At 33.4% G+C, this 141,884-nt stretch overlaps 1 protein-coding gene, 2 long non-coding RNA genes and 52 other non-coding genes across 55 annotated transcripts; 25 read left to right on the forward strand and 30 right to left on the reverse strand.

Annotated features, from left to right (window-relative positions):
* The first annotated feature begins 4,662 nt into the window (after positions 1–4,662).
* Positions 4,663–4,752, forward strand: Trnay-gua (transfer RNA tyrosine (anticodon GUA)). Its single transcript is given in 2 exon segments — positions 4,663–4,699; positions 4,717–4,752. It is a non-coding gene; the product is annotated as a tRNA-Tyr (tRNA).
* A 654-nt stretch (positions 4,753–5,406) lies between these two features.
* On the reverse strand, positions 5,407–5,515 carry Trnai-uau (transfer RNA isoleucine (anticodon UAU)). Its single transcript has 2 exons — positions 5,478–5,515; positions 5,407–5,442 (listed from the first exon to the last, which is right to left on the reverse strand). It is a non-coding gene; the product is annotated as a tRNA-Ile (tRNA).
* Positions 5,516–12,157: 6,642 nt separating this feature from the next.
* On the forward strand, positions 12,158–12,247 carry Trnay-gua (transfer RNA tyrosine (anticodon GUA)). The gene is given in 2 exon segments: positions 12,158–12,194; positions 12,212–12,247. It is a non-coding gene; the product is annotated as a tRNA-Tyr (tRNA).
* Positions 12,248–23,917: 11,670 nt separating this feature from the next.
* On the forward strand, positions 23,918–24,007 carry Trnay-gua (transfer RNA tyrosine (anticodon GUA)). The gene is given in 2 exon segments: positions 23,918–23,954; positions 23,972–24,007. It is a non-coding gene; the product is annotated as a tRNA-Tyr (tRNA).
* Positions 24,008–24,650: 643 nt separating this feature from the next.
* Positions 24,651–24,759, reverse strand: Trnai-uau (transfer RNA isoleucine (anticodon UAU)). Its single transcript has 2 exons — positions 24,722–24,759; positions 24,651–24,686 (listed from the first exon to the last, which is right to left on the reverse strand). It is a non-coding gene; the product is annotated as a tRNA-Ile (tRNA).
* A 2,674-nt stretch (positions 24,760–27,433) lies between these two features.
* Positions 27,434–27,542, reverse strand: Trnai-uau (transfer RNA isoleucine (anticodon UAU)). Its single transcript has 2 exons — positions 27,505–27,542; positions 27,434–27,469 (listed from the first exon to the last, which is right to left on the reverse strand). It is a non-coding gene; the product is annotated as a tRNA-Ile (tRNA).
* A 388-nt stretch (positions 27,543–27,930) lies between these two features.
* Positions 27,931–28,020, forward strand: Trnay-gua (transfer RNA tyrosine (anticodon GUA)). Its single transcript is given in 2 exon segments — positions 27,931–27,967; positions 27,985–28,020. It is a non-coding gene; the product is annotated as a tRNA-Tyr (tRNA).
* A 644-nt stretch (positions 28,021–28,664) lies between these two features.
* Trnai-uau (transfer RNA isoleucine (anticodon UAU)) lies at positions 28,665–28,773 on the reverse strand. The gene is made up of 2 exons: positions 28,736–28,773; positions 28,665–28,700 (listed from the first exon to the last, which is right to left on the reverse strand). It is a non-coding gene; the product is annotated as a tRNA-Ile (tRNA).
* Positions 28,774–29,160: 387 nt separating this feature from the next.
* Positions 29,161–29,250, forward strand: Trnay-gua (transfer RNA tyrosine (anticodon GUA)). The gene is given in 2 exon segments: positions 29,161–29,197; positions 29,215–29,250. It is a non-coding gene; the product is annotated as a tRNA-Tyr (tRNA).
* Positions 29,251–29,894: 644 nt separating this feature from the next.
* Trnai-uau (transfer RNA isoleucine (anticodon UAU)) lies at positions 29,895–30,003 on the reverse strand. The gene is made up of 2 exons: positions 29,966–30,003; positions 29,895–29,930 (listed from the first exon to the last, which is right to left on the reverse strand). It is a non-coding gene; the product is annotated as a tRNA-Ile (tRNA).
* A 386-nt stretch (positions 30,004–30,389) lies between these two features.
* Positions 30,390–30,479, forward strand: Trnay-gua (transfer RNA tyrosine (anticodon GUA)). Its single transcript is given in 2 exon segments — positions 30,390–30,426; positions 30,444–30,479. It is a non-coding gene; the product is annotated as a tRNA-Tyr (tRNA).
* A 644-nt stretch (positions 30,480–31,123) lies between these two features.
* Positions 31,124–31,232, reverse strand: Trnai-uau (transfer RNA isoleucine (anticodon UAU)). The gene is made up of 2 exons: positions 31,195–31,232; positions 31,124–31,159 (listed from the first exon to the last, which is right to left on the reverse strand). It is a non-coding gene; the product is annotated as a tRNA-Ile (tRNA).
* Positions 31,233–31,619: 387 nt separating this feature from the next.
* Positions 31,620–31,709, forward strand: Trnay-gua (transfer RNA tyrosine (anticodon GUA)). Its single transcript is given in 2 exon segments — positions 31,620–31,656; positions 31,674–31,709. It is a non-coding gene; the product is annotated as a tRNA-Tyr (tRNA).
* Positions 31,710–32,351: 642 nt separating this feature from the next.
* Positions 32,352–32,460, reverse strand: Trnai-uau (transfer RNA isoleucine (anticodon UAU)). The gene is made up of 2 exons: positions 32,423–32,460; positions 32,352–32,387 (listed from the first exon to the last, which is right to left on the reverse strand). It is a non-coding gene; the product is annotated as a tRNA-Ile (tRNA).
* Positions 32,461–32,846: 386 nt separating this feature from the next.
* Positions 32,847–32,936, forward strand: Trnay-gua (transfer RNA tyrosine (anticodon GUA)). The gene is given in 2 exon segments: positions 32,847–32,883; positions 32,901–32,936. It is a non-coding gene; the product is annotated as a tRNA-Tyr (tRNA).
* Positions 32,937–33,579: 643 nt separating this feature from the next.
* Positions 33,580–33,688, reverse strand: Trnai-uau (transfer RNA isoleucine (anticodon UAU)). The gene is made up of 2 exons: positions 33,651–33,688; positions 33,580–33,615 (listed from the first exon to the last, which is right to left on the reverse strand). It is a non-coding gene; the product is annotated as a tRNA-Ile (tRNA).
* Positions 33,689–34,075: 387 nt separating this feature from the next.
* Positions 34,076–34,165, forward strand: Trnay-gua (transfer RNA tyrosine (anticodon GUA)). Its single transcript is given in 2 exon segments — positions 34,076–34,112; positions 34,130–34,165. It is a non-coding gene; the product is annotated as a tRNA-Tyr (tRNA).
* Positions 34,166–34,809: 644 nt separating this feature from the next.
* Trnai-uau (transfer RNA isoleucine (anticodon UAU)) lies at positions 34,810–34,918 on the reverse strand. The gene is made up of 2 exons: positions 34,881–34,918; positions 34,810–34,845 (listed from the first exon to the last, which is right to left on the reverse strand). It is a non-coding gene; the product is annotated as a tRNA-Ile (tRNA).
* A 387-nt stretch (positions 34,919–35,305) lies between these two features.
* On the forward strand, positions 35,306–35,395 carry Trnay-gua (transfer RNA tyrosine (anticodon GUA)). Its single transcript is given in 2 exon segments — positions 35,306–35,342; positions 35,360–35,395. It is a non-coding gene; the product is annotated as a tRNA-Tyr (tRNA).
* Positions 35,396–36,039: 644 nt separating this feature from the next.
* Positions 36,040–36,148, reverse strand: Trnai-uau (transfer RNA isoleucine (anticodon UAU)). Its single transcript has 2 exons — positions 36,111–36,148; positions 36,040–36,075 (listed from the first exon to the last, which is right to left on the reverse strand). It is a non-coding gene; the product is annotated as a tRNA-Ile (tRNA).
* Positions 36,149–42,945: 6,797 nt separating this feature from the next.
* Positions 42,946–43,054, reverse strand: Trnai-uau (transfer RNA isoleucine (anticodon UAU)). Its single transcript has 2 exons — positions 43,017–43,054; positions 42,946–42,981 (listed from the first exon to the last, which is right to left on the reverse strand). It is a non-coding gene; the product is annotated as a tRNA-Ile (tRNA).
* A 6,917-nt stretch (positions 43,055–49,971) lies between these two features.
* Trnai-uau (transfer RNA isoleucine (anticodon UAU)) lies at positions 49,972–50,080 on the reverse strand. Its single transcript has 2 exons — positions 50,043–50,080; positions 49,972–50,007 (listed from the first exon to the last, which is right to left on the reverse strand). It is a non-coding gene; the product is annotated as a tRNA-Ile (tRNA).
* Positions 50,081–50,467: 387 nt separating this feature from the next.
* Positions 50,468–50,557, forward strand: Trnay-gua (transfer RNA tyrosine (anticodon GUA)). Its single transcript is given in 2 exon segments — positions 50,468–50,504; positions 50,522–50,557. It is a non-coding gene; the product is annotated as a tRNA-Tyr (tRNA).
* A 643-nt stretch (positions 50,558–51,200) lies between these two features.
* On the reverse strand, positions 51,201–51,309 carry Trnai-uau (transfer RNA isoleucine (anticodon UAU)). Its single transcript has 2 exons — positions 51,272–51,309; positions 51,201–51,236 (listed from the first exon to the last, which is right to left on the reverse strand). It is a non-coding gene; the product is annotated as a tRNA-Ile (tRNA).
* Positions 51,310–51,697: 388 nt separating this feature from the next.
* On the forward strand, positions 51,698–51,787 carry Trnay-gua (transfer RNA tyrosine (anticodon GUA)). Its single transcript is given in 2 exon segments — positions 51,698–51,734; positions 51,752–51,787. It is a non-coding gene; the product is annotated as a tRNA-Tyr (tRNA).
* A 643-nt stretch (positions 51,788–52,430) lies between these two features.
* Trnai-uau (transfer RNA isoleucine (anticodon UAU)) lies at positions 52,431–52,539 on the reverse strand. Its single transcript has 2 exons — positions 52,502–52,539; positions 52,431–52,466 (listed from the first exon to the last, which is right to left on the reverse strand). It is a non-coding gene; the product is annotated as a tRNA-Ile (tRNA).
* A 388-nt stretch (positions 52,540–52,927) lies between these two features.
* On the forward strand, positions 52,928–53,017 carry Trnay-gua (transfer RNA tyrosine (anticodon GUA)). The gene is given in 2 exon segments: positions 52,928–52,964; positions 52,982–53,017. It is a non-coding gene; the product is annotated as a tRNA-Tyr (tRNA).
* A 644-nt stretch (positions 53,018–53,661) lies between these two features.
* On the reverse strand, positions 53,662–53,770 carry Trnai-uau (transfer RNA isoleucine (anticodon UAU)). Its single transcript has 2 exons — positions 53,733–53,770; positions 53,662–53,697 (listed from the first exon to the last, which is right to left on the reverse strand). It is a non-coding gene; the product is annotated as a tRNA-Ile (tRNA).
* Positions 53,771–54,157: 387 nt separating this feature from the next.
* On the forward strand, positions 54,158–54,247 carry Trnay-gua (transfer RNA tyrosine (anticodon GUA)). Its single transcript is given in 2 exon segments — positions 54,158–54,194; positions 54,212–54,247. It is a non-coding gene; the product is annotated as a tRNA-Tyr (tRNA).
* A 643-nt stretch (positions 54,248–54,890) lies between these two features.
* Trnai-uau (transfer RNA isoleucine (anticodon UAU)) lies at positions 54,891–54,999 on the reverse strand. Its single transcript has 2 exons — positions 54,962–54,999; positions 54,891–54,926 (listed from the first exon to the last, which is right to left on the reverse strand). It is a non-coding gene; the product is annotated as a tRNA-Ile (tRNA).
* Positions 55,000–55,387: 388 nt separating this feature from the next.
* Positions 55,388–55,477, forward strand: Trnay-gua (transfer RNA tyrosine (anticodon GUA)). Its single transcript is given in 2 exon segments — positions 55,388–55,424; positions 55,442–55,477. It is a non-coding gene; the product is annotated as a tRNA-Tyr (tRNA).
* A 643-nt stretch (positions 55,478–56,120) lies between these two features.
* Trnai-uau (transfer RNA isoleucine (anticodon UAU)) lies at positions 56,121–56,229 on the reverse strand. The gene is made up of 2 exons: positions 56,192–56,229; positions 56,121–56,156 (listed from the first exon to the last, which is right to left on the reverse strand). It is a non-coding gene; the product is annotated as a tRNA-Ile (tRNA).
* A 388-nt stretch (positions 56,230–56,617) lies between these two features.
* Trnay-gua (transfer RNA tyrosine (anticodon GUA)) lies at positions 56,618–56,707 on the forward strand. The gene is given in 2 exon segments: positions 56,618–56,654; positions 56,672–56,707. It is a non-coding gene; the product is annotated as a tRNA-Tyr (tRNA).
* Positions 56,708–57,351: 644 nt separating this feature from the next.
* On the reverse strand, positions 57,352–57,460 carry Trnai-uau (transfer RNA isoleucine (anticodon UAU)). The gene is made up of 2 exons: positions 57,423–57,460; positions 57,352–57,387 (listed from the first exon to the last, which is right to left on the reverse strand). It is a non-coding gene; the product is annotated as a tRNA-Ile (tRNA).
* Positions 57,461–57,847: 387 nt separating this feature from the next.
* On the forward strand, positions 57,848–57,937 carry Trnay-gua (transfer RNA tyrosine (anticodon GUA)). Its single transcript is given in 2 exon segments — positions 57,848–57,884; positions 57,902–57,937. It is a non-coding gene; the product is annotated as a tRNA-Tyr (tRNA).
* Positions 57,938–58,580: 643 nt separating this feature from the next.
* On the reverse strand, positions 58,581–58,689 carry Trnai-uau (transfer RNA isoleucine (anticodon UAU)). Its single transcript has 2 exons — positions 58,652–58,689; positions 58,581–58,616 (listed from the first exon to the last, which is right to left on the reverse strand). It is a non-coding gene; the product is annotated as a tRNA-Ile (tRNA).
* A 387-nt stretch (positions 58,690–59,076) lies between these two features.
* Trnay-gua (transfer RNA tyrosine (anticodon GUA)) lies at positions 59,077–59,166 on the forward strand. The gene is given in 2 exon segments: positions 59,077–59,113; positions 59,131–59,166. It is a non-coding gene; the product is annotated as a tRNA-Tyr (tRNA).
* A 644-nt stretch (positions 59,167–59,810) lies between these two features.
* On the reverse strand, positions 59,811–59,919 carry Trnai-uau (transfer RNA isoleucine (anticodon UAU)). The gene is made up of 2 exons: positions 59,882–59,919; positions 59,811–59,846 (listed from the first exon to the last, which is right to left on the reverse strand). It is a non-coding gene; the product is annotated as a tRNA-Ile (tRNA).
* A 388-nt stretch (positions 59,920–60,307) lies between these two features.
* Trnay-gua (transfer RNA tyrosine (anticodon GUA)) lies at positions 60,308–60,397 on the forward strand. The gene is given in 2 exon segments: positions 60,308–60,344; positions 60,362–60,397. It is a non-coding gene; the product is annotated as a tRNA-Tyr (tRNA).
* Positions 60,398–61,040: 643 nt separating this feature from the next.
* On the reverse strand, positions 61,041–61,149 carry Trnai-uau (transfer RNA isoleucine (anticodon UAU)). The gene is made up of 2 exons: positions 61,112–61,149; positions 61,041–61,076 (listed from the first exon to the last, which is right to left on the reverse strand). It is a non-coding gene; the product is annotated as a tRNA-Ile (tRNA).
* A 7,029-nt stretch (positions 61,150–68,178) lies between these two features.
* Trnai-uau (transfer RNA isoleucine (anticodon UAU)) lies at positions 68,179–68,287 on the reverse strand. Its single transcript has 2 exons — positions 68,250–68,287; positions 68,179–68,214 (listed from the first exon to the last, which is right to left on the reverse strand). It is a non-coding gene; the product is annotated as a tRNA-Ile (tRNA).
* Positions 68,288–68,674: 387 nt separating this feature from the next.
* Trnay-gua (transfer RNA tyrosine (anticodon GUA)) lies at positions 68,675–68,764 on the forward strand. Its single transcript is given in 2 exon segments — positions 68,675–68,711; positions 68,729–68,764. It is a non-coding gene; the product is annotated as a tRNA-Tyr (tRNA).
* Positions 68,765–69,407: 643 nt separating this feature from the next.
* Positions 69,408–69,516, reverse strand: Trnai-uau (transfer RNA isoleucine (anticodon UAU)). The gene is made up of 2 exons: positions 69,479–69,516; positions 69,408–69,443 (listed from the first exon to the last, which is right to left on the reverse strand). It is a non-coding gene; the product is annotated as a tRNA-Ile (tRNA).
* Positions 69,517–69,904: 388 nt separating this feature from the next.
* Positions 69,905–69,994, forward strand: Trnay-gua (transfer RNA tyrosine (anticodon GUA)). The gene is given in 2 exon segments: positions 69,905–69,941; positions 69,959–69,994. It is a non-coding gene; the product is annotated as a tRNA-Tyr (tRNA).
* A 643-nt stretch (positions 69,995–70,637) lies between these two features.
* On the reverse strand, positions 70,638–70,746 carry Trnai-uau (transfer RNA isoleucine (anticodon UAU)). The gene is made up of 2 exons: positions 70,709–70,746; positions 70,638–70,673 (listed from the first exon to the last, which is right to left on the reverse strand). It is a non-coding gene; the product is annotated as a tRNA-Ile (tRNA).
* A 388-nt stretch (positions 70,747–71,134) lies between these two features.
* Positions 71,135–71,224, forward strand: Trnay-gua (transfer RNA tyrosine (anticodon GUA)). Its single transcript is given in 2 exon segments — positions 71,135–71,171; positions 71,189–71,224. It is a non-coding gene; the product is annotated as a tRNA-Tyr (tRNA).
* A 6,995-nt stretch (positions 71,225–78,219) lies between these two features.
* Trnay-gua (transfer RNA tyrosine (anticodon GUA)) lies at positions 78,220–78,309 on the forward strand. The gene is given in 2 exon segments: positions 78,220–78,256; positions 78,274–78,309. It is a non-coding gene; the product is annotated as a tRNA-Tyr (tRNA).
* Positions 78,310–85,180: 6,871 nt separating this feature from the next.
* Positions 85,181–85,270, forward strand: Trnay-gua (transfer RNA tyrosine (anticodon GUA)). The gene is given in 2 exon segments: positions 85,181–85,217; positions 85,235–85,270. It is a non-coding gene; the product is annotated as a tRNA-Tyr (tRNA).
* A 643-nt stretch (positions 85,271–85,913) lies between these two features.
* Positions 85,914–86,022, reverse strand: Trnai-uau (transfer RNA isoleucine (anticodon UAU)). Its single transcript has 2 exons — positions 85,985–86,022; positions 85,914–85,949 (listed from the first exon to the last, which is right to left on the reverse strand). It is a non-coding gene; the product is annotated as a tRNA-Ile (tRNA).
* A 7,323-nt stretch (positions 86,023–93,345) lies between these two features.
* Trnai-uau (transfer RNA isoleucine (anticodon UAU)) lies at positions 93,346–93,454 on the reverse strand. The gene is made up of 2 exons: positions 93,417–93,454; positions 93,346–93,381 (listed from the first exon to the last, which is right to left on the reverse strand). It is a non-coding gene; the product is annotated as a tRNA-Ile (tRNA).
* Positions 93,455–93,842: 388 nt separating this feature from the next.
* Trnay-gua (transfer RNA tyrosine (anticodon GUA)) lies at positions 93,843–93,932 on the forward strand. The gene is given in 2 exon segments: positions 93,843–93,879; positions 93,897–93,932. It is a non-coding gene; the product is annotated as a tRNA-Tyr (tRNA).
* A 644-nt stretch (positions 93,933–94,576) lies between these two features.
* Positions 94,577–94,685, reverse strand: Trnai-uau (transfer RNA isoleucine (anticodon UAU)). The gene is made up of 2 exons: positions 94,648–94,685; positions 94,577–94,612 (listed from the first exon to the last, which is right to left on the reverse strand). It is a non-coding gene; the product is annotated as a tRNA-Ile (tRNA).
* Positions 94,686–102,314: 7,629 nt separating this feature from the next.
* LOC148623434 (uncharacterized) lies at positions 102,315–103,435 on the reverse strand. The gene is made up of 3 exons (XR_015920158.1): positions 103,287–103,435; positions 102,937–102,998; positions 102,315–102,617 (listed from the first exon to the last, which is right to left on the reverse strand). It is a non-coding gene; the product is annotated as an uncharacterized LOC148623434 (long non-coding RNA).
* A 1,513-nt stretch (positions 103,436–104,948) lies between these two features.
* Positions 104,949–116,194, reverse strand: LOC148623435 (neuroglobin-like). Its single transcript, XM_088571134.1, has 3 exons — positions 116,037–116,194; positions 106,443–106,671; positions 104,949–105,687 (listed from the first exon to the last, which is right to left on the reverse strand). Exons 1-3 carry the CDS (start codon positions 116,192–116,194, stop codon positions 105,532–105,534), a joined length of 543 nt encoding a protein of 180 aa, XP_088427260.1. The 3' UTR covers positions 104,949–105,531.
* A 7,541-nt stretch (positions 116,195–123,735) lies between these two features.
* On the reverse strand, positions 123,736–134,674 carry LOC148623436 (uncharacterized). Its single transcript, XR_015919425.1, has 3 exons — positions 134,134–134,674; positions 125,781–125,858; positions 123,736–125,180 (listed from the first exon to the last, which is right to left on the reverse strand). It is a non-coding gene; the product is annotated as an uncharacterized LOC148623436 (long non-coding RNA).
* Positions 134,675–141,884: the final 7,210 nt, after the last annotated feature.

A 141,884-nucleotide genomic window follows, 5' to 3' on the forward strand; every position in this document is an offset into this window, starting at 1 on the left:
AAAGCTGTAAAACCCCATCACACTCTTTAATTTTCCAAGCATCTAAATCATTTTTTGATATTTTTCCAGTACCCAATGCCAAAATTTCAGATTTATCTTTATTTAATTTTGCCCCAGATGCTTGTTCATACAATTGTAAAACATTAAATGATTCAGTTACTGAATTTTTGTCAGACAATATCAATGTAGTGTCATCAGCATGTGAAAATATTTTTTCTTCAATATTCACAACAGGAATGTTAATACCTTGAATCCTATCATTCCTTTTGATCATTATACTTAAAGGTTCAGCAACTAAAACATACAATAAAGCAGATATTGGGCAACCTTGTTTAACAGAGTTTGCCAATGGAAAATATTTGGATAGGAAACCATTGCACTTGACAGTACTAAAAATATCTGTATAAAAATTTTTTATCCAAGATATAAATCTCTCCCCAAAACCAAATTTTTGTAAAACCGAAAAAAGATATTCATGCCCAACCCTGTCAAAAGCCTTTTCCTGATCTAACTTTAACAAATAACATTCTAGATTATCCATTTCAACCAAGTCAATTATGTCTCTTACAGTAACAGTAGTATCAGAGATGTCTTTACCTATTATACAACAACTCTGAGTTGGTGAAATAATCTTTGGAAGTACAAATTTAAACCTATTTGCCATGACTCTTGCTAATATTTTATAATCTACATTCAATAAACTGATAGGTCTAAAATTTTTCAAGTCAGTTTTGTCACCTCTATTTTTATAAATTAGGTTAATCATTCCATACCTCATAGACCTAGATAAAACTTTATTCTCTTCAACTGTATCATAAATATATTTCAAAACATCTTTCAACTCATTAAAAAAATATAAATAAAACTCCACCGTGAGTCCATCAGGACCAGGTGTTTTTCCTTGTTTCATACCTTTTATAGAGGTTTTTATTTCTTCAATATTAATTTCCTCATCACATTTTTCAACATCACAAACGTCAACATTGACATTAATACAATCTAACATTTTATCAATTGCTTCATAATCAGTTTGTACACAAGAAAATAGCCTTTTATAAAAACTATAAATAACATCTAAAATTTCAGCAGTTTCACTGACAACATTACCATCACATTTTTTTAAACCATTTATCATATTTCTATTCTGTCTATGTTTCTCTAAATTCAAAAAATAGGTTGTATTTTTATCACTTTCTAATGAATATTGACATTTGGATCTTATAACAGCACCATTACATCTATGTTTTTCTAAACCTTCAAGTTCCTCTTTCAACTCTAAATATTTGACATGATCTATATCATTACCACAAGCAGCCTTTATTGACAATTCTTGTAACTTATTCTGTATTCTATAATAATCTCTATATAACTCTCTCTGTTTTTCTTTACCATAGAGTTGACTTGTTTTCTTGATTTTATATTTCAAATTATCCCACCAAATTAATGGATGTGAAAAATAAAAATCTGAACCAATTTCATCAAGTAAGATATTTCTAATTTTTTCAACAAAAAAATCATCACTCAATAAGGACTTGTTAAAAATCCAAACACCAGGTCCTTTTTCAACTTCAGAAAAATCTAATTTCATACTAACAATAGAATGATCACTGAAAGATGTATCATTGTAAAAAACATTCTTTATAAATGGTTTTAAATTACAAGAAACTAAAAAATAATCAATTCTACTTTGAGTTAAAAAACTTTGTACAACTTGTTTTCTTGAAAACATTTTAACACCTACATTTCTATCTCTCCATACATCAGATAAACCATTTTCATTTATCAATTCAGTCAGACATTTTAAAGATCTGTCAGCATAAAAAACAGTTTTCCCACTTTTGTCTAAAGGGGAAAGAGTGGTATTATAATCACCTGCTATTATAATAAATTCATCTCCATATATTTTACTTTTACAATCATTGAAAAAATTACACTTTTCACTAACATTATTTGGAGCATACAAATTAATTATGTCCAAACTTTTGTCAAGAATTTTACCTTGTATATGAACTAATCTTCCACATACACTCTCACAAACTTTAAAAACATTTTTCAACCTTTTACTTACAAGAATGGCAACCCCTTTCCTATTACAAATGCTATTACTGGCAAAAATCTCACCATCCCATACAGTTTTATCAATTTGAATATCCTCATACAATTTATCAGTCCAAAATGTTTCCTGTAAACAAACAATGTCATATTTTCTTTCAATACATAATGCAAAAATACAATCCCTTTTATTTTTGTCACACAAACCATTACAATTAAGGCTAATGAAGTTAAAAGTAGCCATCACAAAACAAAAGTTCATAACTAATGACACATTCCACTCCATTGTTACTTCATTAACTTATTTTTAACATTTGACAATCTAGCTGCCTTTAAATTAGGCTTAATCTGAAATTTATTTCGCCTTTTGATACCCAAGTAGGATTTTTTCTTACCCACAACAGTAAACTCATCACCACTCGCCAACTGACAATCACTTGTCAATGAATGAGTGTCCATTTCAAAATCATCCAAAGTATCACAAGTACTATGGCTGACTTCTCCCTGGCTTTTGATTTTATCCTGAGAGGAGACAGTATTTTCTATATTAGATATATGATCAATATCTTTAACATTATTCTCAGATACACCAGAGACATCATTAAATTCAACCAAATTAACATGGCTAACATCTACATTATTAGTAAGATTGTCATGATCGATTTCTTATTCTACTTTTTCTTTATCTTCACCACTTACAATATCTTCAACACCATGAATCATGTCACAAACATCATCTAACACCTCAGAAACGTCATCACCATCCACTTCATGATTCGCTCCATCGTGACTAGCACCGTCACATTCATCAATACACTGGCTAGCAACACCATTCGGAACATCATCTGTGATATGGCTAGCAACACCATTATCACCATTCGCTATCGGCTCAACAACCGCCTCCACAGTTGTATGGGTAGCATCGCCATTAGTGTCAACATGACTGACATCATCACGACAACGGGAATGAACACTACTGACAACATTTTCACGTCTTCTGGTGTTCTGTGCCCATTCGTCATCTTCAGAAACATCACTTGAATCATCATTTTCTGTATGAAACATTCTGTCACTTGAATGTTGAATGTCATGATCCTTAAAAATGCCCGAGTAGGAATCAGTTTGGAATTCTGTACATGAATTACCCACGCCTGTCTTCCTCAAGGTTTCACACTTACAGTTCTCCTTCTTGTAAAAGCAGAAAGAACACTTATTTTTCAAGCCTTTCCTACTAATATGACCTAGCTCGCCACACTCAAAACACTTGAAATCAGGACAATCTTTATATATGTGGTCCGGGCTAAAACACCCATGACACACTCTAACTTGATGATTGTGGATCACACGATAGTATGCAGTTTCTTTTTCATTCACTGAGAACTTCATCGAGTAGGGGACGGATTTCATATTAGGTGGAAGTTTTGCCTTAAATACTCTTGTTCCATCATAAATATAGTTTTTCGACTTCATCTTATGTTTTTTAATTGGTGACACCACTTCAACTCCAATTTTTGAAAATCTTTCAATGATTTCAGCATCAGTTACATACATACTCAAGTTGAGTATTGAAACATATCTGAAGCTGGATTCTAATTCAGTCACTTGAAATGTTTTACCACTGACTGATAAATCACCAAGAATTGGTTCCATCATCTGCCTCTCTCTAAATACAACTTCATATCCACTGCCGGTCTTTGGCACACATGCTATAACACTTCCTCTACCACATTTCAATTCAATTTCATCAATTACTGAATCAGGTTCAACTTTCCCAGAACCTTCAAGTACACATGAAATTAAAACAGTTTTCTCCTTTGAAAATTCATTTTCAACATTAAAAGACTTTCTATTGGACCTTTCTGGTCCACTTCTTTCAAAGTTCGCCATTAGTTCTTAGATGGATCTCAAGAAACGAATCGAGCGCACCTTTCCTCCCCCTTTTTCCTGCTACGAAAAAGCAGGAAAAGGGGATATAAAACGAATATTTATATGGAAACTATTATCACTTTAAAGCAAATATCATCTAACAATGTTCAGGAAATATTTACACACAAAAATACGGCGAAGAACTCACCAAACAAAGAAAAATTCTCGGACGACACAATGTTTACATCCTACAGATGATGCATCCAAAAACCGATCCCTATAACCCATACATTGACATTTGAGAGACATCCAAATTTATATTACTACGGCGCGCTAACCGATTGTGCCACCGGAGCAATGTTACAAACTGCCATATTTTTTCAACATTTATGATACAGCAAAGATTCAAGTTGCTTGTAAAATATTCGTGTAGTCCAAACCCTTTTAGACGGCTTAAAAAGCTATGCAATTGATATAGATTATTTTTTGCAAATTTTTCAAACTACAATGCGAACATGATAAGGAAAAACAATCTGGCTGCAGTTTTTCGTTGATTTCTCTCTAGCTCTTTTCTTTCATTCATTTCGGAGTTTGACGAAAGGGCGTGAATATTCATTTGCAACTGAAACATAAAATAAATGAAAAAAAAACCCAAAATCATGATCTTAAATGTATTTTGAACTCCGACCTTTAAAATGTACGCCGCAGAAATAAAAGCTAAAAATAATGACAGCCTAGTATGATCCCGTGATATCTCAGTTGGTAGAGCGGAGGACTGTAGTGGATTGTAAACTAGTCATCCTTAGGTCGGTGGTTCGAATCCGCCTCGCGGGATATAATTTTTTTTTGTTTTTGTTTTTCGGTCTGTCTAAACACTGCAAAATCTCTCCTGATCATTATCTTGGGAAAGGTGTAGACAATAGTTTTACAGCCAACGATTGCAACTAACGAAAACTCGAATGCTAATGCGTGTTTTGTTTTGCACCAACTCAGGTCTGAAGATCCTTCAAATATCTTGTCACTTACTCGTAACATTGATTAACAACTGCTAAGAATTAACTTTGCCACAGGCAAAACCAACTTGGAAAAGAAATAAAGTCTAGGGTGGTAAATGACTGCAAACAACAAGTGCCTTTATATCAAGGATGTGCATGATAATGTAACTTTCTTGACAACCAATTAGATTCCTTTCATACAAAATTCCAAACAAATTTCTCAGTACACTCATAGAAAAGACTATAACTCAAATTTCGAAGAAACGCTAGTGATCGTGATTTAGATACTTACTTGCAATTAACAGTACTATAGTGGACCATGCGATATAAAGCAATAGTGTTACTTGCGGGAAGTATCGCCTTCAACTTTTGATAGCTCGGGCACATGTTTTGGTCACAAATTCTTTGCAGAACTATTGCACAGCTTAACCCAAGTGACCATTATAATTTTGTATTGACGTTACCAGAGTATTTGAATTCCCAAAAAACTAATTGCTCCGGGTGAGGATCGAACTCACAACCTCCGCATTCCTCATACTGTGCAAGCACAGTGAAGGTACTGTCTATAAGTACGGCGCGCTAACCGATTGTGCCACCGGAGCAATGTTACAAACTGCCATATTTTTTCAACATTTATGATACAGCAAAGATTCAAGTTGCTTGTAAAATATTCGTATAGTCCAAACCCTTTTAGACGGCTTAAAAAGCTATGCAATTGATATAGATTATTTTTTGCAAATTTTTCAAACTACAATGCGAACATGATAAGGAAAAACAATCTGGCTGCAGTTTTTCGTTGATTTCTCTCTAGCTCTTTTCTTTCATTCATTTCGGAGTTTGACGAAAGGGCGTGAATATTCATTTGCAACTGAAACATAAAATAAATGAAAAAAAACCCAAAATCATGATCTTAAATGTATTTTGAACTCCGACCTTTAAAATGTATGCCGCAGAAATAAAAGCTAAAAATAATGACAGCCTAGTATGATCCCGTGATAGCTCAGTTGGTAGAGCGGAGGACTGTTCTTTATGTCCAGTATGTTATGATGTACATGAAGATTTGGAACATCTTATAATTCATGTAGATGTTTAACTAAATTCAACAACTTTTTGAAGGATTTCCTACATAATATTTTGTGCAATAGCTCTACAAGATATGTCAATATGCTTGATTTTAATTTTCTATGTTATTTTGGATTAACTGAGAAAGATAAAAACAGTAACTATTATTTTGTTAATACTGTCTTAGCATTTAGAAAATTTTGTGTTGCGAAAAGGAGAAATGTAGCTGTGAAAGATGAGAACGTACTAGATATTCAAAATTATTTTAAGTCCGTACTTCAGCGACATGTAAATTATGCTTATATGTATTATAAAAAGAAGAACTTTTCATTGTTTGAAAAATACTACTTGAAAAGAAATCCTGTTTTACGTATCTGTGACGAAAATGTTGTGATTGACTTTTAGTATGCAAGCCATTATATAATATGGAAGATTGACTTAACATACATGATATTATTAATTGTTATCTGTGATATGTGAATTAGTGGGAGATTAGCCCAATAATTCTTTTACATGTAAATATATTTTTGTGAATAAACTTTTATCAAGAAAAAAAAAGAGCGGAGGACTGTAGTGGATTGTAAACTAGTCATCGTTAGGTCGGTGGTTCGAATCCGCCTCGCGGGATATAATTTTTTTTTTTCGGTCTCTCTAAACACTGCAAAATCTCTCCTGATCATTATCTTGGGAAAGGTGTAGACAGTAGTTTTACAGCCAACGATTGCAACTAACGAAAACTCGAATGCTAATGCGTGTTTTGTTTTGCACCAACTCAGGTCTGAAGATCCTTCAAATATCTTGTCACTTACTCGTAACATTGATTAACAACTGCTAAGAATTAACTTTGCCAGAGGCAAAACCAACTTGGAAAAGAAATAAAGTCTAGGGTGGTAAATGACTGCAAACAACAAGTGCCTTTATATCAAGGATGTGCATGATAATGTAACTTTCTTGACAACCAATTAGATTCCTTTCATACAAAATTCCAAACAAATTTCTCAGTACACTCATAGAAAAAACTATAACTCAAATTTCGAAGAAACGCTAGTGATCATGATTTAGATACTTACTTGCAATTAACAGTACTATAGTGGACCATGCGATATAAAGCAATAGTGTTACTTGCGGGAAGTATCGCCTTCAACTTTTGATAGCTCGGGCACATGTTTTGGTCACAAATTCTTTGCAGAACTATTGCACAGCTTAACCCAAGTGACCATTATAATTTTGTATTGACGTTACCAGAGTATTTGAATTCCCAAAAAACTAATTGCTCCGGGTGAGGATCGAACTCACAACCTCCGCATTACTCATACTGTGCAAGCACAGTGAAGGTACTGTCTATAAGTACGGCGCGTTTTTTTTTTTTTTTATCTTGATAAAATTTTATTGACAGTAAAACATCATATAAAAGAATTATTGGGCTAGTCTCCCAATAATTCACATATCACAGATCACAAATTGTCCTTAAATTACATTGACAGTATATATATGAATAAGTATATTTAAAAGTCTATCACAACATTATCATCAGAGATGCGCAGAACAGGATTGTCATTCAAGTAATATTTTTGAAACAAAGAAAAGTTCTTTTTCTGTATATAATACATGTAAGCATAATTAACATGCTTTTGAAGAACAGATTTAAAATAAGAAATAATGTGCAAAACTTTCTCATCTTTCATGACTAAATTTCTTCTCTTTACAACACAAAACCTTCTAACAGATAAAGCAGTATTAACAAAATAAAAGTTTACTTTTTTATCTTTCTTGAGTAGACCGAAATAACATAGAAAATTAAAGTCTAACATATTGATAAAGCTAGCTGAACTATTACACAATATATTATGTAAAAAGTCTTTAAAAAAGTCATTGAATCGAGTCAAACATCTACACGAAATTATAAGATGTTCTAAGTCCTCATGCATATCATCACAAACTGGACACAATGAATCATCAGTAATGCGACATCTCAATAACCTCTCCTTAGTAAATAAAACTCTATGAAATATTTTAAATGATAACTCAATCCAATCACTTGGTAAAAATGGAAAGTTCAAAATTGTTTGGACTTTTTGAGTATCAAAATCAGAACACATCTCACACCAATATTTGACAGCATTTGGTTCTTTTGATAATGATTTCAACAACATAGAATAAAAAAACTTTGTTGTATTAGGAAAAGAGTACTTTCTATTATTAACATTACATTTTATATTCAAACTGAGATTTCTACGAACATTTTCACTATTTTCTACTAAAATTTTACATTCATCAGGAATACATTGTTTTATACATTGTACTACCTTAATAATCTTAGCAGCAGATACCTGTGGAAACTTTTCAGAAACAATATCTTGAACAAAATCATCTCTCATGAATCCCTTTTTACATTCAAATGCTAAATCTTTCACTTTAATAATGCCTGCATCTATAAAAGTCTTGATATACAGCATATTACCATTATTAGTAATCAAAGGATTATTGAACAGAGGCAGGTCAAATACATTATTCAAATTGATATCAATTTCAATATAATCACGTATCTTTCCCCAAGCAAACAGCATACATTTATAAAAATCAGGTAAACTCCCCAACTGTCTCTGCTTAAATTGACAGAACAAAATCTCAATACCAAGTTTCATATCTTGTACTTTGGAAAAGAAATAAGTACAAAGATGCTTCCAAACAGCACAATACTCTACATCTAACAAACGACTTAAAAATTTAAGTCTAAAAGCATACATCTTATGTAAAATTTCTGGAAAGTTCAAACCTCCATCTAGTATTCTATTAATAACAACATCATAAGCAACCAAAGATGGTTTATCATTCCACAAAAACCCGATGCACAATTTCTTGATATCTAAATAGTATTTTTCTGGTATATTAACTACCATCAGAGTATACCAAAGTTTGCTCATTAAAAGAGTATTTATCACAGTTACTCTACCATGTATTGACAATTGTCTCATTTTCCAAAGATTCAGTATTTTTGAAATAGACTGCACTTTGCATTCCCAATTCAGACTATCACATAACTTTTTATCCTTGCCAATCCATATGCCTAAAAGCTGTAAAACCCCATCACACTCTTTAATTTTCCAAGCATCTAAATCATTTTTTGATATTTTTCCAGTACCCAATGCCAAAATTTCAGATTTATCTTTATTTAATTTTGCCCCAGATGCTTGTTCATACAATTGTAAAACATTAAATGATTCAGTTACTGAATTTTTGTCAGACAATATCAATGTAGTGTCATCAGCATGTGAAAATATTTTTTCTTCAATATTCACAACAGGAATGTTAATACCTTGAATCCTATCATTCCTTTTGATCATTATACTTAAAGGTTCAGCAACTAAAACATACAATAAAGCAGATATTGGGCAACCTTGTTTAACAGAGTTTGCCAATGGAAAATATTTGGATAGGAAACCATTGCACTTGACAGTACTAAAAATATCTGTATAAAAGATTTTTATCCAAGATATAAATCTCTCCCCAAAACCAAATTTTTGTAAAACCGAGAAAAGATATTCATGCCCAACCCTGTCAAAAGCCTTTTCCTGATCTAACTTTAACAAATAACATTCTAGATTATCCATTTCAACCAAGTCAATTATGTCTCTTACAGTAACAGTAGTATCAGAGATGTCTTTACCTATTATACAACAACTCTGATTTGGTGAAATAATCTTTGGAAGTACAAATTTAAACCTATTTGCCATGACTCTTGCTAATATTTTATAATCTACATTCAATAAACTGATAGGTCTAAAATTTTTCAAGTCAGTTTTGTCACCTCTATTTTTATAAATTAGGTTAATCATTCCATACCTCATAGACCTAGATAAAACTTTATTCTCTTCAACTGTATCATAAATATATTTCAAAACATCTTTCAACTCATTAAAAAAATATAAATAAAACTCCACCGTGAGTCCATCAGGACCAGGTGTTTTTCCTTGTTTCATACCTTTTATAGAGGTTTTTATTTCTTCAATATTAATTTCCTCATCACATTTTTCAACATCACAAACGTCAACATTGACGTTAATACAATCTAACATTTTATCAATTGCTTCATAATCAGTTTGTACACAAGAAAATAGCCTTTTATAAAAACTATAAATAACATCTAAAATTTCAGCAGTTTCACTGACAACATTACCATCACAATTTTTCAAACAATTTATCATATTTCTATTCTGTCTATGTTTCTCTAAATTCAAAAAATAGGTTGTACTTTTATCACTTTCTAATGAATATTGACATTTGGATCTTATAACAGCACCATTACATCTATGTTTTTCTAAACTTTCAAGTTCCTCTTTCAACTCTAAATATTTGACATGATCTATATCATTACCACAAGCAGCCTTTATTGACAATTCTTGTAACTTATTCTGTATTCTATAATAATCTCTATATAACTCTCTCTGTTTTTCTTTACCATAGAGTTGACTTGTTTTCTTGATTTTATATTTCAAATTATCCCACCAAATTAATGGATGTGAAAAATAAAAATCTGAACCAATTTCATCAAGTAAGATATTTCTAATTTTTTCAACAAAAAAATCATCACTCAATAAGGACTTGTTAAAAATCCAAACACCAGGTCCTTTTTCAACTTCAGAAAAATCTAATTTCATACTAACAATAGAATGATCACTGAAAGATGTATCATTGTAAAAAACATTCTTTATAAATGGTTTTAAATTACAAGAAACTAAAAAATAATCAATTCTACTTTGAGTTAAAAAACTTTGTACAACTTGTTTTCTTGAAAACATTTTAACACCTACATTTCTATCTCTCCATACATCAGATAAACCTTTTTCATTTATCAATTCAGTCAGACATTTTAAAGATCTGTCAGCATAAAAAACAGTTTTCCCACTTTTGTCTAAAGGGGAAAGAGTGGTATTATAATCACCTGCTATTATAATAAATTCATCTCCATATATTTTACTTTTACAATCATTGAAAAAATTACACTTTTCACTAACATTATTTGGAGCATACAAATTAATTATGTCCAAACTTTTGTCAAGAATTTTACCTTGTATATGAAGTAATCTTCCACATACACTCTCACAAACTTTAAAAACATTTTTCAACCTTTTACTTACAAGAATGGCAACCCCTTTCCTATTACAAATGCTATTACTGGCAAAAATCTCACCATCCCATACAGTTTTATCAATTTGAATATCCTCATACAATTTATCAGTCCAAAATGTTTCCTGTAAACAAACAATGTCATATTTTCTTTCAATACATAATGCAAAAATACAATCCCTTTTATTTTTGTCACACAAACCATTACAATTAAGGCTAATGAAGTTAAAAGTAGCCATCACAAAACAAAAGTTCATAACTAATGACACATTCCACTCCATTGTTACTTCATTAACTTATTTTTAACATTTGACAATCTAGCTGCCTTTAAATTAGGCTTAATCTGAAATTTATTTCGCCTTTTGATACCCAAGTAGGATTTTTTCTTACCCACAACAGTAAACTCATCACCACTCGCCAACTGACAATCACTTGTCAATGAATGAGTGTCCATTTCAAAATCATCCAAAGTATCACAAGTACTATGGCTGACTCCTCCCTGGCTTTTGATTTTATCCTGAGAGGAGGCAGTATTTTCTATATTAGATATATGATCAATATCTTTAACATTATTCTCAGATACACCAGAGACATCATTAAATTCAACCAAATTAACATGGCTAACATCTACATTATTAGTAAGATTGTCATGATCGATTTCACCGGAGCAATGTTACAAACTGCCATATTTTTTCAACATTTATGATACAGCAAAGATTCAAGTTGCTTGTAAAATATTCGTATAGTCCAAACCCTTTTAGACGGCTTAAAAAGCTATGCAATTGATATAGATTATTTTTTGCAAATTTTTCAAACTACAATGCGAACATGATAAAGAAAAACAATCTGGCTGCAGTTTTTCGTTGATTTCTCTCTAGCTCTTTTCTTTCATTCATTTCGGAGTTTGACGAAAGGGCGTGAATATTCATTTGCAACTGAAACAAAATAAATGAAAAAAAAACCCAAAATCATGATCTTAAATGTATTTTGAACTCCGACCTTTAAAATGTATGCCGCAGAAATAAAAGGTAAAAATAATGACAGCCTAGTATGATCCCGTGATATCTCAGTTGGTAGAGCGGAGGACTGTAGTGGATTGTAAACTAGTCATCGTTAGGTCGGTGGTTCGAATCCGCCTCGCGGGATATAATTTTTTTTTGTTTTTGTTTTTCGGTCTCTCTAAACACTGTAAAATCTCTCCTGATCATTATCTTGGGAAAGGTGTAGACAATAGTTTTACAGCCAACGATTGCAACTAACGAAAACTCGAATGCTAATGCGTGTTTTGTTTTGCACCAACTCAGGTCTGAAGATCCTTCAAATATCTTGTCACTTACTCGTAACATTGATTAACAACTGCTAAGAATTAACTTTGCCACAGGCAAAACCAACTTGGAAAAGAAATAAAGTCTAGGGTGGTAAATGACTGCAAACAACAAGTGCCTTTATATCAAGGATGTGCATGATAATGTAACTTTCTTGACAACCAATTAGATTCCTTTCATACAAAATTCCAAACAAATTTCTCAGTACACTCATAGAAAAGACTATAACTCAAATTTCGAAGAAACGCTAGTGATCATGATTTAGATACTTACTTGCAATTAACAGTACTATAGTGGACCATGCGATATAAAGCAATAGTGTTACTTGCGGGAAGTATCGCCTTCAACTTTTGATAGCTCGGGCACATGTTTTGGTCACAAATTCTTTGCAGAACTATTGCACAGCTTAACCCAAGTGACCATTATAATTTTGTATTGACGTTACCAGAGTATTTGAATTCCCAAAAAACTAATTGCTCCGGGTGAGGATCGAACTCACAACCTTCGCATTCCTCATACTGTGCAAGCACAGTGAAGGTACTGTCTATAAGTACGGCGCGCTTTTTTTTTTTTTATCTTTATTGAATAAAACTATACGAAATAACAATACAAATCAGAATATCTATAAAATCATCATGTAACAGAACTTAAGAATATACAATTTATCACAGTTTGAATAACAGCACATCTTCCTCTAACATCACAGTTGGATTATCTTTCAAAAACTTCTTTTCAAAGACTGTTAGTCTGTTTGTAAATTTACAATAGAAATAAAAATAACTAATATAATGTTTCAGTGTGTATTTGAAATATGTTATTAGGTTAATACCTCTTGTGCCATTTTTGAACATTTGTCTTTGCTTCATTATACAGAGTCTTCCAATAGACAACAAAAAATTAACATAATGAATATTAACACCTTTCACATTAGATGATAAACCCAGCATAAATATCCTCATGTAAGTATAGTTATGTATCAAATTTTCCTCTGATTTTACAAATAGTGTCTCTAAAATATCAAACATAAAATCATGAAATTTAACAAGTAACTCACATGTCAAAAAAATATGAAATAAAGTGTCCTTCTCACAGTCACAATTTTGACAGGTGCTACTGTCTATTATTCCAATCTTACAAAGTTTAACATTAGTAAAAATCCTGTTGTGACACAATTTGTAGTCTAGATCAATACATTCAGATGGTTTCCAAAAATTATGTACTTGTTTCCACACAAAACGGAAATCACTTTCATGAATACCATATTGTTCATACCAAAATTCATAACATTTAGGTTTAATAAAACACTTTTGTAATAGTAATGAATAAAACCTTTTTGTTGTACATAGCGTCATGTCACACACTTTACTGTCGAATTGAACATAAAATTGGGAGAGTTCTTCATTTTTCAAATGACAATTTGTCAAAACGACTTCTTTCCACTCAGCAGAAATATGATTCAATAATAACATATACAATTTCCTGACAATGTTAAAATTAACATCTATTTCTTTTTCTCTCATCATATCAAAAATTGCCTGAACTGGCAAAAATCCAGGTATAGCTTCATATGATATATCTTTAACTAGTACAATACCAGCTTTTATAAAACATTCCCATTCTTTACCAGATACGAACATCAAGCTATTATAAAACAGTGGTTGATTATAAACATCACAGTCTCCTATATTAAAAGTTACATCTTTTCTAATGCACTGCCATGCTTCCAACATTTCTCTGTACACATGCGGTAAACATAATAAATCATTTTTGTTTAAACGCAAAAATAAAACAGGCCTAGAAAGATTCATACAATGTACTCTTCTCAAAAAATAGCTGAAGATACTTTTCCAAATACAATTGCACTCAGGGTTTAAAAATCTTCCTAAAAATTTCAATCTAAATGAACACATTTTTAAATAAATATCTTGAAAATTCAAGCCACCATCCTGTTTCATACCAGTAATAGTTGCATATTGTATTAAATGAGATTTAGAATCCCACAAAAACTCAATACATATTTGCTTTAAATCTGTCAGTACATTTTCAGGTATTGGCGAAACAGCTAATAAATACCAAATTCTTGATACCAATAAAGAAGAAATTACAACATTTCTACCAGATAGAGTCAATTGTCTTTGTTTCCACATATTAACAATACTTCTTATTTTTCTGATCTTATCCTTCCAATTCATGTCATTACATACATCAATGTCTACACCAACATAAACGCCAAGAACTTGAATATATTTTTCACAAATTCTTAATCCAAGTACAGTTTTATCAACATCAGTCAACCTTCCTTTTCCAATACATAAAATTTCAGACTTACTTCTATTAATCTTAGAACCTGATGCTCTACTATATAAATTAAATACATCAAAAGTACATTCAATAGATTTTTTATCGCTCAAACATAAGGTAGTATCATCTGCATGTTGAAACAAAACTGCAGTTTCTTTACTGTAAGGTATACGTATTCCATTAATATTGCAATGTTTCTTAATTGCCATTGACAGTGGTTCTGCTGATAAAACATACAACAAAGCACTGATAGGGCAACCTTGCCTAATACCATTTCGTATCTTAAAATATTTTGTTAAAAAACCGTTACACTTGACAGTACTCTGAATATCGGTATAAAAAATCCTAATCCAATTAATAAATTTACATCCAAAACCAAAACATTCTAATACTCTAATGAGATAATCATGAGACACTCTGTCAAAAGCTTTCTCTTGATCAAATTTTAAAATATACCCTTCTACACCATCATCTTCTACCATATTTATTACATCACGTACACTAGCTATTGTATCTGCAATATCTCTACCAGGTATACAACATGACTGACTATTTGATATTATCTTGCAAAGTACTGATTTGAATCTATTTGACATGACACGTGCTAAAATCTTGTAATCAACTTGCAACAATGAAATAGGTCTATAATTCTTTAAATCCCTTTTATCACCTTTTTTCTTATAAATAAGAGACAGTACACCATTTTTCATAGACCTTGATAAAGTGTTACATTTTTCAACGGCCTTAAATACCTTCAGTAAAATATCTTTTAAAACATGATAAAATTTACAATAAAACTCAACAGTTAGTCCATCAGATCCTGGAAGTTAGTCCATCAGATCCTGGACTCTTATTTTTAGACATTTTATGTAATGCAACAAAAATCTCTTCTTCAGTAATATCATTATCACATACTCCTCGATCAAAACTATCAACTTTTACATCTATATTTTGCAACAAAACCTCCATAGCATTTTTGTCTGTTTCTACACATGAATACAACTCATCATAAAACTTATACTGTATGTCTAATAAGCCATCAGTATCAGAAACAATATTTTTACCATCATGATCAAAAAGTTCTTTAATACTATTACTCTCTTGCTTATATTTCTCTAAGTTCAAAAAATATTTTGTACATTTATCATTTTCTGTAGCCCAAAAAGCCTTCGACCTCAATATAGCACCTTTACATTTCTCTTCCTCTAAATTGTTTGGTGAACACTGCTCAAAGGACATGGTAGGTTGAAAAATATCCGTCGGAATTTTCGGGATTTAAGCTGGAAAACATGAATGCTACATAAAGAAACTTTCTGTAACATTAATACTAATGTAGATGTACATTACAATTGATATTCAGCTGATTTAGTGATTGTTTGATACATTAACTTTTTGAAGTGAACTCGATAGTGAGCTCGGACTCACAAACAACAACAACAATAACAAAAACATAAACAAACATGGACGCCCCCATACATGATCCGCCTTTCATTACACAGTCACAGCCCAACCCAACTTCGACTACTGGTTTCGATTCTCTTGATTCTACTGACCCTACAAATAACAAACGGCCTAGTCCAGAAAGTCCCGAAGGTTTGCCTGCAACAGAAAAGCAGACACAGCGACAAATCCGGAGACGCAACTCCTTTGGTGATATGACAGAGCTGAAACCACTTACAAAGAAGCAATTAGCCGCTCAGAAAAACCTCGCTGACAAAGTCCTAGAGATATTATCTAGTCCCGAGGTGCTTGACTCTATCATCCCTGTGTTAGCCAGTAAAATCGGCCAGTCATTATCAACCATGATTGAGCAACAAGTAAATGAACGGGTACAAGCAGAAACAAAATCACTGCGAGAAGAACTAGCGAAACAAAGCGCTGATATTAAACACAATGAGACTAAAATTTGCAAGCAGTTTATAGAAATCTCCCATCTTGAAAGGGTGACAAGGGAGAGTATTGCTGCTGTCAAGGAGCGCGAAAGGGACATTGATGCTTTGTATCAGAAAATAGCTGACTTGGAATATAGATTGGAAAACCAAGAACAGTATTCCCGTAGAACAAGCCTCCGATTTCACAATGTACCCGTGCCCATTGGTGATGAAGGAAAAATCGCACATCCAGTAAATACCGACCAACTCATATTAGATATATGCAACCAGAAAATGAAGCTGAACATCCAACTTCAGGACATAGGTCGGACACACGTCATCGGTAAAGTGCGCAATGGTAAATCGCAGGTGATTGTCAGATTCATATCCTATAGGACTAGGCATCTGGTGTACTCCAATAAAAAAGCACTGAAAAATGACTCTAACGGTACATTCATTTCTGAAAATTTGACGCAGTTCAGAACAAGTCTAGTCAAGAGGATTGCCAAGCTTAAAAATGACAATCAGATAGAGGCCTACTGGACCTTTGATGGCAGAATATTTGTCAAGCGTACAGAAGATAGTACAAAGCTTATTATAAACTGTCATGACGATATCTCCAACCTAGAGCGAAGGATCCGGGAGCAACCACCGTCATAAAGTGTCTGGAATGAAGACCAGAATAGCAATGATGGTGTAGAATAACTTAGTTATTATAAACAATAAATTTGTAGAAACTTAATAAACTTTTGCCAAATTAACAATTCATAACTGTCAACCAAATACTTTCTTTGTTTGTGTACTCTTTATGTTATAATATTAGAACTGTGTATTGGGTTCTAAAATATCCACGTCAAAGTGAAACACGTGATCTCTCATTGTTATTGTTACCTGGTTATTGATACTCACCTGTTCCACCATAGGGTGTTTCCTGTTGCTAAATGTAGAATAGACCACTTACCTTGACTAGAAAATTTCACATGTGTGATTAAAAGATGTTCATTTTCTCATTGTTTTTCCTCGACAACTTCATAAATTCTCTGGACTTTATGATTAATTATAAAAACGATTTCAAGAGTTAAATCTTTTCCGGCGAATCAAAAAGTAGTTGATTTCGTTTTGGAATAATTTCATTAACCAGGTTTTATAATCTTAATACCAATATCTTGCTTGTAGACACTGTTAAAAAAACAGTAGTTATTTAATATATTGTATATAATAAGTACCAAGTGTATATCATTCATTTCTGCTATTTAAAATCAAAACAAATGCTGCTTGATGTGTATGAATGAAATATAATGTCATTTGAATTCAAAATATCATGGTATTGCATTCAAAATTACTCATGATACCCGAATAATTCATTTTGTTTGTGTTTTGTAGTTACTGTAGTCCGTGTTCAGAATTATTCTAAAATATATTTTTATATTGTAGTTTATGTATTTTCCATCGTAATGTATTTTGTACTTTGTTTTGATTTTGGATTGCTGCTAGGCCTGAAGAACTGTAACACATGTCCTAGACCTCTGCTGTTGCAGTTCTGCGGATCTGTCAATCCTGACAAAACCATCCAATGGGTACGATGTGCATTGTGATGGATATATCTCTGCAATTATTTAGTAAAATGCTTTATATCTAAATTTACTAAATACAAGTACATGTAGTTATACAAATTTTCAGCTTTTATGATTTACCATATTTTAATGCATTTCTGTGTTTGAAAATCTCTCAAAATGATCCCTAAATTCCCCAATGAAATGATATTTGTCTTTTACCTGTATATGTCTCCATATCTTGTGTTTTATATTGTTTCTCTTTGTACATTTTTATATCTGTTTATCTTTTCTCTTGGTGATGATGATTTGATACGGGTTACACTTTATAACCATGGCTGTACTGAGGTAACTTACCTTATATCTGTCCCTGTATTAGATGATGGGTAGTGACCTTAGTACTTACAGGGCAGCCATTGGTATATTCAACAACAGAAGATTTGTCAAATCTGGGCCACTAAAACCGTCAAAATCCACCTTCTTTGAATTGTTGTGTATTAATCTAAAATGTACATTTCTCGTCGTCAATCTGTCCATCCTGCAGTCAGTTAATCCTAATATTGACATTGTTTTTCTGCTTTTTGTACTCCATTTTATTTTGATCATCGGAACATAGAGATGAATCCTGGTCCAGGATCATCTACTAGGTCATCGGTCACCGACAACTCACTATCGATATGTAACATCAATATCCGAAGTATCAGAAACAAACTTAATTTCTTAAACTTGTTTTGTGAAGATTTTGATATTATTGCCATCATAGAAACACACTTAGATCCAAACATTAAGGACGAAGAAATCCATTTAGAATCATTTTCTAAATCCATTCATCGAAAAGATAGAAATGCGTTCGGTGGCGGTATCTTGATATTAACCAAGGAAAATATCCATGTCAAACGAATGAATATGTTGGAAAATGATGTTGATGAAACTATCTGGGTCGAAATTATTGCAAAGGGTCAAAAATTTCTATTATGTAATGTTTATCGTCCACCAGGTACAGATTCGGAATTTTACACGCGCTTGAACCACTCGATAGGTACAAGTTACCTATACAGTCACGGTTTAGTGATCTGTGGAGATTTGAATACGGATTTACTTGTCAGAGAAAATAATAGACTTCTCGACACAATGAATCTGTTTAATCTCGCTAATGTGATCAAGAAAGCAACAAGAGTAACTGACCAACGTAGATCTTTATTAGACCCTATACTTATTAGTGATACATTGTCGTACAGCTTTTCTGATGTTGTTGATGTTCCGAGATCAATATCGGACCACGATGCAGCTGTAGTATACCTACTGTGCCCACATAAAGAATCCGTAGCCTTTAAAAGACATATTTGGTTGTATGATAAAACGAATAAAGAAAAGTTTTCAGCTGATTTACAGGCTCTGGATTGGAATGCCCTCCTTCCCGACGGTACAGATGTAGATCAAATGACTGATATATTTACAGAAACATTTCTGGCCGTCGCGGGGAGGTCCATTCCAACTAGGGAAGTTACCATCAGACGAAATGACAAATCGTGGTTTAATAACGAATTAAGAAGGGAAATAAGAAAACGTGACCGTTTACGGAAAAGGGCATTAAAATCAAAAACCGACGATGACATTCTTAAGTACAAGAGGCAGAGAAATAGAGTTAATAATCTTAAAAAATCAGCAAAAGAAAAATTCGAAAGTAATTTGGACAATTTCATTTTAGAAAATGTTAACAACCCCAAAGCGTACTGGAAAATAATGAAAATGTTGATTAAGTCAAACAAAGGTTCCAACTCTATACCCCCACTTCAGAATATTATAAACGATCAGGATTTAAATGATATAGCATATGCAGATGACGAGAAGTGTGCATTACTAAATAAATATTTCTGTTCAATCACTAAATTGGATGAAGAAAATCATCAAGTCCCGGAATTTCAAAACCGAACAAATCATAAATTATCGGACGTACATATAGAAGAGTCTGAAATTATTGATATTATTAAGGTTCTAAAACCAAATAAAGCATCTGGACCCGATGTTATCAGTCATAAAATGCTTCAGCTGTGTCCTGATAAAATCGCTCTCCCATTGCAGAAAATTTTTAATAAATCTATTCAGCAATGCAAATTTCCTACTAGTTGGAAATTGGCAAATGTGACTGCTCTCTTCAAGAAGGGTGATACATCTTTACCATCCAATTATAGACCCATATCATTAATAAGTTGTGTTGGAAAAGTAATGGAAAGAATAATTTTCAAATATGTGTACAACCATCTTCACAGCAACAATCTCATCTACAAATATCAATCTGGTTTTCTTCCAAAACATTCGACTGTCCACCAACTACTTGAAATTTATAGTAACATCCTAAATTCACTTGAGAAAAAAGAAATTAACTGTTTTGTTTTTTGCGATTTTTCCAAAGCTTTTGATAAAGTCTGGCATAAAGGTCTTATGTGTAAGCTAGATTCGTATGGTATATCAGGAAATCTTGTTAACTGGTTTAAAAGTTATTTATTAGATAGACGTCAAAAGGTGATTCTAAACACATCATCCTCTAACAGCTGCTCTCTGTCGGCTGGAGTTCCTCAGGGCTCGGTCCTCGGTCCTCTCCTTTTTATAATATACATAAATGATATTGCAGGGAATTTGACATCTCTGTGCAGACTGTTTGCAGATGACACTTCTTTCAGTTACTCTGACTCTGATAGAGAGCAGATATTTTCTGTTATCAGTCATGATTTGGTGGAACTGGACAAATGGTCAAACAAATGGCTTATGTCATTTAATCCGGACAAAACTGAGATTATGGTATTTTCAAACATCGAAAAGCCTGATTTTAATTTCTCCTTAAACGGTACAAGCGTTCCAATCACAGATTGTCACAAACATCTTGGTGTCACATTTAGTAGCAATGCTAAATGGAACGATCACATTGAAAACGTTGTAACTAGTGTTAAAAAACACTTGAATATCTTGCGAAAGCTAAAATACCAACTTAACCGTAATACATTAGAGAAATTATACTTAGTTTACATTAGACCCATACTAGAATATGCTCCTGAAGTCTGGGATAATTGTGGGGTTTGTCTTTCGTCTAAATTAGAAAGACTTCAATTGGAAGCTGCTAGAATAGTGACAGGTTTACCTATCTTCACCAACTCAGAAAAACTCTACGGAGAAACTGGTTGGGAAAAATTAGAAGTGAGACGTAATAGGAGAAAGTTAAACATAATGTATAATATCGAACATAAAAATGCACCTGCATACCTATGCGATCTAATTCCACCTAAAATCCAGTCACTTACAAATTACCCACTTAGAAATGGAAATGACATTATGCAGCCTTTTTGTAGACTATCTGTGACAAGCGAGTCGTTTTTTCCTTCTACAATTAAAGAATGGAATAAACTCGATATCTGCACGAGAGAACTAGATTGAATTTCTAAGTTCAAGCCCGCTTTTAAAAGTAATACAAATATCTTGCAAGTTCCAAAGCATTTTTCTTTTGGTCCACGGAAACTAAATATTATTCTGACCCAGCTAAGACATTCTGTATCTTCCTTAAAGCATGACTTGCACAGAATGAATATAGTGGATGCACCTTTTTGTAGATGCGGAAGAATGGAAGATGTTAATCACTTCTTTTTTCATTGTCCGTTATATGATGAAATAAGAGCACGCCTTTTAAACCACATTAACTGGATTCCTGATACTTTAACAATAGATGTTGAACTTCTTACACGTGGTAGTTTGGAATTAACATATGATCAAAACATAAGTTTATTGAAGCACGTTCTAGCCTTTATCAAAGATTCTGAGAGATTTTCTGTTGTCTAATAACTTGTAAGATATTACTTTGTGTACCCACTCTCCTACCACCATCATCACCATCATCATCACCACTACTTTTCTGTCAATTTTTTTTTTTTTCTATTTCTTTCTCTTTATTTTCTATCTTTAAATTTAACTGATTATTATAAGTATACACAGTTGATGCATGCTCAATGTCATTTTGTTATTGTATATTATATTGTATTTAGGAGAGAACCTCGTAAGTGTGATTCACTTTTGTTCAATCCCTTTTGTTTATATGCAAATAAAATATGTTTAAATTAAACTAAATTGTTTAATTCAAGCTTTAAATTCTCATACCTTTCTACATTAATTTGTTCACCTTCAGCAATTCTCATACATATTCGCTGTATCTTATTTTGTATGCAATAATACTCTGCATTTTTCTCTTTTTGCAATTTTCTTACTGAAAACTTGAGAGAATTTCTTAATTCTAAACTTTAAATTATCCCACCAAATTAAAACATCATCATCAAAAAGAGTACATTCCTTACTATCATTGATAATATTCAAAACAGTTGATACAAACTCATTATTATCTAACAATGTATTATTAAATATCCACACACCCGGGCCTCTTTCTACATCATCAAAAACTATTCTCATTTCAACAAAAGAATGATCACTTAAAGTAGTGTCTTTGTAATTTATATGTTGTACAAAACTTGACAAATTTCTAGAAATGAGAAAATAATCCAATCTTGATTGTTGTAAATAAAAATCACTTACTCGTTTCCATGAAAACGTTCTAACACAAGGATTTCTACATCTCCATACATCATATACATTGTTATCTGTCATCAAATTACATAATAAGTTATAACTCATATCATTCCTGTGTACAGATTTACCACATCTATCTAGGCTGGACAATGTTGTATTCCAATCACCTGATACAATTATATTCTCATAAGAACTAATATATTGATTGAGGAATGTAAAAAACTCACACCTTTCCTTAATAGAATTATATGCATAAATATTAAATATGTTATAAATACAACCTTCATGTTCAAATTGGACATGTAAAAATTTGCCCACATCATCTTTAAAAATAACTTTAACATTATTTTTAAACCTTTTGTTCACAAGAATAGCAACTCCTTGCCTTTAAGTACTACTATTAGAATATAAAACACAACCATCATAAATTCTATCAAAATTCAAAATGAAATCATCATCCCAGAACGTTTCTTGCAGTAACAAGAAATCAATCTTACTGTTATCAATGATTGATACATATTTCTTAAATTTATTGATATCTCTCAATCCGTTACAATTGTTGCTTACTAATAGCACCATTGCAAAAATACAAACCAGAAATACAGAATTATAGATCTCCATTTTCGATATCTTTTTTGTTTGAATTATCTCTCATAGCATTACTGACATTTGGATAAAACTTCATCCTGTTCCTTCTCTTCTTTTCTTGAGATGGACCAGTTCCAGAGGAACCAGATAAACCATACATTGACATTTGAGAGACATCCAAATTTATATTACTACGGCGCGCTAACCGATTGTGCCACCGGAGCAATGTTACAAACTGCCATATTTTTTCAACATTTATGATACAGCAAAGATTCAAGTTGCTTGTAAAATATTCGTATAGTCCAAACCCTTTTAGACGGCTTAAAAAGCTATGCAATTGATATAGATTATTTTTTGCAAATTTTTCAAACTACAATGCGAACATGATAAGGAAAAAACAATCTGGCTGCAGTTTTTCGTTGATTTCTCTCTAGCTCTTTTCTTTCATTCATTTCGGAGTTTGACGAAAGGGCGTGAATATTCATTTGCAATTGAAACATAAAATAAATGGAAAAAAACCAAAATCATGATCTTAAATGTATTTTGAACTCCGACCTTTAAAATGTATGCCGCAGAAATTAAAGGTAAAAATAATGACAGCCTAGTATGATCCCGTGATAGCTCAGTTGGTAGAGCGGAGGACTGTAGTGGATTGTAAACTAGTCATCCTTAGGTCGGTGGTTCGAATCCGCCTCGCGGGATATAATTTTTTTTTTCGGTCTCTCTAAACACTGCAAAATCTCTCCTGATCATTATCTTGGGAAAGGTGTAGACAATAGTTTTACAGCCAACGATTGCAACTAACGAAAACTCGAATGCTAATGCGTGTTTTGTTTTGCACCAACTCAGGTCTGAAGATCCTTCAAATATCTTGTCACTTACTCGTAACATTGATTAACAACTGCTAAGAATTAACTTTGCCAGAGGCAAAACCAACTTGGAAAAGAAATAAAGTCTAGGGTGGTAAATGACTGCAAACAACAAGTGCCTTTATATCAAGGATGTGCATGATAATGTAACTTTCTTGACAACCAATTAGATTCCTTTCATACAAAATTCCAAACAAATTTCTCAGTACACTCATAGAAAAGACTATAACTCAAATTTCGAAGAAACGCTAGTGATCGTGATTTAGATACTTACTTGCAATTAACAGTACTATAGTGGACCATGCGATATAAAGCAATAGTGTTACTTGCGGGAAGTATCGCCTTCAACTTTTGATAGCTCGGGCACATGTTTTGGTCACAAATTCTTTGCAGAACTATTGCACAGCTTAACCCAAGTGACCATTATAATTTTGTATTGACGTTACCAGAGTATTTGAATTCCCAAAAAACTAATTGCTCCGGGTGAGGATCGAACTCACAACCTCCGCATTCCTCATACTGTGCAAGCACAGTGAAGGTACTGTCTATAAGTACGGCGCGCTAACCGATTGTGCCACCGGAGCAATGTTACAAACTGCCATATTTTTTCAACATTTATGATACAGCAAAGATTCAAGTTGCTTGTAAAATATTCGTATAGTCCAAACCCTTTTAGACGGCTTAAAAAGCTATGCAATTGATATAGATTATTTTTTGCAAATTTTTCAAACTACAATGCGAACATGATAAGGAAAAAACAATCTGGCTGCAGTTTTTCGTTGATTTCTCTCTAGCTCTTTTCTTTCATTCATTTCGGAGTTTGACGAAAGTGCGTGAATATTCATTTGCAACTGAAACATAAAATAAATGAAAAAAACCCAAAATCATGATCTTAAATGTATTTTGAACTCCGACCTTTAAAATGTATGCCGCAGAAATAAAAGGTAAAAATAATGACAGCCTAGTATGATCCCGTGATAGCTCAGTTGGTAGAGCGGAGGACAGAGACCAGTCGAGTATGCCCAAGATGTCGGACGCCTTTTTGTCTGTGCTGATAGAAAATGTGATTATTTGTCGGATTACCGTGTTTTTGGATTGGATTTACCAGCCATTACTTGTGTATTTAGGACATTGTTTCACTAAACGTAAGTCAGATTGACAATTTGATGTATTATAAGCGTTTTTATACTGATTGTGCTTATTCTTCATTTCCCGTTGAGGGTCTGCATGGGAGGTAGAGCTTCATTGGAAATTATGGAAAATCTCCCAAAAACGTTGTTAGCTTTGGTGAATATTGTTAGTGAACAATACAGTGAATTTTCATGGTCTTCTGTTGAACAGAATGGAAAAATGCGAATTAGCTTAACTTGGTCAAACAATCAACCGAAGCGACACAAATCCAAGTCTACACGTAGTCGTGATCAAAGACGGTATGATGAATTTATTGCGGCCAAAAATAGCGTCGGTGAAAACATAAAAGATCAGACATTGTCAAGTGATACTGGTTCTTCCGATGATGATTCCGAATCATCTGACAAACAATCGGACTGGGATACGGAGATATCTGTCGCAGATAAATTAGAGAAAACCCCGTGTGGATCCTCGCGTAAGGTAATTAAATCACCGGTTGAACCAAATAAAGAAAAGCAGTCAAGCAAGAAAGGTAGCGGTGGACAATCGATTACTGATAATGCGTGTATAAAGAAGACTATTCATAAACCTGTTGAACCACCTCGGCAAGATTTAGGTAGATCAAAAGTGAATACCGGTACACAAAAAAGGAAAACAGACAATACACAACCAATTGTTCAAATACCGCTTTCATTGGACAAAATTGTTATCAAATTTTGTACTGGTAGTATTGGCGTTTTATTAGCATTTTTGCCAGGAACGATGAACATTCTTCATCACTGTTTAACAGACGATATAACTATTATTATTGACCGCTCCGTCCATCACTGGAAATATTTTAAGAAAAATATTGAAGAAGATTTTAATGATGTACGGCAAACTAAATTTTACAGTGATATAGTGAAAGAAGGAATTCAAAAGATGGAATATTTTTTGAAGAGTCAATAGACCCTTATTTGTATGAGAGTGCCTTTGAATTGTGGATTGTTTGAGTTTAATCATATTTTGTTAAAACTTTATACCAAAGTTGATATAAAGGCGTGGAGGTCCAGCCTTTTTACATAACTTTTGGACAAGAGATTTAATCGATATATTGTTAGATTAAAATAATCCTCTTTTCTTGAAGTCATGCTTGTTTTTACCTTTTACGAAAAATGTTGAAAAATAACTAAAAAATATGCGAACATATTTAAACTGTTGTAAGAAAGTGTAGATGATATGAGCAGACATTTGTATGTTTAATGTATTCTTTCAGGATTGCATGAAAAATGGACAATTGTGAATGTGATTGTATTCAGCCTGGATTGTAATACGGACAATTGAGAATTAATGTTTTTTGTGAACAAAATATTGATGTAAAAATCTGTGATATATATTTGATGATTGATAATATAAAGATAAAAAAAAAAAAAAAAGAGCGGAGGACTGTAGTGGATTGTAAACTAGTCATCCTTAGGTCGGTGGTTCGAATCCGCCTCGCGGGATATAATTTTTTTTTTCGGTCTCTCTAAACACTGCAAAATCTCTCCTGATCATTATCTTGGGAAAGGTGTAGACAATAGTTTTACAGTCAACGATTGCAACTAACGAAAACTCGAATGCTAATGCGTGTTTTGTTTTGCACCAACTCAGGTCTGAAGATCCTTCAAATATCTTGTCACTTACTCGTAACATTGATTAACAACTGCTAAGAATTAACTTTGCCACAGGCAAAACCAACTTGGAAAAGAAATAAAGTCTAGGGTGGTAAATGACTGCAAACAACAAGTGCCTTTATATCAAGGATGTGCATGATAATGTAACTTTCTTGACAACCAATTAGATTCCTTTCATACAAAATTCCAAACAAATTTCTCAGTACACTCATAGAAAAGACTATAACTCAAATTTCGAAGAAACGCTAGTGATCGTGATTTAGATACTTACTTGCAATTAACAGTACTATAGTGGACCATGCGATATAAAGCAATAGTGTTACTTGCGGGAAGTATCGCCTTCAACTTTTGATAGCTCGGGCACATGTTTTGGTCACAAATTCTTTGCAGAACTATTGCACAGCTTAACCCAAGTGACCATTATAATTTTGTATTGACGTTACCAGAGTATTTGAATTCCCAAAAAACTAATTGCTCCGGGTGAGGATCGAACTCACAACCTCCGCATTCCTCATACTGTGCAAGCACAGTGAAGGTACTGTCTATAAGTACGGCGCGCTAACCGATTGTGCCACCGGAGCAATGTTACAAACTGCCATATTTTTTCAACATTTATGATACAGCAAAGATTCAAGTTGCTTGTAAAATATTCGTATAGTCCAAACCCTTTTAGACGGCTTAAAAAGCTATGCAATTGATATAGATTATTTTTTGCAAATTTTTCAAACTACAATGCGAACATGATAAGGAAAAAACAATCTGGCTGCAGTTTTTCGTTGATTTCTCTCTAGCTCTTTTCTTTCATTCATTTCGGAGTTTGACGAAAGGGCGTGAATATTCATTTGCAACTGAAACATAAAATAAATGGAAAAAAAAACAAAATCATGATCTTAAATGTATTTTGAACTCCGACCTTTAAAATGTATGCCGCAGAAATAAAAGGTAAAAATAATGACAGCCTAGTATGATCCCGTGATAGCTCAGTTGGTAGAGCGGAGGACTGTAGTGGATTGTAAACTAGTCATCCTTAGGTCGGTGGTTCGAATCCGCCTCGCGGGATATAATTTTTTTTTTTCGGTCTCTCTAAACACTGCAAAATCTCTCCTGATCATTATCTTGGGAAAGGTGTAGACAATAGTTTTACAGCCAACGATTGCAACTAACGAAAACTCGAATGCTAATGCGTGTTTTGTTTTGCACCAACTCAGGTCTGAAGATCCTTCAAATATCTTGTCACTTACTCGTAACATTGATTAACAACTGCTAAGAATTAACTTTGCCAGAGGCAAAACCAACTTGGAAAAGAAATAAAGTCTAGGGTGGTAAATGACTGCAAACAACAAGTGCCTTTATATCAAGGATGTGCATGATAATGTAACTTTCTTGACAACCAATTAGATTCCTTTCATACAAAATTCCAAACAAATTTCTCAGTACACTCATAGAAAAGACTATAACTCAAATTTCGAAGAAACGCTAGTGATCGTGATTTAGATACTTACATGCAATTAACAGTACTATAGTGGACCATGCGATATAAAGCAATAGTGTTACTTGCGGGAAGTATCGCCTTCAACTTTTGATAGCTCGGGCACATGTTTTGGTCACAAATTCTTTGCAGAACTATTGCACAGCTTAACCCAAGTGACCATTATAATTTTGTATTGACGTTACCAGAGTATTTGAATTCCCAAAAAACTAATTGCTCCGGGTGAGGATCGAACTCACAACCTCCGCATTCCTCATACTGTGCAAGCACAGTGAAGGTACTGTCTATAAGTACGGCGCGCTAACCGATTGTGCCACCGGAGCAATGTTACAAACTGCCATATTTTTTCAACATTTATGATACAGCAAAGATTCAAGTTGCTTGTAAAATATTCGTATAGTCCAAACCCTTTTAGACGGCTTAAAAAGCTATGCAATTGATATAGATTATTTTTTGCAAATTTTTCAAACTACAATGCGAACATGATAAGGAAAAACAATCTGGCTGCAGTTTTTCGTTGATTTCTCTCTAGCTCTTTTCTTTCATTCATTTCGGAGTTTGACGAAAGGGCGTGAATATTCATTTGCAACTGAAACATAAAATACATGGAAAAAAACCCAAAATCATGATCTTAAATGTATTTTGAACTCCGACCTTTAAAATGTATGCCGCAGAAATAAAAGGTAAAAATAATGACAGCCTAGTATGATCCCGTGATAGCTCAGTTGGTAGAGCGGAGGACTGTAGTGGATTGTAAACTAGTCATCCTTAGGTCGGTGGTTCGAATCCGCCTCGCGGGATATAATTTTTTTTTTTCGGTCTCTCTAAACACTGCAAAATCTCTCCTGATCATTATCTTGGGAAAGGTGTAGACAATAGTTTTACAGCCAACGATTGCAACTAACGAAAACTCGAATGCTAATGCGTGTTTTGTTTTGCACCAACTCAGGTCTGAAGATCCTTCAAATATCTTGTCACTTACTCGTAACATTGATTAACAACTGCTAAGAATTAACTTTGCCACAGGCAAAACCAACTTGGAAAAGAAATAAAGTCTAGGGTGGTAAATGACTGCAAACAACAAGTGCCTTTATATCAAGGATGTGCATGATAATGTAACTTTCTTGACAACCAATTAGATTCCTTTCATACAAAATTCCAAACAAATTTCTCAGTACACTCATAGAAAAGACTATAACTCAAATTTCGAAGAAACGCTAGTGATCGTGATTTAGATACTTACTTGCAATTAACAGTACTATAGTGGACCATGCGATATAAAGCAATAGTGTTACTTGCGGGAAGTATCGCCTTCAACTTTTGATAGCTCGGGCACATGTTTTGGTCACAAATTCTTTGCAGAACTATTGCACAGCTTAACCCAAGTGACCATTATAATTTTGTATTGACGTTACCAGAGTATTTGAATTCCCAAAAAACTAATTGCTCCGGGTGAGGATCGAACTCACAACCTCCGCATTCCTCATACTGTGCAAGCACAGTGAAGGTACTGTCTATAAGTACGGCGCGCTAACCGATTGTGCCACCGGAGCAATGTTACAAACTGCCATATTTTTTCAACATTTATGATACAGCAAAGATTCAAGTTGCTTGTAAAATATTCGTATAGTCCAAACCCTTTTAAACGGCTTAAAAAGCTATGCAATTGATATAGATTATTTTTTGCAAATTTTTCAAACTACAATGCGAACATGATAAGGAAAAACAATTTGGCTGCAGTTTTTCGTTGATTTCTCTCCAGCTCTTTTCTTTCATTCATTTCGGAGTTTGACGAAAGGGCGTGAATATTCATTTGCAACTGAAACATAAAATAAATGAAAAAAACCCAAAATCATGATCTTAAATGTATTTTGAACTCCGACCTTTAAAATGTATGCCGCAGAAATAAAAGGTAAAAATAATGACAGCCTAGTATGATCCCGTGATAGCTCAGTTGGTAGAGCGGAGGACTGTAGTGGATTGTAAACTAGTCATCCTTAGGTCGGTGGTTCGAATCCGCCTCGCGGGATATAATTTTTTTTTTTCGGTCTCTCTAAACACTGCAAAATCTCTCCTGATCATTATCTTGGGAAAGGTGTAGACAATAGTTTTACAGCCAACGATTGCAACTAACGAAAACTCGAATGCTAATGCGTGTTTTGTTTTGCACCAACTCAGGTCTGAAGATCCTTCAAATATCTTGTCACTTACTCGTAACATTGATTAACAACTGCTAAGAATTAACTTTGCCAGAGGCAAAACCAACTTGGAAAAGAAATAAAGTCTAGGGTGGTAAATGACTGCAAACAACAAGTGCCTTTATATCAAGGATGTGCATGATAATGTAACTTTCTTGACAACCAATTAGATTCCTTTCATACAAAATTCCAAACAAATTTCTCAGTACACTCATAGAAAAGACTATAACTCAAATTTCGAAGAAACGCTAGTGATCGTGATTTAGATACTTACTTGCAATTAACAGTACTATAGTGGACCATGCGATATAAAGCAATAGTGTTACTTGCGGGAAGTATCGCCTTCAACTTTTGATAGCTCGGGCACATGTTTTGGTCACAAATTCTTTGCAGAACTATTGCACAGCTTAACCCAAGTGACCATTATAATTTTGTATTGACGTTACCAGAGTATTTGAATTCCCAAAAAACTAATTGCTCCGGGTGAGGATCGAACTCACAACCTCCGCATTCCTCATACTGTGCAAGCACAGTGAAGGTACTGTCTATAAGTACGGCGCGCTAACCGATTGTGCCACCGGAGCAATGTTACAAACTGCCATATTTTTTCAACATTTATGATACAGCAAAGATTCAGTTGCTTGTAAAATATTCGTATAGTCCAAACCCTTTTAAACGGCTTAAAAAGCTATGCAATTGATATAGATTATTTTTTGCAAATTTTTCAAACTACAATGCGAACATGATAAGGAAAAAACAATCTGGCTGCAGTTTTTCGTTGATTTCTCTCTAGCTCTTTTCTTTCATTCATTTCGGAGTTTGACGAAAGGGCGTGAATATTCATTTGCAACTGAAACATAAAATAAATGAAAAAAAACCCAAAATCATGATCTTAAATGTATTTTGAACTCCGACCTTTAAAATGTATGCCGCAGAAATAAAAGGTAAAAATAATGACAGCCTAGTATGATCCCGTGATAGCTCAGTTGGTAGAGCGGAGGACTGTAGTGGATTGTAAACTAGTCATCCTTAGGTCGGTGGTTCGAATCCGCCTCGCGGGATATAATTTTTTTTTCGGTCTCTCTAAACACTGCAAAATCTCTCCTGATCATTATCTTGGGAAAGGTGTAGACAATAGTTTTACAGCCAACGATTGCAACTAACGAAAACTCGAATGCTAATGCGTGTTTTGTTTTGCACCAACTCAGGTCTGAAGATCCTTCAAATATCTTGTCACTTACTCGTAACATTGATTAACAACTGCTAAGAATTAACTTTGCCACAGGCAAAACCAACTTGGAAAAGAAATAAAGTCTAGGGTGGTAAATGACTGCAAACAACAAGTGCCTTTATATCAAGGATGTGCATGATAATGTAACTTTCTTGACAACCAATTAGATTCCTTTCATACAAAATTCCAAACAAATTTCTCAGTACACTCATAGAAAAGACTATAACTCAAATTTCGAAGAAACGCTAGTGATCGTGATTTAGATACTTACTTGCAATTAACAGTACTATAGTGGACCATGCGATATAAAGCAATAGTGTTACTTGCGGGAAGTATCGCCTTCAACTTTTGATAGCTCGGGCACATGTTTTGGTCACAAATTCTTTGCAGAATTATTGCACAGCTTAACCCAAGTGACCATTATAATTTTGTATTGACGTTACCAGAGTATTTGAATTCCCAAAAAACTATTTGCTCCGGGTGAGGATCGAACTCACAACCTCCGCATTCCTCATACTGTGCAAGCACAGTGAAGGTACTGTCTATAAGTACGGCGCGCTAACCGATTGTGCCACCGGAGCAATGTTACGAACTGCCATATTTTTTCAACATTTATGATACAGCAAAGATTCAAGTTGCTTGTAAAATATTCGTATAGTCCAAACCCTTTTAAACGGCTTAAAAAGCTATGCAATTGATATAGATTATTTTTTGCAAATTTTTCAAACTACAATGCGAACATGATAAGGAAAAACAATTTGGCTGCAGTTTTTCGTTGATTTCTCTCCAGCTCTTTTCTTTCATTCATTTCGGAGTTTGACGAAAGGGCGTGAATATTCATTTGCAACTGAAACATAAAATAAATGAAAAAAACCCAAAATCATGATCTTAAATGTATTTTGAACTCCGACCTTTAAAATGTATGCCGCAGAAATAAAAGGTAAAAATAATGACAGCCTAGTATGATCCCGTGATAGCTCAGTTGGTAGAGCGGAGGACTGTAGTGGATTGTAAACTAGTCATCCTTAGGTCGGTGGTTCGAATCCGCCTCGCGGGATATAATTTTTTTTTTCGGTCTCTCTAAACACTGCAAAATCTCTCCTGATCATTATCTTGGGAAAGGTGTAGACAATAGTTTTACAGCCAACGATTGCAACTAACGAAAACTCGAATGCTAATGCGTGTTTTGTTTTGCACCAACTCAGGTCTGAAGATCCTTCAAATATCTTGTCACTTACTCGTAACATTGATTAACAACTGCTAAGAATTAACTTTGCCACAGGCAAAACCAACTTGGAAAAGAAATAAAGTCTAGGGTGGTAAATGACTGCAAACAACAAGTGCCTTTATATCAAGGATGTGCATGATAATGTAACTTTCTTGACAACCAATTAGATTCCTTTCATACAAAATTCCAAACAAATTTCTCAGTACACTCATAGAAAAGACTATAACTCAAATTTCGAAGAAACGCTAGTGATCGTGATTTAGATACTTACTTGCAATTAACAGTACTATAGTGGACCATGCGATATAAAGCAATAGTGTTACTTGCGGGAAGTATCGCCTTCAACTTTTGATAGCTCGGGCACATGTTTTGGTCACAAATTCTTTGCAGAACTATTGCACAGCTTAACCCAAGTGACCATTATAATTTTGTATTGACGTTACCAGAGTATTTGAATTCCCAAAAAACTAATTGCTCCGGGTGAGGATCGAACTCACAACCTCCGCATTCCTCATACTGTGCAAGCACAGTGAAGGTACTGTCTATAAGTACGGCGCGCTAACCGATTGTGCCACCGGAGCAATGTTACAAACTGCCATATTTTTTCAACATTTATGATACAGCAAAGATTCAAGTTGCTTGTAAAATATTCGTATAGTCCAAACCCTTTTAAACGGCTTAAAAAGCTATGCAATTGATATAGATTATTTTTTGCAAATTTTTCAAACTACAATGCGAACATGATAAGGAAAAAACAATCTGGCTGCAGTTTTTCGTTGATTTCTCTCTAGCTCTTTTCTTTCATTCATTTCGGAGTTTGACGAAAGGGCGTGAATATTCATTTGCAACTGAAACATAAAATAAATGAAAAAAACCCAAAATCATGATCTTAAATGTATTTTGAACTCCGACCTTTAAAATGTATGCCGCAGAAATAAAAGGTAAAAATAATGACAGCCTAGTATGATCCCGTGATAGCTCAGTTGGTAGAGCGGAGGACTGTAGTGGATTGTAAACTAGTCATCCTTAGGTCGGTGGTTCGAATCCGCCTCGCGGGATATAATTTTTTTTTTTCGGTCTCTCTAAACACTGCAAAATCTCTCCTGATCATTATCTTGGGAAAGGTGTAGACAATAGTTTTACAGCCAACGATTGCAACTAACGAAAACTCGAATGCTAATGCGTGTTTTGTTTTGCACCAACTCAGGTCTGAAGATCCTTCAAATATCTTTTCACTTACTCGTAACATTGATTAACAACTGCTAAGAATTAACTTTGCCAGAGGCAAAACCAACTTGGAAAAGAAATAAAGTCTAGGGTGGTAAATGACTGCAAACAACAAGTGCCTTTATATCAAGGATGTGCATGATAATGTAACTTTCTTGACAACCAATTAGATTCCTTTCATACAAAATTCCAAACAAATTTCTCAGTACACTCATAGAAAAGACTATAACTCAAATTTCGAAGAAACGCTAGTGATCGTGATTTAGATACTTACTTGCAATTAACAGTACTATAGTGGACCATGCGATATAAAGCAATAGTGTTACTTGCGGGAAGTATCGCCTTCAACTTTTGATAGCTCGGGCACATGTTTTGGTCACAAATTCTTTGCAGAACTATTGCACAGCTTAACCCAAGTGACCATTATAATTTTGTATTGACGTTACCAGAGTATTTGAATTCCCAAAAAACTAATTGCTCCGGGTGAGGATCGAACTCACAACCTCCGCATTCCTCATACTGTGCAAGCACAGTGAAGGTACTGTCTATAAGTACGGCGCGCTAACCGATTGTGCCACCGGAGCAATGTTACAAACTGCCATATTTTTTCAACATTTATGATACAGCAAAGATTCAAGTTGCTTGTAAAATATTCGTATAGTCCAAACCCTTTTAAACGGCTTAAAAAGCTATGCAATTGATATAGATTATTTTTTGCAAATTTTTCAAACTACAATGCGAACATGATAAGGAAAAAACAATCTGGCTGCAGTTTTTCGTTGATTTCTCTCTAGCTCTTTTCTTTCATTCATTTCGGAGTTTGACGAAAGGGCGTGAATATTCATTTGCAACTGAAACATAAAATAAATGAAAAAAACCCAAAATCATGATCTTAAATGTATTTTGAACTCCGACCTTTAAAATGTATGCCGCAGAAATAAAAGGTAAAAATAATGACAGCCTAGTATGATCCCGTGATAGCTCAGTTGGTAGAGCGGAGGACTGTAGTGGATTGTAAACTAGTCATCCTTAGGTCGGTGGTTCGAATCCGCCTCGCGGGATATAATTTTTTTTTTTCGGTCTCTCTAAACACTGCAAAATCTCTCCTGATCATTATCTTGGGAAAGGTGTAGACAATAGTTTTACAGCCAACGATTGCAACTAACGAAAACTCGAATGCTAATGCGTGTTTTGTTTTGCACCAACTCAGGTCTGAAGATCCTTCAAATATCTTTTCACTTACTCGTAACATTGATTAACAACTGCTAAGAATTAACTTTGCCAGAGGCAAAACCAACTTGGAAAAGAAATAAAGTCTAGGGTGGTAAATGACTGCAAACAACAAGTGCCTTTATATCAAGGATGTGCATGATAATGTAACTTTCTTGACAACCAATTAGATTCCTTTCATACAAAATTCCAAACAAATTTCTCAGTACACTCATAGAAAAGACTATAACTCAAATTTCGAAGAAACGCTAGTGATCGTGATTTAGATACTTACTTGCAATTAACAGTACTATAGTGGACCATGCGATATAAAGCAATAGTGTTACTTGCGGGAAGTATCGCCTTCAACTTTTGATAGCTCGGGCACATGTTTTGGTCACAAATTCTTTGCAGAACTATTGCACAGCTTAACCCAAGTGACCATTATAATTTTGTATTGACGTTACCAGAGTATTTGAATTCCCAAAAAACTAATTGCTCCGGGTGAGGATCGAACTCACAACCTCCGCATTCCTCATACTGTGCAAGCACAGTGAAGGTACTGTCTATAAGTACGGCGCGCTAACCGATTGTGCCACCGGAGCAATGTTACAAACTGCCATATTTTTTCAACATTTATGATACAGCAAAGATTCAAGTTGCTTGTAAAATATTCGTATAGTCCAAACCCTTTTAAACGGCTTAAAAAGCTATGCAATTGATATAGATTATTTTTTGCAAATTTTTCAAACTACAATGCGAACATGATAAGGAAAAAACAATCTGGCTGCAGTTTTTCGTTGATTTCTCTCTAGCTCTTTTCTTTCATTCATTTCGGAGTTTGAGGGCTGGTTTTTGGATGTACCATGTTTAACATGTAAACAAAGTGTTGTCCGGAAATTATTCTGATTTTGGTGAGTTCTTCGCCATATTTGTAACTGTAAACATTTCCTGAAGTTTAATGTGTATTATTTGATTGAATGTGACATATATTATCGCATAATATTTGTTGAATAGCCCCTTTTCCTGTGTTTTCGTTACAGGGAAAAGGGGGAGGGAAGGTGTGTTCGATTTGTATTAAGTGGTTTGACGAAAGACTGATGGCAAACTTTAATAATAGTGGGGGAGAAAGTTCCCGAAAAAACATGAATTTTTCAAATGAACAGTTCTCAAAGGAGAAAACCGTTTTAGTTGGGTGCCCCGTAGATGGTTTTGGTGCCGTGGAGGCTGAAATGATTATTGATGAAATTGAGACGAAATGTGGTGTTGGAAGTGTCGTTGCATGCGTACCGAAAAATGGAGTTGGTTATGAGGTGGTACTAAGAGAGAGAAAAATGATGGAATCCGTTATTGGTGAACTATCTTTAAATGGTAAAAAGTGCGCTGTTAATGAATTAGAGGCAAGTTTTAAGTACGTTTCAATTCTAAATTTAAGTATGTATGTCTCAGATCGAGAAATTATTGATAGATTTTCCAAGATTGGAGTGGAGATTGTTTCTCCGATAAAGAAGCATAGGATGAAGTCAAAGAATAATGTCTTTGACGGAACTCGTATTTTCAAAGTTAAACTTCCGCCGAACATGGCTTCAATACCGTATTCAATGAAGTTTTCAGTTAATGAAAAGGAGACGGCTTACTACCGGGTTATTCATAACCAACAAGTCAAGGTGTGCTCTGGGTGCTTTAGCTCAGAACATATATACAAAGACTGTCCAGAATTTAAATGTTTTGAATGTGGTCAGCAGGGGCACATTAGTAGAAAATGTTTAAAAACAAGTGTGCGTTTTGTTTTCGAAAGAAAGACTATTGTAATTGCAAAGCCAGAGAAGAATTGCAAATTGTGAATCATTTTCCACAATTTTCTTCTGAGAATTTGCAGGAAATGTCATGTCGGGAGTTGATAAAAGAAGCAGATGAGGAGGCTATGAAAACCACAGATGTGAAAGTTGGATATATGGATAAAAATTGTAAGGAGAAGGAGGTTTGTACAAGTGTGCAGGAGAATGTTGATTCTCGTGAAGGTACAGATGTAGGAGATAGTATGGAAGATGGAATCGTGAGTGTAAATGGCGATGCTAGTCATTACACTGAGGATGTAGATGAAGTGGGTTTTGGTGAAAGTGCTAAAGGTGGTGCTAGCCTTTGCACTGATGATGAGGGTGACGGTGATTGGAATGGAGATGGTATTTACATTGATGAGGAGGAGTGTTTTGAGATGGATGATGGTGTTGGTGATGACAGTGCGGAATGTGTCAGAGATGATAAAGTCAAGAAAGGTACAGATAAAGAATTAAACAATATTTGTTTGAATAATTGTAATATTGAACCAGTTTTGCTTACTAAATCAAATGTTGAATTGTCTGGTGAAAATAGAATTGATAAAATGTCTGATGGTTTTGGTGTTGAAAGTGCTGTCTGCCCCCTTGAACAAAATGACAGTAGCCAGGGGGAAGTCAGAAGTTCATGTGATTCTCTGGATGAGATTACTATGGACACTTTTCCCGTGGTCAGTGAAGACCAAGAGGAAAGTGGAGATACTTTCACTGTTGTAGGGAAGAAGAGAAATTACTTGGGTATTAAAAGGAGAAGTATGCTTAATATCAAGCCTAATATTAAAGCAGCAAGGTTGTCAAATTTACAAAAACATTTGAATAGTTAATAATGGAGTGTTTAATGTTGTATATTATTAGAATTATTTTTGTGATGGCTACTTATAACTTCATAAGTTTTAATTGTAATGGTCTATGTAACCAAAGTAAAAAGGATTGTATTTTTTCATTATGTAATGAAAGAAAGTATGATATTGTATGCTTACAGGAAACATTTTGGAATAATATTATTTTTGAAGATATAAAGAATGATAAGACATTATGGAATGGTGATATTTTTGCAAGTAATAGTAACTGTAATAGACAGGGTGTTGCAATTCTTGTCAGTAAAAACCTTAAAAATGTATTTAAAGTTTGTGAATGTGTACCTGGTAGATTTATTCATATTCAAGGTAAAATCAATGATAAAATTGTAGATATTTTTAATTTGTATGTTCCTAATAGTGTAAGTGAAAAATGTGAATTTTTTGAAGATTGTAAAAGTAAAATTAAAGGAGACGGATATGTTATAGTAGCAGGCGATTTTAATACTGCACTGTCTCCTTTAGATAAAAGTGGGAAAACTGCTTTTTATGCAGATAGGTCTGTGAAATATCTTAATACTATGATGCACGATAATTGTTTGTTTGATGTCTGGAGAGACAGAAATGCAGGTGTCAAAATGTTTTCACGAAAACAAGTTGTACAAGGTTTTTTGACACAAAGTAGAATTGACTATTTTTTAGTTTCTAGTAATGTTAAGCCCTGTATTAAAAATATTTTTTATAGAGATACTTGTTTTAGTGATCACTGTATTGTTAGCATGAAATTAGATTTTACAGAGGTTGAAAGAGGACCAGGTATCTGGATTTTTAACTATTCCTTATTAGATAATGAAGAATATGTAACAAGAATCAGAAAGTTATTAGAAGATGAAATATGTTCAGATTTTTATTATTCAAACCCTCTCATTTGGTGGGATAATTTGAAATTTAGTATTAAGAGAATAAGTCAAATCTATGGCAAAGAAAATCAGAAAGAGAGAAGCAAAGAATATTTTAAATTGCAAAATAAGTTACAAGAATTGTCAGTGAAGTCTGCATGTGGTATAGAAATTGATTATGTAAAATATTTAGAATTAAAAGATGAACTTGAAGCTATAGAAAAACATAGATGTAATGGTGCTATATTAAGGTCTAAATGTCAACATGCCTTAGAAAGTGACAAGAATACTGCTTATTTCTTAAGTCTGGAAAAATATAAACAAAATAAGAATTTGATAAGTACTTTGAGAAATTGTGATGGTAATGCTGTTAGTAGTACTGTGGAATTATTAGATGTTGTGCATAATTTTTATAAAAAATTGTTTTCATGTGTAAATACTGACAATGATGCAATCAATGACATGTTAGATTGTGTTGATGTTAAAGTTGATGATATTGATATTACTAAATGTGATGATGATATATGTATTGATGAGATTGAACAATCATTGAAAGGAATGAAAAAAGGCAAAACGCCTGGCTCTGATGGATTAACTGTTGAATTCTATCTTAAATGAATTGAAACCTGTATTGAAATATATTTATGATAGTATTGAAGAAAATAAAGTTTTATCTAGGTCTATGAGATATGGCATGATTAATTTGATATATAAGAATAGAGGTGACAAATCTGAACTTAAAAATTTCAGACCTATAACTTTATTAAATGTGGATTATAAAATACTAGCAAGAGTAATGGCTAACAGGTTTAAGTTTGTATTACCAAAAATTATATCACCTACTCAAAGTTGCTGTATTATAGGTAAAGACATTTCTGACACTACTGCAAGTGTTAGAGATATTATTGATTTGGTTGAAATGGATGATTTAGAATGTTACTTGTTGAAACTTGATCAGGAAAAAGCATTTGACAGGGTTGGACATGAATATTTATTTTCTGTCTTGCAGAAATTTGGATTTGGGGAGAAATTTATTTCTTGGATAAAAATATTTTATACTGACATTTTCAGCACTGTCAAGTGTAATGGGTTCCTGTCCAAATACTTTCAATTAAAGAACTCTGTAAAGCAAGGTTGTCCTATATCAGCTTTATTATATGTATTAGTAGCTGAACCATTGAGTACAATGATTAAAAAGAATAGTAGTATTAGAGGTTTGAATATTCCTAATACAAACGTTGAAGAAAAGATTTTTTCACATGCTGATGACACTACTTTAATTTTGTCTGACAAAAATTCAGTAGATGAAGCCTTTAGAGTTTTACATTTGTATGAACAAGCATCTGGGGCAAAATTAAATAAGGATAAATCGGAAATTTTGGCATTGGGAACTGGAACTATTTCAAAACATGAATTAGATGCTTGGAGTATTAGAGAGTGTGATGGGGTTTTACAGCTTTTAGGCATATGGATTGGTAAGGATAAATCTCTTTGTGATAGTTTGAATTGGGATTGCAAAGTACAATCTATTTTGAAGCTATTGAATTTTTGGAAAATGAGACACTTATCAATACATGGTAGATTAACTGTAATAAATACTTTATTGATGAGTAAACTTTGGTATACTCTTATGGTTGTTAATATACCAGAAAAACATTATTTAGAAATTAAGAAGATATGTATTGATTTTTTGTGGAATGATAAACCATCTCTAGTTGCATACGATGTAATAACTAATAAGGTGTTAGATGGTGGTTTAAATTTTCCTGACATTTTTCATAAAATGTATGCATTTAGGCTAAAGTTTTTAAGTAGGCTATTAGATATGGATTATAATGCTGTTTGGAAAGTTACATGTCTTTATTTCTTTTCTAAAGTACAAGGGATGAATCTTGGTGTTGAAATATTGCATTGCGATTTTACTCATAGACAATTAGGATGTTTGCCTGATTTTTATAAATGTATGTTGTATGCATGGGGGAAGATACGTCATTGTATGGAAATAGAAATTAATGTGACTAACGTTTTTGATATTCCCCTCTTCTGTAATCCAATGATTGTGAATGGTGATAGTATGTTATATATGAGAACATTTATAGAAGCAGGTATTGTCAAGATTAAGGACTTAGCTTATGAATGCAAGAAAGGTTTTATGAAGGACACTTATATTCAAGATATTGTATCTCAAAAGTTCCCTGATGTTTCCGTTGATAAAATTATTAAAGTAGTGAAATGTATTAAGCAATGTATTCCACAAGATTATGTAGTTTTAGTTGAAGAAAATGCAAACACTTGTAAAGCAACTGTTTTAAATATAATTTACAGCGTTAATGGTAGAAAGTATGCTTTACCTAATACAACAAGATCATTTTATGATATACTGTTAAAGACATTAACAAGAGAACCTAATTCTATAAAATACTGGTGTGAAATATTTCCAGATTTTGATGTTCAAAAAGTACAAAAAGTTTTGAACTTTTCATTTTTACAAAGTGATTGGATTGAGTCATCATTCAAAATTTTCCATAGAGTTTTCTTCACTAAGGAGAGACTGATGAAATGCCAAATTACTGTTGATTCTATTTGTCCAGTTTGCATAGATGTGCATGAAGACTTGGAGCACTTGATCATTGTGTGTAGATGTTTGACTCAGTTCAATGACTTTTTTAAAGATTTCCTACATAACATTATGTGTAATAGTTCTACTAGCTTTGTCAATACTCTAGATTTCAATTATATATGTTACTTTGGTCTAGTCAAGAAGGATAAAAATATAAACTTATACTTTGTAAATACAGTTTTATGTGCTAGAAGATTCTGTGTAGTAAAGAGGAGAAATATCTCTATGAAGGATGATCATTTGATAGACATAGTGCCATATTTTAAAAATGTTCTGCAAAAACATGTGAGTTATGCATACTTGTATTATAAACAGAAGAAGTGCATGTATTTATTTGAAAAGTATTATTTAAACAAAAATCCTGTATTAAGGATAAGTAATGATGAAGTACATATTGAGTTTTAATTGAGATCTGTTGTTAATAATTGTTACAATTCTAACCAACACTGTGATAATATGAATTAATGGGAGACTAGCCCAATAATTCTTTTATGAATGTATTTATTTGAATAAAATTTTATCAAAATAAAAAAAAAAAGAGCGGAGGACTGTAGTGGATTGTAAACTAGTCATCCTTAGGTCGGTGGTTCGAATCCGCCTCGCGGGATATAATTTTTTTTTTTCGGTCTCTCTAAACACTGCAAAATCTCTCCTGATCATTATCTTGGGAAAGGTGTAGACAATAGTTTTACAGCCAACGATTGCAACTAACGAAAACTCGAATGCTAATGCGTGTTTTGTTTTGCACCAACTCAGGTCTGAAGATCCTTCAAATATCTTTTCACTTACTCGTAACATTGATTAACAACTGCTAAGAATTAACTTTGCCAGAGGCAAAACCAACTTGGAAAAGAAATAAAGTCTAGGGTGGTAAATGACTGCAAACAACAAGTGCCTTTATATCAAGGATGTGCATGATAATGTAACTTTCTTGACAACCAATTAGATTCCTTTCATACAAAATTCCAAACAAATTTCTCAGTACACTCATAGAAAAGACTATAACTCAAATTTCGAAGAAACGCTAGTGATCGTGATTTAGATACTTACTTGCAATTAACAGTACTATAGTGGACCATGCGATATAAAGCAATAGTGTTACTTGCGGGAAGTATCGCCTTCAACTTTTGATAGCTCGGGCACATGTTTTGGTCACAAATTCTTTGCAGAACTATTGCACAGCTTAACCCAAGTGACCATTATAATTTTGTATTGACGTTACCAGAGTATTTGAATTCCCAAAAAACTAATTGCTCCGGGTGAGGATCGAACTCACAACCTCCGCATTCCTCATACTGTGCAAGCACAGTGAAGGTACTGTCTATAAGTACGGCGCGCTAACCGATTGTGCCACCGGAGCAATGTTACAAACTGCCATATTTTTTCAACATTTATGATACAGCAAAGATTCAAGTTGCTTGTAAAATATTCGTATAGTCCAAACCCTTTTAAACGGCTTAAAAAGCTATGCAATTGATATAGATTATTTTTTGCAAATTTTTCAAACTACAATGCGAACATGATAAGGAAAAAACAATCTGGCTGCAGTTTTTCGTTGATTTCTCTCTAGCTCTTTTCTTTCATTCATTTCGGAGTTTGAGGGCTGGTTTTTGGATGTACCATGTTTAACATGTAAACAAAGTGTTGTCCGGAAATTATTCTGATTTTGGTGAGTTCTTCGCCATATTTGTAACTGTAAACATTTCCTGAAGTTTAATGTGTATTATTTGATTGAATGTGACATATATTATCGCATAATATTTGTTGAATAGCCCCTTTTCCTGTGTTTTCGTTACAGGGAAAAGGGGGAGGGAAGGTGTGTTCGATTTGTATTAAGTGGTTTGACGAAAGACTGATGGCAAACTTTAATAATAGTGGGGGAGAAAGTTCCCGAAAAAACATGAATTTTTCAAATGAACAGTTCTCAAAGGAGAAAACCGTTTTAGTTGGGTGCCCCGTAGATGGTTTTGGTGCCGTGGAGGCTGAAATGATTATTGATGAAATTGAGACGAAATGTGGTGTTGGAAGTGTCGTTGCATGCGTACCGAAAAATGGAGTTGGTTATGAGGTGGTACTAAGAGAGAGAAAAATGATGGAATCCGTTATTGGTGAACTATCTTTAAATGGTAAAAAGTGCGCTGTTAATGAATTAGAGGCAAGTTTTAAGTACGTTTCAATTCTAAATTTAAGTATGTATGTCTCAGATCGAGAAATTATTGATAGATTTTCCAAGATTGGAGTGGAGATTGTTTCTCCGATAAAGAAGCATAGGATGAAGTCAAAGAATAATGTCTTTGACGGAACTCGTATTTTCAAAGTTAAACTTCCGCCGAACATGGCTTCAATACCGTATTCAATGAAGTTTTCAGTTAATGAAAAGGAGACGGCTTACTACCGGGTTATTCATAACCAACAAGTCAAGGTGTGCTCTGGGTGCTTTAGCTCAGAACATATATACAAAGACTGTCCAGAATTTAAATGTTTTGAATGTGGTCAGCAGGGGCACATTAGTAGAAAATGTTTAAAAACAAGTGTGCGTTTTGTTTTCGAAAGAAAGACTATTGTAATTGCAAAGCCAGAGAAGAATTGCAAATTGTGAATCATTTTCCACAATTTTCTTCTGAGAATTTGCAGGAAATGTCATGTCGGGAGTTGATAAAAGAAGCAGATGAGGAGGCTATGAAAACCACAGATGTGAAAGTTGGATATATGGATAAAAATTGTAAGGAGAAGGAGGTTTGTACAAGTGTGCAGGAGAATGTTGATTCTCGTGAAGGTACAGATGTAGGAGATAGTATGGAAGATGGAATCGTGAGTGTAAATGGCGATGCTAGTCATTACACTGAGGATGTAGATGAAGTGGGTTTTGGTGAAAGTGCTAAAGGTGGTGCTAGCCTTTGCACTGATGATGAGGGTGACGGTGATTGGAATGGAGATGGTATTTACATTGATGAGGAGGAGTGTTTTGAGATGGATGATGGTGTTGGTGATGACAGTGCGGAATGTGTCAGAGATGATAAAGTCAAGAAAGGTACAGATAAAGAATTAAACAATATTTGTTTGAATAATTGTAATATTGAACCAGTTTTGCTTACTAAATCAAATGTTGAATTGTCTGGTGAAAATAGAATTGATAAAATGTCTGATGGTTTTGGTGTTGAAAGTGCTGTCTGCCCCCTTGAACAAAATGACAGTAGCCAGGGGGAAGTCAGAAGTTCATGTGATTCTCTGGATGAGATTACTATGGACACTTTTCCCGTGGTCAGTGAAGACCAAGAGGAAAGTGGAGATACTTTCACTGTTGTAGGGAAGAAGAGAAATTACTTGGGTATTAAAAGGAGAAGTATGCTTAATATCAAGCCTAATATTAAAGCAGCAAGGTTGTCAAATTTACAAAAACATTTGAATAGTTAATAATGGAGTGTTTAATGTTGTATATTATTAGAATTATTTTTGTGATGGCTACTTATAACTTCATAAGTTTTAATTGTAATGGTCTATGTAACCAAAGTAAAAAGGATTGTATTTTTTCATTATGTAATGAAAGAAAGTATGATATTGTATGCTTACAGGAAACATTTTGGAATAATATTATTTTTGAAGATATAAAGAATGATAAGACATTATGGAATGGTGATATTTTTGCAAGTAATAGTAACTGTAATAGACAGGGTGTTGCAATTCTTGTCAGTAAAAACCTTAAAAATGTATTTAAAGTTTGTGAATGTGTACCTGGTAGATTTATTCATATTCAAGGTAAAATCAATGATAAAATTGTAGATATTTTTAATTTGTATGTTCCTAATAGTGTAAGTGAAAAATGTGAATTTTTTGAAGATTGTAAAAGTAAAATTAAAGGAGACGGATATGTTATAGTAGCAGGCGATTTTAATACTGCACTGTCTCCTTTAGATAAAAGTGGGAAAACTGCTTTTTATGCAGATAGGTCTGTGAAATATCTTAATACTATGATGCACGATAATTGTTTGTTTGATGTCTGGAGAGACAGAAATGCAGGTGTCAAAATGTTTTCACGAAAACAAGTTGTACAAGGTTTTTTGACACAAAGTAGAATTGACTATTTTTTAGTTTCTAGTAATGTTAAGCCCTGTATTAAAAATATTTTTTATAGAGATACTTGTTTTAGTGATCACTGTATTGTTAGCATGAAATTAGATTTTACAGAGGTTGAAAGAGGACCAGGTATCTGGATTTTTAACTATTCCTTATTAGATAATGAAGAATATGTAACAAGAATCAGAAAGTTATTAGAAGATGAAATATGTTCAGATTTTTATTATTCAAACCCTCTCATTTGGTGGGATAATTTGAAATTTAGTATTAAGAGAATAAGTCAAATCTATGGCAAAGAAAATCAGAAAGAGAGAAGCAAAGAATATTTTAAATTGCAAAATAAGTTACAAGAATTGTCAGTGAAGTCTGCATGTGGTATAGAAATTGATTATGTAAAATATTTAGAATTAAAAGATGAACTTGAAGCTATAGAAAAACATAGATGTAATGGTGCTATATTAAGGTCTAAATGTCAACATGCCTTAGAAAGTGACAAGAATACTGCTTATTTCTTAAGTCTGGAAAAATATAAACAAAATAAGAATTTGATAAGTACTTTGAGAAATTGTGATGGTAATGCTGTTAGTAGTACTGTGGAATTATTAGATGTTGTGCATAATTTTTATAAAAAATTGTTTTCATGTGTAAATACTGACAATGATGCAATCAATGACATGTTAGATTGTGTTGATGTTAAAGTTGATGATATTGATATTACTAAATGTGATGATGATATATGTATTGATGAGATTGAACAATCATTGAAAGGAATGAAAAAAGGCAAAACGCCTGGCTCTGATGGATTAACTGTTGAATTCTATCTTAAATGAATTGAAACCTGTATTGAAATATATTTATGATAGTATTGAAGAAAATAAAGTTTTATCTAGGTCTATGAGATATGGCATGATTAATTTGATATATAAGAATAGAGGTGACAAATCTGAACTTAAAAATTTCAGACCTATAACTTTATTAAATGTGGATTATAAAATACTAGCAAGAGTAATGGCTAACAGGTTTAAGTTTGTATTACCAAAAATTATATCACCTACTCAAAGTTGCTGTATTATAGGTAAAGACATTTCTGACACTACTGCAAGTGTTAGAGATATTATTGATTTGGTTGAAATGGATGATTTAGAATGTTACTTGTTGAAACTTGATCAGGAAAAAGCATTTGACAGGGTTGGACATGAATATTTATTTTCTGTCTTGCAGAAATTTGGATTTGGGGAGAAATTTATTTCTTGGATAAAAATATTTTATACTGACATTTTCAGCACTGTCAAGTGTAATGGGTTCCTGTCCAAATACTTTCAATTAAAGAACTCTGTAAAGCAAGGTTGTCCTATATCAGCTTTATTATATGTATTAGTAGCTGAACCATTGAGTACAATGATTAAAAAGAATAGTAGTATTAGAGGTTTGAATATTCCTAATACAAACGTTGAAGAAAAGATTTTTTCACATGCTGATGACACTACTTTAATTTTGTCTGACAAAAATTCAGTAGATGAAGCCTTTAGAGTTTTACATTTGTATGAACAAGCATCTGGGGCAAAATTAAATAAGGATAAATCGGAAATTTTGGCATTGGGAACTGGAACTATTTCAAAACATGAATTAGATGCTTGGAGTATTAGAGAGTGTGATGGGGTTTTACAGCTTTTAGGCATATGGATTGGTAAGGATAAATCTCTTTGTGATAGTTTGAATTGGGATTGCAAAGTACAATCTATTTTGAAGCTATTGAATTTTTGGAAAATGAGACACTTATCAATACATGGTAGATTAACTGTAATAAATACTTTATTGATGAGTAAACTTTGGTATACTCTTATGGTTGTTAATATACCAGAAAAACATTATTTAGAAATTAAGAAGATATGTATTGATTTTTTGTGGAATGATAAACCATCTCTAGTTGCATACGATGTAATAACTAATAAGGTGTTAGATGGTGGTTTAAATTTTCCTGACATTTTTCATAAAATGTATGCATTTAGGCTAAAGTTTTTAAGTAGGCTATTAGATATGGATTATAATGCTGTTTGGAAAGTTACATGTCTTTATTTCTTTTCTAAAGTACAAGGGATGAATCTTGGTGTTGAAATATTGCATTGCGATTTTACTCATAGACAATTAGGATGTTTGCCTGATTTTTATAAATGTATGTTGTATGCATGGGGGAAGATACGTCATTGTATGGAAATAGAAATTAATGTGACTAACGTTTTTGATATTCCCCTCTTCTGTAATCCAATGATTGTGAATGGTGATAGTATGTTATATATGAGAACATTTATAGAAGCAGGTATTGTCAAGATTAAGGACTTAGCTTATGAATGCAAGAAAGGTTTTATGAAGGACACTTATATTCAAGATATTGTATCTCAAAAGTTCCCTGATGTTTCCGTTGATAAAATTATTAAAGTAGTGAAATGTATTAAGCAATGTATTCCACAAGATTATGTAGTTTTAGTTGAAGAAAATGCAAACACTTGTAAAGCAACTGTTTTAAATATAATTTACAGCGTTAATGGTAGAAAGTATGCTTTACCTAATACAACAAGATCATTTTATGATATACTGTTAAAGACATTAACAAGAGAACCTAATTCTATAAAATACTGGTGTGAAATATTTCCAGATTTTGATGTTCAAAAAGTACAAAAAGTTTTGAACTTTTCATTTTTACAAAGTGATTGGATTGAGTCATCATTCAAAATTTTCCATAGAGTTTTCTTCACTAAGGAGAGACTGATGAAATGCCAAATTACTGTTGATTCTATTTGTCCAGTTTGCAAAGATGTGCATGAAGACTTGGAGCACTTGATCATTGTGTGTAGATGTTTGACTCAGTTCAATGACTTTTTTAAAGATTTCCTACATAACATTATGTGTAATAGTTCTACTAGCTTTGTCAATACTCTAGATTTCAATTATATATGTTACTTTGGTCTAGTCAAGAAGGATAAAAATATAAACTTATACTTTGTAAATACAGTTTTATGTGCTAGAAGATTCTGTGTAGTAAAGAGGAGAAATATCTCTATGAAGGATGATCATTTGATAGACATAGTGCCATATTTTAAAAATGTTCTGCAAAAACATGTGAGTTATGCATACTTGTATTATAAACAGAAGAAGTGCATGTATTTATTTGAAAAGTATTATTTAAACAAAAATCCTGTATTAAGGATAAGTAATGATGAAGTACATATTGAGTTTTAATTGAGATCTGTTGTTAATAATTGTTACAATTCTAACCAACACTGTGATAATATGAATTAATGTATCTGTGACGAAAATGTTGTCATTGACTTTTAGTATGCAAGCCACTATATAATATGGAAGATTGACTTAACATACATGATATTATTAATTGTTATCTGTGATATGTGAATTAGTGGGAGATTAGCCCAATAATTCTTTTACATGTAAATATATTTCTGTGAATAAACTTTTATCAAGAAAAAAAAAAAAAAGAGCGGAGGACTGTAGTGGATTGTAAACTAGTCATCCTTAGGTCGGTGGTTCGAATCCGCCTCGCGGGATATAATTTTTTTTTTCGGTCTCTCTAAACACTGCAAAATCTCTCCTGATCATTATCTTGGGAAAGGTGTAGACAATAGTTTTACAGCCAACGATTGCAACTAACGAAAACTCGAATGCTAATGCGTGTTTTGTTTAGCACCAACTCAGGTCTGAAGATCCTTCAAATATCTTGTCACTTACTCGAAACATTGATTAACAACTGCTAAGAATTAACTTTGCCAGAGGCAAAACCAACTTGGAAAAGAAATAAAGTCTAGGGTGGTAAATGACTGCAAACAACAAGTGCCTTTATATCAAGGATGTGCATGATAATGTAACTTTCTTGACAACCAATTAGATTCCTTTCATACAAAATTCCAAACAAATTTCTCAGTACACTCATAGAAAAGACTATAACTCAAATTTCGAAGAAACGCTAGTGATCGTGATTTAGATACTTACTTGCAATTAACAGTACTATAGTGGACCATGCGATATAAAGCAATAGTGTTACTTGCGGGAAGTATCGCCTTCAACTTTTGATAGCTCGGGCACATGTTTTGGTCACAAATTCTTTGCAGAACTATTGCACAGCTTAACCCAAGTGACCATTATAATTTTGTATTGACGTTACCAGAGTATTTGAATTCCCAAAAAACTAATTGCTCCGGGTGAGGATCGAACTCACAACCTCCGCATTCCTCATACTGTGCAAGCACAGTGAAGGTACTGTCTATAAGTACGGCGCGCTAACCGATTGTGCCACCGGAGCAATGTTACAAACTGCCATATTTTTTCAACATTTATGATACAGCAAAGATTCAAGTTGCTTGTAAAATATTCGTATAGTCCAAACCCTTTTAAACGGCTTAAAAAGCTATGCAATTGATATAGATTATTTTTTGCAAATTTTTCAAACTACAATGCGAACATGATAAGGAAAAAACAATCTGGCTGCAGTTTTTCGTTGATTTCTCTCTAGCTCTTTTCTTTCATTCATTTCGGAGTTTGACGAAAGGGCGTGAATATTCATTTGCAACTGAAACATAAAATAAATGAAAAAAACCCAAAATCATGATCTTAAATGTATTTTGAACTCCGACCTTTAAAATGTATGCCGCAGAAATAAAAGGTAAAAATAATGACAGCCTAGTATGATCCCGTGATAGCTCAGTTGGTAGAGCGGAGGACTGTAGTGGATTGTAAACTAGTCATCCTTAGGTCGGTGGTTCGAATCCGCCTCGCGGGATATAATTTTTTTTTTCGGTCTCTCTAAACACTGCAAAATCTCTCCTGATCATTATCTTGGGAAAGGTGTAGACAATAGTTTTACAGCCAACGATTGCAACTAACGAAAACTCGAATGCTAATGCGTGTTTTGTTTTGCACCAACTCAGGTCTGAAGATCCTTCAAATATCTTGTCACTTACTCGTAACATTGATTAACAACTGCTAAGAATTAACTTTGCCAGAGGCAAAACCAACTTGGAAAAGAAATAAAGTCTAGGGTGGTAAATGACTGCAAACAACAAGTGCCTTTATATCAAGGATGTGCATGATAATGTAACTTTCTTGACAACCAATTAGATTCCTTTCATACAAAATTCCAAACAAATTTCTCAGTACACTCATAGAAAAGACTATAACTCAAATTTCGAAGAAACGCTAGTGATCGTGATTTAGATACTTACTTGCAATTAACAGTACTATAGTGGACCATGCGATATAAAGCAATAGTGTTACTTGCGGGAAGTATCGCCTTCAACTTTTGATAGCTCGGGCACATGTTTTGGTCACAAATTCTTTGCAGAACTATTGCACAGCTTAACCCAAGTGACCATTATAATTTTGTATTGACGTTACCAGAGTATTTGAATTCCCAAAAAACTAATTGCTCCGGGTGAGGATCGAACTCACAACCTCCGCATTCCTCATACTGTGCAAGCACAGTGAAGGTACTGTCTATAAGTACGGCGCGCTAACCGATTGTGCCACCGGAGCAATGTTACAAACTGCCATATTTTTTCAACATTTATGATACAGCAAAGATTCAAGTTGCTTGTAAAATATTCGTATAGTCCAAACCCTTTTAAACGGCTTAAAAAGCTATGCAATTGATATAGATTATTTTTTGCAAATTTTTCAAACTACAATGCGAACATGATAAGGAAAAAACAATCTGGCTGCAGTTTTTCGTTGATTTCTCTCTAGCTCTTTTCTTTCATTCATTTCGGAGTTTGACGAAAGGGCGTGAATATTCATTTGCAACTGAAACATAAAATAAATGGAAAAAAAACCAAAATCATGATCTTAAATGTATTTTGAACTCCGACCTTTAAAATGTATGCCGCAGAAATAAAAGGTAAAAATAATGACAGCCTAGTATGATCCCGTGATAGCTCAGTTGGTAGAGCGGAGGACTGTAGTGGATTGTAAACTAGTCATCCTTAGGTCGGTGGTTCGAATCCGCCTCGCGGGATATAATTTTTTTTTTCGGTCTCTCTAAACACTGCAAAATCTCTCCTGATCATTATCTTGGGAAAGGTGTAGACAATAGTTTTACAGCCAACGATTGCAACTAACGAAAACTCGAATGCTAATGCGTGTTTTGTTTTGCACCAACTCAGGTCTGAAGATCCTTCAAATATCTTGTCACTTACTCGTAACATTGATTAACAACTGCTAAGAATTAACTTTGCCAGAGGCAAAACCAACTTGGAAAAGAAATAAAGTCTAGGGTGGTAAATGACTGCAAACAACAAGTGCCTTTATATCAAGGATGTGCATGATAATGTAACTTTCTTGACAACCAATTAGATTCCTTTCATACAAAATTCCAAACAAATTTCTCAGTACACTCATAGAAAAGACTATAACTCAAATTTCGAAGAAACGCTAGTGATCGTGATTTAGATACTTACTTGCAATTAACAGTACTATAGTGGACCATGCGATATAAAGCAATAGTGTTACTTGCGGGAAGTATCGCCTTCAACTTTTGATAGCTCGGGCACATGTTTTGGTCACAAATTCTTTGCAGAACTATTGCACAGCTTAACCCAAGTGACCATTATAATTTTGTATTGACGTTACCAGAGTATTTGAATTCCCAAAAAACTAATTGCTCCGGGTGAGGATCGAACTCACAACCTCCGCATTCCTCATACTGTGCAAGCACAGTGAAGGTACTGTCTATAAGTACGGCGCGCTAACCGATTGTGCCACCGGAGCAATGTTACAAACTGCCATATTTTTTCAACATTTATGATACAGCAAAGATTCAAGTTGCTTGTAAAATATTCGTATAGTCCAAACCCTTTTAAACGGCTTAAAAAGCTATGCAATTGATATAGATTATTTTTTGCAAATTTTTCAAACTACAATGCGAACATGATAAGGAAAAAACAATCTGGCTGCAGTTTTTCGTTGATTTCTCTCTAGCTCTTTTCTTTCATTCATTTCGGAGTTTGACGAAAGGGCGTGAATATTCATTTGCAACTGAAACATAAAATAAATGGAAAAAAAACCAAAATCATGATCTTAAATGTATTTTGAACTCCGACCTTTAAAATGTATGCCGTAGAAATAAAAGGTAAAAATAATGACAGCCTAGTATGATCCCGTGATAGCTCAGTTGGTAGAGCGGAGGACTGTAGTGGATTGTAAACTAGTCATCCTTAGGTCGGTGGTTCGAATCCGCCTCGCGGGATATAATTTTTTTTTTTCGGTCTCTCTAAACACTGCAAAATCTCTCCTGATCATTATCTTGGGAAAGGTGTAGACAATAGTTTTACAGCCAACGATTGCAACTAACGAAAACTCGAATGCTAATGCGTGTTTTGTTTTGCACCAACTCAGGTCTGAAGATCCTTCAAATATCTTGTCACTTACTCGTAACATTGATTAACAACTGCTAAGAATTAACTTTGCCACAGGCAAAACCAACTTGGAAAAGAAATAAAGTCTAGGGTGGTAAATGACTGCAAACAACAAGTGCCTTTATATCAAGGATGTGCATGATAATGTAACTTTCTTGACAACCAATTAGATTCCTTTCACACAAAATTCCAAACAAATTTCTCAGTACACTCATAGAAAAGACTATAACTCAAATTTCGAAGAAACGCTAGTGATCGTGATTTAGATACTTACTTGCAATTAACAGTACTATAGTGGACCATGCGATATAAAGCAATAGTGTTACTTGCGGGAAGTATCGCCTTCAACTTTTGATAGCTCGGGCACATGTTTTGGTCACAAATTCTTTGCAGAACTATTGCACAGCTTAACCCAAGTGACCATTATAATTTTGTATTGACGTTACCAGAGTATTTGAATTCCCAAAAAACTAATTGCTCCGGGTGAGGATCGAACTCACAACCTCCGCATTCCTCATACTGTGCAAGCACAGTGAAGGTACTGTCTATAAGTACGGCGCGCTAACCGATTGTGCCACCGGAGCAATGTTACAAACTGCCATATTTTTTCAACATTTATGATACAGCAAAGATTCAAGTTGCTTGTAAAATATTCGTATAGTCCAAACCCTTTTAAACGGCTTAAAAAGCTATGCAATTGATATAGATTATTTTTTGCAAATTTTTCAAACTACAATGCGAACATGATAAGGAAAAAACAATCTGGCTGCAGTTTTTCGTTGATTTCTCTCTAGCTCTTTTCTTTCATTCATTTCGGAGTTTGACGAAAGGGCGTGAATATTCATTTGCAACTGAAACATAAAATAAATGAAAAAAACCCAAAATCATGATCTTAAATGTATTTTGAACTCCGACCTTTAAAATGTATGCCGCAGAAATAAAAGGTAAAAATAATGACAGCCTAGTATGATCCCGTGATAGCTCAGTTGGTAGAGCGGAGGACTGTAGTGGATTGTAAACTAGTCATCCTTAGGTCGGTGGTTCGAATCCGCCTCGCGGGATATAATTTTTTTTTTCGGTCTCTCTAAACACTGCAAAATCTCTCCTGATCATTATCTTGGGAAAGGTGTAGACAATAGTTTTACAGCCAACGATTGCAACTAACGAAAACTCGAATGCTAATGCGTGTTTTGTTTTGCACCAACTCAGGTCTGAAGATCCTTCAAATATCTTGTCACTTACTCGTAACATTGATTAACAACTGCTAAGAATTAACTTTGCCAGAGGCAAAACCAACTTGGAAAAGAAATAAAGTCTAGGGTGGTAAATGACTGCAAACAACAAGTGCCTTTATATCAAGGATGTGCATGATAATGTAACTTTCTTGACAACCAATTAGATTCCTTTCATACAAAATTCCAAACAAATTTCTCAGTACACTCATAGAAAAGACTATAACTCAAATTTCGAAGAAACGCTAGTGATCGTGATTTAGATACTTACTTGCAATTAACAGTACTATAGTGGACCATGCGATATAAAGCAATAGTGTTACTTGCGGGAAGTATCGCCTTCAACTTTTGATAGCTCGGGCACATGTTTTGGTCACAAATTCTTTGCAGAACTATTGCACAGCTTAACCCAAGTGACCATTATAATTTTGTATTGACGTTACCAGAGTATTTGAATTCCCAAAAAACTAATTGCTCCGGGTGAGGATCGAACTCACAACCTCCGCATTCCTCATACTGTGCAAGCACAGTGAAGGTACTGTCTATAAGTACGGCGCGCTAACCGATTGTGCCACCGGAGCAATGTTACAAACTGCCATATTTTTTCAACATTTATGATACAGCAAAGATTCAAGTTGCTTGTAAAATATTCGTATAGTCCAAACCCTTTTAAACGGCTTAAAAAGCTATGCAATTGATATAGATTATTTTTTGCAAATTTTTCAAACTACAATGCGAACATGATAAGGAAAAAACAATCTGGCTGCAGTTTTTCGTTGATTTCTCTCTAGCTCTTTTCTTTCATTCATTTCGGAGTTTGACGAAAGGGCGTGAATATTCATTTGCAACTGAAACATAAAATAAATGGAAAAAAACCCAAAATCATGATCTTAAATGTATTTTGAACTCCGACCTTTAAAATGTATGCCGCAGAAATAAAAGGTAAAAATAATGACAGCCTAGTATGATCCCGTGATAGCTCAGTTGGTAGAGCGGAGGACTGTAGTGGATTGTAAACTAGTCATCCTTAGGTCGGTGGTTCGAATCCGCCTCGCGGGATATAATTTTTTTTTTCGGTCTCTCTAAACACTGCAAAATCTCTCCTGATCATTATCTTGGGAAAGGTGTAGACAATAGTTTTACAGCCAACGATTGCAACTAACGAAAACTCGAATGCTAATGCGTGTTTTGTTTTGCACCAACTCAGGTCTGAAGATCCTTCAAATATCTTGTCACTTACTCGTAACATTGATTAACAACTGCTAAGAATTAACTTTGCCAGAGGCAAAACCAACTTGGAAAAGAAATAAAGTCTAGGGTGGTAAATGACTGCAAACAACAAGTGCCTTTATATCAAGGATGTGCATGATAATGTAACTTTCTTGACAACCAATTAGATTCCTTTCATACAAAATTCCAAACAAATTTCTCAGTACACTCATAGAAAAGACTATAACTCAAATTTCGAAGAAACGCTAGTGATCGTGATTTAGATACTTACTTGCAATTAACAGTACTATAGTGGACCATGCGATATAAAGCAATAGTGTTACTTGCGGGAAGTATCGCCTTCAACTTTTGATAGCTCGGGCACATGTTTTGGTCACAAATTCTTTGCAGAACTATTGCACAGCTTAACCCAAGTGACCATTATAATTTTGTATTGACGTTACCAGAGTATTTGAATTCCCAAAAAACTAATTGCTCCGGGTGAGGATCGAACTCACAACCTCCGCATTCCTCATACTGTGCAAGCACAGTGAAGGTACTGTCTATAAGTACGGCGCGCTAACCGATTGTGCCACCGGAGCAATGTTACAAACTGCCATATTTTTTCAACATTTATGATACAGCAAAGATTCAAGTTGCTTGTAAAATATTCGTATAGTCCAAACCCTTTTAAACGGCTTAAAAAGCTATGCAATTGATATAGATTATTTTTTGCAAATTTTTCAAACTACAATGCGAACATGATAAGGAAAAAACAATCTGGCTGCAGTTTTTCGTTGATTTCTCTCTAGCTCTTTTCTTTCATTCATTTCGGAGTTTGACGAAAGGGCGTGAATATTCATTTGCAACTGAAACATAAAATAAATGGAAAAAAAACCAAAATCATGATCTTAAATGTATTTTGAACTCCGACCTTTAAAATGTATGCCGTAGAAATAAAAGGTAAAAATAATGACAGCCTAGTATGATCCCGTGATAGCTCAGTTGGTAGAGCGGAGGACTGTAGTGGATTGTAAACTAGTCATCCTTAGGTCGGTGGTTCGAATCCGCCTCGCGGGATATAATTTTTTTTTTTCGGTCTCTCTAAACACTGCAAAATCTCTCCTGATCATTATCTTGGGAAAGGTGTAGACAATAGTTTTACAGCCAACGATTGCAACTAACGAAAACTCGAATGCTAATGCGTGTTTTGTTTTGCACCAACTCAGGTCTGAAGATCCTTCAAATATCTTGTCACTTACTCGTAACATTGATTAACAACTGCTAAGAATTAACTTTGCCAGAGGCAAAACCAACTTGGAAAAGAAATAAAGTCTAGGGTGGTAAATGACTGCAAACAACAAGTGCCTTTATATCAAGGATGTGCATGATAATGTAACTTTCTTGACAACCAATTAGATTCCTTTCACACAAAATTCCAAACAAATTTCTCAGTACACTCATAGAAAAGACTATAACTCAAATTTCGAAGAAACGCTAGTGATCGTGATTTAGATACTTACTTGCAATTAACAGTACTATAGTGGACCATGCGATATAAAGCAATAGTGTTACTTGCGGGAAGTATCGCCTTCAACTTTTGATAGCTCGGGCACATGTTTTGGTCACAAATTCTTTGCAGAACTATTGCACAGCTTAACCCAAGTGACCATTATAATTTTGTATTGACGTTACCAGAGTATTTGAATTCCCAAAAAACTAATTGCTCCGGGTGAGGATCGAACTCACAACCTCCGCATTCCTCATACTGTGCAAGCACAGTGAAGGTACTGTCTATAAGTACGGCGCGCTAACCGATTGTGCCACCGGAGCAATGTTACAAACTGCCATATTTTTTCAACATTTATGATACAGCAAAGATTCAAGTTGCTTGTAAAATATTCGTATAGTCCAAACCCTTTTAAACGGCTTAAAAAGCTATGCAATTGATATAGATTATTTTTTGCAAATTTTTCAAACTACAATGCGAACATGATAAGGAAAAAACAATCTGGCTGCAGTTTTTCGTTGATTTCTCTCTAGCTCTTTTCTTTCATTCATTTCGGAGTTTGACGAAAGGGCGTGAATATTCATTTGCAACTGAAACATAAAATAAATGAAAAAAACCCAAAATCATGATCTTAAATGTATTTTGAACTCCGACCTTTAAAATGTATGCCGCAGAAATAAAAGGTAAAAATAATGACAGCCTAGTATGATCCCGTGATAGCTCAGTTGGTAGAGCGGAGGACTGTAGTGGATTGTAAACTAGTCATCCTTAGGTCGGTGGTTCGAATCCGCCTCGCGGGATATAATTTTTTTTTTCGGTCTCTCTAAACACTGCAAAATCTCTCCTGATCATTATCTTGGGAAAGGTGTAGACAATAGTTTTACAGCCAACGATTGCAACTAACGAAAACTCGAATGCTAATGCGTGTTTTGTTTTGCACCAACTCAGGTCTGAAGATCCTTCAAATATCTTTTCACTTACTCGTAACATTGATTAACAACTGCTAAGAATTAACTTTGCCAGAGGCAAAACCAACTTGGAAAAGAAATAAAGTCTAGGGTGGTAAATGACTGCAAACAACAAGTGCCTTTATATCAAGGATGTGCATGATAATGTAACTTTCTTGACAACCAATTAGATTCCTTTCATACAAAATTCCAAACAAATTTCTCAGTACACTCATAGAAAAGACTATAACTCAAATTTCGAAGAAACGCTAGTGATCGTGATTTAGATACTTACTTGCAATTAACAGTACTATAGTGGACCATGCGATATAAAGCAATAGTGTTACTTGCGGGAAGTATCGCCTTCAACTTTTGATAGCTCGGGCACATGTTTTGGTCACAAATTCTTTGCAGAACTATTGCACAGCTTAACCCAAGTGACCATTATAATTTTGTATTGACGTTACCAGAGTATTTGAATTCCCAAAAAACTAATTGCTCCGGGTGAGGATCGAACTCACAACCTCCGCATTCCTCATACTGTGCAAGCACAGTGAAGGTACTGTCTATAAGTACGGCGCGCTAACCGATTGTGCCACCGGAGCAATGTTACAAACTGCCATATTTTTTCAACATTTATGATACAGCAAAGATTCAAGTTGCTTGTAAAATATTCGTATAGTCCAAACCCTTTTAAACGGCTTAAAAAGCTATGCAATTGATATAGATTATTTTTTGCAAATTTTTCAAACTACAATGCGAACATGATAAGGAAAAAACAATCTGGCTGCAGTTTTTCGTTGATTTCTCTCTAGCTCTTTTCTTTCATTCATTTCGGAGTTTGACGAAAGGGCGTGAATATTCATTTGCAACTGAAACATAAAATAAATGAAAAAAACCCAAAATCATGATCTTAAATGTATTTTGAACTCCGACCTTTAAAATGTATGCGGCAGAAATAAAAGGTAAAAATAATGACAGCCTAGTATGATCCCGTGATAGCTCAGTTGGTAGAGCGGAGGACTGTAGTGGATTGTAAACTAGTCATCCTTAGGTCGGTGGTTCGAATCCGCCTCGCGGGATATAATTTTTTTTTTTCGGTCTCTCTAAACACTGCAAAATCTCTCCTGATCATTATCTTGGGAAAGGTGTAGACAATAGTTTTACAGCCAACGATTGCAACTAACGAAAACTCGAATGCTAATGCGTGTTTTGTTTTGCACCAACTCAGGTCTGAAGATCCTTCAAATATCTTTTCACTTACTCGTAACATTGATTAACAACTGCTAAGAATTAACTTTGCCAGAGGCAAAACCAACTTGGAAAAGAAATAAAGTCTAGGGTGGTAAATGACTGCAAACAACAAGTGCCTTTATATCAAGGATGTGCATGATAATGTAACTTTCTTGACAACCAATTAGATTCCTTTCACACAAAATTCCAAACAAATTTCTCAGTACACTCATAGAAAAGACTATAACTCAAATTTCGAAGAAACGCTAGTGATCGTGATTTAGATACTTACTTGCAATTAACAGTACTATAGTGGACCATGCGGTATAAAGCAATAGTGTTACTTGCGGGAAGTATCGCCTTCAACTTTTGATAGCTCGGGCACATGTTTTGGTCACAAATTCTTTGCAGAACTATTGCACAGCTTAACCCAAGTGACCATTATAATTTTGTATTGACGTTACCAGAGTATTTGAATTCCCAAAAAACTAATTGCTCCGGGTGAGGATCGAACTCACAACCTCCGCATTCCTCATACTGTGCAAGCACAGTGAAGGTACTGTCTATAAGTACGGCGCGCTAACCGATTGTGCCACCGGAGCAATGTTACAAACTGCCATATTTTTTTCAACATTTATGATACAGCAAAGATTCAAGTTGCTTGTAAAATATTCGTATAGTCCAAACCCTTTTAAACGGCTTAAAAAGCTATGCAATTGATATAGATTATTTTTTGCAAATTTTTCAAACTACAATGCGAACATGATAAGGAAAAAACAATCTGGCTGCAGTTTTTCGTTGATTTCTCTCTAGCTCTTTTCTTTCATTCATTTCGGAGTTTGACGAAAGGGCGTGAATATTCATTTGCAACTGAAACATAAAATAAATGAAAAAAACCCAAAATCATGATCTTAAATGTATTTTGAACTCCGACCTTTAAAATGTATGCCGCAGAAATAAAAGGTAAAAATAATGACAGCCTAGTATGATCCCGTGATAGCTCAGTTGGTAGAGCGGAGGACTGTAGTGGATTGTAAACTAGTCATCCTTAGGTCGGTGGCTCGAATCCGCCTCGCGGGATATAATTTTTTTTTTCGGTCTCTCTAAACACTGCAAAATCTCTCCTGATCATTATCTTGGGAAAGGTGTAGACAATAGTTTTACAGCCAACGATTGCAACTAACGAAAACTCGAATGCTAATGCGTGTTTTGTTTTGCACCAACTCAGGTCTGAAGATCCTTCAAATATCTTTTCACTTACTCGTAACATTGATTAACAACTGCTAAGAATTAACTTTGCCAGAGGCAAAACCAACTTGGAAAAGAAATAAAGTCTAGGGTGGTAAATGACTGCAAACAACAAGTGCCTTTATATCAAGGATGTGCATGATAATGTAACTTTCTTGACAACCAATTAGATTCCTTTCACACAAAATTCCAAACAAATTTCTCAGTACACTCATAGAAAAGACTATAACTCAAATTTCGAAGAAACGCTAGTGATCGTGATTTAGATACTTACTTGCAATTAACAGTACTATAGTGGACCATGCGATATAAAGCAATAGTGTTACTTGCGGGAAGTATCGCCTTCAACTTTTGATAGCTCGGGCACATGTTTTGGTCACAAATTCTTTGCAGAACTATTGCACAGCTTAACCCAAGTGACCATTATAATTTTGTATTGACGTTACCAGAGTATTTGAATTCCCAAAAAACTAATTGCTCCGGGTGAGGATCGAACTCACAACCTCCGCATTCCTCATACTGTGCAAGCACAGTGAAGGTACTGTCTATAAGTACGGCGCGCTAACCGATTGTGCCACCGGAGCAATGTTACAAACTGCCATATTTTTTCAACATTTATGATACAGCAAAGATTCAAGTTGCTTGTAAAATATTCGTATAGTCCAAACCCTTTTAAACGGCTTAAAAAGCTATGCAATTGATATAGATTATTTTTTGCAAATTTTTCAAACTACAATGCGAACATGATAAGGAAAAAACAATCTGGCTGCAGTTTTTCGTTGATTTCTCTCTAGCTCTTTTCTTTCATTCATTTCGGAGTTTGACGAAAGGGCGTGAATATTCATTTGCAACTGAAACATAAAATAAATGAAAAAAACCCAAAATCATGATCTTAAATGTATTTTGAACTCCGACCTTTAAAATGTATGCCGCAGAAATAAAAGGTAAAAATAATGACAGCCTAGTATGATCCCGTGATAGCTCAGTTGGTAGAGCGGAGGACTGTGAGAGGGAGACTGGTTTTTGGATGTACCATATGTGAAATGTAAACATTGTGTCGTCCGGAGATTTTTCATTGTTTGGTGAGTTCATCGCCTTATCTGTGTTCATAAACATTTTCTGAAGATTGCTAATTAATTATTGATTGAATGTGACCACAGTTTGCTTAGAAACAATTGTTTGTTTGCCCCTTTTCCTGCAATTTCGGTGCAGGAAAAAGGGGGAGGAAGGGTGTGTTTGATTACTATTTGGAGATCTTACTAAAAACCAATGGCTAACTTTGACGGAAGTGGACCAGACAGGTCCAATGGAAAGTCGGCTAATTATGATAGCAAATTTTCTAAGGAGAAAACTGTGTTAATTGCTTGTGCTCTGGAGGGTTTTGGAAAACTAGAGCCTGATTTGTTGATAGATGACATTGAATCGAAATGTGGTATAGGAAGTGTAATTGCATGTGTGCCAAAAACTGGTTACGGCTATGAAATTGTGTTTCGAGAAAGGCAGATGATGGAACCAGTACTCGGTGATCTGACTGTGGATGGAAAAAGATGCAAAGTGAGTGAATTGCAATCTAGCTTTAGATTAGTTTCGATACTTAATTTGAGTATGTATGTGACTGATGAGGAAATTGTGGATAGATTTAATAAAATTGGTGTTGAAATTGTTTCTGTTATTAAGAAGCATAAGATGAAATCAAAGAACAATATTTATGATGGAACAAGAATTTTCAAAGCCAAACTTCCCCCGAATATGAAGTCAATCCCATATTCAATGAAGTTTTCAGTCAATGAGAAAGAGACTGCATATTACCGCGTGATTCATAATCACCAGGTAAAAGTCTGTAATGGTTGCTTTAGTCCTGACCACATGTATAAGGACTGTCCTGAATTCAAATGTTTTGAATGTGGAGAGCAAGGTCATGTCAGGAAGAAATGCTTTAAGAATAAGTGCTCTAAGTGTTTGCATAAGAAGGTTAGCTGTAAGTGTAGTACTCTAAAGAAAACACACGTAGACAATTCTTTTGCTGAATTCCAAGGAACATTTACACGAGATGACGATGTATGGCCATGTAGCAGAATAATGGATGATGACCATACCAATGGTGAGAGTAATATAACTGTTAATGCTCATCTTGATGATGTAAATGATGTCAGTGATAGCGGAAAGAATGATGTTGCGAATCATTACACTGTTGAGCGTGGTGGTCAGTCTTCGGCTTGTAGTGATAATGGCGTTGCTAGTCATATCACTGAAGATGATGAGAATATTGATTTAGATGTTATTTCAAGTGTCGTTGCTAGCCATTGCAGTGATGAGGGTGATGGTAATGGTGATGTGAATGGTGCCGTTTTGGTCAATGATGATGAAGCTGAGATGGTAGATGGTGATGATGAAGTGTCTGGGGAAGTTGGACAAGATGATAGTATGGTTTATGGTGACCAAGAAAGAAACAAGACAGATAAAGAAGAAAGTAATGTTGATATTGAACTTAATGTTAACAATGTTGATTATGTTAAATCTAAAAGTAAATGTGTTATGCCAAAAGAAAATGTTTCAGAAAATGATTGTAAAATAGGTTCTATTTTGAATATAGAAGCTTCTGTCTCCCCTCTAGAACAAATTAACAGTCAGGGGGAAGTCAGTCAGAGTTCATGTGACACTTTAGACGACTTTGAAATGGATACTTTCCTGATGACTGATAGTAGTCAAGGGGCAAGTGAAAATGATTTTACTCTTGTAGCTAAGAAAAAAAATGCCTTGGGTGTCAAGAGGCGTAGTAAGATTAATATAAAGCCTAATCTGAAAGCAGCAAGGTTATCGAATATACATAAAAAATTGAAATAAGGAACAATGGAGTGTTATATGTTTGCTATTTTACATTTTTGTTTTGCGATGGCTTCTTTTAATTTTATAAGCCTTAATTGTAATGGTCTTTGTGACAAAAATAAAAGAGAGTGTATTTTTGCACTGTGTAATGAAAAGAAATATGATGTTGTATGTTTACAAGAAACATTCTGGAATGATGATTTATATAAAATTATACAGAATGACAATAGTGTATGGGGTGGTGATATTTTTGCTAGTAATAGTAATTGTAATAGAAAAGGTGTGGCTATTCTTTTAAGTAAAAGATTGAGAAATGTTTTTAAAGTTTGTGATAGTATATGTGGAAGATTATTGCATATTCAAGGTAAAGTTGAAGGTAAAAATGTTGATATAATCAATGTGTATGCTCCTAATAGTATCAGTGATAAATGTACTTTTTTTAATGATTGTAAAGACAAAATATATGGAGATGATTATATTATAGTTGTAGGAGATTTCAATACTGCGTTCTGTCCTTTAGATAGAAGTGGAAAAACTACGTTTTATGCAGATAAATCTGTAAAATGTTTAACTAATTTGATGAATGATAAATGTTTATTTGATGTATGGAGAAATAGAAATATGAATGTCAAAATGTTTTCTAGAAAACAGGTAGTTCAAGGTTTTTTAACACAAAGTAGGATTGATTATATTTTGGTATCTAGTAATTTAAAATCATGTATAAGAAATATTTTTTATAGCGACACATGCTTTAGTGATCATAGCATTGTAAATATGAAACTTGATTTCTCTGAAGTTGAAAAAGGACCTGGTGTTTGGCTTTTTAATGAAACCTTATTAAATGATGATGTTTATGTTGAAAAGATTAGACAAATTTTATTTGATGAAATTGGTTCTGATTTTTATTTGTCAAATCCACTTATTTGGTGGGATAATTTGAAATATAGAGTAAAGAAAGTCAGCCAAATATATGGAAAAGAGAAACAAAAAGAATTAAATAGAGAGTATTTTAGGTTACAAAATAAGCTGCAAGAAATGTCTGTGAAGTCAGCTTGTGGTATATCAATTGATCATGTCAAATATTTAGAATTGAAAGATGAATTAGAAAGTTTAGAAAAACACAAATGTAATGGTGCTATTATTAGATCAAAATGTCAGTATTCAATTGAAAGTGATAAGAATACAGCTTATTTCTTAAGTTTAGAGAAACATAGACAAAACAGAAATATGATATGTAGTTTAAAAAATTGTGATGGTGTTGTTGTCAATGATTCTGCTGAAATGTTAGATGTTGTACACAATTTTTATGAGAAACTCTTTTCTTGTGTTCAAACTGATCATGAGGCAATAGAGGAAATGTTAGACTGTGTTAACGTTAGTGTTGAAAATTGTGATATTGAAAACTGTGATTGTGAAATTACTAGTGATGAAATTGAAACCTCTATAAAAGGCATGAAAAAGGGTAAAACACCTGGCCCTGATGGGCTTACTGTAGAATTTTATTTATACTTTTTTAGTGAGTTGAAACCGGTATTGAAATATATTTATGACTGTATTGGAGAAAATAAAATTTTGTCAAGATCTATGAGATATGGAATGATTAACCTGATTTATAAGAATAGAGGTGACAAGTCTGACCTGAAAAACTTCAGACCTATAACTTTGTTAAATGTTGATTATAAAATTTTAGCCAGAGTAATGGCCAACAGATTTAAATTTGTATTACCAAAGATTATATCACCAAATCAGAGTTGTTGTATTATTGGTAAAGATATTTCTGATACTACAGTAAGTATCAGAGATATTATAGAATTAGTAGAAATGGATGATTTGGAATGTTATTTGCTGAAACTTGATCAGGAAAAGGCATTTGACAGAGTTGGACATGACTACTTATTTTCTGTATTGCAGAAATTTGGATTTGGGGAGAAATTCATTTCATGGATAAAGATATTTTATACTGACATTTTCAGCACTGTCAAATTCAATGGTTTTTTGTCCAAGTATTTTCAATTAAAGAACTCTGTAAAACAAGGGTGTCCTATATCAGCTTTGTTATATGTGTTAGTTGCTGAACCCTTGAGTATTATGATTAAAAGGAATGATAGAATTCATGGTATACAAATTCCCAATGCATCTGGTGAGGAGAAAATATTTTCACATGCAGATGATACAACATTGATATTGTCTGACAAAAATTCAGTAAATGAGGCCTTTGGAGTTTTAAATTTGTATGAACAAGCATCTGGGGCAAAATTGAATAAAGATAAATCTGAAATTTTGGCATTGGGTACCGGAAAGATATCGAAACAAGAAATAGATGCTTGGAATATTAAAGAGTGTGATGGGGTTCTTCAGCTTTTAGGTATATGGATTGGCAAAGACAAAACTGTTTGTGATAATTTAAATTGGGATTGCAAAGCGCAATCTATTTCAAAATTATTGAATTTTTGGAAAATGAGACATTTATCAATACAGGGTAGAGTAACGGTTATAAATACCTTGTTGATGAGTAAATTATGGTATACTCTAATGGTGGTCAATATACCTGAGAAATACTATTTAGACATTAAAAAGATGTGTGTAGATTTTTTGTGGAATAATAAGCCATCATTGGTTGCATATGATGTTATAATAAATAGAGTTTTGAATGGTGGTTTAAATTTTCCAGATATATTTCACAAAATGTATGCTTTTAGACTTAAATTTTTAAGTCGATTGTTAGATAATGATTATAATGCAGCGTGGAAACATACTTGCACTTATTTTTTATCAAAAGTTCTAGATATGAATCTTGGTATGGAAATTCTATTTTGTGATCTTAATAATAGACAATTAGGTATTTTACCTGATTTTTATAAGTGTATGTTATATGCTTGGGGAAAGATTCGTACTCATATGGAAATTGATATAAATGTGAATAATGTATTTGATATTCCATTGTTTTATAATCCAATGATAGTAAATGATGGGAAAATGTTGTATATTAAACCCTTTGTAGATGCAGGAATAGTTAAAATTAAAGACTTGGCATTTGAATGTAAAAAAGGTTTTTTGAAGAACAAATATGTACAGGATATAGTCTCTCAAAGGTTTCCTGAGTTAGTTGCTGATAGAATTGTTGATGTAGTTCAGAGTATTAAGCAGTGTATTCCAGAACAGGTAAAACGTTTAGTTAGAGAAAATGCATATAACTATAATAAACCTGTTCTGAATGTAGTATATAATGATAATGGTAAAAAATATACATTACCTAGAACGGCAAAAATTTGTTATGGTATGCTCTTAGAAACTAGCACAATAATGCCAAATGCTGTCAGCTACTGGTATGAAGTATTTAGTGATTTTAATGTCCAAAGGGTTCAAAATATTTTGAATTTTCCATTTTTACCTAGTGACTGTATTGAAACATCGTTTAAAATTTTCCATAGAGTTTTATTTACGAAGGAGAGATTATTCAGATGTCATATTACTATTGATTCTTTATGTCCAGTATGTTATGATGTACATGAAGATTTGGAACATCTTATAATTTCATGTAGATGTTTAACTAAATTCAACAACTTTTTGAAGGATTTCCTACATAATATTTTGTGCAATAGCTCTACAAGATATGTCAATATGCTTGATTTTAATTTTCTATGTTATTTTGGATTAACTGAGAAAGATAAAAACAGTAACTATTATTTTGTTAATACTGTCTTAGCATTTAGAAAATTTTGTGTTGTGAAAAGGAGAAATGTAGCTGTGAAAGATGAGAAAGTACTAGATATTCAAAATTATTTTAAGTCCGTACTTCAGCGACATGTAAATTATGCTTATATGTATTATAAAAAGAAGAACTTTTCATTGTTTGAAAAATACTACTTGAAAAGAAATCCTGTTTTACGTATCTGTGACGAAAATGTTGTCATTGACTTTTAGTATGCAAGCCATTATATAATATGGAAGATTGACTTAACATACATGATATTATTAATTGTTATCTGTGATATGTGAATTAGTGGGAGATTAGCCCAATAATTCTTTTACATGTAAATATATTTCTGTGAATAAACTTTTATAAAGAAAAAAAGAGCGGAGGACTGTAGTGGATTGTAAACTAGTCATCCTTAGGTCGGTGGTTCGAATCCGCCTCGCGGGATATAATTTTTTTTTTCGGTCTCTCTAAACACTGCAAAATCTCTCCTGATCATTATCTTGGGAAAGGTGTAGACAATAGTTTTACAGCCAACGATTGCAACTAACGAAAACTCGAATGCTAATGCGTGTTTTGTTTTGCACCAACTCAGGTCTGAAGATCCTTCAAATATCTTTTCACTTACTCGTAACATTGATTAACAACTGCTAAGAATTAACTTTGCCAGAGGCAAAACCAACTTGGAAAAGAAATAAAGTCTAGGGTGGTAAATGACTGCAAACAACAAGTGCCTTTATATCAAGGATGTGCATGATAATGTAACTTTCTTGACAACCAATTAGATTTCTTTCACACAAAATTCCAAACAAATTTCTCAGTACACTCATAGAAAAGACTATAACTCAAATTTCGAAGAAACGCTAGTGATCGTGATTTAGATACTTACTTGCAATTAACAGTACTATAGTGGACCATGCGATATAAAGCAATAGTGTTACTTGCGGGAAGTATCGCCTTCAACTTTTGATAGCTCGGGCACATGTTTTGGTCACAAATTCTTTGCAGAACTATTGCACAGCTTAACCCAAGTGACCATTATAATTTTGTATTGACGTTACCAGAGTATTTGAATTCCCAAAAAACTAATTGCTCCGGGTGAGGATCGAACTCACAACCTCCGCATTCCTCATACTGTGCAAGCACAGTGAAGGTACTGTCTATAAGTACGGCGCGCTAACCGATTGTGCCACCGGAGCAATGTTACAAACTGCCATATTTTTTCAACATTTATGATACAGCAAAGATTCAAGTTGCTTGTAAAATATTCGTATAGTCCAAACCCTTTTAAACGGCTTAAAAAGCTATGCAATTGATATAGATTATTTTTTGCAAATTTTTCAAACTACAATGCGAACATGATAAGGAAAAAACAATCTGGCTGCAGTTTTTCGTTGATTTCTCTCTAGCTCTTTTCTTTCATTCATTTCGGAGTTTGACGAAAGGGCGTGAATATTCATTTGCAACTGAAACATAAAATAAATGAAAAAAACCCAAAATCATGATCTTAAATGTATTTTGAACTCCGACCTTTAAAATGTATGCCGCAGAAATAAAAGGTAAAAATAATGACAGCCTAGTATGATCCCGTGATAGCTCAGTTGGTAGAGCGGAGGACTGTAGTGGATTGTAAACTAGTCATCCTTAGGTCGGTGGTTCGAATCCGCCTCGCGGGATATAATTTTTTTTTTCGGTCTCTCTAAACACTGCAAAATCTCTCCTGATCATTATCTTGGGAAAGGTGTAGACAATAGTTTTACAGCCAACGATTGCAACTAACGAAAACTCGAATGCTAATGCGTGTTTTGTTTTGCACCAACTCAGGTCTGAAGATCCTTCAAATATCTTTTCACTTACTCGTAACATTGATTAACAACTGCTAAGAATTAACTTTGCCAGAGGCAAAACCAACTTGGAAAAGAAATAAAGTCTAGGGTGGTAAATGACTGCAAACAACAAGTGCCTTTATATCAAGGATGTGCATGATAATGTAACTTTCTTGACAACCAATTAGATTCCTTTCATACAAAATTCCAAACAAATTTCTCAGTACACTCATAGAAAAGACTATAACTCAAATTTCGAAGAAACGCTAGTGATCGTGATTTAGATACTTACTTGCAATTAACAGTACTATAGTGGACCATGCGATATAAAGCAATAGTGTTACTTGCGGGAAGTATCGCCTTCAACTTTTGATAGCTCGGGCACATGTTTTGGTCACAAATTCTTTGCAGAACTATTGCACAGCTTAACCCAAGTGACCATTATAATTTTGTATTGACGTTACCAGAGTATTTGAATTCCCAAAAAACTAATTGCTCCGGGTGAGGATCGAACTCACAACCTCCGCATTCCTCATACTGTGCAAGCACAGTGAAGGTACTGTCTATAAGTACGGCGCGCTAACCGATTGTGCCACCGGAGCAATGTTACAAACTGCCATATTTTTTCAACATTTATGATACAGCAAAGATTCAAGTTGCTTGTAAAATATTCGTATAGTCCAAACCCTTTTAAACGGCTTAAAAAGCTATGCAATTGATATAGATTATTTTTTGCAAATTTTTCAAACTACAATGCGAACATGATAAGGAAAAAACAATCTGGCTGCAGTTTTTCGTTGATTTCTCTCTAGCTCTTTTCTTTCATTCATTTCGGAGTTTGACGAAAGGGCGTGAATATTCATTTGCAACTGAAACATAAAATAAATGGAAAAAAAACCAAAATCATGATCTTAAATGTATTTTGAACTCCGACCTTTAAAATGTATGCCGCAGAAATAAAAGGTAAAAATAATGACAGCCTAGTATGATCCCGTGATAGCTCAGTTGGTAGAGCGGAGGACTGTAGTGGATTGTAAACTAGTCATCCTTAGGTCGGTGGTTCGAATCCGCCTCGCGGGATATAATTTTTTTTTTCGGTCTCTCTAAACACTGCAAAATCTCTCCTGATCATTATCTTGGGAAAGGTGTAGACAATAGTTTTACAGCCAACGATTGCAACTAACGAAAACTCGAATGCTAATGCGTGTTTTGTTTTGCACCAACTCAGGTCTGAAGATCCTTCAAATATCTTGTCACTTACTCGTAACATTGATTAACAACTGCTAAGAATTAACTTTGCCAGAGGCAAAACCAACTTGGAAAAGAAATAAAGTCTAGGGTGGTAAATGACTGCAAACAACAAGTGCCTTTATATCAAGGATGTGCATGATAATGTAACTTTCTTGACAACCAATTAGATTCCTTTCATACAAAATTCCAAACAAATTTCTCAGTACACTCATAGAAAAGACTATAACTCAAATTTCGAAGAAACGCTAGTGATCGTGATTTAGATACTTACTTGCAATTAACAGTACTATAGTGGACCATGCGATATAAAGCAATAGTGTTACTTGCGGGAAGTATCGCCTTCAACTTTTGATAGCTCGGGCACATGTTTTGGTCACAAATTCTTTGCAGAACTATTGCACAGCTTAACCCAAGTGACCATTATAATTTTGTATTGACGTTACCAGAGTATTTGAATTCCCAAAAAACTAATTGCTCCGGGTGAGGATCGAACTCACAACCTCCGCATTCCTCATACTGTGCAAGCACAGTGAAGGTACTGTCTATAAGTACGGCGCGCTAACCGATTGTGCCACCGGAGCAATGTTACAAACTGCCATATTTTTTCAACATTTATGATACAGCAAAGATTCAAGTTGCTTGTAAAATATTCGTATAGTCCAAACCCTTTTAAACGGCTTAAAAAGCTATGCAATTGATATAGATTATTTTTTGCAAATTTTTCAAACTACAATGCGAACATGATAAGGAAAAAACAATCTGGCTGCAGTTTTTCGTTGATTTCTCTCTAGCTCTTTTCTTTCATTCATTTCGGAGTTTGACGAAAGGGCGTGAATATTCATTTGCAACTGAAACATAAAATAAATGGAAAAAAAACCAAAATCATGATCTTAAATGTATTTTGAACTCCGACCTTTAAAATGTATGCCGCAGAAATAAAAGGTAAAAATAATAACAGCCTAGTATGATCCCGTGATAGCTCAGTTGGTAGAGCGGAGGACTGTAGTGGATTGTAAACTAGTCATCCTTAGGTCGGTGGTTCGAATCCGCCTCGCGGGATATAATTTTTTTTTTTCGGTCTCTCTAAACACTGCAAAATCTCTCCTGATCATTATCTTGGGAAAGGTGTAGACAATAGTTTTACAGCCAACGATTGCAACTAACGAAAACTCGAATGCTAATGCGTGTTTTGTTTTGCACCAACTCAGGTCTGAAGATCCTTCAAATATCTTGTCACTTACTCGTAACATTGATTAACAACTGCTAAGAATTAACTTTGCCAGAGGCAAAACCAACTTGGAAAAGAAATAAAGTCTAGGGTGGTAAATGACTGCAAACAACAAGTGCCTTTATATCAAGGATGTGCATGATAATGTAACTTTCTTGACAACCAATTAGATTCCTTTCATACAAAATTCCAAACAAATTTCTCAGTACACTCATAGAAAAGACTATAACTCAAATTTCGAAGAAACGCTAGTGATCGTGATTTAGATACTTACTTGCAATTAACAGTACTATAGTGGACCATGCGATATAAAGCAATAGTGTTACTTGCGGGAAGTATCGCCTTCAACTTTTGATAGCTCGGGCACATGTTTTGGTCACAAATTCTTTGCAGAACTATTGCACAGCTTAACCCAAGTGACCATTATAATTTTGTATTGACGTTACCAGAGTATTTGAATTCCCAAAAAACTAATTGCTCCGGGTGAGGATCGAACTCACAACCTCCGCATTCCTCATACTGTGCAAGCACAGTGAAGGTACTGTCTATAAGTACGGCGCGCTAACTTTTTTTTTTCTCTTGATAAAATTTTATTCACATAAATACATTCATAAAAGAACCATTGGGCTAGTCTCCCAATAATTCAGAATATCACAGTATTAGTTAGAATTGTAACAAATGTTAACAAACAATTATATGTCAATTAAAAGTCAATATGTACTTCATCATTACTTATTCTTAATACAGGATTTTTGTTTAAATAATACTTTTCAAATAAATACATGTACTTCTTCTGTTTATAATACAAGTATGCATAATTCACATGTTTTTGCAGAACATTTTTAAAATATGGCACTATGTCCATCAATTTGTCATCCTTCATAGAGATATTTCTCCTCTTTACAACACAAAATCTTCTAGCACATAAAACTGTATTTACAAAGTATAAGTTTATATTTTTATCCTTCTTGAATAGACCAAAGTAACACATATAATTGAAATCTAGTGTATTGACAAAGTTTGCAGAACTATTACACAATATGTTATGTAAAAAATCTTTTAAAAAGTCATTGAACTGAGTCAAACATCTACACACAATAATCAAATGCTCCAAGTCCTCATGTACATCTTCGCAAACTGGACACATAGAATCAGCAGTAATATGACATCTCATCAGTTTCTCCTTAGTAAAGAAAACTCTATGGAAAATTTTAAATGATGACTCAATCCAATCACTCTGTAAAAATGAAAAGTTCAAAACTTTTTGAACTTTTTGAACATCAAAATCTGAAAATAATTCACTCCAGTATTTTACAGAATTAGGCTCCCGTGTTAATGTCTTTAACAGTATATCATAAAATGATCTTGTTGTATTAGGCAAAGCACACTTTCTACCATTTACACTGTAAATAATATTTAAAACAGGTAGTTTACAAGTGTTGGCATTTTCTTCAACTAAAACCATATAATCTTGTGGAATACAATTCATAATACATTTCACTACTTTAATAATTTTATCAACGGAAACGTCAGGGAACTTTTGAGATACAATATCTTGAATATATGTTTCCTTCATAAAACCTTTCTTGCATTCATATGCTAAGTCCTTAATCTTGATAATACCTGCATCAATAAATGTTCTCAGATATAACATACTACCACCATTTACAATCATTGGATTACAGAAAAGGGGAACATCAAAAACGTTATTCACATTTATTTCTATTTCCATACTATGACGTATCTTCCCCCATGAATACAACATGCTTTTATAAAAATCAGGCAAACATCCTAATTGTCTATGAGTGAAATCACAAAACAATATTTCAACACCAAGATTCATTTCTTGTACTTTAGAAAAGAAATAAAGACATGTAATTTTCCAAACAGCATTATAATCCACATCTAATAGCCTACTTAAAAACTTTAGTCTAAATGCATACATTTTATGAAAAATGTCTGGAAAATTTAAACCACCATCTAACACCTTATTAGTTATTACATCATATGCAACTAGAGATGGTTTATCATTCCATAAAAAATTAATACATATCTTCTTAATTTCTAAATAATGTTTTTCTGGTATATTTACAACCATAAGAGTATACCAAAGTTTGCTCATCAATAATGTATTTATTACAGTTAATCTACCATGTATTGATAAGTGTCTCATTTTCCAAAAATTCAGTAACTTCAAAATAGATTGTACTTTGCAATCCCAATTCAAACTATCACAAAGAGATTTATCCTTGCCAATCCATATGCCTAAAATCTGTAAAACCCCATCACACTCTCTAATACTCCAAGCATCTAATTCATTTTTTGAAATAGTTCCAGTCCCCAATGCCAAAATTTCTGATTTATCTTTATTTAATTTTGCCCCAGATGCTTGTTCATACAAATGTAAAACTTTAAAGGCTTCATTTACTGAATTTTTGTCAGATAATATTAAAGTGGTGTCATCAGCATGTGAAAAAATCTTTTCTTCAACATTTGTATTAGGAATATTCAAACCTCTAATACTACTATTCTTTTTAATCATTGTACTCAATGGTTCAGCTACTAATACATATAATAAAGCTGATATAGGACATCCTTGTTTTACAGAGTTCTTTAATTGAAAATATTTGGATAAGAACCCATTACACTTGACAGTGCTGAAAATGTCTGTATAAAATATTTTAATCCAAGAAATAAATTTCTCCCCAAATCCAAATTTCTGCAAGACAGAAAATAAATATTCATGTCCAACCCTGTCAAATGCTTTTTCCTGGTCAAGTTTCAACAAATAACATTCTAAATTATCCATTTCAACCAAATCAATAATATCTCTAACACTTGCAGTAGTGTCAGAAATATCTTTACCTATAATACAACAACTTTGAGTAGGTGATATAATTTTTGGTAATACAAACTTAAACCTGTTAGCCATTACTCTTGCTAAGATTTTATAATCAACATTTAATAAAGTTATAGGTCTAAAATTTTTCAACATAGACTTGTCACCTCTATTCTTATATATCAAATTTATCATACCATATCTCATAGATCTAGATAAAACTTTATTTTCTTCAATACTATCATAAATATATTTCAATACAGGCGTCAGTTCATCTAGAAAATAAAGATAAAATTCAATAGTTAATCCATCAGAGCCAGGCGTTTTGCCCTTTTTCATTCCTTTTAATGATTGTACAATCTCATCAATACATATATCATCATCACATTTAGTAATATCAATATCATCAACTTTAACATCAACACAATCTAACATGTCATTGATTGCATCATTGTCAGTATTTACACATGAAAACAATTTTTCATAAAAGTCATGTACAACATTTAATAATTCCACAGTACTATTAACAGCATTTCCATCACAATTTTTCAAAGTACATATTAAATTCTTATTCTGTTTATACCTTTCTAAACTTAAAAAATAAGCAGTATTTTTGTCACTTTCTAAGGCATGTTGACATTTAGATCTTAATATAGCACCATTACATCTATGTTTTTCTATAGTCTCAAGTTCAATCTTTAATTCTAAGTACTTTACATGGTCAATTTTTATACCACAAGCAGACTTCACAGACAGTTCTTGTAATTTATTTTGCAATTTGAAGTATTGTCTGTTAATCTCTTTTTGTTTTTCTTTACCATATATTTGACTTATTCTCTTGATACTAAATTTCAAATTGTCCCACCAAATGAGTGGATTTGAATTATAAAAATCTGTACCTATTTCATCTTCTAACAATTTTCTGATCCTAGCAACATACTCTTCATCAGCTAATAAGGAGTGATTAAAAATCCAGATCCCTGGTCCTCTTTCAACCTCAGAAAAATCTAACTTCATACTCACAATACAATGATCACTAAAACAGGTATCTCTATAAAATATATTTTTGATACAAGACTTAATATTACTAGAAACTAAAAAATAGTCAATTCTACTCTGTGTTAAAAAACCTTGAACAACTTGTTTTCGTGAAAACATTTTAACACCTATATTTCTATCTCTCCAGACATCAAACAAACATTTTTCATTCATTATACTAGTAAGATGCTTCACAGACCTATCTGCATAAAAAGCAGTTTTTCCACTTTTATCTAAAGGAGACAGAGTAGTATTAAAATCACCAGCCACTATAACATAGCCATCTCCTTCAATTTTACTTTTACAAACTTCAAAAAAAAGACATTTCTCACTTACACTATTAGGAGCATATACATTAAAAATATCAACCGTTCTATCATTAATTATACCTTGAATATGGATAAATCTACCAGGTAAACATTCACAAACTTTAAATACATTTTTAAGACTTTTACTAACAAGAATAGCAACACCTTGTCTATTACAATTACTATTACTTGCAAAAATATCACCACTCCATAAAATCTTATCCTTCTTTAAATCTTCAAATGTATCATTATTCCAAAAAGTTTCTTGTAAACATACAATATCATATTTCCTTTCACTACATAATGAAAAAATACAATCTCTTTTATTTCTATCACAAAGACCATTGCAGTTAAGGCTTATAAAATTATAAGTAGCCATCACAAAAAGTAATATAATAATATTAACAATAGGACTCTCCATTTTTATTTACCAAATTTTTTTTGTACATTTGATAATTTTGCTGCCTTTATATTAGGCGTAACCTTAAGCTTACTCCTTCTTTTGATACCTAAATACTTCTTTTTCTTTTCAACGACAGTAAAATCATCTCCACTTGCCCCTAGACATTCATTAGTCAAAGGAAAAGTGTCCATACTAATCTCATCTAGAGAATCATATGAATATCTGACTCCCTCCTGGCTGCTTTTATCTTGTTCCAGGGAGGAGACAATACCATCTACAACTAATCTATCCGATTTAACATCATCTTTTAAAATATTTTCAGCAGAAAATTCAACACTTGATTTAACAAATTCAATTGATTGAGTATTACAATTGTTCAAGACTACATTATCATGTTTTGTACTTGTATCTGCCTTTACTTTTTCGTCACATTCACAGTCATCAATCACATCATCTTCCATCTCAAAACATTCATCATCTATGTCATCCCCACTACCATCATCACCAAGTTCAACAGTGCTAAGGTTAGCAACACCTAGAGCACTTCCTCTCGAAACAACTTTACCAGCATCTTCAGAATAATGACTAGCATCGTCATTCACCTTTGCATTTCCATTTTGATCTACAGGTGTACTTTCATTTTGATCAGTCATATCATCAACATTCGTACAGCTATTTTCCTTTACATTGCAATTCTCATCAATATAATCAATATTCTCGTCACACTCCTTGCTATCTTTCACATCTCCCTTCTTTGCAATGTTATCTCTAGACATTGTCTCCTGTAAACTTTCCATCTGAGATAATGGTGAGTATGTATTGTCAATGTGCAATTCCTTTCTAACACCACAGTTACATTTGTCTTTCTTATGAAAACAAAACGAACACTTGTTTTTCAAACATTTCCTACTTATGTGGCCCTGTTCACCACATTCAAAACATATAAATTCAGGGCAGTCTTTGTGCATATGTTCTGGGCTAAAGCATCCAGAGCAGACCTTGACTTGTTGGTTATGTATAACCCTGTAATAAGCTGTTTCTTTTTCATTTACAGAAAATTTCATGGAGTATGGTATTGCTACCATATTAGGCGGAAGTTTAGCTTTGAAAATACGAGTGCCATCATATACATTAATTTTGGACTTCATTCTATGCTTCTTTATTGGAGAAACAACCTCTACACCAATTTTAGAAAATCTGTCAATAATCTCTTCATCTGAAACATACATACTAAGATTCAATATCGAAACATATTTGAACTTTGCCTCCAGTTCGTTCACATTACAGATTTTGCCATCAAGGTTTAATTCACCAAGAATTGGTTCCATCAATTGTCTCTCTCTAAACACCACTTCAAAGGCAACTCCATTTTTCATCACACATGCCACAACGCTACCTATACCACATTTACTTTCAATTTCATCAATTAGTTTTTCAGCCTTAACTGCACCAAAACCATCAATTACACAGCTTACTAACACCGTTTTCTCTTTAGAAAATTTGTCTTTAGAATTGAACCAATTCCGTTGGGACCTTTCTGCCCCGTTGCTGTCAAAGTTCGCCATTGGGGTTTACTTAGATCAGCAAACAACAAATCAAACACACCTTTCCTCCCCCTTTTTCCTGCAACGAAAACGCAGGAAAAGGGGATACTAAACGAATATTAGTCTGTAATATATATCACATACAGTCATATAATACAAAATAAACTTCAACAACTGTTTATAAACACATATGTGGCGAATAACTCACCAAATTCAGAATAATTTCCGGACGACACTTTGTTTACATGTTGAACATGGTACATCCAAAAACCAACCACGGCGCGCTAACCGATTGTGCCACCGGAGCAATGTTACAAACTGCCATATTTTTTCAACATTTATGATACAGCAAACATTCAAGTTGCTTGTAAAATATTCGTATAGTCCAAACCCTTTTAAACGGCTTAAAAAGCTATGCAATTGATATAGATTATTTTTTGCAAATTTTTCAAACTACAATGCGAACATGATAAGGAAAAAACAATCTGGCTGCAGTTTTTCGTTGATTTCTCTCTAGCTCTTTTCTTTCATTCATTTCGGAGTTTGACGAAAGGGCGTGAATATTCATTTGCAACTGAAACATAAAATAAATGAAAAAAACCCAAAATCATGATCTTAAATGTATTTTGAACTCCGACCTTTAAAATGTATGCCGCAGAAATAAAAGGTAAAAATAATGACAGCCTAGTATGATCCCGTGATAGCTCAGTTGGTAGAGCGGAGGACTGTAGTGGATTGTAAACTAGTCATCCTTAGGTCGGTGGTTCGAATCCGCCTCGCGGGATATAATTTTTTTTTTCGGTCTCTCTAAACGCTGCAAAATCTCTCCTGATCATTATCTTGGGAAAGGTGTAGACAATAGTTTTACAGCCAACGATTGCAACTAACGAAAACTCGAATGCTAATGCGTGTTTTGTTTTGCACCAACTCAGGTCTGAAGATCCTTCAAATATCTTGTCACTTACTCGTAACATTGATTAACAACTGCTAAGAATTAACTTTGCCAGAGGCAAAACCAACTTGGAAAAGAAATAAAGTCTAGGGTGGTAAATGACTGCAAACAACAAGTGCCTTTATATCAAGGATGTGCATGATAATGTAACTTTCTTGACAACCAATTAGATTCCTTTCATACAAAATTCCAAACAAATTTCTCAGTACACTCATAGAAAAGACTATAACTCAAATTTCGAAGAAACGCTAGTGATCGTGATTTAGATACTTACTTGCAATTAACAGTACTATAGTGGACCATGCGATATAAAGCAATAGTGTTACTTGCGGGAAGTATCGCCTTCAACTTTTGATAGCTCGGGCACATGTTTTGGTCACAAATTCTTTGCAGAACTATTGCACAGCTTAACCCAAGTGACCATTATAATTTTGTATTGACGTTACCAGAGTATTTGAATTCCCAAAAAACTAATTGCTCCGGGTGAGGATCGAACTCACAACCTCCGCATTCCTCATACTGTGCAAGCACAGTGAAGGTACTGTCTATAAGTACGGCGCGCTAACTTTTTTTTTTTTTTTTTTTTTTTTTTTTTTTTTTTTAATTGTAAAAATATTTTATTCATTAATATTTACAAGGTTGTGTTTAACCGGACAATACCCGGTTTTACAAGTTCAACGAATATATGTATATGTATATATTTAAGCATGACGATATATATGAACGTGAACATAAGTTCATGTCTTTTTGATATACTTAATTTTGTATTTAGCCAAAGTTAGCCAATACATGTTAGAAGAAATGAAGAAATAAAAATAGATAACAATGCCTTCTGCATACAAACACAGTTGTACATGTATCAAGTTGTATTTATATAAACAATGTCTACAACTAATCACAATAATTAGGCAAGAACATTTTCCTTTCACTCATATGTTAAAAATCAAAAATGAAACACAAGTGAATCCATTTCTAGTCGTAAGAGTGGATTTCTATTAAGAAAATATTTATAAAACTGGTTCATTTTGTTTTTCACTCTATATAAAGCAAAAGCATATTCAATGTATCTCTGAATTGTATATTTGAAAAAACGGACTGTTTCGATATTTTTGTTTTCAAACACTTTCAGATTACGTGATTTATAAATGACAAGTCTAGCTACACAAATCATGTAGTTCAAAAAGTATGTATTTATAAGCTTTGAAGTATTCAAATAACCTAGTAGGATAAGTTGTTCGTAGTCTATAGAGTTCACAATATCTGCAGAACAATTCCTAAACATGTCAAATAATAAATCCTTTAAATAGTTGTGAAGTGGTTTCTGAAATGAACAAGTGACCCACAGATGAGACAAGTCTTCTGTTGATTGATTACAGCACTTACATATCTCATTATCTACAGTACCTATTTTATTTAATTTTTCAAGGGTAAATATAGAGCGATGTATCATGCGATAGTACAAACATCGGCAATCAGGCGTTAACGTTTCTTGATTGACAAGCGAGTATAAGCGTGTAAATTCTAGTTCAGGATAAAACTCCGCCCACTTCTTCTCGGCCGTAGGCTGTTCCCACGATAAAGATAAAATGACTGAATAGAAATTCTTAGTTGTACATGTATTGAAGAAAATTTCTTTGTCATTTTCGTCGATAATTTTTAGTATCGGGGTTTTGTCACCTTGGGGATTATTTACAGTTTTTACGTGTTTGTGCCATTCTAAAGGAATCGAAACGAGAATCTTTTGTAAGGATAACGCTATGTGTTCGGCATTCTCATCTGGATTATGCGATTGGATTATTTCGATTATTGCATTCGGATTTAGAAAATCTGGTACCACTTCATAGGATATGTGCTTTACTAGAAACAAGCCTGCATCTATGAAATTTTGAAAGAGGAGCATTTTATTGTTATACTTAATCTCTGGATTACAAAAAATTGGGATATTATAAATCTGGTGTGGTTCTACTTTGAAGCTGATTTTATGTTTGATTCTGTAGAATGATTCCATCATTTCTTGATAAAATACCGGAAGTTGCTTAAGCTGGCTGTTATTTAAAACCAAATGGACAATATTTTCGGCAACATCAAGATTATTGATATTTGTAATGAAATAGCTAAATGCACTCTTCCAAAGAGCAGTGCAATTAGGGTCTAAATATTTTTTAAGAAATTTTAATCTAAATGCTTGCATTTTTAAGTAAATATCTGGTATGTTTAAGCCACCATTAGCCTTTGCACCTACAATTGACTGGTATTTAATTAAAGGTGGTTTCCCTTTCCATAAAAAATTTAAAACTGCTGACCGGAGTTCAACTTTAATAATTTCAGGCAGGGGACAAACTGTTAGCGTATAATATAAACGCGACATGATCAAAGTAGAGACGACAGTTGCGCGACCGTGGAGGGTTAGCTGACGCTTGTTCCAAAGGGAGAGAATGGACTTAATTGTTTGAATTTTGTCTCTCCAATTAAGATATTCACAAGAAACTTTATCTTTACCAACGTAAATACCTAAAACTTTTGTAACATTTTCACTTCGTTTAAGTTTTAGATTATACAATTCTTGATCCGATAATTTACCGGCTCCGAGACACATAATTTCTGATTTATCTTTATTAATTTTAGCACCTGAAGCCTGACAGTATAAGTCAAGGACCTCAAACACTTCACCTATAGACTCTTTGTCGGAAGTAAATATATTAGTATCATCGGCATGTTGAAAAGCTTTACCCTCTTTCTCTGAATTGTGAATTTTAACACCTACAATATTTTTGTTTTTAAATATAGCCTGTCCGAGAGGTTCAGCGGCCAAGACGTACAGGAGAGCAGAAACGGGACAACCCTGCTTAATTGAGTTTCTAATTTTTACGTATTTAGTTTGGAATCCGTTGCATTTAATACTGCCGCTTACGTCATTATAAAAAATTTTTATCCAACGAATAAAATTTGGCCCGAATCCAAATTTTTCCAAAGCAAGATAGAGATATTCGTGATCGACTCGATCGAATGCTTTTTCTTGATCAACCTTAATCAAATACGCTTCTAAGTTGTCCTTCTCAATGACTTCTATAATGTCTCGTATGCTGGACGTTGTATCCGCGATATCGCGACCGGTTACACAACATGTCTGTGTTTCGGAGATAATACTAGGCAGAACGATTTTTAGGCGATTCGACATAACTCTTGCCAGAATTTTGTAATCGACGCAAAGTAATGAAATTGGACGAAAGTTTTTAAGATTATTTTTATCTCCTTTATTTTTGTAAACAAGATTTATCACACCATGGCGCATAGATCTAGAAAGGATTTGTTCATTTTCTATAACTTTGAAAATCTTCATAAAAATTTCACCAAATAAATCGAAAAATTTGCAAAAGAACTCAACTGTTAAACCGCAGGGACCAGGTGACTTATTTTTAGCCATCCCGAATAAGGCCGAACGAATCTCGTCTAGAGTTACCTCAGATTCCAATATTTGCATGTTTTCTTCTGTAATTTTTTCGGAAATATAGTCAAGTATCTCCGCTGCCTTATCCTTATTAATTTCAGTACAAGAGTACAAGTTTTTATAAAATCTGTGGATTTCGTTCAAAATGTCGTCGGTATTTGTGAGTAAGTTACCGTCGGGAGTTTTGAGTTCTTTTATACAGTTATTGTTTTGCCTAAACTTTTCTAATTCAAGAAAATACTTAGAGTTTCGATCGCTTTCGATCGCCCAATGGGCTTTGGACCTGAGAATGGCACCTCTACATATATCATGTTCATACTCTTTAAGTTTCATTTTGGTTTCTTCAAACTTAGTAACATTAAAATTTATATTACTTGCCGCTTGGAGGGACATTTTTTCATATTCACGCTGTAGTTTAAAATATTCTGACTTTTCTGCCTTTCTTTTATTCGTAGCAAAAAGCTTTGAAATTTGCTTAATTTTGAATTTTAAATTATCATACCACACCAGCGGTTCACTATTATATAAGTGACATTTCTTTTCATTTTCGATTAAAGTACGAATTTTTTCAGTGAACATAACGTCTTCTAATAACATGTTGTTGAAAATCCAAAGGCCGGGGCCACGCTCTACATCTACAAAGTCGACACGCATCACGACGGCGGAGTGGTCGCTAAACGTATTGTGTTTGTAATAAACATTTTTGACAAATTGTGACAAAACCCTAGAAATAAAAATGAAATCTATACGGCTTTGGCATAATTTATCACTAATAACTCTGCGCCACGAGTAACAACGGACTGAATGGTTTCTAGCTCTCCAAATATCATAAATATCACGGGTCTCGCATAATTGTACTAAACATTTAAAAGCATTATCTTCTATGTGAACTGACCTTTCTGGGCGGTCGAGTTTAGAAAATGAGTTGTTAAAATCTCCGAGTAAAATGGTATTTTCTGACATGGGGATATTTTTTGATATTTTCTCAAAAAAGGCAACCTTTTCTTTCACGACATTTGGAGCATAACAAGTTATTATATCCAATTCTCTATCGTCAACTTTTAACTTAATATGTAGATACCTGCCGTCAAAACTTTTTACATAAGAAACATTATCTTTTAATCTATTTGAAATTAAAAATCCAACACCTTGCCTATGGGTTTCAGTACATTCGGCATATATTTTGCCATTCCATAATTTACTTAAATTATTTTGAACGGACTCGTCCCAAAAAGTTTCTTGAATAGCAATAATATCAAACTTATTCTCTTCACAATATGTACTAAACAGTTCAAATTTATGCAAATCTCTAAGACAATTGACATTAATTGATACAATATTAACCATCGTAATAAGGAGGAGGGCTACTAAAGGGTTTAGGACGATGAAGGTGGAGTCTTAACAGGAAAGTTTGTGTCTAGGATTTTGTTTCAACTTCTTAATGTCCTCAGCAGTAAGTGAAGGACCTGTTACCATCTTTCTTCTTCGAATATGACCTGACCCCATTTTACAAATTTGCTTAGGGTTTTCACAATCTTCATCAGACTTATCTTTCTCAAGTTCTAGGACAGACTCGGAGTCATTTTGGTCTTTATCATCAGACTTACATGCAAAATCTGTAGTAAAAAGAGGAATACCAGAATCCGAGGCTGTCTCTTGATGCCCGAGAAACCCAGACCCCCCAAATTTATTACAAGTATCAATATTACCAACACTGACAGTGTCCATATTTGAAACTGGTTCTTTCATAATGTTCTTTAGATTCACACAATTGTCTGTTTCAATATCTGAAATGTCCTCAATGTCAAGTGTATCATCGTCGTCCTGCACATCACCGCTACCAGTGTCGACTGTATCATCATTAGCTGTCATCAATGTTGCCTCCTCTGTATTATCATCCGAGGTAGTATCTCCGCCTTTCGTCTGCCATAGCTCTGCCTCATCAATCTCGGCTTCTGGCCGTGAATGTTCCCCCCAAGGGGTACAGTTACACTTGTGGGGGTATTTGTAGCAGGTTTTACACGGTGGCGTGTTACACATCTTTGCTAGGTGACCAGTTCTATAACACTTAAAGCATCGGTTTTCTGGACAGTTGGCGTAGACGTGACCACTTTCATAACACTTCGTGCATACCTTTTTCTGGTTGTCATGTACAACTCGGATATATTCGAAAGAGTTTATGCCAGTTGAGAACTTCATTGAATATGGTAAGCTCTGTATTTCACCAGGGAATTTGACTACTGCGAAACGTGTACCATCCGCCACCGAGGTGCCAGGGTACATCCTGCGTTTCAGAGAAGTAACAAGTTCTAAGCCTGCATCTGTTAGCTTTTTAGTAATTTCTTCATCAGTTACATAATATGAAACATTCAAAAAACTTACCAGCTTCTCTTTTGAGAAAATGGCATTTGGTTTAAACGTATTGTTCTTGATTTTAAATCCAGTGTCACAGATAAGTTCCAAAGCATCGTAATCCAACAAAGTAATTTCATATCCGTTTCCACTTTTCGGTACACACGCAGCAACTGTTCCTTCTCCGACTGCTTCTTCAACACTTTTAATAACAGAACCGGCTGATACAGATTTATTGTCTCCAACATCAACAAACACAGTAAGTTCTTTCAGGGTTTTTCGACCTCCCCTCCCACCCGACATGGTGGAGGGAGGAAACACAGTTCAGGTTGATAAAAAGCACAAATACTTATTTAATATCACAGTTAAGGTTAATAATCCAATAAAAGAATATCCACATGTGCGGATGACTCGTAAAAACGAGAAAAACTTTTCGATTTTTCACCCAGCTCAGAAAACGTGGCCGTCGTCTCAAACCGGAAACCGCGCGCGCTAACCGATTGTGCCACCGGAGCAATGTTACAAACTGCCATATTTTTTCAACATTTATGATACAGCAAAGATTCAAGTTGCTTGTAAAATATTCGTATAGTCCAAACCCTTTTAGACGGCTTAAAAAGCTATGCAATTGATATAGATTATTTTTTGCAAATTTTTCAAACTACAATGCGAACATGATAAGGAAAAAACAATCTGGCTGCAGTTTTTCGTTGATTTCTCTCTAGCTCTTTTCTTTCATTCATTTCGGAGTTTGACGAAAGGGCGTGAATATTCATTTGCAACTGAAACATAAAATAAATGGAAAAAAACCCAAAATCATGATCTTAAATGTATTTTGAACTCCGACCTTTAAAATGTATGCCGCAGAAATAAAAGGTAAAAATAATGACAGCCTAGTATGATCCCGTGATAGCTCAGTTGGTAGAGCGGAGGACTGTAGTGGATTGTAAACTAGTCATCCTTAGGTCGGTGGTTCGAATCCGCCTCGCGGGATATAATTTTTTTTTTCGGTCTCTCTAAACACTGCAAAATCTCTCCTGATCATTATCTTGGGAAAGGTGTAGACAATAGTTTTACAGCCAACGATTGCAACTAACGAAAACTCGAATGCTAATGCGTGTTTTGTTTTGCACCAACTCAGGTCTGAAGATCCTTCAAATATCTTGTCACTTACTCGTAACATTGATTAACAACTGCTAAGAATTAACTTTGCCAGAGGCAAAACCAACTTGGAAAAGAAATAAAGTCTAGGGTGGTAAATGACTGCAAACAACAAGTGCCTTTATATCAAGGATGTGCATGATAATGTAACTTTCTTGACAACCAATTAGATTCCTTTCATACAAAATTCCAAACAAATTTCTCAGTACACTCATAGAAAAGACTATAACTCAAATTTCGAAGAAACGCTAGTGATCGTGATTTAGATACTTACTTGCAATTAACAGTACTATAGTGGACCATGCGATATAAAGCAATAGTGTTACTTGCGGGAAGTATCGCCTTCAACTTTTGATAGCTCGGGCACATGTTTTGGTCACAAATTCTTTGCAGAACTATTGCACAGCTTAACCCAAGTGACCATTATAATTTTGTATTGACGTTACCAGAGTATTTGAATTCCCAAACAACTAATTGCTCCGGGTGAGGATCGAACTCACAACCTCCGCATTCCTCATACTGTGCAAGCACAGTGAAGGTACTGTCTATAAGTACGGCGCGCTAACCGATTGTGCCACCGGAGCAATGTTACAAACTGCCATATTTTTTCAACATTTATGATACAGCAAAGATTCAAGTTGCTTGTAAAATATTCGTATAGTCCAAACCCTTTTAGACGGCTTAAAAAGCTATGCAATTGATATAGATTATTTTTTGCAAATTTTTCAAACTACAATGCGAACATGATAAGGAAAAACAATCTGGCTGCAGTTTTTCGTTGATTTCTCTCTAGCTCTTTTCTTTCATTCATTTCGGAGTTTGACGAAAGGGCGTGAATATTCATTTGCAACTGAAACATAAAATAAATGAAAAAAACCCAAAATCATGATCTTAAATGTATTTTGAACTCCGACCTTTAAAATGTATGCCGCAGAAATAAAAGGTAAAAATAATGACAGCCTAGTATGATCCCGTGATAGCTCAGTTGGTAGAGCGGAGGACTGTGAGAGGAGTCGAACGCACCCAAGATGTCAGACGTGTTTTGTTACAGTGTTCTTAATGTTTGTGGAATTAGTTAGATTATCAGTTTTGGAATGGATTTTCCAGCCGAAATATAGTGATATGATGGACATAGTTACACAAGTAGTAAGTTTCAGTTGACAAAATACGTATTTATATACAATTGACATTATCGTGATAGCTTCTGCCGTTTTTGATTTGAGGGTCTTGTGGAAAATTGATTTATGAATTCAATGTTGAGAGATTAATTTATGTGAAAATTGATTGTCTACCGAAAACATTAACTTCTTTGTTGAAAATTGTAAATGAACAATATACTGATTTGGGCTGGTTTTTGGATGTACCATGTTTAACATGTAAACAAAGTGTTGTCCGGAAATTATTCTGATTTTGGTGAGTTCTTCGCCATATTTGTAACTGTAAACATTTCCTGAAGTTTAATGTGTATTATATGATTGAATGTGACATATATTATCGCATAATATTTGTTGAATAGCCCCTTTTCCTGTGTTTTCGTTACAGGGAAAAGGGGGAGGGAAGGTGTGTTCGATTTGTATTCAGTGGTTTGACTAAAGACTGATGGCAAACTTTAATAATAGTGGGGGAGAAAGTTCTCGAAAAAACATGAATTTTTCAAATGAACAGTTCTCAAAGGAGAAAACCGTTTTAGTTGGGTGCCCCGTAGATGGTTTTGGTGCCGTGGAGGCTGAAATGATTATTGATGAAATTGAGAAGAAATGTGGTGTTGGAAGTGTCGTTGCATGCGTACCGAAAAATGGAGTTGGTTATGAGGTGGTACTAAGAGAGAGAAAAATGATGGAATCCGTTATTGGTGAACTATCTTTAAATGGTAAAAAGTGCGCTGTTAATGAATTAGAGGCAAGTTTTAAGTACGTTTCAATACTAAATTTAAGTATGTATGTCTCAGATCGAGAAATTATTGATAGATTTTCCAAGATTGGAGTGGAGATTGTTTCTCCGATAAAGAAGCATAGGATGAAGTCAAAGAATAATGTCTTTGACGGAACTCGTATTTTCAAAGTTAAACTTCCGCCGAACATGGCTTCAATACCGTATTCAATGAAGTTTTCAGTTAATGAAAAGGAGACGGCTTACTACCGGGTTATTCATAACCAACAAGTCAAGGTGTGCTCTGGGTGCTTTAGCTCAGAACATATATACAAAGACTGTCCAGAATTTAAATGTTTTGAATGTGGTCAGCAGGGGCACATTGGTAGAAAATGTTTAAAAAACAAGTGTGCGTTTTGTTTTCGAAAGAAAGACTATTGTAATTGCAAAGCCAGAGAAGAGTTGCAAATTGTGAATCAATTTCCACAATTTTCTTCTGAGAATTTGCAGGAAATGTTATGTCGGGAGTTGATAAAAGAAGCAGATGAGGAGGCTATGAAAACCACAGATGTGAAAGTTGGATATATGGATAAAAATTGTAAGGAGAAGGAGGTTTGTACAAGTGTGCAGGAGAATGTTGATTCTCGTGAAGGTACAGATGTAGGAGATAGTATGGAAGATGGAATCGTAAGTGTAAATGGCGATGCTAGTCATTACACTGAGGATGTAGATGAAGTGGGTTTTGGTGAAAGTGCTAAAGGTGGTGCTAGCCTTTGCACTGATGATGAGGGTGACGGTGATTGGAATGGAGATGGTATTTACATTGATGAGGAGGAGTGTTTTGAGATGGATGATGGTGTTGGTGATGACAGTGCGGAATGTGTCATAGATGATAAAGTCAAGAAAGGTACAGATAAAGAATTAAACAATATTTGTTTGAATAATTGTAATATTGAACCAGTTTTGCTTACTAAATCAAATGTTGAATTGTCTGGTGAAAATATAATTGATAAAATGTCTGATGGTTTAGGTGTTGAAAGTGCTGTCTCCCCCCTTGAACAAAATGACAGTAGCCAGGGGGAAGTCAGAAGTTCATGTGATTCTCTGGATGAGATTACTATGGACACTTTTCCCGTGGTCAGTGAAGACCAAGAGGAAAGTGGAGATACTTTCACTGTTGTAGGGAAGAAGAGAAATTACTTGGGTATTAAAAGGAGAAGTATGCTTAATATCAAGCCTAATATTAAAGCAGCAAGGTTGTCAAATTTACAAAAAGATTTGAATAGTTAATAATGGAGTGTTTAATGTTGTATATTATTAGAATTATTTTTGTGATGGCTACTTATAACTTCATAAGTTTTAATTGTAATGGTCTATGTAACCAAAGTAAAAAGGATTGTATTTTTTCATTATGTAATGAAAGAAAGTATGATATTGTATGCTTACAGGAAACATTTTGGAATAATATTATTTTTGAAGATATAAAGAATGATAAGACATTATGGAATGGTGATATTTTTGCAAGTAATAGTAACTGTAATAGACAGGGTGTTGCAATTCTTGTCAGTAAAAACCTTAAAAATGTATTTAAAGTTTGTGAATGTGTACCTGGTAGATTTATTCATATTCAAGGTAAAATCAATGATAAAATTGTAGATATTTTTAATTTGTATGTTCCTAATAGTGTAAGTGAAAAATGTGAATTTTTTGAAGATTGTAAAAGTAAAATTAAAGGAGACGGATATGTTATAGCAGCAGGTGATTTTAATACTGCACTGTCTCCTTTAGATAAAAGTGGGAAAACTGCTTTTTATGCAGATAGGTCTGTGAAATATCTTAATACTATGATGCACGATAATTGTTTGTTTGATGTCTGGAGAGACAGAAATGCAGGTGTCAAAATGTTTTCACGAAAACAAGTTGTACAAGGTTTTTTGACACAGAGTAGAATTGACTATTTTTTAGTTTCTAGTAATGTTAAGCCCTGTATTAAAAATATATTTTATAGAGATACTTGTTTTAGTGATCACTGTATTGTTAGCATGAAATTAGATTTTACAGAGGTTGAAAGAGGACCAGGTATCTGGATTTTTAACTATTCCTTATTAGATAATGAAGAATATGTAACAAGAATCAGAAAGTTATTAGAAGATGAAATATGTTCAGATTTTTATTATTCAAACCCTCTCATTTGGTGGGATAATTTGAAATTTAGTATTAAGAGAATAAGTCAAATCTATGGCAAAGAAAATCAGAAAGAGAGAAGCAAAGAATATTTTAAATTGCAAAATAAGTTACAAGAATTGTCAGTGAAGTCTGCATGTGGTATAGAAATTGATTATGTAAAATATTTAGAATTAAAAGATGAACTTGAAGCTATAGAAAAACATAGATGTAATGGTGCTATATTAAGGTCTAAATGTCAACATGCCTTAGAAAGTGACAAGAATACTGCTTATTTCTTAAGTCTAGAAAAATATAAACAAAATAAGAATTTGATAAGTACTTTGAGAAATTGTGATGGTAATGCTGTTAGTAGTACTGTGGAATTATTAGATGTTGTGCATAATTTTTATGGAAAATTATTTTCATGTGTAAATACTGACAATAATGCAATCAATGACATGTTAGATTGTGTTGATGTTAAAGTTGATGATATTGATATTACTAAATGTGATGATGATATATGTATTGATGAGATTGAACAATCATTGAAAGGAATGAAAAAAGGCAAAACGCCTGGCTCTGATGGATTGACTGTTGAATTCTATCTTTATTTTTTAAATGAATTGAAACCTGTATTGAAATATATTTATGATAGTATTGAAGAAAATAAAGTTTTATCTAGGTCTATGAGATATGGCATGATTAATTTGATATATAAGAATAGAGGTGACAAATCTGAACTTAAAAATTTCAGACCTATAACTTTATTAAATGTGGATTATAAAATACTAGCAAGAGTAATGGCTAACAGGTTTAAGTTTGTATTACCAAAAATTATATCACCTACTCAAAGTTGCTGTATTATAGGTAAAGACATTTCTGACACTACTGCAAGTGTTAGAGATATTATTGATTTGGTTGAAATGGATGATTTAGAATGTTACTTGTTGAAACTTGATCAGGAAAAAGCATTTGACAGGGTTGGACATGAATATTTATTTTCTGTCTTGCAGAAATTTGGATTTGGGGAGAAATTTATTTCTTGGATAAAAATATTTTATACAGACATTTTCAGCACTGTCAAGTGTAATGGGTTCCTGTCCAAATATTTTCAATTAAAAAACTCTGTAAAGCAAGGTTGTCCTATATCAGCTTTATTATATGTATTAGTAGCTGAACCATTGAGTACAATGATTAAAAAGAATAGTAGTATTAGAGGTTTGAATATTCCTAATACAAACGTTGAAGAAAAGATTTTTTCACATGCTGATGACACTACTTTAATTTTGTCTGACAAAAATTCAGTAGATGAAGCCTTTAGAGTTTTACATTTGTATGAACAAGCATCTGGGGCAAAATTAAATAAGGATAAATCAGAAATTTTGGCATTGGGAACTGGAAATATTTCAAAACATGAATTAGATGCTTGGAGTATTAGAGAGTGTGATGGGGTTTTACAGCTTTTAGGCATATGGATTGGTAAGGATAAATCTCTTTGTGATAGTTTGAATTGGGATTGCAAAGTACAATCTATTTTGAAGCTATTGAATTTTTGGAAAATGAGACACTTATCAATACATGGTAGATTAACTGTAATAAATACTTTATTGATGAGTAAACTTTGGTATACTCTTATGGTTGTTAATATACAAGAAAAACATTATTTAGAAATTAAGAAGATATGTATTGATTTTTTGTGGAATGATAAACCATCTCTAGTTGCATATGATGTAATAACTAATAAGGTGTTAGATGGTGGTTTAAATTTTCCTGAAATTTTTCATAAAATGTATGCATTTAGACTAAAGTTTTTAAATAGGCTATTAGATATGGATTATAATGCTGTTTGGAAAGTTACATGTCTTTATTTCTTTTCTAAAGTACAAGGAATGAATCTTGGTGTTGAAATATTGTATTGTGATTTTACTCATAGACAATTAGGATGTTTGCCTGATTTTTATAAATGTATGTTGTATGCATGGGGGAAGATACGTCATTGTATGGAAATAGAAATTAATGTGACTAACGTTTTTGATATTCCCCTCTTCTGTAATCCAATGATTGTGAATGGTGATAGTATGTTATATATGAGAACATTTATAGAAGCAGGTATTATCAAGATTAAGGATTTAGCTTATGAATGCAAGAGAGGTTTTATGAAGGACACTTATATTCAAGATATTGTATCTCAAAAGTTCCCTGATGTTTCCGTTGATAAAATTATTAAAGTAGTGAAATGTATTAAGCAATGTATTCCACAAGATTATGTAGTTTTAGTTGAAGAAAATGCAAACACTTGTAAAGCAACTGTTTTAAATATAATTTACAGCGTTAATGGTAGAAAGTATGCTTTACCTAATACAACAAGATCATTTTATGATATACTGTTAAAGACATTAACAAGAGAACCTAATTCTGTAAAATACTGGTGTGAAATATTTTCAGATTTTGATGTTCAAAAAGTACAAAAAGTTTTGAACTTTTCATTTTTACAAAGTGATTGGATTGAGTCATCATTCAAAATTTTCCATAGAGTTTTCTTCACTAAGGAGAGACTGATGAGATGCCAAATTACTGTTGATTCTATGTGTCCAGTTTGCGAAGATGTGCATGAAGACTTGGAGCACTTGATCATTGTGTGTAGATGTTTGACTCAGTTCAATGACTTTTCTAAAGATTTCCTACATAACATTCTGTGTAATAGTTCTACTAGCTTTGTCAATACTCTAGATTTCAAATATATATGTTACTTTGGTCTAGTCAAGAAGGATAAAAATATAAACTTATACTTTGTGAATACAGTTTTATGTGCTAGAAGATTCTGTGTAGTAAAGAGGAGAAATATCTCTATGAAGGATGATCATTTGATAGACATAGTGCCATATTTTAAAAATGTTCTGCAAAAACATGTGAGTTATGCATACTTGTATTATAAACAGAAGAAGTGCATGTATTTATTTGAAAAGTATTATTTAAACAAAAATCCTGTACTAAGGATAAGTAATGATGAAGTACATATTGAGTTTTAATTGAGATCTGTTGTTAATAATTGTTACAATTCTAACCAACACTGTGATAATATGAATTAATGGGAGACTAGCCCAATAATTCTTTTATGAATGTATTTATTTGAATAAAATTTTATCAAAATAAAAAAAAAAAGCGGAGGACTGTAGTGGATTGTAAACTAGTCATCCTTAGGTCGGTGGTTCGAATCCGCCTCGCGGGATATAATTTTTTTTTTCGGTCTCTCTAAACACTGCAAAATCTCTCCTGATCATTATCTTGGGAAAGGTGTAGACAATAGTTTTACAGCCAACGATTGCAACTAACGAAAACTCGAATGCTAATGCGTGTTTTGTTTTGCACCAACTCAGGTCTGAAGATCCTTCAAATATCTTGTCACTTACTCGTAACATTGATTAACAACTGCTAAGAATTAACTTTGCCAGAGGCAAAACCAACTTGGAAAAGAAATAAAGTCTAGGGTGGTAAATGACTGCAAACAACAAGTGCCTTTATATCAAGGATGTGCATGATAATGTAACTTTCTTGACAACCAATTAGATTCCTTTCATACAAAATTCCAAACAAATTTCTCAGTACACTCATAGAAAAGACTATAACTCAAATTTCGAAGAAACGCTAGTGATCGTGATTTAGATACTTACTTGCAATTAACAGTACTATAGTGGACCATGCGATATAAAGCAATAGTGTTACTTGCGGGAAGTATCGCCTTCAACTTTTGATAGCTCGGGCACATGTTTTGGTCACAAATTCTTTGCAGAACTATTGCACAGCTTAACCCAAGTGACCATTATAATTTTGTATTGACGTTACCAGAGTATTTGAATTCCCAAAAAACTAATTGCTCCGGGTGAGGATCGAACTCACAACCTCCGCATTCCTCATACTGTGCAAGCACAGTGAAGGTACTGTCTATAAGTACGGCGCGCTAACCGATTGTGCCACCGGAGCAATGTTACAAACTGCCATATTTTTTCAACATTTATGATACAGCAAAGATTCAAGTTGCTTGTAAAATATTCGTATAGTCCAAACCCTTTTAGACGGCTTAAAAAGCTATGCAATTGATATAGATTATTTTTTGCAAATTTTTCAAACTACAATGCGAACATGATAAGGAAAAAACAATCTGGCTGCAGTTTTTCGTTGATTTCTCTCTAGCTCTTTTCTTTCATTCATTTCGGAGTTTGACGAAAGGGCGTGAATATTCATTTGCAACTGAAACATAAAATAAATGGAAAAAAACCCAAAATCATGATCTTAAATGTATTTTGAACTCCGACCTTTAAAATGTATGCCGCAGAAATAAAAGGTAAAAATAATGACAGCCTAGTATGATCCCGTGATAGCTCAGTTGGTAGAGCGGAGGACTGTAGTGGATTGTAAACTAGTCATCCTTAGGTCGGTGGTTCGAATCCGCCTCGCGGGATATAATTTTTTTTTTTCGGTCTCTCTAAACACTGCAAAATCTCTCCTGATCATTATCTTGGGAAAGGTGTAGACAATAGTTTTACAGCCAACGATTGCAACTAACGAAAACTCGAATGCTAATGCGTGTTTTGTTTTGCACCAACTCAGGTCTGAAGATCCTTCAAATATCTTGTCACTTACTCGTAACATTGATTAACAACTGCTAAGAATTAACTTTGCCAGAGGCAAAACCAACTTGGAAAAGAAATAAAGTCTAGGGTGGTAAATGACTGCAAACAACAAGTGCCTTTATATCAAGGATGTGCATGATAATGTAACTTTCTTGACAACCAATTAGATTCCTTTCATACAAAATTCCAAACAAATTTCTCAGTACACTCATAGAAAAGACTATAACTCAAATTTCGAAGAAACGCTAGTGATCGTGATTTAGATACTTACTTGCAATTAACAGTACTATAGTGGACCATGCGATATAAAGCAATAGTGTTACTTGCGGGAAGTATCGCCTTCAACTTTTGATAGCTCGGGCACATGTTTTGGTCACAAATTCTTTGCAGAACTATTGCACAGCTTAACCCAAGTGACCATTATAATTTTGTATTGACGTTACCAGAGTATTTGAATTCCCAAAAAACTAATTGCTCCGGGTGAGGATCGAACTCACAACCTCCGCATTCCTCATACTGTGCAAGCACAGTGAAGGTACTGTCTATAAGTACGGCGCGCTAACCGATTGTGCCACCGGAGCAATGTTACAAACTGCCATATTTTTTCAACATTTATGATACAGCAAAGATTCAAGTTGCTTGTAAAATATTCGTATAGTCCAAACCCTTTTAGACGGCTTAAAAAGCTATGCAATTGATATAGATTATTTTTTGCAAATTTTTCAAACTACAATGCGAACATAATAAGGAAAAACAATCTGGCTGTAGTTTTTCGTTGATTTTGGGTTTTGGGTTTTTGGATGTACAATATGTAAGATGTAAACATTGTGTCGCCCGAGAATTATTCTTTGGTTGGTGAGTTCTTCGCCGTATTTATGTGTAAAAACATTTTCTGAACATTGATTTGTTACCTTTGAGCTGATTTGATAATAATTTCTGCATAAAGATTTATTTGTGATAGCAGGAAAAAGGGGGAGGAAAGGTGCGCTCTATTCCTTTTTTGAGATCTGTCTGTAAACCAATGGCAAACTCTGAAAGAAGTGTACCAGAAAGGTCCAATAGAAAATTCTTAATGGGGAAAAGGAATTTTCAAAGGACAAAACTGTCTTAATATCTTGTCTAGTGGAAGGTTTTGGGAAAGTGGAACCCGATTCAGTGATTGATGAAATTTAATCGCAGTGGGTAGAGGAAGTATTGTAGCATGTTAGCCAAAGTCTGGCTGCGGATATGAAGTGGTATTTAGAGAGAGGGAGATGATGGAACCTATTCTTGGTGATATGTCAGTTGGTGGTAAACATGCAAAGTAACTGAATTAGAATCCAGTTTTAGATATGTCTCAATACTCAACTTAAGTATTTATGTCACTGATGCTGAAATCATACAAAGATTTTCAAAAATTGGAGTTGAAGTGGTGTCACCAATTAAGAAATATAAAATGAAGTCAAAAAATTATATAAATGACGGGACAAGAGTCTTTAAGGCAAAACTTCCGCCTTAGATGAAGTCTATTCCTTACTCGATGAAATTCTCCGTCAATGAGAAAGAGACTGCGTACTACCGTGTAGTACAAAATCAGCAAGTAAAAGTATGCCATGGATGTTTTAGTCCGGACCACATATATAAAGACTGTCCTGACTTCAAATGTTTTGAATGTGGTGAACAAGGGCATATCAGTAGAAAGTGTTTGAAAAATAAGTGTTCTTTCTGCTTCTACAAGAAAGAGAACTGTAAGTGTGATACCTTGAGAAAGAATGAGATGGGAAATTCATTTACAGAATTCCAAACAAGTAATAGAATGTATAACACTGAGAATGATGATACAAGTGTTAATAATTTTGAAGATGATAAATGGGCACGGAATACTAGAAGGTGTGAAAATGACAAAAGCAGTGTTCATGTCCATCGTAGTGATGATGTTAATCATGTTTCCACTGATGGCGAAGCTAGACATATAACTGGTGAGGCTGTTATTAAGCCAATGGCGAAATGTGGTAATGGTGTTGCTAGCCCTATCACAAAAGATCTTGAGGTTGTGAACTTGGATGATGTTCCAAATGGCGTTGCTAGCCAGTGTACTGATGAAAGTGACGGTGCTAGTCACTATGAAGGGAATGATGTAGTAGATGGTAGTGATCTTTCTAAGGTGGTGGTTGGTGACACGGTTCAATGTGTTAAAGATATGGAAAGTGGTGAAGGAAAAGACAAGACAGATACAGATATAGATAATAACAATATTATAAATGATGTAGGTGTAAGCATGGTTAATTTGGATAAATTAGGTAGTGTTTCTGGTGTGTCCGTGAATAATGTTTCAGATATTGATAATATGTCCATTGTAGACAATGCTGTCTCCTCTCAGGAAGAAATTGAAAGCCAGGAAGGAGTCAGCCAGAGAACATGTGATACTTTGGATGATTTTGAAATGGACACTCATTCACTGACAAGTGATTGTCAAGGGATGAGTGGTGATGAATTTACTCTTGTTGGTAAGACAAAATCCTACTTGGGTATTAAAAGTGTCAAATGTTAAAAATAAATCAATGAAGTAACAATGGAGTAGAATATGTCATTAGTTTTGAACTTTTGTTTTGTGATGGCTACTTTTAACTTCATTAGCCTTAATTGTAATGGTTTGTGTGACAAAAATAAAAGGGATTGTATTTTTGCATCATGTATTGAAAGAAAATATGACATTGTTTGTTTATAGGAAACATTTTGGACTGATAAATTGTATGATGATATTGAAACTGATAAAACTGTATGGGATGGTGAGATTTTTGCCAGTAATAGCATTTGTAATAGGAAAGGTGTTGCCATTCTGATAAGTAAAAGGTTAAAAAATGTTGTTAAAGTTTTTGAAAGTGTATGTGGAAGATTAATTCATATACAAGGTAAAGTTCTTGACAATCTTTTGGACATAATTAATTTGTATGCTCCAAATAATGTCAGTGAAAAGTGTAATTTTTTCAATGATTGTAATAGTACAATATATGGAGATGAATTTGTTATAATAGCAGGTGATTATAATACCACTCTCTCCCCTTTAGATAAAAGTGGGAAAACTGTTTTTTATGCTGACAGATCTTTTAAATCTTTTAAATCTCTAACTGAATTAATAAATGAAAAAGGTTTATCTGATGTATGGAGAGATAGAAATATAGGTGTTAAAATGTTATCAAGAAAACAAGTTGTACAAAGTTTTTTAACTCAAAGTAGAATTGATTATTTTTTAGTTTCTTGGAATTTGAAACCATTTATAAAGAATGTTTTTTTATAATGATACATCTTTCAGTGATCATTCTATTGTTAGTATGAAATTAGATTTTTCTGAAGTTGAAAAAGGACCTGGTGTTTGGATTTTTAACAAGTCCTTATTGAGTGATGATTGTTTTGTTGAAAAAATTTGAAATATTTTACTCGATGAAATTGGTTCAGATTTTTATTTTGCACATCCATTAATTTGGTGGGATAATTTTAAATATAGAATAAAGAAAACAAGTCAACTCTATGGTAAGGAAAAACAGAGAGTTATATAGAGATTATTGTAGAATACACACTAAGTTAAAAGAATTGTCAATAAAGGCTGCTTCAAGAATATAAATATATTCTGCTACCTGAGACAACACAAATGTGAGCTTCCAACACATTTATCTTCTTTTTTGTAATTGGGTCTATTATTTGTATTGACAATGAGATGGTTTCAATAGCTGGTACATGGATTGACTGACGAATTATACTGCTTGTTGATTCAGCTGTACTACACCTCTATTTTCTGGTAAGCGGGATAGAGCATCCGCATCTTTATTCGTGGAGCCAGGTCTGTATTTTATCTCGAAGTTGTAAAACGAGAGTGCTGCAACCCATCGTTGTGTAACAGCATCTAGCTTAGCTGTGGTCATGGCATATGTTAGTGGATTATCATCTGTATATACCACACTTGGATGTTATCAAGTAACCGTTACAGCCCTTTTGAGAGCGAGGAACTTAAGTCTATGTGCAGGGTAATGTCTTTCAGCCTTTGTCAATCCACGACTTGCATAAGCAATCACTCTCTTATGACCTTCTTGTTCCTGATACAAGACTGCTCCTACGCCTTATCCAGATGCATCAGTATGTAGCTCGAATGGCTTGTTGAAGTTTGGATAGCCAAGTACTGGTGGTGCCATCAAACATGATTTTAAAGCTTCAAAGGATTGATTTTGAGCTACTTCCCATATCCATAGAATTTTTTCTTCACAGTTAGTGGTAGCAGGTTAGTTAAAGGTCCGGCTATCGTCGCAAAATCTTTCACAAAACAGCGATAATAACCAGAAAAAAACAAGGAATATTCTTACTTCGTCAGGTGTTGCTGGTTTTGGCCAGGTCTTGATCTTAATCTTATCTAGGTCTGGTTCAATACCATCTTCAGACACGATATGACCTACATACTTCAATTTCCGCATGAAAAAAATGCACATTTCTTTGGTGACAGTTTTAAACCAGTGTCTTCGAGTCTACTAAATTCTTGGTCAATTCTATCTAGGTGTTCTTCATATGTGTCAGAGTAGATGATCACGTCGTCAAGGTAGCTGAGCATATTTTCAGATTAAGTCCCATTAATATTGTATCCATCAACCGTTGATACGTTGCGGGGCTGTTTGCTAGTCCAAATGGCATTTACTCATATTCATAGAAGCCTAATTCACCAACGGTGAAAGCCGTGCGTTTTTTATGGTCTTCATGAATTTCTAGCTGATAGTAACCTAACTTCATATAAATTACAGTGAAGTATGTGTTGCCGGCCAGTCCATCTAAGATTTCTTCAATTGTTGGTAGTGCATGGGCATCTTTAATTGTTCTGTCATTTAACTGGCGATAATCTACGCAAATTCGCAGTTTGTCATCCTTTTTCCTGAAAAGGACTACATTTGATGTCCAAGGTGAAAATGACTTACGTATGATGCCGCTTGCAAGAAGTAAGTGTAGATGGTCACGCACTTCATCATACATCGATGGTGGTATTCTTCTGTGCTTTTGTTTGAATGGTGTACCATCTACTGGTTCAATTCGATGTTTTACCATGGTTGTGTGTCCTATATCCAGATCATCTTTGGACATGATGTCAGAAAACTTATTGATCAGTTTCTGTCCTTTTGCTATCTGTTCATTTGTCAAACCATCTGTACATATTGTAATTTGGTCCATTACTTCTTTCTTTTCTGTTTGAGGCTTAAGTTCTTCTGTTTGGCAATTAATGTTTTCTATGTGAATTGGTTGAATCTCACAAAGAATACTATGTGGAGATATTGTCATTGTCTTGGTTGTAGGATTTGTAATAATAACTTTTACAGAACTGGTTGACAATTCATTATATTTGTATGGTATCAATGATGGAATAACTGACTTAACTGTTGGTTGCAACAATGCGCATACAGGATGGTATGGTACTTGTTTATCAAAATACCCGGATATATTAATTTCTTTGTTTGGTTCTATGGTAAACCTTTCTGTTTCTGCAGACATGATTATTGCCAATCGATTATTTCGTCGGAGTAGGTTCTTCTCACGCAGTTTCATACATTGTAGAGTCATATATACTTTATAAGCTTGGCATCTTGCAGGTATTTGTCACCATATTTATCTTGCAAGGTTTCAATTAGTGATGTCAGAACATTGGTTCCAAGTAAAACTGGTACTTTTGCATTGTATTTGCTGTCTGGAACAATCAGTAATAGGCAGTTAGTTAGACTATTGTCATTGGCCTTCATACTAATATCTGTTTCTATGAAACCATCATAAGATAACTCATTCCCATCAGTACATTCTATCGATAATAGATCTTGTATAGGCTGTATTTGTAGTTCTGACAGGTGTTCGTCATAAAATGATCTGTTTAATATTGAAACGGCAGAGCCTGTATCTAGCAGGCCAATTGTTGGTATGGAATTTATTGTTAAAGTAGCTTCGTTTGATGTTCCAACGAGCTCATTAAGATAACTCTTCCTACTGGAGCTTCGAAAATTCCGACCAATCATACGCCTCGCTATGTTGATCTCATGTCGTTTAAAGCTTTCTTGCTGTGATCAAGCCTGACTCGACAGCCAATTCTAAGGTGGCCCTTATGATGACAACGCCAACATATCACATCTTCATTTTCATCGTCTTGCTGTTCTTGTTCTTTTTGTTGGGGTTATTGTGGTGGCTTATCATAATCTCTGTTTTTACTATTTTGTCGTCTCTGATTATTGTTGTTACCATTGAACTGATATCGCCTATAGTTCTGACCTCTTCTTCTATTTCTCTGGTATCCATGCCATATTCGATATTGATGCTGTTGGTCTGTATCTTTCTTAAGTGTCTCTATGTCTGTCGCCATTCTCTGTATAATTGTTTTCAAGTCATCGTCAGTGTCACTCTTTCTTACTGAAGCCATTTTTAATGTAGCTTGTTTGGTGTTTTCTTTACATCAGATTCAATCTGTCTCATTTCTTGTTTAAGATCATCAAAGTCTTTCACAATGTAATGAAAGTGACCGGACATTTTTTTTAATTCCTTATCTAAACCACCCCAAAACATGGAACATAGTTTAGTATTTGCTTCGTCTTCTCGTATGATGTGCCTTTGTTTAGCCTTGTACAGTAAGTCTTCAAGTCTATTTGCCCAGGAAATTACATCCTCACCTGGCTCTTGTTTTGAGCTGTAGAATTCTTCAATCAACTGATCATTCTGGATGGATAGACCATGTATTGACTCAAGTTTGCCGAGCAATTTGTTTAAGCTTTCTTCACTGCCGAGTCTCATGACAACTCGTGCAGCTTCACCTTTCAGTGATAGCCTTATTGCTATCTCTTTGACTGGTTCTTGTAAGTTTGATTTTCTTAAAGTGTCTACCTCATATCTCCACTTGTCATAAAGAGCCTTTCCCTTACCTCCTTCGCCAAAGAAGTTGAAAATCTTTGGAGTATAGGTAGTTAGCTTGATTTGATGGTCTAGAACTAGAGTACTGACTAGGAACATTTGATGGAGCATCTTGATTTCTGTCCCTGCTATCGTGTCCTTGACCCTTATCTGATGTTGGATTTTTCCGTTCATAGACTCTTCTAAATAGTTGAGCATCTACTTTTTGAGGTCTTGTGGATCGGTGATCTTTGGTTTTGCTCCAAGTTTTTGAAATGCAAGCAAAATTTGTTAGCTTAGTTGGTTGGTCTGATGTTTTTCTTCCTTCAGTGGAAGCCATCTTTTATTTGCTGTTCTAATCCGTTGTTATGCAGTGAGGTATTGGGGTAGGCTTGTTGTCAACTTTTGTTAACGTGGTACGATAAACACACCTACAGTTAAAAGAGAGACTATAGTTCCTCCTCCTCTACCTTTATTTTTTGCAGTTGCTCATTTTCTTTAACGATACGATAGCACTCTTTATACGTATCTAATAGTATATGTTTACTGATGGCTAGACTTAAAAGCTTTCTTGGGTGTACACTGTCTTCGTTGTTGATGCGTAGATTTACTGATGTTCTTACTTTTCTGGCTTTTGTTTCTGCCTTTTAATAAAATTTTGATCTAGTCTTAACGGTTGCTTTTCCTAGGCTAGTATTCAGCTTCCATATTTCTTTATTCAGACTCTCTATTTGATTGGAGTGTTCCACTTGACAATCGACAAAAAGGGACAGTATTTCAACTTGATTCCAGCCTGCTTAAATCTTTTAACTATCCGAATTGCCCTCTCGTACTGCTGGAGAATTTCTTCCACTGCTCTATTGGATCGATGGCGCAAGAACATATATTTACCTTCTTTGTAAGTAATATCACACGTTCCAGCCCAAAGGTAGATAACTATACTTCTATGTCCCTAAATGGCTTTCTTGATTCTGGCCTGTATAATATCAACCAGATGTTTGGTTCTAGCTCCAGGCTGGCACCAACACTCAAGAGGAAATTGGTAGTCGTAGTCGCTCATAAGTAAACCTACTTGTATTATGTTTGAGACAATATTGAGCTAGGTAGTATGTGACTAGCACCACATCAATAATTATAACAATATTAATATCACATGTATTATAAGACTAATAAAATAGCAGGAAATCTATATCCACTGTGATATATGGGTATGTAAAAAGAGAAGGGTAATTTGTCTTATTGGCAAAATACAGTACAAAATATACCACTAAGATGAATTACTTCATGTATATATATATTATACCAGTAGTTACATGTATGCATAATATGTCCTTGATTTCAATATTGAGCTGTAACAGCTTTGTATCAGCTATACCACAATTATCACAAAAATGAATTAGTTCACGGTTCAAAAGTTCACTCTGTGTCAGTTACTCAGAGAAACATAAGTAATTAAAACACAATTATCAGCTTTCTTCACTAAAGAACAGCCTCTTCCTATGAATTCAAGTTGTAACCACTATCCCGCGACCTCTGTGTGCCGCCGAGGATGCCAAATGTAACCGGGGAGGTTCTATGAAATAAACACAGTTTCCCAGTAGTTGTTTATTGTGTACAGGAAACAAAACAAAACAACCCTGTAATAACAATAAATACAAATTATAAATAGTATAACAACTAAATCATATTATGATATAATACAATTATAAAAATGCCTTATAGGTATAATAGATATTATCAGTACTCAATATTTTTCAGTAATGTTTCAAACTACTATAACGGTATATAAATCAGACCCTGAGTTTCAGAAATTAAAACAATATATGAATGATATTAAGCAGCATAAACATGTGAACCATGATTTAACAATTATCATATAAAGATTAATATGAATAACTTAATGCAAGATAATCAATCTAAGCTTATTACATAAATACAAAAATATGAACTAAGTACCTGTCTGTGGGACTAAGGTTACACAACAATACAACCGTCTTAATGGAAACAGGTAAGTATATCTGAAATATTATGGATATGCGTTATAGTAAATACGCATAGACTATACCTATGTAAGCATAATATACAATTATAGCTCAAAATGAAAAAAATATAATAAAACCATAATTGTCACATTTACCTTTATCGTAATGATTAACTTTTCTGACTCCAACTTTAAAAATAAGGTAATCAATGATTTAAAAAGGAACATATTCTTGTTTGCAGAATTTCTCATAGTACAAAGCAATTTACTTCATAACTCCACAAATTTACACAAATAAGTATCTAGTAAAGTGAAATATAAATACCTTTACTTAATGGAACAACAGGATACCAAATAACATAAATCCAAGCAATGATTTGTCAATATGTTCCACAAAAATATAAGAAAATATCAAAGATCAATATTACTTCGACACAATGAAAGAAAAATGAAAGATTCTAAATTCTCTCCAATACCTTCAATCAATTACAAACGCTTCTCAAACCTCATGACCCATACAACCAATGATAACTCTCGGATACCACTACATCACATCTCAAAGCTAACTCTGACACCATTCACACACTAGATCTAACCAATCAGATCACTCGCTCAGACATACATCATACAATCTTATGTCACAGCTAACAGTAAAATTACATCATAGATAGAATGACCCTATATAAGTCACATAACCAATGCATGTTCACTCACTCTACACGTTGACGTACTCCCAAACATAGAGTGGGGAAACGCTCTCGGACTCACGTTGGGTCTGGGAGTAGACCAGAACGTCAACACAGCAGCCCAGCCGCTAGTAGGACATACTGTGACTGAGTTCTTCGGTCAGGTATTCCGAAGGCTGGGTTCCGCCACCTTCTACTACTAACCGGCATTACTAACAGAATCCCCGTAATGGGCGGTCGTGCGAGATCCGTAAGGATGGTCAAGACCGTAAAAACCCCAAATCATCATCAGGATGTTCACTATACCTGTACATGTAGTAAAATCAATAAATCAATAATATAGTCAAGTTAGCTGGAGATCACTTTAATGGTTTAAATGGAACATACATGTGTGATTATCAATTAGTGAATTGATAATTGCAATACACATTATGATTGCTTATACTAATAAAAATCAACCTTATCGAAAATAAGGCTTTCAAAATCATTATGTTAATGGTACAATGATCGTTGAAATTCTTCACAAAATTTACTTGAATGAATAATGCTGATAATCCACATTTTTACCTTTTCTGCTAACTGACAGCTTGTAGGCAAATTACTCACACATGTAAACAATATTCATACACTTTGTAGTAAATTGCAAATATGATTTTAAAGAACACATTATCAGCTTTACTTTGATTACTTTTGATCAGGATACACACAAATGTTGCACTTAAAATGTATAGATCTAGGTTCGGTGAATTTTTTGATACTACATAGGGGTGGCCATTTGACCAGGAATTGGTTAGTGAGACCTACGCTTAGAACGATTTGTCTGTGAGTTTTTCAAACTTCCGTTTTTGTTACTTTGTATGTATGATTTTTAGTTACTTTATGTTCTCTGTTATGTATGTCTGTTTTCCATGTCTGGTCTTTGTCCCTGGATTGCATTCTTTTGATTCCCGCTATAACCTTGGCTCCCTTGATTACTCTTGCACAGCCGACCACTTCCTTTCAGACTTAAATAAGACCTTTTTTCAATTATTTTAATGTAATACTTCAAATTCGGATAGAGTAACGTCACGAGGATTTTGTCCTCTCCTAAATTGGCAAAACAATAAAATGTTAAGTCATCATTGAGCTGTTTATTAATTTGATTCGGGCAAAATAACAAAAGTAAGCTGATTTTGATAAGTTTATTTACTCTAGTCTAATAAAGCGTTTTATGATCTAATTTAATAAAATTATGATGTTGCAGATGTTAAACAAACTGTAAAGGGTGTTAATTGCCTTGGTCAAATTCATTGTGGGTCCTCCATATGAACGTGTGATCCAAAACATTAGATAAGTCTGAGACAAATAATGTTGATTTTAACTGAAAACGGACAAAACAAAGATTTTGCCATTAGAAAGAAATGCTACTGGTATTTCCTCATGTTATACACTCCTTGAGACGTTCACGTTTCCCATTTTAGCGTTCGTGCATCGTTTATCGTGCATTTACACATCGTTTTGCGTTCGTTTAAAGGCACGTTAAACGCACGATAGAAGCGTTCATTTATTTGTGTACTTTGATTATTTCCATGATTTAACTGTTATTTTTATATATTTTGCTATTATTGATTTATATAATTTCATTAATTTTATTTTCTATTTTTTCTGTCTTCATTATATGTCAATATTATTATTTTTCGTCGTTCGTCTATCGTGCGTTTAAGTGCACGATAGGAGCGTTCGTTTAAACGCACAATAGAAGAGTTCGTTTATTGTGCGTTTGGTGAGCGTTTAGCGTGCGTTTGGGTATCGTGCGTGCGGGAAACCTAAACGTCTCAAGGAGTGTATCATAATTCGTGAACAAGTAGATTTCATTCTTATACTAGTGTACCCTTAACGGCTTCATTAACTGTATTTTGAATTTCTGGATTCATTTCGTAGTCCTTCTTTGAATTTCGTAGCCATGTACTCAAATATGTGTTCCCATGCTTTGTTAACTTCTGGCGTAAAATCTGGTCCTATTATCTCATGGAAGGCATCTCGTATCGCTGGCCATAATAACTATAATGAATAAAAAATTGTTGCAGCTTCATCAATTTTTACACGAGGAAACTGGGTTTGAAATGAACTGTTGCAAAACATTTAATTTAATTATTAGTTGATGTGTTAAACCTCTGAATAACATGGATGTGGACAAGATGATTTTTTTGTTATTTTGATAAAGATATTTTCCATATATTTCTGATGAAACTTTGATTTTATTACATGTTAATGAATTTGATATGGTGATATGGTGGTCCGAGTTGCTTTATTCTTCTGTACATTACTATTATTTGTTTACGCACACGGTTTTTATGTACTGGTGGTATCATCTGTGCTAGACCTTAAATAAAGTTTCTTTTCTCTGCATAAATGCATGGTGGCGTTGTAGAATTGCAGCAATACAGAAAATCTTCATATTAACTTATCTGTTTTTGTTTTTTTGTTTTTGTTTGTTTTTGGTTTTTTTGTTGTGTTTTGTTGTTGTTGTTTGTTGTTTTTGTTTTTTTAAGGAAATTGGGTTTGTTTACTTTTTCTGGTCGTAGTACCACTGTAACAACACGGTCGGTCTCTCTATGTTTAATTTAGTACAAGTTAAATAAAGGGGTAGTTACTATTGCAGAGATCTATTATGACAATGGTCGAAGGAATAAGGAGACGGGGACAAGTAAACATTGTCTTGTTTTGTCTTGTGTTTATTCAATTTTATTTTTTTTATTGAATCGATACTTGGTTTCGGAATCGTAAACAATATAATATATTTGAATTATACTTACGATTACCATATCTGGTTTAACATTATGTTGAGCATGACTTTCACCCATCGAGACCAATACGTTAGACAAGAAAACAGAATCGTCAAGACTTTCAACAGCAGCCCCAAGACCCTCCATTACGATGTTGCCATGGTTACGCAATTTTTCTTCGTCTACAACTAAGTCGTCTTCATCCATCATCATTTGTTTCCTGAATAACTTTTTCAATTCAGGATGCATTTCAAAAAATCTTAAAATGGAAACAAAACATTGTAAGAATGTCGCATAAAATCATGAATCGCCAATTAGATCTACAAACATCGCAAGTTTATCTTCCTTTTAAAAGTTTGTCGTCTATAATACTTCTGATTTTTACGTTTGAAGTATATACGTGAAAATGTTGTTCTTTTGTTTCCAATAAAGGTTTGGCATTTTGTTTTCTTGATGTAAATTTTAGTTTTTGACCTTAACCTTAAGGCTGGACATTTGGTGGTGAACAATCGGGGTGACGAAACGTTAAGTCTTTCTAAATGAATAAGTCAGAATGATTCCGAAGTATCTGCTTTTAGAGGAAATGTTACATTCAGTAGAAAAAAAACTTTTTAATTCAACTTATTTCGAAGGGATAACACCGTTTCCTATATTTGATGAACATATGAAAAAGGAACTATATTCGAGGTACAGAAAAGTACATGTATTTTTATAATGACCCTCATATGAGTAAACAACTTAAAAGCGATGATGAAGACGTTATATTAATAAATATCTTCAAATAAATTGGATATATCTTCAACAATTTAAGGATTGCTATAACTATTTGAATACATGTAAATTTGCTGTTCCTTAGTCTGCACCTGTAAATAACCGTGGGATTTGCCATGAGATGAAAGAGCCTCGTTTTGACTCGTTTACCTAGAATATAGTCTCTTTTTAGTTTATGTTTCCAGCAGAAAAGTAGAGCAAGAATCAAAGTTGAATGGAATTTGTTTAAAGAAGGCATGACACAAAAAAAATATTGTTTTTCAATTTTGGGTTTATTTGATTTATTATACATTATAACTAATATATACCATAAAGACGCCCCATGTAGTCACTTACGGCGTTTACTTGAAGATGAATTGATTACCCAAGCCATACGAATTTTAATTAGCCATGTGGTCACGTGACCGTGCTATGTCATTGGTTCTCAATTCATAGATCGAGTGGTTGAAATGCGTGGGGCTTCTGTACTTTTTACATGACTTCTACAAATGAGAGCGAAAAGTTTTGGTTGGCAGCGAATATATTCTTACAGTTGAATCAATTTAAACAACTTCGAGAAAAAATGATAAACAATGACAGAAATATTTAACCAGTGTGAAGACTAGAATCCGCACAGAGACGACACCACTTCTTTTCGAAGATTACATAGAAATATTTCATTATGTTATGTCATGTTCGATTGAATTTTTTACACAAAGTAAATTAAATTCACATTCTAAGATTTAAACTGTTCCGATCTCGATCTTCAATGAAAATATTGATTTCACCCCTTTTTACGGAACGTTACTCCTGACAAGTGTAACAGTACCCCACAAGTACAGCTGTAGGATAATAGGAACATGTTTAGTTTTTACTGGTTTTTGATAATTTTATTTGAGAACCCATAAAGGTTTCGTGCTGAAGCTTCCTCGTGTTCTAAATCTTTTTTGCTAAAATCAAATATTTTAACTGACCTATAAAAAATATTGTTCGTACCAGAAAAGCCAAATTTTGTATTGTATCAAATTCTTCATGTAAATTAATTTATTTCAAAATTCGTAAGACAAAAGAAATGCAATTATATTTCAATTATCGAAGCCATGCACCTGCATCGACACCTGTGTCATGAGGCGCCGAACCATGTAAAGATAAAAGTAGCCGCACATGCTTTCTCTTGGTTATAATTAAGTCCACCGGGCTTGTTAATTTATATAACCCCGGCAAAGAAAGAACGACACACAGAGTGTCACTATTTCATTTGCACCCTCATGTTCAAGTCCTATAAATAGTGTGCAAAGTAGTTCTGTTTTCGCCACCCGGGGATGTATGCCTAACGAAATTGAAAAGCTGACAAAAAACGAGAAGAACTTGAGTCTTCTTACTTTCTAAATACGATTATCGAACTCATACACAGATCATTGGACGACCCTGCATTTTATTTATAAGCTATTTTTGAAGATTTATTATTTTTTTCGGGCACGTGTATACATTTTCAATGCACCCAAATGGAGATTGAGAACCAACGACGCCTCACTTCCACATATGGTAAGTGGATGTTACTTCCGGTTGTCATTTATGCATATTAATTTGGTCGTCGTGATAACACAAATAAATCATTCTAACTTTATTTAAACTGACGAGAAAACGTTTGTTATATTCGTATCTTAACATACAATATTTTTTTTTATAAATATAAACGTTTAAAAAAATGAAATTTTTGTGTCATGTCTCCTTTAAGCTCTGTAGTTTTTGATGAAGTTGTGATTTGAATAAACGTCAGAACTTCTAAATTCTTAATGGCCTGTAAAAGCTTTGCTGCAGGGAATTTTTTTATGACTCCTTGGTAGGGGTCCCCCACATGACGTTTTTTGCCAACTTTGAATTTCTAGTTTTGGAGAACGGTTCATATGCACACTCTAGAAATTTGGTGGTGATCTAACCAGTACGGTTACTAACTAACCCTCAATAGCATGTAAAAGCTTTGCCGTAGGAATTTTTTTATGTCTCCTTAAAGAGAGGTCACCCACATGACGTTTTTGCCTACCTGCGTTGTAGTAGGTAGTGAGATTTAAATAGCCAGTTAATTCACTTGGCTAAAGGATTAATACTTATACTTATGAAAGGAAAGTTGACAATTCTGAATGGAAAAGTCATTACGTTTGTCGTAAAGTTTGGTCAATAGTTTTCCTTTACCATCGATTTCTAAGTGTAGGTCAAGATATGAGGCTGACCTCACAGTGTATGAAGTATCCTTTATCTCAAGTTCTTTTGGGTAGATGCGATGTATCAAATCCCCGAAATTAGGATTGTTTAAAGATAATACGTCATCTATATAGCGGAAACTGAGATTGAAGGATCTAGCCAAACGATATTCTTTCTTTCTGATCAGATCAGCTATGAAGCAATTTGAAATGCATTAGAAGTACGTGCATAAACACAATAGTGTCAAAAATTTTATCACGAAATCATCCAATGATACATAAATAATATGAAATATCAAAGTGCTGAGGCACTGAGTCAGGAAGGCGTCACAAATATTCATGTAACCAAATTGCCATACGGGCTGAGTCATGCGATACGGGTTAGATGGATACCGATATACCGATCGAAAACCTAGTCATTTTAAAGAGTAACCATCTGTTTTAATGAAATGCATATCAATAGTACTTGTTAATTGGCGTATTTATGGATCTTCTTTTCTATTATTGCTTTTGGTATTTCTGGCTGTGTACGTTTATGTCCTCAAATTTCGACACTTTACACTTAAACCAGCATTTCTTCAAAAATATTATCTCCACTTGGAATCACTGACCATCAATATTTTCAAAGAATGAATCCACACTTTGAAATTTCGGGTTGGAGATGCTTGAAGTAGAATGAATGATGTGGACTAGTGGAGGATCGACCAAGGGCATAATCTAAAGGGAGAAATGAACAAAAAACTTCTCTTTGTTTGTGCTTACTTTAACAGTGATTTGTAATAGATTAAATAGATTAAATGAACAAATATGTCAATATTGATAAGTTTTCATACAGAATTTACTAAAACTTGTCCTTGTCATTGTTTTCTAGATTATGGACCTGAGTTGAAAATGTCTGAACTATACACCTTTTTACAGTAAATAATTACCTTTCACTGGGAATTTTTCAATTGAAACAAGGATACAAACTCTTGTTATCAAAACTACTATGCAGTTTTAAGATCTTTAAACTAAAAAAAAACTTTGTACCTCATATATTTCAGCAATTTATGATTTCAAGCAAGTTGGAAAGTCAAGGATAAAGAGATGTAGTGAATACAGGAAATATTATGTCTTTCTTTATAACAAAAAGGTTACAAGTGAACCCATACCCCATGAGTACCACTTTTTGTGATGAATGATTATTGCGCTTCAGCAGAGTGTTTTATACCTGTCCGCCTTCAATAATATATGTGCATTTCTTCCATTTTTCTTGCATGATTTTTTCACCAATATGTATTAGATTACAATACAAGTAACTCTTATGTTTTGCAAACAAATAAGTGCTAACAAATCAGACGTCATATTTGTAGTTTTTATTAAAAGATGTTGACATGTACCAGCACTTGAGAATCATGAACTTTGTTTCATGCTTAAATAGTGTCCCTCACAAAAATAGTCCATTTTGCTTTTGCTTTCTTCTCGCTACATCTAGTGAAACTTTAAAAGGGATTACCACTGAAAAGAGATCAAAGAAAAAATAATAACAGTGTCTTTGATAAAAACAATATGTTACAATGTAAGTGCATAAAAATATACATGTGTTTTAACCACATGATATGGAAGTACAGAAACCTCCTCTTGATGAGAAATATTCTTACATGTACATATAATTATGTCGAGAATCAGGCATAAATAGAGGTTGGGCAGTTACCATTGTCCCAGGTTTTTACTGGTTTTTAAGCCACCCGGTCAATACTTGTAGATTGAAATTTTGTAGTTCTGTAACATTATAATTTCTGTCCTATATTATAACATGTTAATACAATAACTATATTCTATATTTTAGTGTTCTGAAATGTTATCCTTAAAATATCTCTATCAGCTGTCTTAATTAAGAAAAAATAAACACTTCTTTCTCTAAAATAATTCAAATTTATATTAAATAAAACATAGCAAACTTTACAAAAATGTAGTACAGTGTACTTCATGAGCACATCAATAGCTGTTAATAACAGGTAAGATAAGTAAGAGTAGAATAGGTTATTTTTCACCTGACTGACAGGTGGTCTTTGTTAAAACAACATCCCCTCATAACCAGGAACATCATTAAAGTGGTTTGAACTGGTGAGTTAAAAACGATAAATTAAAGTCATTTCCTGTACTAGACAAAACTTCTAAATACAGAAACTAGAAAGTTTACTAATGATATTGCTTTAGGGCTTCTCCCATATATGGTTCCTAGTAGACTTGCTACAAGTACCTCTCTTTCTATTAAAGAATATATGAAAAAGTTAATTGATTGCATGTATCCCTCTGATAGCTACCTGATGATTTATAATGATGTCTTGACCCCCCATTTCAAAATATCTGGATCCATCCCTGTATGTTGATTTATTTATGAGCAATTAATGTCACACTGTAATGTATATAACAAATTTGATACATGTATTATTATATTACAAATATCATAATTTCATGTATGAAATCTTAAACAATTTTGATTAATATTGTACTGCATATGCCAGTAACCATAGTTAGAGTACATGCACATGTATTGTTTGTAGCTTTCAGTATAAATTTTCTGTTCACAGAAATACAAATGTAAACTGCAAATTTTGCTAGGACATATGACAACTGTTCTACACTGGCAATGTTTACAGTTGACCATCACCAGTTCTGAAAATTTTAAATCATTGTGTGCATTGGAAGTCTATGAACAAACGTACGTGTACCTTCACTTACCTAATACATTGTATATGTATGAATGTCCCTGAAAATCAGCTCTGAGAAAGGTCTAATTTTGGGTGCCTTGATATTTATCATATTTTCAATCCACTTCCATGGACATAGAATTTCTAACCTAATTGACTGTGCCCTTCATGTGTCATGAAAATCCTGTATCTAACTTTAAGATCTGCATTCTAAATGTATATCTTGACAATGCACTAAAAAGAACCATATTGATAATCAATTATGACTTACATGTATATGGATATATACACATGTACAGTCCATACTGAATGTTACATGCCAAAATTTGTGTCACATGTGGTATCAACACAAGACTCCTATGTCAACCCACTAAGGGCTATTGGTCGCGGGGTGATATAGGTCGAGGATGGATACCGCATCAGATACAGATTTTGGCATGTCATGTTCATCAGAACATATATTTTAATCATACTTCAAGTGTGTTCTGTGTAGGGTGTGATATAAGGTATGCAATATACAAATTGTAGGTCTAGGGGTGTGATATAGGGTATGCAATGTAGATCTAAAGATGTGATATACATGTAGGCTATGCAATATAGGTCTAGGGGTGTGATATATGGTATGCCATATAGGTCTAGAAGTGTGATATATAGTATGCGATATAGGTCTAGGCCTAGTGGTGTGATATAGCGTATTTAAATCACAGGTCAGCCACAATGATAATGATTGAAAATTTGAGAATGGGGCATTTTCTAACACAATCAAAATGTAATCAACTCATTTGTAACATATTTACGAAAATTTTCATCAGGAATGTCATAAGCGGGGACTCTTTATGCTCTAAAAGTTTGTTTGGCTTCATATAAATACCTAATATTTACTAGATATCTCTCTTTTTGATAGATCAAGATCAACTACTGAATGTGATAAATATGCCACATGGCCTCATTTTATCCCAATCTAATTCAGATTAGATTTTAAGTGCTCCCTCTTTTTTCTTTGTCGCATGACTTCATGTGACATAGAAAAAGGGGGAGCAATTAAGATCTAATTTTAATTATATTGCCTTTCATTCTTACCTTTGAAACAGACATTGTGTATGTTTCTGCTTTGAAATCATATTGATTTAACAATTCCATGATTCGAATGTTTATTTTCTAGTTTAAATACTTCATATTGTTTGCTACATGTATAGTGTACATTTGTATATTTATTCATGTACATGTACACATTGGATGCATTTTAAATTCCTGGGATCAAATCAAACACATATGATATATATAGGATTTACATGTATTTAACAGTACAATGTATATAAAATATAGATCAAAAATTGTTCACAAAAATACCTGTAATTTACAAACACTATACATAGAACACTTCCAAAACTTCAGGATCTGGCACAGGCGGATCTACCCACTTTGAAAATGAGGGATGGCAGCTTGGGTTCCTCAAAAAAGTGGGGTGCTGGGACTTTATTTGCCATTTTTGTCAATTTTACACATGAAAATTATAATTTTCCCATAAAAAGGAGGGTTGCCACCCCCCCCCCGCACCATCACTGTAATCATAAACATTAAAACTATACTTACGTTTTTTGCACATCACAAAAAGCGTAAATTGCAGCTCCGAAAATCCGTTATTAGAAGCTCCCGACATTCTCAATATATTTTTATAGTCATGATAGTAGTCTATATTTAACTCCTTGGTAAGAATGACAAAAAAAGTAACACTTTCAAATTACCATCTTGTAATGGTAGACATTAACAATATACTAACAACTCAAAAAGTGTACATTGCAGGTCCCAAAAATCCGTCATTAAAAACTTCCGACATCTTTTTGTTAATGTTTGACCGGGTTGCTCGAATAACCAAAAACCTCGGTGTTAACCGAAAACCAGATTGAAAATCCGAAAACCTCAATAAAACACGTTTTTTTGGGTGGTATAATTTCTCACTGTCTTGCAAAAAAGTTTTTTTTTTTTTAATATTCCAGCACTTTCTAGATACCCAACGAAAGTCTGTAATAATCAATATGGCGTCAGTACTTTGAAATTAGTCACTTGTCCATCCGACGCCATATTGTTTTCGGTTATTGGAGGTACCGTGTTTGACCTGCGTCACGTCAATTAGAAAAAAATAGTCCTGCTCGCTAAGACAACATTTAAATAGTTTAAAATACGCACAAAATCATAGAAATATTGCAATTAAACAAATATTATTAAAGCTTTGATATCATAACACTTCCATCTCTTACGAAAAATAAAGCATGACATTTTTATCGGCGGCGGAGCAATATACTAACGTAAATTTGCAAGGTGGAAAAGGAGGAAGGTAAAGAGAATAGACCGCGGAATATTTAGGCGGTTCCATGTGGCAATATCCCACATCCAGTTGAATCCCACTTGCCGACGATCTCTAAGTCAAGTTCAGGCTATAAATAGCCTTCCTTGACAAAAATGGCATAGTCCGATGTGGGTTTGTTTTGTCTTATGGTTTTTAGATATTGAAGTTTTCCCGCGCTTTCTTATTGTTCTCAGCCTTATTGTTCGCTAACTTGAGCTTGGTAAAATATACAATGTATTTGTAATTCTTCGTGATTTTTTAAACTGGTCAGAATATTATATATCAAATTATATGAATGAACTCTGTTTGAATAAATTTATTTTTATTCTCGACTTATAATTCGTTTTCCAAATGCTTCTCTTTTAGATTTAAAGTACAGGACGATTTGCAATAAGGACAATTTTCGGTCAAAAGCGGAAGTCAAAAAGTTGTACGTTTTTAAGCTTGGAATATCAACTTTCACAGTGCACGCTAGCATTAATTTTCTTTGAAAAAAATGCCTTTTCTTTAAATTTAGATGAATTGAGATATTTTATACCATGATCCAGCTAAATACCAACACCAATAAACATAAAATATTAAAGTTTTCATTTAAATTTAGAAATTTGTCACACATTATTGCCAGCTTGCACTACATTACACATTAAGGAACAGAACTATATGAATTTCAGACTTCAAATCTTGTTTTGACAGCTCTAGATTTAATCTAAGATATGTTGTTTACATTTTTGTTGTTAATGTTATATAGAAGTTATAAAACATGTGTTGCTAAGTTTGACTTGTGCTGGTATGTTATATACATAGAAAGATGCATTTAGCAATGTTTAAGTGTTCAATTTAATGCATTAAAACTATGAATGAAAACATGTCATTTTGGAATGTCATAGATATTAACTTTAGGTGAACCTTAACACAAAATCAAGATTTAAATTATTTGTCAATAAAATGATATATTTTATTATATATGTATGGGATTGATTCATAATGCTGTTCAGTTTGCAAGATGTGCTCTTTCGAAAAAAGTGTCAAATGTTTTCATCACTGTATGTACACTCATTTAATTTGTCTGTCATAGCCTCTTAAATTATATTAAATATGATTTGAAGGTTTCTCTTTAGTTATATTTAAAATAAAATTTGAAGATCAAACTATTTACTTAATATGTCATCATTCATGCCAATTCAAGGAAAACTGATGTTTTTTTTAAACTTTTTGTTATATATTAGTAATTCTCGAATTTCATTAAAAGTCAACTTTTTCTAGCATATTGTTTAACATCATTATCTATTCCATCAAGCACAAACTCTGACATGAAATAATAGCTTTTGCAATTGTTACTAAGCTACAATGAGAATAGTTCATGTAAAGAATTCAAGTAAATACTTTTATAAAAGTTTTACTTATTTACTTACTGACATTAAATAAAAAAAACCGTCATTAGAGATATAGGCATTTGATTCTCCAGATTTTAGAGTTTTACATTTGACTGAACAATGACGTTTAGCAAAAATGATATGTAATTTCTAAACTATTTTACTACTAGTAGTGTTGAACTTTGAAACATGGCAGATCCATGTAAAAGACATTCAATACAAAATGAAGATGTCTATTTTTTTTTGTGAAATCATCATACCTGAAGAAGATCCCCAATCCAATATCGGCTGTTTCCTTTTTATTAAATGATTTCCAGCTTGATTTAACAAGTCTCACTTCATCGGAAGACAGAAAAAACTTGATTTGTTTGTTGTCAGTGATATCAACATTTGAATAAAGGGAGCAGACAGTACCCATGGTACAGCTTGAAAAATAACGCCACTTAATTTTCATTATTACGTTTTATGATATTATTGATCATATGATGCATTATTTGTCAATGTACTTACTTTATTGAGTATGTAAATCATGAGAAGTAATTTTCCAGATGGGAGTTATTGTAAAACAACCCTTGTAGCCATATCTTTAATTTTCTAATGTTAACTGGTTTTTTTTCGAGTTTCAGAACGAGCTGTAAATAAAAAAAAATCATTTGGCTTTCTTGGTCCTGTCTGAAACTAAAACTAAAAACTGAACTGGCAATACCAAATATACGAACATTGGAATGATATTTATACTCCGAAAGACAGAAGTAAGACAAGCAGCAAATACAATTTGCAAGGAAACACGCACACAAACTAAAACAACACTTGGGATATGAAACAGCTTATCGATTTCAAAGAACTTTAAACAAACTGTTATAGAATAATTAATTAAATTAGACGTTCCACAGTCATAGATATTATATGATAAGTCTCACTTGAGGTGAAACCATACATGGTATGTCTTAATTCTGATGAAACTCGATATATGATATGTCTACGACGATGTATGATATGTCTAACTTGTAATGAGATCGTCTATATATGAAACGTCCTAACTTGCGGTGATGAAATCGTCGGTGTATTAAATATCTTAAGTATCAGTCCCTGTAAGAATCAGGCAGTAAGTGAAACATACTATGAAAAAAGCCATCATTTTGATAGTGTATTTTGACTATTTGCATCATCAAAATCAAGGAAAACAGATTTGTCATATCATGCTGGACCATTGAGTTACAATTTCATTGAAATTAACTGAAAATGACCATTTCACGGGCAAATAACTCCGTCAAAAACCTCATTTTTCTAAAAAAAAAAATCTGAGCAAATCCACTGATACAGAAATCAAATAATGGTCTTTTTAAATAGAGATAGCATCCATGAGTGAAATTATATTGTCAGATCTGTGGGTTTTTGACATGCATGTTTCTGATTTTTTTTCCAATTTTGCCTGATTCTTACAAATACTTATACTTAACTTGTAATGATGAAATCGTCGTAACTTGTGATGAAATTGTCGATGTATGATATGTATAACTTAAGAAATTGTTGATAAATGATATGTCTAACTTGTGATTTAATCGACGAAGTATGATAAGTCTAACGTGTGATGGTTCCATTTTTGATCTGATGAATAATCTATTTTTTAAGTTAACATTGTCTCAAATGTCAATTTGACCGGTTATCCGATTGTTTTTAAAAGTTATTTTATTATAACTTCGTTGTAACTTTGCATGAATTTAGTACTTGTGCAAATATGTGATTTTACTTATTTACTGTAAATCAGATATGTGACACTATCATGAAGTATTATTATTACTATTGTTTATTTCAGTGGCGAAACCGTCAATAGATATGTATCTGGCGTGGGACATATTTAACCTTTCGTCATAGTTTTTTTTTTCTTTTTCCTGCAGCTGGACTGTACCCAAGTCAGGAACATAGAGGTGATTTCCACCTTGCCGTGTTTATCCTGCTAATACCATTTGTTATACGGACTTTTCTATTGACTATTCCTTTTGACTATTGACTAAATTTTATCAATTCGGTAATTCTGTTATTTTTCATAGTTTCATAGTTTTCATTTGTGCGATTATGTATGTGTTGATTATTTTCATTATTACGATTATTACGTCATGCAAAATGAATGTTTTGTATTTATTAGTTATTTGTTAATAAATGTTATTTTTATTTTTAAACAATCTCAAGTATGAAAGCATCCGCATTATGTGTGAGGATTGCATTAGTAACTTCAAAGACAATCCAAACTCGAATATTTAATTAGATATGCTTCAGATCGAAATAACATACATTGATCGGTTTCCTGTGTAAATGGAATTTTATTTAAAATCTAGGAACTACAGATAAATATCTTTATCGGCCGACTTTACAGCTAGCTTTTATGCCAGCACATAGTTTATCGATTTATTGAATAAACCTTTGTCGGGACACAGCATTATAGTTCGTCTTACATTAGGTTCTAGGCTATAGTCATATCCGCTTTATGCAAATATGTTTCTTTCTCGTAAAAGAAAAACAGTTTAAATAAATTTTCTCACCACTTTGAACTGAAATAAACTTGACATTAATAAAAAGTGTAAAACTCAGTCAATATGTCAGTGTTGTAGTGACATGACCATTTCTCATGTTTCTAAATCAAGTCTTGATATAAAGTCAGAATAAATTTGTCAAACATATAGTTTCGCAAATAATTAAATCGTTAGAGAAAAAAAATCCTTGTTAATTAGCAATTAATTGACTTCCCTAGATAAAAACTACGAAAAAAAATTATATATCCTAAGTGAATATAATAACAAAGCATTGATTTGTTTGGGGCACTATATTATTAGTCTATTTATAGGTTTGTTAATGGTAAAATGATGTAATTACTACGAATACCACAAACTTTTTCCTAGGACGCATTAAAAGAATGACTATTTATGGTCGTAGTAAAATTTTAATCAAACTGGTTATTTCTAATGTATCACATTGATCACGTGGATCGTTATGGTGTATCCATCTGCACCATGAAAACTGATTTATTCAACGGGTCATAGTTTTCCTTTCCTCGTTTGTCTACCCCGGACTTGACTTTTTATGAGAAACTCGGCGGGTGTTTCTAGAAAAGCAGAGGACGCTTACCCTACCGGTGCACCTGGTCCATGCTCCCAGTTTTTAATGGAGTCCGAGTTGCTCATTTACTTTTGTTACTTTGTATGTATGATTTTAGTTACTTTATGTTCTTCGTTGTGTATGTCTGTTTTCCATGTTTTTACTTATTGAGACATATTTTGTTTTTGACCACCATTTTGCTTTTTACCACCATTTCGTTTGAAATGCCTATTCCAGTCAGGACCATTGAACAACTAGCCATCACGGAAGCGGAAGGTTTAGCCCTCCATTTCCATTGAAATCCTTGTACTAAGTCAGGACCATTACGATAGTTTCCAACTTTCTGCTTTGTCTTCATATTGCCATTTGTTATATGGACTTTCCTTCTTGACAATTCCCTTGATTTCATATTTCAATTTGTTTGGATACGAGTACTTCTTGTGAATTATTTATTTTTCATCTGACACTTCTGAGCATTAGAAAAAAAAAATATGCGACTTATGTACATCAGAAAATGTTCTTTCGTAAACGTTTATCTACGTCTCACAATTGCCCACTATCGTAAACACTTACCTAGTTCTTACATAAGAGGATTTATTAACGCTAATCTAAGACTGACCAGGTTTACCAGAAACCGTCTGAAAATGTTTCGCCACTAAAAGTAATCTAAGACTAACAAGGTTTACCAAAACCATCAGAATATATGTTGCCATTAACACTTATCTACAGTTTACTAGATATCATCAGATGATGTCTTATCACCGATGCTTATCCTTTACCAGATACCGTCAGGTACGTCTTATCTTTAAAGCTAATTAATATAATATAATGTCTTAATATTACGGCCAGAAAACAACAAAAGATGCCCATCGCAAATTTAATACTTCTCAACGTCTTACTTTTTACCATAATGTGATGTCATTTGCTAAAATTAAGATGTGTCTATGAGTCGGAATTATCCGTCCAATGAATTTCCATATGCATGTAGTATATTATTTGAATGTCTACGAGCAGACGACGCTGTTGTCAATTATGTGGCTGCCGCGAATATTTGAGAGTTTACATTGATCGACTGTCAACTTCTCTAAATTATAAAATTATTTATTATTTTTTTTGCAGAATATGGATAGTATGTGAATGGATACACATTAATACAATGATCAAACCAACATCCCTAATTGCATTCTTCATTATGGTTTATATGAATTGATGTTTTTATCGCTAATGTTTGTTCTTCAATCATTCATTCATTTCACTGTAGAAATATCTGAAACACCCTTATATACTAATAGCACTGATGAAACAAACTGTTCCACCAATGGTATATCATTTGAAACATTTTATACTTATATTCAATTTTGAATTGATTTAATAGTTATCTTCGATATTCTATTTCTTAAATTAGAACATATTGATAATGAATTGCAACGTCTAATGCCAATCAGTCTACTGCATTGATTGCTCAAGTAGTAAAAAACAGTAGAATTAGTTCATACGACATTTACAGCCATAAACACCCAGGACATGTAATATTGAATCGGCTTTATTTTCAGTTTTGTCATATTCACACTATTTATATAGTTATTTTAGTTATTTGAAAAACACATTGAAATCGAGATGAATTCCTCTGAATGTTTCATCGTAATTTTGTTTAGGCATACATTAATCGACGTTTCAATTGATACTAAATGTCCACGGTAGGACTCTAAGTGAATCTTACCTGACAAAGATATGCAATCCGACTGCTTTGTTGTTTTTAACGATATTCCAACTATTGGCTATAAGTCTGACTTCGTCTTGTGATACAAAAGAAGTAATTTGTAGATTATCAGTGCGTACATCTGAATACGTGCAGCCCATCTTCATACACTCCACTCCATCTATACAATCGATCAAGCATCTAATATTTCTAATTACAATTTAACTCCTAAAGCTTGATATTGACTTTTTAATCTTTCAATGTGTCCGAATTACTTTTATTTATCATTAGACAATGATAGTTCTATATAAGATTGCATCCACTAATCATGTTGTAATAGTATTCGATTGTTAGTAAACAATGATCTGTCAAAGGAACAGATAACACCTCGGCTTCTACATATCCGACAATCTCCTCAAATTCATGACAAATAGCCGTAATGGCCTTTAATCGTCTGATTCTTCATATAAAGTATGAAATCAAAGATTTGTTTCCCAAGACTGTTAATTTCTGAAGCGTTAACATTTTGTTCCTGATCTAAGAGAGTAAAACAAAGAATAAGTGAATGTAAATGTTTGATTTTGATTCGGAAGTCATTCAAATAATGAACAGATTATTTTAGAATCAGAAAGTTGATCATTAATATTTCTTTTCCATCCCCAAGAATTGCGACTTTGTCAATTGGTTGATATAGAAATATCCATTGTAATCTCTTCGTCACGACACGGATCTATTTCATGTTTCTAATTAATATCTACCAATCATCATATAATTAGGACTTAAGATTTCAATGGACAGGTGCATGCTTAAATCTTCATTGTGTAAGTACAGTCAAACCTCGTAACATCGAAGTCGAGGGGACCAGGCACAAATGTTCGAGTTATCCGAGGTTCGAGTCTTACGACTATAACCCGGAAACATATTGGTCGGTGATTGTTTCTGTTCAATTACTTGGACATGTAATATTGCTTATACATGTATATTACTTCATTTTTTTTGGGTACTTCGTGGTTTCTTGCTTACCGCATCAGACGATATTTTTATGTGGTGCATATCAATTATGTTATGTTTTCGGTCTTTTGAATCATTAGGCCGGAGCACTGGTATCTGCTCCTCAACCGCTTTAAAGGAGAATAACAGTCGTTGATAGTTTGCAGTGTTGGTTGGTATATGAGCATTCTGGTACGACTTCTATCCTTCTTGATTTGTTATCCTGTCCCTCTCCTCTGTATGGTCTTGCGTTTGTTTATTTCCTTTTGGGTATATGAATTAATTAAATGTAAATACAGAGGGCAATGTAAAATAATATGTTTCTCATCTTCAATAAAAGTATTCTCTCTACAAGAGTTATTAAAAGAAAGTTTTTTTAAAAATAGCCTCATGTCTGCCAGTCGTTATATTCTTAATGGTGCTGCGCCACGGTGAAATGTAGAAGGACATCTGTACAGAGCACGAATTTTACTCTGTAAATATTTTTTTTCTGCACCATACTCTTGTTTAAAACTTCTATAAGTTCGCAGCTTACTGTGATTATTTATACTCGGATCACGATACCGTTTATTCTTAAAATTGTCACAAAAAAAACTTTGTTAGTCTGTTTTCCCTGTCTAGTCTATTATCCATGTATTGGATTAATTTGATTTCCGCTAGAATTTTGGTTCCCTTGATTACTCTTTCATAAACAAAGTTTATTCATCTACAACTTATATAGTTTCTACATTGACAACAAATTGGAAGTCTGTTGTAGATACTTATTGTGGTCTAAAATGAACAACTTTTAAATTTGTTAAATTGACAACTAAATCGTTACATCGACAATATCGATTTAAAATATCTTAAAATTCTGTGTAAATATTTCACACAAAAAAGCACAATGTCGTTTAATCTTACACAAATGTTAAATATCTTATTCTCATCTGAAAGGTCCTTAAAAATATAAAGAAACAAATGAGATAAAATGCACCCTGTTTTTAAATCTGAATTTACATTAAGCCATCCTGTCAGATTACCAATTAGTTTTTACACAAAACTGAACTTAAACACATAGGGCTTCTTAAATGATGAAGCTACCTTAAATAGACCGAGTTCAACGTTTTTTTTTAATTAAACAATTAAATTGACACGTATTGTTTTAATAAGAAATGTGTGTGTGTGTGTGTGTGTGTGTGTGTGTGTGAAATACAAAAAAAAAGAGAAATGTTTGGTTGAGCAGAGGCACAATTATGCAGACAGTCTGAGAAAAGGAAAATGCACGTGTTATAGACAAATATTACACTTTAAGATAGTCTAAACGTGCTGATCCTTTGAACATTTGCATATAAATATCATACAAAATATGACAGTATTATCATGTATGGACCATATAGCTAGGTTCAGATGATAGGATGAACTTTAAACTTGGATGCTAATATTATCTGCTGATAATAAAATTTCAAAGCAGTATTACTATGTGTAAGAGTAATCAAGAGAACCAAGGTTATAGCGGTAATCAAAAGAATGTAATCCAGGGGCAAAGACCAGACATGGAAAACAGACATACACAACAAAGAACATAAAGTAACTAAAATCATACATACAAGGTAACAAAAGTAAAAAAAAAATTAAAAACTGGGAGCATGGACCAGGTGCACCGGTAAGGTAAGCGTCTTCTGCTTTTCAAGAAACACCCGCCGAGTTGCTCATAAAAAGTCAAGTCCGGGGTAGACAAACGAGGAATGGAAAACTATGACCCGTTGAATAAATCAGTTTTCATGGTGCTGATGGATACACCATAACGATCCACGAGTTCATGATGACGACCATAAAACTTCTGTAGTGATGACTTCAATCTTGTAGCAACATAACCCTGTTCCAGAAGCCTATTTGTTAGAGTTCTTGTGCGATACAAAAAGTCTGCGTAGTTTCGGCAAGCTCTGGCATAACGTATGAGTTGTGATATGAACACTCCATACGCAGGTGTCGAAGGGATGTTGCCACGAATAAAAGGAAAGTTGACAATTCTGAATGAAAAGGTTATCACGTTTGTCAATAGTTTTCCTCTACCGTCGATTTCTAAGTGTAGGTCAAGATATGAGGCTGACTTCACAGTGTCTGTAGTATCCTTTATCTCAAGAAAGTATAAAATATAATTCAAAACAGTTGTATAATCAAAAATATCAAAACTTGAAATTGTTTTTTTTTTAATCAACATCAGGTGTAAAAAAATAAAAACTGAGAATTGAAAACGGTTTTTAAAAATTCAATATCATAATTAGAGACAGCACAGCAAGTCATCAGACAAAAAAATAGATGTAAATAATATTACACTTTTATAGTATGTTTATAACAAAAACAAAAAATGAGAAAAAAAAAGATAAATAATGACAGAGTTTAATTTTCTCTTTGTTTGCATTGCATGAAATTTCAAATTCAAGAATGTTAACTTTTTTAATTTGTAAAAAAATGTCTTTCAAAATCTTTTTTTAATAACTTTTGATTATGTTTTCAATTGAATGTCTCTAAAATTAAGAGAAACAGAAATAATATGTGTTTCGCATGATTGAGTTATGTATAGAAAAAAATATAATACATCAGCAGTGCCAATGACTTAAATTTATATGTCCTTTTTGTTCCATTGTTTTCTTGTGTATATTCCATTTAACTGAAATGTAAACTTCACTCACAAGGAAAATAAATTTTCACAGCCACTTTCATGATTTTCTATTTGTGACAAACTACATTCTTCACAGTTTTAGGGTTGTTAACTTAATACTACATCAGATGAAGTGCCACATTTACATCATAATTAGTGCTGCCATCTGGTAATTTGGCAGTAAGGGATATAGCAAAGATGGCTGCCCCCCTGTAACCATAGATTTAAAGCAATTATCTTCTCTAATTAAGAAATTAAGTATAATATAGGAAAATGAACTTCAGATTCTTCTTGTATTATGTAAAAACTGTCAATATACTCCACATGTTGAAAAGGGTTCCTATTCCCTTTAATGATACTGACAAAAGTACTTTCTAAAAATTGCAAAACTAATACATAACACCTGTCTCATTTCTTCCATGTATATATTAGTTTTTTGCTGCATTTGTAAATTTGACTCTGGGTCATACATTTAAATTAAGTTGGAAAAACATTTTTGTGCAATAAGACCCTGGTTTTTTAATTTCCCCTCGTCAATTTTAAATTAGACCAAAAAACAAAAAAAACTACGGATCCTCATTTGTTTGTGCATTCCCAGCTAGCACAAACACGTAATAAAAATGTTTTAGAAACGTTTCCTTAAAAAGACTGAAAACATTTTAAAAATGTTTTTAAAACGTAAAAATGTATGGTTGCAGAAGTATTATAATAACGTTTTCAACAACCATTCACTATAATGTTTTTATAATGTTTTTCAATAACATTTTTTTCAAAACAATCTAAACTATAAATATTTTAATGCAAAAATTGCATACACATACAACATGTTTAACATGAGATAAGAAATTTGTATTGTTGTAGAGTTCTCTATATTTTGTAGATGTAGTAACAAACTAAACGAATTTTCAAATATAGATTTTGTCAGTTCACTTCTTCATCTTCAAGCATCTCAAGCAGCGTCCATTTCCGTTCTTTGGTTTCCTAAAAAGATGTACATGATTAATGGGATAGTTACGATATAAATACCTACAGTAGTTATAATTGAAACTAAAGGAAAAAAATATATATACATACTAACAATTCCATATTACTTGATTTTTTTGCCGCTGATTAAAATATGTGTTTTGTATCAAGATTTTATTTGCACTTTAAAAAACTATGAATTGAGATTTTAAGCTGACAGTGTGGTAAGCAGAGCTATGTACACCTTTAAAATGCATGTCCTCTTTAAACGGGAAGCGGATATCCATGGAATCAAACTTCATACATGTGTTCTATAATTGAAACTTTATTGAAGTTCAGCAAAAACAGGGGTGGACCCAAGAGGGGCCCAGGATTCCCCTCATATTTGAAATAAAATAATTTGATTTTATAGAAAATTAATGATAGTACCAATACTGAGCCCCCTCAAAGGCAATATTTTCCCACCTTTTCGGAGTTTCTGGACCTGCTACAGATTTATGTACAACAGTGATTGCACATTGCGGTCGAATGAATGAACAGATACACTAAAAAGACTAACAAATGACATGATCACTTGTCATGGTCCAATCATCATTCTCATCACTGTATAATACTTACCTTGAAAAAATTTAATTATCTTGGTTTATTGGGAATATTAAATCATTAGGTATGGGCTTCTTTTGTAATCCTTATTCCCTGCAAAAGAGAGAGATCGTGTGTATTTCTAACAGAACATGTTCAATATTATGAACCCAATTTTGACAATGTGTGTAGTGTAAATGTTTCAAAGTTTCTGTCAATTCGGCTTTCCATACATGCAGGACATGAAGTACTGTTATAAATTCTAAAAAATAACTAATAAATGTCCTGGTCTGATATAATTCAAAATATCAGCCTAAGTACTCATAAACATAATCACAATAACAATTATGACGGTGAAAAATAGTTTAAACATACATCTTTAATGCAAAACTGCTGGAAAATAAACACTTAAAAATGATTGTAAACTGTTGACAACAAACGTCTATATTCATTCAGAAGATAGTTGTTCTCTTTGACACATACCTTAAAGGTACCAAGTTTGGTCAGAATTAACGTAAAGTTTGAATGTAAACATAGGCAAAACTAGTGACCGGGTTAATATCTAGGACGTTCTTTTGTAAGATAATACGCACACTGATAAAGATTTGCTCTGACATATTTCAATAGCAGCATGTGGCACATCCTTTACACTATTATCTATTTCGTGCATTCATCTGTTCTCGATATTCATGAGTTCTCGATAGTGATGCGGATAGGCAATATGACATAAAACGCGAAATTGCATGTGTGGTCTATTCTATCGGGCTTTGTTCGCTATGTTGTGTATAAAGGTATGTATAATACCAATAAACTTTAGTACCCCTTTATTTTACCTTTCTCTTAAACCCCAAAAAGCTCATATTTTAAGCGCCCACCTCTCCCAGCACACATTTTGAATGTACCATTTTATTGAAAGTGGTAGGTAATATATTCAGCAGTCATGCCTAGTCAGGATATAGGCATGGCTATGTCAGTAAAAAATGTATGTTGCGCAGTACTGGTGGTATCTTAATATTTCTTACCAGAAAACGTTAAAAACATCATGACATTATCAATGTTTTAGAGATATAGAAGAGCAATAATATGAAAATCCTATTAATTTTGGGCGAATTGTAATACGAATAACCTTGTATATTTTTGCTTTTATGCTTGGCACACCATATCACAGCAAATTAAAAATATAAGATGTGATTAAAAGTTTTTAGCTATATCAAAGTTAATCAATTATAACATTCACTGGAAGTAACATATGGACCCTGAAAATATGAAATATCGATAAAAATATATTGAATTATTTATTTTCTTTATTTTCACTTCACAATTATGTCTCTCGTGCCCTCCATACAGAAAGTCATATCCCTATCGAGAACTGAAGACGTAGTACCCATAAAGTCATTAATAGGTCACCTAAGATGTGTTTTTCTCACAATGTAAACATGCAATCTCGCTAATCTTCTGAGAAAACAAAAAACTAAAGATCAGTTCTTAATGACTTCAAAATTGCAGCTATTTAATAAGTTGTTCAACAAACAGGTAAACAACATTGATATGCTATCGAGAAACGATGACAACAGGATATAGGACGTTATTTGTGACGCTCAAATACACCTATTTATACAAAGTTCGGCAATATAAACATGTCAATTAATTCACTGAGACACTTATCTATCATAAGAAAATAATTAAAAGTTAAAAACTTACTCCGCGCGGGGTCAACACCTAATTGTTTGATATAATTTTTGACATTTTACTTTGTCATTCCGGACATACAATTGAATCAATATTATACGAAACCAGAAACGGAGAAACACGTAAATTTTCCTTAGCAGTACGAATTTTCGGGGCATTATAAAAACAAAATTAAAACGAAGTCAGAAATCACTTGCGTGTTTGTCTTCACAACGTTATGTTGTCTAGTGACTGGGAAATTATAAAATGACTATTTAACCAGCTATGTTTATAAAACAAGGTTACACAGACTAGTATTTATTCAAAGTACTTTGGCATACAGTTTTTAACTTACATCTTGTTTCTTTAAATCGTCTTCAAAATAGTGCGTGCTCCTTGCATACGGTTTAGGATAATACACACACTGATAAAGATTTGCTCTCACCAATTTCAATAGCAGCATGTGGCACAACATTTACACTATTACCTTATTATTTCTATGGAGATGCCTAGTTATGGAAATGTTAAAATTTATTAATAAGGAACAATTTTGTAATATAGAAGTAAATATACTTGATAAGAATACCATATGTCAGAGGAAAAAATGTTTGATAAATATAAAACTGACTGGTGTAACAGAATGAGTCAATATGGCCAATGTGAAAAATTAGGAACAAAAAATTATTTAAATTTTCATATTTTACTGAACAATATTTGTTGCGAAATATACCTTTACGTTTTCGTAGTGCTTTTGCAAAATTTAGATGTGGTGTAGCACCTTTAAAGATTGAAACTGGACGTTATGAGAAAGGTTAGCATTAAACGAAAGATTATGTCTCAGTTGTAATGATATGGAGGATGAAAACCATGTATTATTAACATGCCCATTGTATGACGATCTAAGACAGTCACTTTTTTTTAGATATTATTAGTTATAATGTAAATTTTTGTCATTGTCTGATGATGATGAATTTATATTTTTATTTAACAATGAAACTGTATGTAGCTTAGTTGCCAAAATCTGCCATAGTATTTTACTGAGAAGAAATAGTATATCATTAATCTATGATTCTTTTTTATAAATCGTACCTTTTTTAACTGTATTTAAGATGTATATATTACTATGTTCTCAATAGTCTCTCCTAATTCTTTTTAGAATGACTCATGCATTTTAATTTGTATGTTTTATCTCTTATTGTTATCATGTTTTATATGAATGTATGTGGTGAGACTTTAATAAACTATTGAATTGAATTGAATTGCCATCATCTAAATATCATCGATGTTGGTTAATCAAAAGACAAGGAACAGTAAACTGGGATGAATTAATTGTAAATCAAATATATATTACACGTACGTATATATTGTATGTGTATAATACATGTATCCTTGTTCGGTCATTTTTTTTTTATTTTTAAATAATGAAGTAACTGTATATAGCGTCTATTGACTTATAAAACTAGATTATCAGAATTTTAATTTCATGGCCCATTTATTTTTTTATTCTATATTTGATATTTATGAGTAAATTGGGTTTTTTTTTAATATGTAATTTAAAATAGTTTAGAAACATTTTCTAAATTTGTTTTAAAAGGTTTTTAAAAAGTAATATATTAAAATGTTTTTTCTTACATTTCTTTGACTATTTATTGAACATTTCAGTAAACCGTATTAAAACCATATCTGGCAATGTTTTAACCTGTTTCAAAGAGATGTAATGAAAACATCATTAGAAAATATTTTCGTAACATATAAGAAACATTTAACATATCCAAATGATCTTAAATATCAAAGTGCTGAGGAACTGAGTCAAGGAAGACTTCATAAATATTCATGTAACCAAATTGCAAGCTAAAAAAAACGATAAAAAAACTTAGCCATTTTAAAGAGAACCATCTGTTTTAATGAAATGCATATCAATACTGCTTGTTTATTCATGCATTTTATGGATCTTCTTTTCTTTTATTGCTTTGGTATTTCTGGCTGTGTACGTTTACGTCCTCAAATTTCTTGACACTTTACATCTAAACCAGTATTTCTTCAAAAATATGATCTCCACTGTGAATCACTGACTATCAATGTTATATGGATTTTCAAAGTAAGAAAAAATCCACACTTTGAAATTTCGGGTTGGAGATGCATGAAGTAGAAATGGATCCTGTGGACTAGGGGAGCTAGGTTGACCAAGGACCTAATCTAAAGGGAGAAATGAGCAAAAATACTTCTCTTTGTTTGTGCTCTCTTTGACAGTGATTTGTAATAGATAAAATGAACAATTATGTCAATATTGTTAGTTTTCAAACAGAATTTACTAAAACTTGTCCTTGTCACTGTTGTCTAGATTAGGCCCTGAGTTGATAATGTCAACATTATACACTTTTTAACAATAAATAATAACCTTTCTCTAGGAATTTTTCAATTCAAACAAGGATACAAAACTCTTGTTATCAAAACTACTATGCAGTTTAAAAATCTTTAAACTAAAAAAAACTTTGGTTGTACCTCATTTATTTTAGCAATTTAAGATTCCAATCAAGATGGAAAGTCAAGGATAAAGAGATGTAGTGATTACAAGAAATATTTCTTTCTTTCTTTATAACAAGTGCACTTTGAATATAAATCCATCTTTTCTACTTTCCAAAACAAAAAGGTTATTAGTGAACCCACACCCAATGAGTACCACTTTTTATGATGAATCATTATTGCGCTTAAGCAGATTGTTTTATACCTGTCTGCCTTCAGTAATGTATGTGCATTTCTTTCATTTTTTTTCTGCATGATTGTTTCACCGATATGTATTATATTAAAATACAAGTAACTCTTATGTTTTGCCAACAAATACGTGCTACATTCATTCATGTCTTTATTTCCTCTAATAGAGATTACAACAGCAAGTATATACAAGAATATCGAGCAATATGTACATGAACACAAAAGATGAGCAGTTATAACATACAGTATATCAAAATATCAAAATGAGGGATATAAGTGTAAAAACAAAATATGCAATATTATCAGTAATATTACGCATCAGATACATTTCAGCACCATATATTGCTGACAAATACGCCTGTAGCAGTCGAGCTCAAGATCGACTTAATATAGAGTTTAACATACGGGTTTAGTCTGCAGCAGATCGAACCACATGCGTGACACACAATGCGCAGAAATCGTTCAGTTCAGATTTAACAAGTTCAGTAGATGGTTGTTTCCCAAGCATAACACAGTATAAGACACCTGGGTTATAATAACTCAACTCAACGTATAGATCTAGGGGAGAGTTTTCGATTATCAGATCAAAGAAAATATTACATTGATCTGCAGTATGACTACACTCGCACAATGAATGCATCATACGTCCAAAAATGAACAGTGACATGGGTTACAGTCTGTAACTGTACTTTGACGATTAATTTCGCAATAAAAAATGCCGTTCTTAGGTCAAAGGAAGGCAACGACCAACGCCACATGTCAGCAACAGATATGTTCGTATGCACTTGATGGAACCTTGTGAATTCAGGTTCAGAAACCACAAGGTCATGCCATAAATCATATTGGACTGAGTTAATAACGGCAGTCACTATGTTTTCTCCATATTTTTTCTTAAATAAAACCTAACAAACTTTACAAAAATGTAGTACAGTGTACTTCATCAGGATATCTTTGTTTCAATAACTGTTAATAACAGGTAACATAAGTAAGAGTAGAATAGGTTATTTTTCACCTGACTGACAGGTGGTCATTGTTAAAACAACATCCCTTCATAACCAGGAAGATCATTAAAGTGGTTTGAAGTGGTGAGTTAAAAACAATAAATTAAGTCATTTCATGTACGAGACAAAACTTCTAAACACAAAAACTGGAAAGTTTACTAATGATATTGCTTTAAGGCTTCTCCCATATATGGTTCCTAGTTACCTGATGATTTATAATGATGTCTTGACCCCCCATTTCAAAATATCTGGATCCATCTCTGTAAGTTGATTTATTTATGAGCAATTAATGCCACACTGTAAAGTAAATAACAAATTTGATACATGTAATATTATATTACAAATATCATAATTTCATATATGAAATCTTTAATTAATACTGTACTGTACTGTACTGTATGCCAGTAACCATAGTTAGAGTACATGCACATGTATTTTTGAAGTTTTCAGTACAAATTTCCTGTTCACAGACATACAAATGTAAACTGCAAATTTTGCTAAGACATATGACAACTGTTCTTCACTAACAATGTTTACAGTAGACCTATCACCAGTTCTGAAAATTTTAAATCATTGTGTGCATTGGAAGTATATGAACAAACTTATGTATGCCTTCACTTACTTAATACATTGTACATGTATGAATAGAAAAGGTCTACTTTTGGGTGCCTTGATATCCATGATATTTTCAATCCACTTTCATGGATATAGAATTTCTAACCTAATTGACTGTGTCCTTCATTTGTCATGAAAATCCTGTATCTAACTTTAAGATCTACATTCTTGACAATGCACTAAAAAAGAACTATATTGATAATCAATTATGACTTACATGTATATGGATATAATACATATGTACATTCCATACTGAGTATTACATGCCAAAATCTGTATCACATGCGGTATCAACACAAGACTCCTATGTCAAACCACTTACGGCTATTGGTCGCAGGGTGATATAGGTCGAGGATTGATACCGCATCAGATACAGATTTTGGCATGTCATGTTCATCAGAACATATATTTTAATTATACTTAAGTGTGTTCTGTGTAGGGTGTGATATAAGGTATGCAATATAGGTCTAGGGGTGTGGTATATAGTATGCCATATACCCGGTAGGTCTAAGGGTGTGGTATATGGTATGCCATATAGGTCTAGGGGTGTGATATATGGTATGCCATATACCCGGTAGGGTCTAAGGGTGTGAATAGTGGTATATGGTATGCCATATAGGTCTAGGGGTGTGATATAGGGTATGCCATATATATGTAGGTCTAGGGGAGTGATGTGCAGTATATGATGTGCATATTATGTATGACTAAGGGTGCGATATAGTCCAGCGGTGTGATATAGGGTATGCGCTATACATATAGGTCTAGGGGTGTGATATAGAGTATGCCATACATATATTCTTTATATTCATCAGAACATATATTTTAATTATACTTAAGTGTGTTCTGTGTAGGGTGTGATATAAGGTATGCAATATAGGTCTAGAGGTGTGATACAGAGTATGCAATATAGGTCTAGGGGTGTGATATATGGTATGCCATATAGGTCTATGGGTGTCTTATATGGTATGCCATATACCCGGTAGGGTCTAAGGGTGTGAATAGTGATATATGGTATGCCATATAGGTCTAGGGGTGTGATATATGGTATGCCATATACCCGGTAGGGTCTAAGGGTGTGAATAGTGGTATATGGTATGCCATATAGGTCTAGGGGTGTGATATATGGTATGCCATATACCCGGTAGGGTCTAAGGGTGTGAATAGTGATATATGGTATGCCATATAGGTCTAGAGGTGTGATATAGGGTATGCCATATATATATTCTTTATATTTTTTATTGGCACAAACACAATTACAATAATAGGCAAAGGCCCATATAATTGATGTGTATATAGGTCTAGGGGAGTGATATACAGTATACATGTATGATGTGCATATCATTATGTATGACTAAGGGTGCGATATAGTCCAGTGGTGTGATATAGGGTATGATAAACATGTAGGTCTAAGGGTGTGATACACAGTATGCCATATAGGTCTAGGGGTGTAATATACATTTGTATAGTATGCAATATAGGTCTAGAGTACGCGATTGTAGGTCTAAGCTTGTGATTTAGGGTATGCAATATCAGTCCAGGGGTGTGATATAAAAATGTAATCAAATCGTTTTTAATGTTTTTGGGAAAATTTTAAGCAGTAATGTCATAAGCGGGGACTCTTTATGGTCTAAAAGTTTGTTTGGCTACATATAAATACCTAATTTTTACTAGATATCCCTCTTTTTGATAGATCAAGATCAACTACTGAATGTGATAAATATGCCAGATGGCTTCATTTCATCCCAATCTAATTCAGATTAGATTTTAATTGCTCCCCCTTTTTCCTTTGTCGCATGACTTCATGTGACATAGAAAAAAGGGGGAGCAATTAAGATCTAACTTTAATTACATTGCCTTTCATTCTTACCTTTGAAACAGACATTGTTTATGTTTCTGCTTTCGAAATCATATTAATTCCATGATTCAAATGTTTATTTTCTAGTTTAAATAATTCATATTGTTTGCTACATGTACATTTGTATGTTTATTCTTGTACACATTGCTTGCATTTCAAATTCCTGGGATCAAATCAAACACACATGATATATATATAGGATTTACATTTATTTAACAGTACAATGTGTATAAAATATAGAACAACTTGAAAACTCTTAGCATATGTAGAAATATTTTTTTTATGAAATTGTTCACAAAAATACCTGTAATTTACTAGCACTAGAACACTTTCTCAAACCTTCAGGACCCATCTGGCTGAAGCGGATCCACACACTTTGAAAATGAGGGGTGGCAGCTTGGGTTTCTCAGAAAAAGGGGGTACTAGGACATTATTTGCAATTTTACACATGAAAATTATAATTTCCTATAAAAAGGTGGGATGCCAACTCCCCCCCCCACAACCTCACTGTAATCAGAAACATTAAAACTATACTTACGATTTTGTACATAAGGAAGCGTACATTGCAGCTCCGAAAATCCGTTATTAGAAGCTCCCGATATTTGCAATAGATCTTTACAGTCAAGATAGTACACTATATTTAACTCCTTGGTAAGATTGACAAACAATTAACACTTTCAAACCTACAGGACCCATCTTGTAATGGTAGACATTAACAATATACTAACAACTCAAAGAGTGTACATTGCAGGTAAAAAAATCGTCATTAAAAACTTCCGACATCTTCTTGTGAATGTTTGACCAGGTTGCTCGAATAACCAAAAACCTCGGTGTTAACCGAAAAGCAGATTGAAAATCCGAAAACCACAATAAAACAGGTTTTTGGGTGGTATAATTTCTTACTGTGTTATTTAAACACACTTGCAAATAAGTTTTTTTTTTATTAATATTCCAGCATTTTCTAGATACCAAACGAAAGTCTGTAATAATCAATATGGCGTCAATACTTTGAAATTAGTCACTTGTCCTTCCGACGCCATATTGTTTTCGGTTATTGGAGGTACCGTGTTTGATCTGCGTCAGATCAATTTAAAAAATAGTCTTGCTCGCTAAGACAAAATTCAAATAGTTTAAGATAAGGACATAATCATAGAAATATTGCAATTAAACAAACATTACAAAAGCTTTGATGTCATAGTACTTCCATCTCTTACGAAAAATAAAGCATCACATATTTATCGGCGACGGGGCGATATACTAACGTAAATTTTCCAGGGTGAAAAGGGGGAGGGTAAAGAGAACAGACCGCGGAATATTTATTCAATTCATTGTGGCAATATCCACTACCGGTTGAATCCCACTTGCCGACGATCTGTAAGTCAAGTTCAGACTATAAATAGCATTCCTCGACAAAAATAGATCCAAAAACATTACAGTGACATGTTATTTAAACATTTCAATAAACCTTCTGAAAACCTTTTTCAAACTTAAAACAATAAAATATGTCAAAAACGTTATCAAAACATTTTGAAAAAAATCAGTGTTTTAAAAACTATTATAAAATGTTCTGTTGAAAATGTTCTAGCAAAATATCAATAAACTCTAAACAAAATATTTCGAAAAAGGTTCGTGCTACCTGGGTTATCAATGGTATCCCCATTTGTTACAATTGACTCGTGTTAAGATATCAATATTTCGGGAAACAATAAAGTCTATGGCGCGGTTGCCACCTTTTGTTTTTGTTGTAAAGGTTTATTGAAAAGAAATTCTAAGCTTGGCAATAGGAGACGATAGAAGGGGTTCCCCAGAATTATTTGATTACAAATTATTTAATAAGAATAACTGACTATTTAATATTCACGACTTAAAAAAATCAAATCAAATTTCCTCAATATATTTAACTATTTTGGACCAACTTACCGCGGGAAAATTTTTCATGACGCAATGCAAAGAATCACGCCGCTAAATTTAATGTCGAGTAAAATGGTACCGGTAAGGCTGTCTCAACCAAAGATCGACTAATACTCCTAAATTGATGGTCTGAGGTACAATTAAGTATTTTGGAACATATTTGCTTGCCATTGTTGATGAAATTCTGAACACTTAGGAGTAAATTCCTACGCTCAGCGAGTAATTATGACACGTAATAACTAATAAACAACTTACCCGAAAGTCGGTGGTACTTTATGATTGATAATTGTTTGTATTATAGGTTAAAAACGAAGCTTGTAAGGACAGGACAAGAACATCATTCCACAGAGATCAGATTTGAATCCAATTAAAAATGTCTGGCTTGTGTTGAACGTCTCAAATGAAAAGAAAATCATGTTAATGACATTCTTCACAAGCCGCATGACGTTACATACTGTAACTTAAGTTTAAATCCCAGGTCTTAAAATTAAAAGGACACATAAAAAAAATATCAATAAAATTGAAATACTTATTAGGTCAGACTTCGTTATTTATTTATTGAATAAATGTGTTTATGATTCCACCATCTAGAAACAGAAGTTGACAACCATTTGGTCCCTCAGTCTGTAATATGGTATGTAGTTCTGCTCTAGTTTTTGATATTATCCAAGTATTAGAAACTGATACTGCACTTTAGATTCCACGGTGTCATACTTCATATTTGAATGGACTCCTACTAGGATGGCAAAATCAAGTCCTTAAACGTATTTGAAATGATCTTAAAGCTACGATCGAGTATATTTTGAAGGAAATTGATGTTGCTTTGCCATTTGACCAAAGAGAGATTACCGTTGCGCTTGCTGGTAAGGCTGTTGTACCGATGTGAACATTTAAAATGAACGATGTTTTTTTATCAGTTCTAAGCAATCCAAGGATTATTTATCAGTTCTAAGCAATCCAAGGATTATTTTATTAGTTTAGCGACTTGCAAAATGACTAAAACCAGTGGATACTAAAACAAATTTTAATGTACACAAGATTTCATGATTATCTAATAGTTGTGATAATGATATTCTACGGTATAACGACAAATGGTGTAGTTTCAATCAAATTCAAAGGTAAACACTTAAATAATGCAAGTTTTGATATCTAAGTTCCATTTGTTATATGGAATTCATTTTTAAAAAATTGACAATATTTTCTAATTGTTCTGTTATTCTCTTATATGTCTGTATTCCTGTATTTTAATTTTAGTGCCTTTATTATATTTTAATTATTTCATAAATAATGGAGAGTTGCACCTTTGCAAAGAAACACCTGTTTTGATTCTGGTTCATTGTTAATATATATAGATGTAGGCATTTTTAGGGGGGTCGGGGTGGGGTGACTCTGTAGCACAGCAATGACATGTTTTAAAGATGACGTAATACATATCAACAATGTTTCAATGTCAACAGTATTTAGGCATGAAGATGATCAACCAGTGCAAATTAACTGCGTTTATTTTGAGCACCAGTTAATAACAATTGATCTTACAACTGACAAAGCCGACCATCCACCACTACAGCAATTGTAATTCAACCATTGCATAATTAAAACTAGCAGTTTAGCTTGTAAAAATAAACCATTGGTTTTGGTACTATGTCTAACTAACCATTCAGTTACTTTAATGGCAAGCAAATATTGGGGTTTAATCAATGAAATGAATAATGTTCAGGTCATCTAATTGACCGAAAAATACACGGAAACAACTGAATGTCTGGTTTATCCTAATGACCGAAAAATACACGGAAACAACTGAATGTCTGGCTTATCCTAATGATATTACTTGGTTTGATAACCATCTAAGTGAAATAGCTTTAAGAGGTGTGAGTTTTGGAGAAATTTGTTCAGAAAAAAATATGGGTAGGATAGTAAAGGGAGTTTACTAACAACATAGAAACAATACTAGACTGGCCTACTCCGACAAATAAAAAAAGGCAACTAGACTCGTTTACTGGCTTAACTTATAATCACAGAGAACATTAAACAATTGGTTTTTTTTTTAGAAATGGCAGAATCTTCCAATAAGTTGACAAAGAAGCAAAAACAATGCATACCAATATAAGTCAATAGCAGGTTGAAATAATTTTAAACGTTTTCCTGTCGAAGTGTTAGGTGAACCTACTACTAAGGGATTTTTTAAGGTCCTTGACTACCCTGTCGGATTTCGCATGGACGGCCCAATATAGTGGGCTTTAAATAGATTTTATATTTATTTCAATTATATTTTTACTATCAGCTTCCTTATTACATCTGCATATTTATCATCCCAAAACAATTTTGTGGATAGCCATGTCTATCTATTTAAATATCATCCTGAAAAAAAATGGATCTTCTACAGTATTCCTCTGTAAGTGAGTCGAATATCAAATTTTTAATGCGAAATTTCCAAAGGAGGTTGAGAAATCGGCCATAAAAAACTACATGTTGGTAATTTCACATGTGTAAGTCTAATAAGTTACCACAGTCTATCTCCTGTTGTCTTCATAGAACATTCTCCTTTACAAACAGTCTATCTCCTGTTGTCTTCATAGAACATTGTCCTTCATAAACAGTCTATCTCCTGTTGTCTTCATAGAACATTCTCCTTTACAAACAGTATATCTCGTGTTGTCTTCATATAACATTCTCCTTTATAAACAGTCTATCTCCTGTTGTCTTCATAGTACATTCTCCTTTATAAACAGTCTATCTCCTGTTGTATTCAGAGACTTCCTGTGCGTCATTTTAAGAGCTTCACATCGACTTTGACGACAGTAGAAATTTCAGTACAAAAATATACGACAAACGAGACGATTTTGATTTTAAAATTTTAATTTCCATTTCTTGTGCAGTAATATACCAGCTAGCCCTGCATATGGTGTTTATATTTTTTAGTTTTAAAGGTATGTCAGAGCTAGTAGCGACTATTCTGACTCCTTACGACGCCACCGTTGCCTAAAAGAGAGGATTTTGGCCAAGGTTATAAGAAAATGCGTCTCATACACTGCCAAAAAAGTTTTATTTCCAATATCCATATCTTATTGAAAAATATTCTGTTTTTGACAAACATATTATAGATGATGGATTTTCGTAATGTTTAAAAATAATTTTCTGTAGTTTTTACTAGAATATTATCATTATTTCATCTTGACGCACCTTCCACACAAAGTTCAAGACTTTTCTAAACTCGAGGCTAGGATTTACACTTATTTATTGTTCATATTTTCTGTACTGTTTTAACTTCTGGCAATTTGATGCTATCCATTTGTGTTGAAATATACCGGAAATAATGAACCGTAATGGAATCGGGATGTTTAGTGCGTTATAAAGCCTGGTTTAATCCACGTTTCATTTTGAAATGCCAGTACCAAATCAGGACCATTGCGATGGTTTTTCAACTTTCTGTTTTTTTTTGGGTTTTTTTTTTTCGCCCTGATATTGTTGTATTTGTTCTTTCCTTTTGGACTATTCCATGTGATTATTACCTAGATTTTATCAGTTCGGTAGTTTTGTTATTACCCTTCATAAGAAGTAACTCGAATGTTACAAATGATAATTTACGTCTGGCACTTCGATCTGAGGATTCAAACTTGGGAATAAAACTGAGAAAATAGAAAACTTGAATTTACATCACTTCTTCCATTTACAAGAGGTCTACCATTCACAATGGCTTCAACAATCTTCTATGATTGCTTGTAAATGAATGACACGGAAAAGTCTTAATTTACATCATTTACACTTACGCATACATAATGCAAAGGCGTGAGTTGAAAAAAATAATAAGAAGGGAGGAAAAAGAAAAAAAAAGAAATTGCAAGAAAAAATAAAAACAAAGAAGAGAAAATAAACATATAAAAAAGAAATAAAAATAATAGAAAAAATAGCCAGTTTCTGGAAGGGAATTTATGTATTCGTTTCCTTGAATTAAACTGAAACGTAGGCATGAAGTAGCTGATACATCTGGATGTTACTCATAAACATCTCAAAATCTATAAATAAACAGGGTTAGAAGTCGAGTTTTCCGTTCATATTCATAGCAATACCCTTAACCGCGACTAATATAGCTATCTTAAAAATTATATGTGCAGTCCTAAATACGTCTAATCATTTTTTGTACTTAGACTTCTTAGTATTTTAAAATTGGATTTAGTATCATCAAGTAAACAATAGAAAGACAACAGACAGACAACAGCAATCAAGTAGATCAGATCAATCGATACTTATCCAACATAGAACTAGGCATTATGTCATTCATTCAAGGTAAATGGTCAATTTAGATAATAGGTGAAATTATTTCGATACTAAAATCTCTTAATACATTTGATAAATTTTTAACAGCATCAAAACAGGTATATTTTCTTCAATATTTTGATTTACGTCACCATTCAATAACAAATCAATGGTTACATGATTAATCACTGCATTGACAGTTTGGAACAATGTAATTCGTTTTCATCAAATGAAATAATGTTCTGAATTTTAAACCAGAAAGAGCATATCGGGCTGTGAATAATGTTAGATTGAATAAATCATAATTACATTTACTACAATCATGTCATAACCTCGTCAAGATCTCTGTAAACTCTGTAATTTGTTTTTAAATGACGAAACATAACTAAATCATTACTTAACTTAAAAGATGATGAAAAAATGAATTTTGATAAATTGATAGGCGACTCCTCGGAACAGATATGTTCTGTCTTTTTTCGCAAATTAAAATTTGAGTTTCGAAAACTAACAGCGGGACGAGAACTTGCAAATAATCAGGGCCCTGTTTCATTACATTGTGATTTAGTAGAACATAGTTTTTTCACCCGCCGTTTGATATATAACCTTTCCCAACCCGCTAAATGATGCAAGTAATTAATATTAGCAAAATATGGCATCCCTCGTACAAGGCATGCTGATCCTTATGAAAGTTACCAGCGACAAGATTCAAGGCATTATGGGTATTTTTTAAGCTGAACACTACAATTTCAGGTTTCCTTGGGTTCAGGTTAACTGCCCATTTTTAAGTATTGTATCAATATTAACTAAAGTTTTTAAGTCTCTGGTATTCACTGCTGCATGACTTATAGAAGAATCATCAGCAAATTATCTACCAAAACCATCAAAATTATCTGCTACGTCATTTATAAATGCCCAAAAAAATAATGGATTTAGCACAGACCCCTTGGTCACAACGGTATTCAGTTTACAAACACTCGATATGCAATCGCGTAGAATTACCCTTTGATGTCTACAAGGTAAATAACTATTTAACCAGAAAGAAGGTTATAGTATCAAACGCTTTACTGATATCTTCGAAAGTAACGCTCACAATTTTTCCTCAATTATGTTCATCAGTATACCGTTATATAGTTCAATTAACTGATGTATAGTCGAATGACCATGAATAAATCCAGACTGAAACGAATAAAGAAGATTATAAACATTATATTCCCTTCAGGAATTTATTATTGGTGAAGGGTTATACAAAATTACCAAACTGATTAAGTCTAGGAAAAAGTTAAAAAGGAAAGTCCGTACAACAAATGACAATATCATACCGAGATCAAGTACGTTGGATATTCGATGTTCGATATTCGACATTTTACCGTTTGATCTTCAGTTTGATATTGAAAAGTTTGAACGTCGAATATCGAATATCCAACGCACTTGGCCGTTTGATATTCAGTTTGATATTGAAAAGTTTGAATGTCGAATATCGAACATCGAATATCCAACGTACTAGATCTCGGTCAATATCATGGGAAAACTGGGAAGTTGGAAACCATCACAATGGTCCTGACTTGGTACTGAAGAAATGATAGGTTAAACCAGTTTTATAGCGCTCTAAACCTCCCGTTTTATTACGGTTATTTATTTTCGGCATATCTATACTAGTAAAGGAAGAGAGTGGTTTCTTTGAGCCACAACTCCTCCGAAACCATACAAGGTCGAATATATTTGTGATATGAGGTATAAATTTAGTGTAGTGTACTTCCTAAATTTGTCTTTGAAACAATCTTTTTTTATGGAAAACGCGAATTTTTGGGAAAATATCCCAATGCGGAGACTATCATAGATCTGTGTGTTATAATACACTTTCGCGCACGAGGATATTTCTGTCGCTAAGAGATCCCCGGCAAATAGTCTCGGATGATTGCTTACTAATTTACACATATTGGAGATTTTTTACATCTACTTTCACTTTACAAACAACGTGGTCTAGTTGCATAGAAAATAAAAGGAGCTTTTTGTCGACCGAAATGTTGTCACTAAATAATTACACACATGCACGAACACAGACACACATATATAAATAAAGGATTTACAATACTTAACTGCTTAATTAATGTAATAATTTAGATT

This window comes from Perna viridis, chromosome 2, assembly GCF_037379345.1.
Source record: "Perna viridis isolate PV_CMFRI_1.1 ecotype Kerala chromosome 2, ASM3737934v1, whole genome shotgun sequence".
NCBI classification, from domain to species: domain Eukaryota; kingdom Metazoa; phylum Mollusca; class Bivalvia; order Mytilida; family Mytilidae; genus Perna; species Perna viridis.

Excerpts from the sequence above, each read along its gene's own strand:
- LOC148623435 (XM_088571134.1), bottom strand. The coding sequence starts at position 116,194 with ATGGGTACTGTCTGCTCCCTTTATTCAAATGTTGATATCACTGACAAC. Across the intron at positions 106,672-116,036 it reads GGATTGGGGATCTTCTTCAG|ATTTTTTGAAATGCATCCTG; the intron begins GTATGATGATTT and ends TTCCATTTTAAG. Across the intron at positions 105,688-106,442 it reads TTAAACCAGATATGGTAATC|TTATTATGGCCAGCGATACG; the intron begins GTAAGTATAATT and ends TATTCATTATAG.